Source organism: Pseudopipra pipra, chromosome 1, assembly GCF_036250125.1.
Source record: "Pseudopipra pipra isolate bDixPip1 chromosome 1, bDixPip1.hap1, whole genome shotgun sequence".
NCBI lineage: Eukaryota > Metazoa > Chordata > Aves > Passeriformes > Pipridae > Pseudopipra > Pseudopipra pipra.
The window spans coordinates 25,681,213-25,786,395 of NC_087549.1; the positions used below are offsets into that span (position 1 = coordinate 25,681,213).

At 38.0% G+C, this 105,183-nt stretch overlaps 3 protein-coding genes across 5 annotated transcripts; 2 read left to right on the top strand and 1 right to left on the bottom strand.

Moving 5' to 3' along the window:
• The first annotated feature begins 40,108 nt into the window (after window positions 1-40,108).
• CALB1 (calbindin 1) lies at window positions 40,109-57,852 on the top strand. Its single transcript, XM_064649414.1, has 11 exons — window positions 40,109-40,337; window positions 40,605-40,681; window positions 45,208-45,282; window positions 49,371-49,454; window positions 49,543-49,599; window positions 52,496-52,573; window positions 54,924-54,979; window positions 55,075-55,114; window positions 55,202-55,255; window positions 55,388-55,459; window positions 55,871-57,852. The coding sequence occupies exons 1-11, from the start codon at window positions 40,256-40,258 to the stop codon at window positions 55,982-55,984; spliced, it is 789 nt and encodes a 262-aa protein (XP_064505484.1). The 5' UTR covers window positions 40,109-40,255; the 3' UTR covers window positions 55,985-57,852.
• A 5,536-nt stretch (window positions 57,853-63,388) lies between these two features.
• Window positions 63,389-78,335, bottom strand: DECR1 (2,4-dienoyl-CoA reductase 1). Its single transcript, XM_064649398.1, has 10 exons — window positions 78,217-78,335; window positions 74,701-74,903; window positions 73,742-73,799; window positions 73,515-73,601; window positions 70,932-71,079; window positions 67,704-67,803; window positions 66,357-66,429; window positions 64,064-64,210; window positions 63,686-63,748; window positions 63,389-63,591 (listed from the first exon to the last, which is right to left on the bottom strand). Exons 1-10 carry the CDS (start codon window positions 78,286-78,288, stop codon window positions 63,532-63,534), a joined length of 1,011 nt encoding a protein of 336 aa, XP_064505468.1. The 5' UTR covers window positions 78,289-78,335; the 3' UTR covers window positions 63,389-63,531.
• A 3,241-nt stretch (window positions 78,336-81,576) lies between these two features.
• NBN (nibrin) lies at window positions 81,577-104,919 on the top strand. Of its 3 annotated transcripts, XR_010429207.1 has the most exons (17): window positions 81,577-81,712; window positions 83,256-83,389; window positions 84,884-85,029; window positions 86,362-86,521; window positions 86,943-87,046; window positions 91,520-91,637; window positions 92,029-92,219; window positions 93,331-93,434; window positions 94,993-95,128; window positions 95,565-95,828; window positions 96,094-96,568; window positions 98,396-98,467; window positions 99,883-100,038; window positions 100,597-100,710; window positions 101,484-101,533; window positions 103,212-103,311; window positions 104,721-104,919. XR_010429207.1 is itself a non-coding variant. In XM_064649278.1 (16 exons), the coding sequence occupies exons 1-16, from the start codon at window positions 81,682-81,684 to the stop codon at window positions 104,749-104,751; spliced, it is 2,286 nt and encodes a 761-aa protein (XP_064505348.1). In that variant the 5' UTR covers window positions 81,578-81,681; the 3' UTR covers window positions 104,752-104,919. The 3 variants fall into 3 exon arrangements, 2 of the variants coding, with proteins under 2 accessions (XP_064505361.1, XP_064505348.1); XM_064649278.1 differs by lacking the exon at window positions 103,212-103,311 and having other exon boundaries at window positions 81,578-81,712; XM_064649291.1 differs by lacking the exons at window positions 95,565-95,828; window positions 103,212-103,311.
• The last annotated feature ends 264 nt before the right edge of the window (window positions 104,920-105,183 follow it).

A 105,183-nucleotide genomic window follows, 5' to 3' on the forward strand; every position in this document is an offset into this window, starting at 1 on the left:
CAATGGAAAAATTATAATAGGGAAGGAGAATAAACTAAGGAGCAATATCCAGGAAGACATACATAAAAAAGCATCATACCTGTTTTTACACATATTCTTCAAGCTTTATATAACTGGGTGGTGCTGGAAACACAGCTCTGTGGGAAGTCTTTTGGTTCATTCTTTACTTTTTATATTCTTCATTGTGACAAATACCATTAGGTACTTGTGTGAATATAAGATATAACTCATCATGATTGCTTCATAAGTGCTCAGCCACCAAGGGCTCAGCTCACTTCCAGCCAGTGGTAAGAGCAACAAGTATGCACACCTCACAGGAATCACTACTTAGGCAATGTTGATAGACATATCTGAAAACCACTTATCCACTACTAAAGGCCTCTATCTACAATGTTAGCAAGTTTACCCTTCATTTGAGCAGTGTCTTGAGGTTTACATGGCTGGATAAGAATTCTAGTAGGTAGGAGGGCAATTTAGGCACTTGTTATTAGAGTCGTGAGATTTCCTAAAAAAATTGCAGGATAAGCTTATCAAAGTTACCACAGCTACCTAGTTAGCCTTTGTTATGACTTGACCCAAAAAATGCAAAAGTTCACTGATTCGTTCAAGGCCTACATATTGAATTCCTTCACCCCTAAAAAAAGCCCCAAAGAAGGTGAAATTGCATACAGGGCAGTCAGCAGGTTTGGTGTTTGTGCTGGTGCTTTTTTAATTGAAGCTAACAGCTCTGCCTGCAAGAAGTCAACTGACAGAGATCCAGTTCTGCACAATTTACAGTTTGTGGACGTACAGATTAAAGCTGACTGCAGAGTATGCACAAGCATTATTTTTTGTGAAATCATTTGCCCAACAGCTGCCTTCTTAAGAGGAAGAAGATATAAGCTCATTCCGGTTTACAATTGATGGAGGAAACAAGAAATCCTTTCTGGTGTTTGGGTGGAAGCCAGGCATGAATGAATGAAAATGTAGATCTACATTTTTCTCACACTGACAAAGGATGTATGTCTTTTTCTCTGCTTTGGTGCAGGGAACAGCCTATCGTCAGCTGTTTGAAAATCAAAACAGATTTTTGAAGGAAACTTACCATTTATTGATTCAAGAAGCATACTAAAATCCTATCAGCAGTACAAGACTTGAAGAATCTTTGCTCAAAAATCTCCTCAAGATTTAAGAAAAGAACTTGGGAAACAGAAGAACCATTTCTCTACTGAATGATTGTTCAAATTACAGTGGAATAAGAGTTAGTGAAAAAATAAATAAAGCCATTCCCACCATTTCAGAACTCCCATTTTGCTAATTATGAATGTTTCGAGTTCTGTACTAAATTTAGGAGTTCTGCATGAAATCTTGGCCCTACTGAAGTTAATGGGAGTTTCTGTCTTTTCGAGGAGATTCTAAATTTAGCTAAATGAATTTTCTGTTCAGTAGTTCAGTGCCTTCTCATGGTTTTGCAGACACTAGACAAACCTACATGCCCTTGCATTAAACAATAACAGACAGTGATTTGTTATTTCACAATAAATGCTTGTTTGACCCAATATTTAATTATTATTTCCCACAGCGTAGTTTATTTTCATACATCTGAGAGAGGCCTTTATAGTTTGACAACTCTGAGCATGTTCCTACAAAACTGGCTGAATATATTCAGTGTTGAATACATAAAAGTCTCAGTTATGAAGAAGTTCAGAGCCTCACAAAGCAGAGTGATCTGTAAATTATAAAACTGTGTAGTTTTGACTGTCCTATATTGAGATAATCTGTCTGCTGGGAGTCTGAATATTCTTTCAAAGTCTCATCATCATGGCTAGGCTTTGCAAACGCAGATTTGAGAAGGACGCTTGCTGCAAATGCGCTGGTGGCTAAAAAGGCCAATGTGAAATAGACAAGTCCAGCTGCAAAAGGCACAGTGGAAAGTCTCCTTAGGTGGTATTGGCAAGCCACTGTTCTTTCTGCGTTGTCTTTTCTCCTCGATAATGATTCTGGACATGTTCTCAAAAGAAGCAGCAGCGTTATGAATAGTGTATCTCCATGTCTCCCGATTGGAGGCCAGAGTAGACCAATGATGATGATCAATATGGCCAAAGCTGAGATGTTGTTTCAGGGAGTCCTTGTATCTCCTCTTCGGGACTCCTCTCTTGCGGTAGCCAGTGGCACGTTCGCCATAGAGTACTTAGGGAGGCGATGGTCCTTCATCCTTGAGACGTGCCCTGCCCAGGGCAGCTGCGTTCTCAGCAACATGGCCTCGATACTCGTAACCGCTGCCTGTTCAAGAACAGACACATTAGTCACGTAATCAGTCCAGTGGATGTTTAGGATTGTATGGAAGCAGTGTTGATGGAAGCGTTCTAAAAGTTGCAAATGGTGGCAGTAAATGACCCATGATTCAGACCCATATAAAAGAGTAGACAGCACAATGGCTCTGTAAACACTAATCTTTGTACTTTTCTTCAGGTATTTGTTACACTAAACTCTTTTATGAAGTTTTCTGAAAGCTCTATATGCATTTGCTAACCTGTTGTCTATCTCTCCGTCAATCTTACCATCCGAGGAGATGATGCTTCCCAGATAATTAAACTACTGGACTGACTTGAGCTCTGATTCACCAATGGTGACATGGGGATGATGGAAAACTTCCTGAGGTGCAGGTTGGTAGAAAACTTCTGTCTTCTTCAAACAGACTTCCAGCCCAAAAAGCTCAGCAGTGTCTGCAAAGCAGGATGTCAAATGCTGCAGAGCTGCTTCTGTGTGGGCAACAAGGGTGGCATCATAAGCAAAGAGCAGCTCACGGACAAGATGATTTAAAGTCCTAGTATGGGCCTTCAGTCGCCTTAGGTTGAAGGCTTCCATCAGTATGATATCGAATGTAGATACCGTTTTCTTCATCAAGGTCTGCTGTGGCCCTTTGGAGCATCATGATGAAGAAGATTGTGAATAAGGTTGGTGCAAGAACACAGCCTTGTTTCACACCACTGGTTATTAGAAAGGGCTCAGAAAGTGCATTGCCACATCTGACTTTTCCTCACTGATCCTCGTGGAGTGAGATGATCATTTTAAGGAACTTGAGGGGACAACCTAAGCGTTCCAAAATCTGCCATAGACCTTTTCTGCTGCTGGTATCAAAAGCTTTGGTGAAATCAAAAGTTACATAGAGTCCTTTGTTTTGTTCCCTACACTTCTCTTGCAGTTGTCTGAGAACAAATACCACGTCTGCAGTGCTCCTGTTTCCTCTGAAACCACATTGGCTTTCAGGTAGAAGTTCTTCTGCAATAGCGGGCATTAATCTGTTTGAAAGTATTCTTGCAAGGATTTTACCAGCAATGGAGAGCAGAGTAATATCTCAGTAATTTGAACAGTCTGATTTATCTCCTTTCTTCTTATACAGGGTGATGATGACTGCGTCAGGAAGGTCTGATGGTAGTTTGCCTAGTTCCCGACAGCGCACCACAAACTCGTGAAATTTAGCATGGAGTGCAAGGCCCCCATGTTTCCAGACTTCAGGTAGAATTCCATCAACCCCAGCTGCCTTGACAGTTTTCACCTGCTATATGGCCTTAAGAGTTTCTCCCACAGTAGGGGCAATATCCAATTCATTTTTCACCAGTTGTTGTGTAATGTACTGAATTGCTGAGTCTTAAACTACACGGGTGGTACAGAAAAGAGTCTGAAAGTGTTCAGACCATCGATTCAGAATGGAGATTTTATCTGTGAGAAGCATCTGACCATCTGCACTGAGTAAAGGGCTTTGAACCCGGTGTGTAGGTCTGTAGACTACTTTCAAAGCTTCATAGAATCCTCTGTAATCACCCGAATCTGCACATAATTGAATCTTTTCTGCTAGATTGATCCACCACTTGTTCTAGATGTCTCAAAGTTTCTGTTGGAGCTTGCTGCATGCAAGACGAAAGGCTGCTTTTCTTACATGACAAGATAGCTGAGCAAGGTGTGCTTGGTGAGCAGTTCTCTTCTTCCTCAACAATTCCTGGATTTCTTGATTGTTTTCATCAAACCAGTCCTTGTTCTTCTTGAAGGAGAACCCTAAGAATTCTTCAGAGGACTGCAGGATGCTATTTTTAATATGTTGCCAAAGCGCTTTGGGAGAGCGATCTATGGAATGATCTTCGAGTCTAGTTGGAAGATTTACCTGGAAGTTATCTCTCACTGTAGCTGTTTGAAGATTGTTAACTTGGAGTCTCCTCCTTGGAATACTGTCCCTTTTAGGTTTGAACTTAAAATGGAATTTAAGTTTACAACGCTCAAGGCGATGGTCTGTTTGACATTCTGCACTAGGCATCACTTGGGTATGACGAGCATCAAGAACATTTCTCTGTTGCACCAAGACATAATCAATGAGGTGCCAATGCTTGGATAGAGGATGCATCCAGATTGTCTTCAAACTATCTTTCTGCTGAAAGATGGTGTTGGTAATGGTGAGATGCTGCTCCAGGCAAGTCTACTAATCTAGTTTTGTGCATGTTAGACCCCCCTCTTCTTGTGAAATGGGAGACTTTCAGAGATAGAAGAAGTTTGGTAATTTGCTTATTTTGCATTTCCTTCTGAATTAGCCTTGATGTAAATTGTAAGTTATGTCACAAGCTGCTATGTGTAAAAAAATCCTTCTCTGATCCTCAGAATTTCCACTGGTGAAGTCGGGCCTAAATCGGGTAACAGAAGGCAAAGACTTGGGGATGTCCCCAAGTAACCTGCACAAAAATAGACTAGTAAGAGACAGTGGTAATGACCAAACTGTAATATTTTATGATGCAGAGGTAAAGAACCAGAAATTGTGTGGACAGGCTCAAGCTAATTGTATTAATCTTTTATAATATATTATTTGTTAATAGGAAAAGGCAATACAAACTGTCAAGACTTAAACTCCAGGAGTGTTAGTGTTGATGAACCACATGTCCAGGCCAACTTGCGAGAAAAGGAAAATGTGACAGGAATTTCCTGGGGTTTTTTGAAAGCTGCATCTTACAAAGAATAATTGTGCAGAATATCTCAAATCAACTCTAAATGAGATAGTAAAACGGTTTGATTCCTTTAGGAGGAAAATCAATTAGGGCCACAAATGCATCTGTAATGCTGCTGGGATTCAGTCTGGTACCTTTTTAGTTTGGCTTTGGATCTGGGATTTCTATTCTGTCTTTTCTGTCACTAAAATAGTTGTGTGCCTTACCAACAGTATTCTATGCCTCCATAGCTCTGCAGGTAGAAAAGGCAAAATCAACTTATTTCCTTTGCAGAGGGTACATTTAGGATGAGGCACTTGGAAACCTAGCTTTTAGTGATATTTTTAAACCTATATGTTAATGACTGCCCCAGGAAAACATGGAAAAACAAAACTGAAATTTTGCAAATCTGTCTTCTTGTGCATCCATAACACATCAATGGACTCAAACACCCCAACAGGTCCCATATCCCCAAATATGTGCTGTGCTCTCAGGCAGGTTGTCTTCAAGGCAGCTCCATGTGCAGGTGTGTGGGAGGCACATGACTGCTCCAAGTACCATGGACATAGCCAGCCTCAGTAGGAGTTATATGAATTGTTTCTTTGGAATTAATTGCCTGTGTGAATTACCTGCAGGCTGCTCCTGATGCCTAATGAAGAGATAGATGCAGTCTACAGACTTTAGGCTCTATTTCCACACAAGATAGGCTTATGTGTAATAAAATAGGAACCCACTGGAAGTACTTAAACACCTTGGCAGGAAATACTTGAGTCTCAAATTTCAGAAAGCTGAAGAGATCTTGGAGGACATTACACATCTGTTCCTTCTGTGTACTTTTCCCAGTGATGATTATCATCAAAGAAGGATGATGGACTACACAGATCTGCAATGTGACTCAAATTTTGTTTGCAGATTTCTTGAACAAATACAAGGTGGAGGAACACAGAGTCTGATGGCAATCAGACCTGGGGCTTGGCAGCATTATCCTAGCTGGTATTTGGAAAAGAGTCTATAACAATATCATCTGTACGGTTTTTATATACAAGGCAGCAAAGGTGCGGGTGGTACTTAAAGCAGTTGTATATGAGACGTTTGGTAAATACACAATACAGAGGTGGAATTAAGGAATTAAAATTAATCTATGAATAGTGTTTAGTGATTCAATCTCCGTGCTGTCCAGGGCTGTCGTCCCTGAACCTCCTGCACCTTCCACGAAGAGATCCAGTAGTCACAACACACTGTTCTAACCTGAGTGTCCCACCTTCCTCTCTTGAAAGACTTCATAAGAGTCAGAGTCTGTCACCTTGGAGAGTGAAAATACTTGTTCATCATTCTCTTTAACTTGGATCTTTCTTAAATGAGTAAGCTGAATAAAGTCCTGTCAGTTTTCTGACAGCAATTTTACCCAAAAATATTTTATCTATCTTGGTAGTCAAATTTCATCCTTCTCCTTCTCTACTCACTCATCATACAAGCAAATCTTGAGATCCTACTTCATCTTAAATATTTTTAACCTATATGTATCTTATCAGAGAAAATTTAAGGGCAATAGCAAAGGCTAAAGGCATTTAAAACTAAGAGTCTGTTGCCAAGAGAAGCTGTTAAGAACCCAAGGAGGCATTGATCTTTTTACACATTGAGTCTCGAAAATTCAGTTTATTGACTTATCAACTGATGTAGTATGCAATAGGGATGTTCTTGCTACAAGTTTTATTTAGAACTGACAGAACCCAGCAAAGCCAGTTTTGGCTTAATTCTGTTCATACTGATGTAACACTGAAAATCTGTTGAGACGCTCACTTGAACTTCCTGTTCAGTAATAGCTTCGTTTCACAGTGGAGTTTGATGGTGGTAACACGAAACCTCATCCAGGTAAGAACCTTAAAAGATATGAGGTGTAGGTTTGCATTCAAACCTTAGGGCTTGGTCTATCACTCATTAAAAGATACTGGTTATGATTCAAAAAGTCACTGTGGTGAATGTGTTGGACCAGCGAATATAGAGGTGAACAATTTATACACTCAAAAATACAGGTCTTTTTGGTTTAAACTCTTAAAGAATTTAAAAACAAACATTCAGCTATACAAAAAAACCTAAATTTAAAAAGGGCATTTAAAGTCTGTTTGTTAATGAACCCTCCCAATACATAGACTCAGTATATCATTCTGAAGCCAACTTAGAGTTCAACAAACTCAAAATTAATGAATTTTTAACTTTATTTCTACATGTCACAAAATATAAAACAGACACCAAATATCCCATTTAAGTTATTCTACTGTTTTGTCATGGAAACAAAATGGGGTTTTGCGTGTCATTGATGAAATTTTATTTTTTGTTGTAAACTGAAATATTTCATCTGAAATTATTGTTGTTTATAAAGTTGAAATCAACTTTCTAAGTATGGTGTAGGAAAGCTATAAAAACTCCTGGTGGGAACACCGGAGCAGATATTATCTTAGTTGCTGGAGTATGCTGTTAAATGCCTAGGTCTTAACTCCCCATAAATCTGAAAAGAGACTTTTAAACTCTGCTCTTCCTTGTATTTGGCCTTTCCACTGTTTGTTTTATCCTGTTATGGACTTAGGCAGAGGCCACTGTGAGCATCATTCAAAAGACTGAGCAGTAAGAGCCAAGAAAATGTGCCAAGAAATATTTATAATCTTGCAAGGCTGGGATGTAACCAGACTCACGCTTTTTCTTACTGAAGCTTTAACTACACCTGGAAAACCAGATTTTACCACGATACTGAGGTGTGGTTGTTTATAGCATGTCTGTGATAAACACAGAATCCAAAACCAAAATTACTGCATGAAGAGAAGTGTCCATGACATCACGCACAGTTATTAAAGACTCATCTCAAGTGGGGAGTAAAAAGCTTCAGCTGAGGTTTGGAGCTTATGCAAAGAAAAGAGATTTTCTGCACAGTTTCTTGAAGGTCTTTAACAGGATTGAAGCTGAAGACACACTGAATTTCCATAAATCACACAATTTCGGTAAGTGTTATGAATGCTCAATATACTCCTTGATCAGTCCCAAGCTGTGCAGGTTGAAATAAAGCAAAGAACCGAGGGCAAAAACACAGAACAGAAAAATCACATTGCTACTGTGCCTGTTTATTGTTTGGAGCAAGAATTTGTGTATGGAATGAAAGAGAAGGACTCTAGGATGCTTTAGGGGAAATGTTTTCATTCCTGACTTCTACTAATGTCACTTATATTGAGATTGCAAAGACAAAGGAACAGACTTGGACATGAGATTAACAGTGAATTGGATTAATAACTTCCTAGGAAAAGTGACTCTTTTCTCTATGCAATTTATGGTTGCCTGATATTCAGTGTTATATCACTTAGATGTAGTTTCCTGGCCTGGCAAGCTCATTATATATTTGACATACTTTGGAGATGTCCAAACGGCTGAAGCTGTTAACTTGTCTTAAGTTTACACTGAAGGACAAGGTGACCTTCAGTAAACACTCTCTTCATCAAGTTGGATGAAGGGCACTAGTTTATCCTCTGGCAAGAGGCCCCTGAAGCCAGTGGGCAGCAGCAAGGACCTGAATCAGAGTGTCTCAATTGCTGACAGGAGGCAGACTCCATTTCAGGGTGATGTAAACTATGTGACATCCATCTTGGCAACAGTCTGGATTGCCAGAAACAATGCAGTTTCTTTATTTTGACCTTCCTGAACACTGTCTGTCATTACTGCCTAGGGAGCCCCATGACTGCATAGGGAGCCTCTCTGTTTCATGGCCATTGTAAGCTCTCCAGTTTATACTAAACACTTATATTACATAGTTGCAGAGGGCAGCCTGAATCCAGCTCCCATTTCTCTTCATTGCATAAAGAAACCAGGTCTGGCAGTGTTGACTGTCAGGTGCCCTTGAATACAAGATAGGTGTCCACATGAAATCTTCAGTATATCTGAGCAAAGACCCTAATTTACTGCTTCCAGAGAGCCTTAGGCTAACTATGGATCCAACAGATAAGTGTATCACTGCTGTTAAGATAGTCTGGTCTCTAATTCTTTTTGGTTTGGGTCTTTATATTGAAACTGTCAACAAAAGAACTAATTATAATGTCAGACATTTCTCTCCATCAGGAAGGAAACAAGGAGCATTTAACACTGCTTTCCACTTCTAGAAGACAGAAATGTGTGGTTGTAGCCCATCTGGATCAGATTTGACTTACTCTAATTCAAAGTCCAAATTACAAGACTCAGACTGCATGAAAACGAGGTCCATTTTACACGAGCAGGATTGTTTAGAGCCTTGCAGAAGTGCAAAGAAGGGAGAAAGGTTTGAAGATCAAGGTAAAAACAGAGATCACACATGCAAATGAAATACAAGGACATAGGGTAAAATAAGTAAAATTAAAGAAAATTTAAAAAAAATCCAAACGAACCTGGATTCTCTTTACATTTTCATATTTTCGATAACTTATTTATTCATTAAAACTGAAAGGACATAGAAGGAAAGCTGAAAGAAAGGAAAGGACTATTCTTCCTAAATAAAGAATCCTGATTATCACCTCTTCTCTTACCTTCCAGGAAAATATTGCATTTACAATAATGTATATATCTGTTTTTGTTTATAAGAGAAGTTTCATGCTGTGCATATCAACATAATATCAGGGTCAGCAAGGCCACGAGCTAATTTGATTTGCAAACTGTACTCCCGCTAGGCTAGGACTTAAAGCAAGTGGGCTTTGTCCTCCAGGTCCAAGAGCACAATCCTTATCTTCTATAAGCTTCAGCTTCCCTTAAATCTTATCAGTTCAGCTGTGCAGCAGTTTTGTGAGACACAAAATCTTCCCATACAGACCTAGAAAACTATACATGTAATCTCAGCATTTCAGGCTCTAAGACTTGAAGCAACCCGAACTTGAAAGATGGAGAAAATACTTTGCTTTAGCCCTCACCCAAAAGTATCCACCGTACTCTAGGCAAATTACTTCATTTTAGGCAAGTAAGCAGGTTAGAAAGTAAGACCCACAGATTTAATATCTGAAAAGCTCCTTGAAGAAGTTGTATTATGTCAGTAAATAACAGGAGCTCAAGATAATTACCTCCTTCGCATTCCTGCTTTGGGGAAAAAAATATTAAAAATTACACATAGCACTTGGAGACCAGAATCAAAGATTTTCATGATTAAAAAAAAAAAAAAAAAAAAAAAAAAAAGAAGAACTGGACTAATTTTACTAGGAAGAGAAATGATATAGCTTTAGCCACTGGCCAAAATTCCTTCTTCTGTTGCACAATCTTGCATATGTAATTCCTCTGTCCTACTCTTTTTACGTCCCATGACTCTGGTGATGGTGCTAACTTAAACTTTGGATATTGCACTATGCCTGCAGTGCCTGTAACTGTTCTGTTCATACTGCAGCTGTTTTTTCCCCCCTGAAAAGAGACATCAGGGCGGGGAGACAAAACGCAAACACATCAGTTTCCTGTACATAAACCTTGAAAACTTTTTTAGCAGTGCATCATGAAACTTTGTGTTAGAAGGTGAGATGGAAATCAGTCTTAGCTGTGAAGATTAAAAGCAATCAGGGAGTTATCTCTTCCAACAGCTGTTGGACTCCCAAAATCTTACATCAAGAAGGGGCATAAATAACTTGGTACTCAGCTTCCCTATCTCATTGTGCTGATTTACTTTCAGGATGTAACAATTATTCTATGCTGGGTGAATGTGTGCAGATTGTGGAAGTATTTCATTCACAAATCCCTTACGAAGACATTGCATTCCCCAGCGTATTGCCTCACCCTGCATCCCATTCTGAAAGCACATGCTTCAGCTTGAGAACAAATCTGGAGGCAAAAAAGGGAGTTTAAGCTTGTATTTTTCCCATTGATACTGCATCTAAACCAGTCATCCCTTTTAGTGTGAAATTCCTACTGAAAAGAGACTGATGGGTGGGTAAGGAATAGAGATCTAGGTATGCTGGCTGGATGCATAAATTCATGTTCTCTTCTTCCAGGAACATTTCATTTGTTGATTCAGTTCTTATTCTATTAGTCCAAAGTGATCTCAACCACCTTATGATTTATTTCTTAATAAGAATTTAGGAAATCATGTATCATTTGCACTCTGTGATTGTACATAAGATTCTAAACATAACTCCCAGTGCATGTGTATTTTCCAGTCAACTCCAACCCATCCCTTTTTCATGCCTATGCTAAACCTTGTTTTAGCTATGTCAGTGTCTGTATTCTGAACATTTGGGAGGAGGACCCTTTTGCAATATGTCAACTTTCTAAGCCTTCAGAAAGAACTTCAGTACTCAGCAAACTCCAGTTCAAGAAGCTTAGATGAGATGTCACTGAATTTCTATAAACATATATTATGATATAATAGCTTTATGAAGCCTCATCTGGGCAATGCTCCCAGTCAGTCCTGAAGTTTGCATCACACTGAAACTGATGTTCATCCCTTTTCTGGAAGAGTTTCATGCTACAGAGATTTCATGTCTGTCTAGCTCCACTATACCATACCCCTCTTGTGGGAAATGCATGGCTCCTTCTTTAGTAAATTTTGTTGAGTTAATGAACACAGGGAAGTGGTCCTCCCATGAGAGGAGAATAGGGGTCAAAGCAAGGGTTCAGCTGTGTTCCTTAATGCCTTGCAAGTGGTGCGCTGCCCAAGATCAGGGTCTACCTATGCTACCAACAGTGTGGAAAACTCCTGAAGAGTATGGTATCCTCCCATGCTCTTCTCAGTCCCTGTGAGTCGTGCAAGTGACACAACAGATGAGCTACTCAGGCAGATTCAGTGGAAAATGAGGTAACGGAAAACAAACAGGTCATGGTGTGCTTGCTGCTTTGGCAGATGTCCCTGCAGCTTCAACTCCTCTTTTGGCCTCCTACTCACCCTCTCTGGTATCAGCCTTTGTCTTTTTCCTGAAGGAATTCTTCCACCTTTCTCTTACATTTAGAGCACAGTCCCCATTTCTCATCTTCATGTACCCTCTGGACAGTTGAGTTTAACACCCATAAAGTGCTCCACAAAACTGTTCCTAGCAACAAACTCAGCAGTTCAACCACTCTTCCCAAAACCAAACCACTATTTCTACAGAAACAGGAACATAATTTATTACACCGGGAGCAGAGCGCACGTTATTTAAAGCTTTACCACCCATCTTCTAACAGACTGAGGGTTGCATTGCTCTCCAGCCAGCTAGGTTTACACTAGAGTTATACAATTTCTCCATCACCAAACAGCCTGTGGCCGTGATGTTAAACTTCCTTAAGCTCCAAGACAAATTATGTATGGGCAATAGTCCCTAGTTTGAATTAACCCTCAGATTTCTTGGAAATTGTATGGAAGAGTGATAGCTAGGCTGGGCTGCACTAGGGACAGCTTAAGAGTCTAGTATAGTATATACCAAAATCCTACTCTGCAGTGACATTTCCTGACAGTTTGACAGCGCAGACACTCCAGTGAGCTCTGTTAGCTGCTGACCAATGGAAGAACGATTCTTTAGAGGTCCATGGGGAGGATGTGTGGCTGCAGTGTGTCTCTTTTCCAGCTCTAAAACTGGGAATTCTTCCTTTTTTCCTATCTCTGTCCTCCAGGAGACTGTTTGTGTGGAGAGACAATCTGTCCATCAGAACAGGAGGAATAATTGTCTTCTCCATTCACCCCTGATGCTGAGGAATCCACCTCCATGGTGTCATGAGGTGTTCATGAATGTATGAATGAAGAAAGAAAGATGACGCTTGCAAGGAAGCCAGCTGCACATTTACCCAGTGAAGATGTGTGTTTCCCTGCTAATGTTCCCATAGAAATGGGCTGTGTCAGATTTACACAATGAATATGAAAAGGTATGTATTTAAGATCATGAGCTCACTGCCTTGACAGAAGTTTGATAAAACCCCATGAGCCGCTCCCTCCCATCACACACTTGGGGGGAGTCTCATACCTATAAGAGTCTGTTTCTATTAACCTGTCATATGACAGTTCATCACACCATCCCACAGCCTGGCAGCAGAAAATTCTGCAGAGCTGAAGATGCAAGACACTTGATCCTCCAAGACACTGTTCATAATTCCAAGTGAATTTAACAATCATAAGTAAATGGTGGAAACAACCTTCATCTTGCACCTATGCTCTGAGAATTCACATCAGGGTCAGCACCCTGTGTAGGCAGATCTACCAGTTCTCATCAGCCCTGATGCAGGAAGAGCCACCTCTGAGCTAAGAGATTGGTTACAACTCTGGGCTCCAGCTGTCAGATTTGGGGCCAGCTATGGCCATGGAGTTTGTAATATCAGTCTCCATCCACATGGAAAGGAACACTCACAGAAGTTAAAATCCAAGCATCATCTTGTGTCAGTTTTAAGTATTTCTAGAAAGAACTGGGTGTGAACCAGTTATTAAGGAACAAAGTTTGTTATATACACACATATGTGTTGAAACGGCAAGAAACACATAGGTTAATTCTGCTTATCTGATCTCCACCTGTCTCCCTTGAATTTTTCACATGGTGGTGTTGAAGCAGATATTTGCTGTCAGTCCTCATTAGGGGGCTGCACCAGCTAGTACATGGCAGCCATATAGTTGTCTGGAGAAGTACACTTGCTCCTGCTCCTTCTCTGCAACCAAATTGCTAATGAACTCACTCCTTATCCAGTTACAGAGCTCCACACAGAAAGCTGGGAGGTGTCTATGGCTCCAAAGGCTTATAAACGAGAATGGTAAAATTATTCCTGCTGACTGTGCAGCAGGGAACTGAGGATATGACTAGCTCTAATACTACTGTCCAGACACCTCATGCTTCCAAGTTAAAGAGCAAACTGTGTAATTGCAGCAATACACATGGCCAAGATAAAGCATAATATCCCTTAAAAGGATTTTCCAGTACCTTGTGTACTCAGCAAGAAGCAATTTACATGCACTCATAATTTTACTGTATTGCTTTTATTTTTTAAGAAGATTGCTGCTGTTTCAACAGCTTTTGTTCTGCTTGAAGGTGTCATCTTTACTGTCTCAATTCTCCTTTTTGGGAGGGATGTGTGGAGATCTTTCGCTTTTTAACTTTCTAACTTTTCTGAAATGGGATGCACAATAAATCAAGCTTGAGACATGAATTTCTGAATGCCACTTCTCAGACTGAGGGTTTTGCAGATCCACAGGGATAACTATAGCTTTACTTTAAAATTCAGGGGCCCAGTTCTCATATTGAGCACTGTTTCTGACTTAGACTGTCTATGATTTCTTAAAGGAAGACAAATACAATAGTAGAGCACAAATGAAAACCACTCCCATTGTACATTTGTAGAGACTGGACACCATTAATTAAAAATCATGCAGAACTGATTAACGTTTCACACCAGTGCAGCTGCTGCAATTTGAAAAAAAATTACCATATTTTTCAAACCTTTCTGGAGCTAAACAACATCAATTACATCATGAAACAGCAAAATGTATTTTAAGCTCTGAAGTGCCTTAAACTTATTTGTAACACCTCAAGGCTGGCACTAAACAGAGCAAACCAGGATTAAGTTGGTTGCCCAGAAGTCTTTGAATCATAGAATCATTCATAGAATACTTTGGGTATGACAGGGCTGACCAACTTGGTCTTGAATGATTCCAGTGACTGGGCATCTACCACCTGTTTGGGCAACTTCTTTCAGTGGTTCACCATCCTCATCATAAATAATTTCTTCTTTATCCAGCCTAAATATACCCCATTTTAGTTTAAAACCATTACCTCTCATCCTATATCAACAGACCCTACTAAAATTTGTCCCCATCTTTCTTATAGGCCCCCTTTTAAGTACTTAAAGGCCACAATAAAGTTTCCCCAGCGCCTACCCTTCTCCAGGCTGAACAGGCTGAACTCTCAGCTCTTCCTTACAGGAAAGGTGCTCCATCCTTCTGATCACCTTATGATAACCAGATATCCTCTGGTCCCACTCCATCAGGTTTAAGTCTTTCCTGTGCTGAGGACCCCAGAGCTGGACACAGTAACCTAGGTGGGCACAAGGGCAGAGTAAACAGGCAGTATCATCTCCCTCGACCTGCCGCCCACATTTTTTTTGATGTAGCCCAGAACATGGTTGGCTTTCTGGGCTGTGAGTGCACTTTGCTGGCTTGTGTCCAGCTTTTAATCCACCAGTATCCCCCAGTCCTCCACAGGTCTGCTTGCAGTCCCTTCATCCCCTAGCTGATATTATACCAAGAGTTACCCTGACCCAGATGCAGGACCCGGAACCTGAGTTTCCCATGGATCCACTTCTTGAGCTTATCCAGGTCTCTATGGATGGCATCCCTTCCCTCAGGTGTGTCAACTGCACCACTCAGCTTGGTGTCATCTGCAAACTTGCTAAAGGTGTGTGTGACCTCACTATGTCATTGTTAAAGATAATAAACAGTATTGGTCCCAATACGGACCCCTAAGGGATGCCACTTGTCACCAGCATCCATCTGGACATTGAGCCGTTGACCACTACCCTCTGGTGACCATCTAACCAGTTCCTAATCCACCAAACAGTCCACCTATCAAATCTATATGTCTTCAATTTAGAGAAAAGATTGTTATGGGAACCATGTCAAAGGCCTTACAGAAGTCCAGATGATATCTGTAGTTCTTCCCTTGTCCACTGATATAATCACTCACAATGTAAAACAATTGAAGGCCTCAGTGAAGTCATGCTTTGACTAGCATTTTGTTCATAATCAGTTCTTTGTAATTAAGAAGACATCCTATTGCTATGAAGAAGGAAAAAAAAATTGTTCTGTCCATCTGTTAGTTGTCTTCAAACTTTAGTCCTTTAAACTGTTTCTCATGGAAGAGAAACACCATTTTCCCTTCTTTAGTCTGCTAATAAACCAGATGGCTGCTAGAAGCATAGAGTACATCTGCTGGGGAGGGAGTGAACAGAGCTGCTTATCATGTTCATTAAATCCTTTATATCTATCTATCTATCTATCTATCTATCTATCTATCTATCTATCTATCTATCTATCTATCTATCTATCTATCTATCTATCTATCCCCATATATATACCTCCATATATTTATCTCCATATATATATATCCAGTAATTTTGCAGTCCACACTGAGGTCTTCCACTTTGATGTTGCATTAATGTTGACAAGGTCATACTGACACTGAGTTTAGTGGCTGCAGAGGATATATATTTGCATGACTACTTCCATTGAAGGAAACTGTTTGCAGTGTGACTAATAAACTGTAATGTATTGCACATGTATGCATTGTATAGGGTATTGTAGATGTCCCATCTTTGGAAGTATTCAAGGCTAGGTTGGATAAGGCTTTGAGCAGCCTGATCTAGTGAGTGGCATCCTTGTCCATGATGGGGAGATTGGAACTAGATGATCTTTGAAGTCCCTTCCAACCAAGCCTTTCTATGATTCTATATATATATATATATAATAATTTTAAAAGTCACTTCTGCTGTATGTGGAATAGAGCTCAGGGTCTTCATATTCAAAACTCAGCTGGCTGAAGCAATATGTCTTCATCCAGAATAAGGAAGTTACATACATGAAACCTCCCGAAAAGATACATTTACACAGCGTTAGCAATCAAATGAGGAAATTTGAATAAAGGACTTAGAGTCTCTTTAAGAGCGTTAGAAATTCTGGGTTCAGTTTCCCCAAATAACTTGGACAAAACCTCCAAATCTGACATTCCAATTCATACCACAGCATCTCAAGGACTTCCCTCATTGTGTTTTTTTCTTGTATCAAAGTGTCCCATTCTTCGGGAATATGCTTCAAAGTTATTGCTTTAGGACATGTATTTTAATGACTTCAGGATGTGTAAAAGATTTGGGTTTTTCTCACATCACAGAAGGATGTTTTAATATGGTAAATTAACTTCTGTCTCTAGTCCTCTGTTGATGCACACTGATGGTGCTTGACTGTTGTCACTGATCATTCAATTCTTTTCCTTCTTCACTTCCAGTTACTCGTAAAGGATGAACCAAACCCAGCTGTTACTGAACTACTTGCAATTATAATAAAATATTCTGAGAGAAAGACTGACATAATAGCTGACATACAGGTTGTGATATGTCCTGAAACCTTCTTACCTGTCATTTGTCTGTCATCCTCTGAGATGATCCTCCAAATCTAGCAAAGAATAAGGTAAAAATAACAGGACTGGAAAAGATCTCCTGGCCACTGAGTCCTTCCCTTTTCCATTTAAGGCACAGTGCCACATGAACTCTTTACTGCCCTACTGAGACCTGCACCTGCTCTGTTGCACCACGGTTAGACATCAGGCACTGTCTCACAGAGCCACCATCTCTCCCTTGCAATAAGTAAATGCCAAGTTTAAAGTTCATAGGGACAGAAAGATAATTTCCCAGCAGACTAAGAAATTACAAAGGCATCATGTTGCTTTTGCTACTCAAAAGCCAGAATTTGTCAGGCTAATAAAGAAACCTAGTGCATTTATTTCTCCTCAAAATAAAAGTATCAAATACTAGGTCATACTGCAGGAAGAAATAAGTATATTAATGAGGCCAGCAATAGCTTGATACTCAGAGTAGGAAAAATCCAAGGGAGGCAGCAGTACTGTGGAAGAGGAAATTACATTTCCTCATCTGAATAAGATGGTGAATTCAGTGGGTGTCTGCTTGTTGAAGAACTGCACAGGACCTCTGTGCTGGACCTGCTGCAACCTGGGATAGCCTTGGGCAGTGAGGACCTAACAGAGCTCTCCCATCTGACTTCTGCCAAATGTCCCACACCAGGAGTGCAATCAAAACACATGGGTTCCAACCACCGCAGGTAGATGATGAAAAATTACTATCCATTCAGATTTGTTTGCAGATCCGCTCAACCAGATGTGCTAAAAGTCTTCTGAGGTTTCTGATAATTAATATTATGCACTGAAAAGTATATGGAAAAATTTGCAGACACACAGTCAAACTGGGGTCTTTCAAACAGCTTCCAGCAGGCCAGGGTCTGCTCAGGGCTGGAGGATTTGGGAGCTCCCCACAGTGGTGGCAGAATAGGGCCAGGCAGCCCGCACTCACCCCAGTGCCCTATCAGGGAGCAGGGCATCTGGGGCAGCCCCAGATCCAGGCATCAGGCACCTGTCTGGCAATGGGCATAGGCTGACATGTCCTCCAGCGACATTTGGAAAGTTATCATAAGAACAAAGAGGTTTGTGGACTCCATCTTCACCTTCCTCTATCCCTCATTCCTTTCTAAATGGCCAGGCCAAGACCTGACTGCTCCTCCCCAGGATGGGGAATGCTGTGTGTTAGGAAACTGCAGGAAATGCTTCAGATGAGAGAAGGTGGGATGGAAAGCATCACTCAGTGGACTCTACTATCAAGTCCTGCTTTCTCAGCCTCTTCATGCAGCTGAATCACTAAAGGATCAGCAACTCACAGCTGGATTGAAAAAGCTTCCTGAGGACCCAAGACAGGCAAAGAGACCTTCATAGAGCTGCTCTTTACCGAGCTAAGCTGAGGAGAGGGTGGGGTGGATGTCTAAAGTGGAATGATAAGAGATACTCTGGTGAAGAGGAAGGATGCTAAATGGCTTATTTACAACATCATTTCCTCTTGATTTGCAGATGCTATCAATATTTGTGCATGTGTGATATGCTTCTCTATTTCCCTCAAATTATGTCCATTTTCTGTGCCTTAATAAACAGATTTCCTACAATTAGAGAGAGCAGGGGAACGATCTCCTTGCACAGGGCATTGCTCTGTGATTTGGGGCCGAACCTTGCTCAGTCACGTGTGAAAAGCAGTCCTAGATACACTGACACTGGCCCTTTTTGCTGCTTTTAATTACCTGGCAGAGAGTTTATAATTGTCCTGGTAGGTTTGCTCTGATGAAGTTTGATTCTGGACATGCCTATGAACTCTGGTAACTGAGTATTCAAAAGAGCATCAAGGACAATAACTGATTCTGCTGTGGATCTGCCCCAATGTTTTTCTCTGCTCTTAGACCAGCAGTAGTAAAACTAAGATTTCTTACAGATATCATAGGAATTTTAGCAGGCAATCTTACTGAATCCTTTAAGGAAAGACAAAGTGGCAGAACACGATTGAATGGCCCAATTAACCTCAGCATAATATCATCAAATGACAATGTAAAAAGCAAATGCTAGAAGTTCCTCATCTAAGATCATTCAATTCTCTGCCATGAATACTCACACTTTAGAGAAGACCTGAGCTGTGATGTAGATGCCTCTTTTACCATCCCTGCAGTTTAGAAATTAGTTCATTGAGCTTTTTTTCTAACAAAATAACAGTGGCAAAAATAATGCAACTTGAAACTAGCCCTTGGTCTAGGAGAAATTCAACTTTTGGATATAAATAGCAGCAACACCTGCCTAACCTAAATGCTCATTTTACTTTAAACTAGTTTAATTTAAGCAATAGAAGTTACACTTACTTTTAATGGGCAGCAGCTGTTCATTAAATTTATAATGACATTTGGGTACCCTGGTGATAGACATTCAGAAATATCATATACATGGAGACAGAAATTCATTAATATCACTACCAAGATGACTACTTGAAATGAAATTAACTTGAAAAGAGACACTTGTTTCTCCATCTGCGGTTTTAAAACCTAGACTGTTTTCTAAGGCATGTAAGTACATCTGAGAATGGTATTAGCCCAGCCCATAGAAAGTTTGAAGAATTTTCCTTGTGAAGACATGCACACGTTTAGGATTTTTCTAATAAATTATCATGGTACTACTACCATGGAAATCTAGATTGGCTTTGCTTTCAATGATATACAGAGACGTAAATCTAGTAAGGAGATGCACATTATTTCCACCAAGGAAGTGGTAAGTGCAGTAGAGTTTATGCACATTAGAGAATATGCCTGTCAGGGAAGTGCTTATTCCTAATGAGCCCCTGCTCTGTCCTTCTGATGCCAGGTGAAATATTTTTAACAACTTCAGCACACAAAAGGTTTGACTCACACATTATGGACTAACATAGAAAATAATTACTGAACTCTAGTAAACAAATAGTTTTAGTCTTTTATCATTATGAATGCAGTCTCATTACACATTAAAAACCATCTCCAGCTTCTTATCTTCTGCGTGTCAACTCCATTTCTACTCTCTAAAAGTAGTATTGCCAGGATCCACCTGTACCATGTTACCCATACAAATAAGGTACATGCTTTACAGTCTGGAGAACTCTGAAGGAGATCAGGACTAAAAATGTTATTCCTACTTGCATGTCATCAGCATTAATAAGGTAACCAAGGTCAAATAAGGTTGCATGTAAGGACCCCATGGCATTTCAAGTAGTCTGCAGTGGCAGTGACACTTTTGCAACCTTTTTACTTCAGAGGGATTACCAAATGTTATCCTTTGTATTTCATTAAGCAAATCTGTTGATTAAACATAGGAATGGACTAGAACATGACTGGATTAGAAGAAAACATGAAGTGGCACACAAAACTAAACAGCACCTTTGCTAGCTTGGTTCAGCAAGGATGGAAGCAACACATTGTCACCCCCTTCTGTAGATATAGCCCTGATGATACAGCTTACATCTCTATTATCTAATTGTGTGGATCAGTAGGAGCAGATTTATAAAGGGAAAGAGTTTAAGAACCCAACGTCCACACAGAACCTGACACAGGGTTTTGTTTTGCCTTTTTCTTCAGAGCAGCTCTAGTCCAATCCCACAGACTAAAGACCTGTTTGTAGCTTCAATGCATTAGCTACACTACTAGAGAGCATTTTCCCCTCTGGTTTCATGCAAAAATAATCCTGTTCATGTCTTCAAAAACTGTTCCACGATAGGAACCAAAGCATGGTAATTGTGAGCAGAGACATTTGTTTAAAAACACACTTCTGAACAAAAATAGTGCATTAAAGTAAATGAAAAACATATAAAGCAGACTTTTTTTGTATAGAAGAGACAGCTCACACCAGAGGTGCTCTGAGAAGGACTGCATTTGAACAGCTCTGGTGAATTAGAAGCATTAAACCCTCATAACAGTTCTCTCTGTGCATTTCTCATTTTTCCTGTTGAATAAGTCCTAGTGTGGCAGGAAACTCATTAGCAAATTCTTTGCTGAAAGTAATGCTTATGTAAGTAGAAGACAAGCACATTAACAGAAGAATGCTTTGATTAATTTGCTGTTCATTAATGGTACACCTCTGTGATTGTATAGTAAGTTCTCTTTTGAAGATAACTACAAAAATTATATACAGCTGCATTTTTTGAGAATCTAGAGAACATTTAATCACCTCAAACAAACGTGTGGTATTGTTTACATCAGGTCCCCATTTAAACTCTGTAGCATACACTTGCAGGAGGACTGGCAATCTGAGGTCCCAGAGGGTTTCTTCCAAGAAAGCTATAATTGCAGAGCCATAAAAAGTCTTCCTGGTGTTAAAAGGTGACCAGGTTTGTATGTCCTGTCACCCATGAATCAGAGGTAGAGAACATATATCAGCTTTTCCACAGAAAACTTACAGGAATGAATTTTTCCAGCAGGTCAACTGGGACACTTACTGTGATGAACCTTAATCTGGATCATGCTTCCTTAGCATTCAATGTCATTGCAAATCCAAAACTTTGACTCTATTTCCTTTAATAATATGCATCTTTTGATGACCTTTGTCAGAATACCTAGCTAGAGTGACTGCTGAAATGGCGACATCTTTCTTCCTACCAGAATAACAGATGGGGTTTATTGTAAGGAAAAAAAAACACAATTGAGTAGCTTTGCATTTTTTTTTCCAAGGAAAGAAAGAGTTTAAATGAGGGATTTATTTCTGTACTGCATCTGTGCACTTCTCCATTTTAAGGGGTATCGTGGTGATGAAGACATCATCAGTGTTTTGACAACATATACTATCTACAGGTGCTATATCACTCTCAGTGAAAACAGCTGCACTAGTAATAACATTGTGCCAAGCTGGTACTAGGTAGTTATATGTGGCCAACATATTCTGCTACTATATGAGGTATTCTTCACTGCAGTGCTACCATGTGCTGTAATAAAAAGGCCTCTTTCATTCACTTATTGTTTCTGGGGGTAAAATAAAAGAGTCCCCATGCACTGCATGCATTTCTAGGTTTCTAAAGAGCTTTATGATACTTAGGACAAGAGTATTTCTATAAATATAAGTAAGTATATTCTCATTTTCTCCACAGTTTGTCATCTGCTTATTTTTTTCAGTAGATTTGCTCAGAATATGATTTTCCTTTCACTTGGTTTTGGCTAAGCCTGATCTGCTCAAAAAACTGCTCCAAAGTTTCACTCAACTACTGAGCGAAGATTGGCTGGAGTAACTTACCAGTTAATAATTGATTAAAAGAAAATGGCTCTTCCTCCCAGACATCCTCTCACTTTGCCCGTCTCTAACACCAGCTAAGTGGGAGTTGCAGTGGTCTTCTGTCACTGCTTCTATTCCTGCTTGTGCTGGAACAAAGGGGGCAGAGAGTACTGACCAGCAAAAAGACACCAGAAACACAGCATGGTATTAACAGTTCTTGCTTATTAAGGAGAACAAAGAGCCATATTTCAGTGTAACAGCAAATCTGCCAAAAATCTGCACAGCACAGTTACAAACACAAATGGGTACTTTGTGATCACACTCAAGTAATGGCAAACTTCAACCAAACAACTTGAGTGAGTAGGTAGTTTTCCAAACACCTTCCTGGTTTTCATCCCAAGGCATAATGATATGCACAAATCAAGCAGCTCAATAGCATTACCCTACAGAATGTGTCCCCAGAGTCCAATGTTCTCTCTTCCTTCTCTAGTACCCCCAAAATTACTCCTGTTAAAACCACAACTTGTTACAGAGATAAAAACAGCTTGAGGAGTTTTGTCCTTAAATTTTCACCAAAAAAAGAGGGAAGAAATTTAAAGGTGTGGCACATGGAGAAAGTTAATAGGAACATCATGGAGCTCTGTGAAACATTCCTTCCTGCCCTGCTGATAAATTAAATTAAGTATTTGTTTCATTTCTTTCTCAATAGACAGAAAAATCTGGATGCCTTCAGGTTTCAACTATTGGTAAAACTAACAGAAGGTTAAATACAGAGGGGATCTTAGACTGCTGCCCTCCAGGCCTCTGATCTGGGGAGGAAGACTGGGGAGGCTTACACAGGTTGGAAATAGTGCAGCATTTCTAAAGAGATAGGTGAAAACCAGTAATCCAGAGGAAAGGCATCTAAGGCAGCAAAGCAGAAAAACCCAAAAAAAGTGTCTTAAAATCCTCTCTATTTGAAACTTTTAGCTCAAAATCTTTCCCCGTACAGGTAAGCACCAGCATAGGGAAATGGAGGTGGCCTTTCAGGCATCAGTGTTGTAGCAGGCAATTTTCTTCTGATGTAGGTGTTACACTGGGTGTCATTAATGATGAGCTGGTGCCACAGTACTCCTGAATCTTGCTCTGAGATCACTTCTTTTCTGAACTGATCATGACACAGCCCTTTCATTCAAAGTTTTGATGGGGATCTGCTTCCTCTGTTGGTGTCAGCAGATACCTGAGATGCAGAGATCCACATTTAGCTTCCTCTTTTGTCCTAAGGGGGTTGAACTCTGATCATGAGAGGGCCCTGTCTGTGCATCCTTTGTGGGCTGCAAAAAAGTCATCTCCTCTCTGCTGTAAAAGCTATTCATTTCTGCATGGAAGATGGGAACAAACATTTTCTCTATTGTGGTTGAGGATGCTTGTAAGAGAGACAAGACACCTGATTGCTACTATGGGGTTTATATCAAGTAATTTTCAATAAAAGATTACCACAGATAACCTGAGGATATCATTTTTATAACTGTTCAGGAACTAAAACAGGTTGCAGAAAGGGTTTCACATTTAGTAGTTACTGCAAATGAAACCATTTTGTCTCAATGGGGCTATGGCAGTGGAGCACTACACCCTGGCTTCTGTAGCTTACCCATCTTTTTTAATCCTAGCTGGAGTCACAGAAACAGTTCAGGTTTCTCTGTATAGCATTGGACTGTACAGCACTAACGTGTCCATGGCTTCTGCATAAAGGGGACTTGCTCAGAAGAGTTTTGTTTCCCACCTGAGCCATCTCACTGACACTAATAAAGTCCTGCCAGCTGACATCCCATGCCTTTGCAATGAAAAACAGGTATGCTTCAGCAGGAGTGGGACCTAAAGTCAGGGTATTTTTCCTCTGAGCAAATGTTACAGGAATATTCATGAGTCTTTTGACTCTGCAGCCTGCAGTCAGACAAGTTCATTACCTTAAAAACATGTAATAATTTCCAGAAGAATACAGGGCAATTTTCTAGAGGTCTCAAGAATTATTAGGAACTGCACAGTTCTGAAATCAGACTGTGCTTTCAAATAAGTTTTCTTGTAGCCTTCCATATTACAGACTGACCTAGCTTAGCATGTCATGGAAAAACAAGGTGGACTTTAACAAAAAAAAGCCTTGTCAGCCCTTCCAGTTTTCCCACTACATTTCTTTATTCTATTTGAAAGAGACTGACCTTTTTTCTTTTGTATTGGTCTTTTATTCTTACCATATTGCACAACTGAAAGATCTGACATCCTTAGGTTCTCAGGTATTCATTTTCACCAAACTGCTCTAAGAAAGAAAATTCATGAATGGGAAACTGAAGCACCAGAGATCCAAAGAGCTCCCAGAGACATTCAGGGAGTCAGTTCAGGGAGCACTGAGCCCAGATCTCCTCAATCTAACAGCAGGACCTCAGCTATTCAATCACCCTTCCTTTCAATAGCACCATTTACCTGCATGGAGATCACTTTCACATGATAAATCTTTTTAATTTAAAAAATACTTATATTTTCAGTGTGTGTTAATTCATAACAAGAAAAACAGAATATTTTTACTGAATTATTTTCATTCTCTATCAGTTATTTATGAATACCAGAGCTGTCACTTCTTATTTAATAAAACAGGTATGTATTAATTTGAATTAATGCAAATAAGGACCATTGATTCCTCTGACCCCTTTAATTCATTAACCAGGCTGATTAGTTTTTTAGATAAAGTTGAAGAGAAAAAATATACCCAAGGTGAATTTTGAAACAACTGTGTCAAACTGAAACTGATCCTGGAGTGATCCTTATCAGCAAACTACAGGATATTTGTTCCATTGAACGTCAGAAGGATAAAATCAGTCTAAAGTCTCATGTTAGCCATGGACAGCCACTTAAGAGCACTGCACTTGAGAACAGGCTTTACTTTATTGACCATAAAAGTAAACAATGTGTCTTATCATGTTCCTACTTAGGCAGCAAAATACTTTGAGGTGGTAATTTTCTAAGTTTTCCACACTGTAAGTATACATTTCTTAATGGGCCAGTACTTTACTGAAAAAGAGTCCTCAGCATAGACCTTGTAAAATCCAGCCATTGCATCAGTAAATATTCTGGCCATGTATTCTGATCTTTGCATCCAGAATTGGAAGATGGACAAAGGAAAGAACATGAGACTCTTACAACCCAAGTGGAAATTTTCAAGGTGCTCAGTCTGGTTGTGACCACTCTGACCCCAAGGGCTTTACTCACAGTCCCCAGATACTGACTGTATTATATGATGATGGGGCACTTTAAAACATTTCTCCTCAGAATATATATGTCTCCTCTTACAATATAAAGAACACAAGGCAGTCACAGAATTGAGTTTTTCAAATAAGCTCAAAAAGTTTGTCGAGGATTGTGGTAACACAAGGCAAGCCAGGTACATGATTTGAGAAAAAAAGGAAACTTCCACACCCTGATCTTGACCTATCAAGCCTGTGCAAAGTGTTCACTGAGTCTGGGAGCTGGGATTACACCCTCCTGCTCTGCCCACAAGGACTCGAAACCATGGTGCCTGACACTCTTCAGGGGAGGAAAGCTATCTCTTTTAGGTTACCACAGGTTGCTGGGAGTGAGGGAGGAAGAAATCCCATTTTTCCTGTTGGAGCTGCTCATTTTATATAGGATGATTAAATATTAATTGGTCAGAAGATAAGCATCACTCTCCAGACGCTCCTTTAGGCAAGGGGACAACTGTGTTTCTATCCTGCCTCCTGTTAATGCCTGCACAGGGACAGGAATGCAGATGTCTCTTCTGTTCTCTCCTCTAGCTCAGGAGAGTGCCCAGTGGCTGGGACAATAGTCTTTCCCTTCAGCCAAAGGAACATGCAGCTACACAATGCAGTGCCAAACAGCTGCAAGAGGAGGATGGGAGAGTCCCAGCCTGAGGTACCTCACAGCCTGCTGCTAGGGCACTCACCCCTTCAACTGAGCACACAGGCAGAAGGAAGAGTGCAAACCTGCTCTTCTTACTTTTGGAGATCCAGAGAACCTGTGTGCCCCAGCTTGATAGTTGCCTTTTGGTCCACTCCATACATCAATAAAAGCATTGCTTTTTGTCCTTGGTTATTTAGCTCTGAGTCACTCATGAAAAAGGGAAAATATTCCTTGAAAAATTTGCCTATGTTCTTTATAATCTTATTTTCAAATGTGAGTCATAGGCCACAGTGCCTTCTAGATTCTTAGGTAATGTGAAAGAAATGAAAGATGAGACATTCCTGTGGATAAAGAGAATTTGTCACATCTATACCATACTTGGCTGTCACCCTGCAAATCCTGGTAACAGGGTTATGAGCAGGCAGAACCAGCATGGCAAGAGGTCTATGTCCTTCCTCAGATGCAGATCACCAGCAAGAACTTCACTTATACAATAAGAATTTAATTCAACCCTGTATGAAGCAAATCTATTGGAACTATTTATATCTACCATGTAAATAATGAACTTTATGTCATGTATCATAGAAGACTGATTAATCCTTTCTTGCATTTCATATTACCCAAATGTACTAGGTATGAAATAGTGTCTTAGATGGTTTTAAGACCTTTGGAAATGCTGGGACAAATCTGCACACCACTTTTCTTCATACAAATGCATTTCAGGCTTTATTCAAAACCGTCTGGAGGAAACAGTGTTCTTTCCTTCCAGGTCAGACTCTTGCTCTGCAGCCAACATTTGTGCTGACACACTAAAACAAAGTATTTCTAAGCTTTGCCTAGATACAAATGAGGAAACATGGGGTTTGTGGGAAACAGGGTACACACATCAATTTTGGAGACATGTTTACCACAGGTGCCAAAATCTTGTATACTGGCCCGACAGGTCTTGAGTCTGTAAATGCCAACAAACTGTAAATAATAGCAACTAACATAAAAGTGATCCCCACTTATCTCTATTTCTGAATTCCCTTCCTTTAGTAGACTATTATCTCTATTCTGCAGGAATAGTTTTCCCTCTCAGAACCAATTCTTTTTAGTACAAGTGAGAACAAGAAACTGGCCAAATCATTAACAAGCAGATTAGTCACTAATCCAACAGCAAATGTGGACTAACATGCAATAAACAAATCAGAGTTTCAACCCATTAACACAACTATATATACACAACTTATACCTAACTTATATAGATATGAGTTAGAGACTTCTGGCACTGCTCATCACTTTTTTGAGGGGGAACTTAGGTGCCTATTGTGCACTCTGGCCTGGGGATTCACCCTTTTCCTAGCCTCCCCTGCAGCTCTTAGCCTGGTCATAAGAGCTGCTGAAGGATTTCTCTAATTACTCACAGTTCTTTGCTCACCTACTCCAGCCACCTTGGTCCATAGAGGTGCCATGGCAGTTGTCAAAATGATTTTTCCCAGTACCATGGATCTCCCCAAGCTGGGGATCATCTGGATGCCATTTAAGTGGCATTAGGGCTGCTTTGTGTGGATAATGCAGAACCAAGCTGCAGGAGTGTTAGGGCAACAGTATTTGGGACTCCTTCCAGTGGTGTGAGATTTCCTGGGCATGGTGACCTGGTACTGGAAATGAGGTGCCTTACTGAGCCAAGGCTGCAGGACCTGATAAAACAAGGGTATTTCCTGCTAAAAGCTTAAAGGACCTCTCTCCTTACCTCCTCCTAATTAAAGCCCTGAGAAGGAAAGAAAAAAAAAAAAAGGAGTAATTAATTTTCATGTTTTCCAATGCTACAGAAACTGACGCATCTTAAGGGTTTTGTGGGTTTTGTTGGCTTTTTTTCACAAACTAATAAATAAAATAAAATAAAATAGAGGACTCCAGAATATTCTGAATTATACACCAATGCACAAATGTTTGTTTAGAAAAGGACCCAGGTCCAAAGGGAGATGTAAACAAACAAACAAACAAAAAACCCAGAAAAGCTGATAATCAAGATTGAAGCCAATGTACATCTCCCAGACAGCTGCCTGACAGCTAACAGTATTTGCATGAGCAGTGATTTAACTCATATTTTTATGCCTCATGCTTAAAGGCCTTAGAAAGACTTCAGCATCATCAAGGAGAGCTACTAAAACAGTTGCATCGAATTCTTTTTGATGGCTCCAAATACTTTAATTTGCCCGTGTAAAATACTTACAAATGACCACTCTATAACTGCTTTGCCTCTACTTTAAAGCAACTGACTGTATAAAAAGCATATATGTTACCAAGAGAAGCAATGAGAAATTTTACCTAGAAAGGATATTTTCTAACAAAAATAGAAACCTATATTTAGGTTCTGTTACTTCATGTCTGGTTCATCCAGAGAGCATGTCCGGGAGAGCAACTGGTGTTAACCAGTCTGACAGTGTGATGCCCACAGCAATATGAACTTGTTAATCTTAAGTTTAAAATAGATCTTCACAAGCAATTCAAGTTAACTATATCTGACCTGACTAGTTTTATCTTAGACTATTCACTTCCATTTCATCTCCTCTCTTTTGGTGCTGGGAAAATTTGATCTCAATTTGATATAATGTCATGATCATTATGTAGCCTGCATTGAATTGTAGAGACAGGAAATTTGTAAACTTTCCAAACTAATAGCTTGAGCTCAGTGGAGTTAAATGAAACAGACACTTAGATATGAAGACTATTCAGGCACAGTTATGCATGTTTCAGTGGCCCTTGCAGCTGAAATCATAAATTAGCTATGGTCCCAATCAAAAAAAAAATATTTTATTCCACTTTGGAGGTTTAGGAAGAAGTTCACCTTCTTCCAGTTTGAGCTACAACAGTACACCCCACAAAAGGTCCTGAAACTGATGAGGATGACAATCTTTTCTGCCTGCAGGAAAAACCTTCATGAAGTGATGGTGAATATCTGCAGCTTCCACTGCTTTGATAGGGTTTTTGTGCATTTGAGTTTTGGAAAGTCATACAGTGTGTCCACAGGTGCCTAGATATAGACTTTGGAGTCAGATATAAAGCTCTAAACTGTTTTGCCTCTATCAGGCAATCTGACTAAACAATACGTATTATTCTTTTGCCAGCCTTTCTTCTCTTAGGAGAAAGAAAGATCCATTTGAAAAACTGAGCTGCAAAGTGTTACATTTTTACTTGTTTTCTAGCATTTGTTAACAACTTTGATTCAAAGAACAGAAAATCACATTGGGCGTTTATTTAGATTACATTATTAATAAATTTATCCAGCCTCAAGAGATCTTCAAATACTTCTGTATCACAACATCAGGACTCAGAAGCCCAGAACTTTTCCTCCCTAAGAAGTTTCAAACACTGAAGAAATGAGGTTTTTAGTTTGCTGCAATTCAGGTAGAAAATGTTGTTCATCTAGAAGCAATCTTAAGACATTTTTTTATTGACTAAAAAAAACTTGTCTCCCTTCTTCTTTTAATAAACTTTTAAAAATTAAGCTTCACACTCTAGTTTTTCTCATGATATCAGATATGCTCTCAGCAGCAACCTTCCCCACTGGGATGGGAGGAAGTGAACATTACTTGGTCCTTTCAGTCCCTGCTACCAGTGGCCCAGTCAGCTCCTCTCCCAGCACAGGACACAAATATGTATAGATTCCTGCATACACCAGTGCTATGGGCTGATTGTGCATAAAACCAGAAAGCAGACCAGTTTGAACCAATAAATCCATCATTCTTCCTCCCAAAAGCATGTTTGTATTTTTTCAAATACGTATTTTCTGATCATTGTGACAGGGGAATAATAAAGCCCCAGGAGCTATAGGTCTGGGTATATTATAACTATACTAGTTAATGAAAAAGACCTTTTCTCAAGGCTTAAAGACTTCCTTTTGACGTTCAAGACTGTCTTCAGACCCCTTCCAGATTGAAGTAGTGCTTTCCTATGGTCTTCACTGAGGATAAGTGCAAAAATCCTGCTTGAACTCAGGCTGCTTTGTGTGGGTCACCTCTGGTGGGAGTTCCTGGACCGTGTCTTCCACATGCAAGTTCCAGATACTTTCTGGTTTTCATCATTTTTAGGAGTACACTGTTGCTGTTTGCTTGTGCCTTACTGTCTTTTGATTATGTGGAGAGGAGATCATGAATCACAGTTACCGGTGATCTCCACATGAAGAAGTCACCACGAAGAAAGCTTCCGCCAACTTTATTGCCTAAAGAATCCAGACTGCCCACTATGCCATCCTGTGAAATTAAAGCCTCCTCCCACTTTCTTGAATTGTATCTGCTTTGTTTGTTACATTAGTTTTAGGAACAGATGACCTTGAAGATTTATGTGTAGCAAAAGGGAACAACATGAGTCCTGTGTAAGAAACAGGAGAAGTACTACGGCTTTTATATCAACGTGCAAAGCATCAAGAAGCCAGACATACACATGTTCATTGTGGCTGTGAGTTAAAAAAAGTCCCACCCCGGCATCCAGAGAAGACATGTGGTTTGCAATATTTAATAATACATCTTCAGGTTACTTGAAACATTAATTATAAAAATTAAAGATTAATCTCACTCTATGAACTTGGCTTGTCAATGGAAAGTGTATGATGAAAAAGATTGTTCTAAGTCTCTAGAAATGGTGTTGAAAAGGCTCACCGAAGTTAGCAAACTTTCCTCAAAGACAAAGGCTCTAAGTGTACCAGAAAGTGAAGAGCAGCCATGCAAAACAGTCCTTATTCTTCCACTTATCTGTACCCTAGATAATATCAGAGAAGAGAAGTATCCGCCCAAAAGCCATGTAGGATATTCATGAAATAAAGAGAACAATGCAAATTTGAATGGAAAAACAGAATGAGCCTGCTGTAAAGTATATGAGCTACCCACAGTGCAAGCTTTTGGTCAGTGAAGCATAAGCTCCATAGGGTAAAAGCAGGACTTGAATGGAGCTCAGCACCAGCACAGATATTTACTTTCTGGTATGTCTGTCCTTTAGCATGCAGAATGACTTCAAGTTACTAGAGCTCTGTCTGCACCAGAGCAAGAATAATTTGTCTTTGTACATAGGGCTGGAGAAAATCACCCTCATATGGGTGGAGGGACAAGGATAATCCCTTACTGGGGCCTCCTTCAGGTCTAATACAGGTCTGTCAGGCTGCAGCGATGCTGGTGTTAAAGTTCACAAGTTTTACTATTTCTCAGTTGGTTTATTCAGTTCTTTGTGGCTTTTCTCTGCCCATTCTGGTCACAAATTCACATATTGTTTCAGGCTGCAGAGTATCTCATTTTGAAGGCACAGCTTTTATCTGCCAGTTTTGCCCTCCATGCTTTTCCATGGACTATTCTTCCTTACCCTCCTCCAGGCTGTGGGAAGAGCATGGATGCGATGAAAAGCAGAGGGACAGACATTTCAAAACAGTCATTTTGAAACTGAGTAACTGATACAGCCAGTGAGACATTGCTGAAAAGTTGTGGGAAATCTCTGGATATTATTTTCATTACCAGCAAGTTTGGGATATGTTCACTGCAGACAAACTGGCATCTGGGAGCCAGCCCAGGCACCTGAATATGTGGGATTCCTATGTTTCAGGTGAAGAGCCCCACTACAGCTAACAGTGGATCACAAAGAAAATCGGCGTAAAAATCTTGCTGACGGGACTGTGGAAGACAGGAGGCTTTCTGAGAGTGTTCCTATGTTTCTTTCACAAGCAGATATGGGACTAGAAACCTGGAGCTGAGGTCAGTCTTGTGTTGCAATTGGTGAGACCAAGAGAAAAACACCTGGGCAAGTAAGTTTGTGCCCTTAAAGGACAGAAGTAATTTCAAGTATTCATGAAACAATTTGCCTGTATGGTTGAGTGCAAAACCTGATCAGTTGGTATGTCCACAACATGTACTTTTTTCATGTAATTTCTTTAGTTTGGAGCCGTTTAAATATAGGGTTAACTTTTTCTAATTTACATTGCTTCCACCTGGTCAAACCAGCAGTCCTCATGACTAGTCCTCAGTTGAGAACAGAAAGCAAGCTCCTCAAAATCTTTTCATGACAGATAGTAAATACTCTCATTCACTGATGAAGAATAATGCAGCAGGTCGGTCTGCATAGCCCTTACATTCCTACTTGTTCCCACACCACCAGTATCACATGAGGCACAGCGGGAATCACCTTGCAGTCCAAGTCGACCTCAGTCAGAAGTAACAAAGAACTTTGTGAGTCTGGAAAAGGGCTGTGAGGCTAAAGTTGTAAACTGATAACAGGTTGGACACACTGCACTGTTGTGTTGTGAAAGCCTAACGTTTAGCTTCTGTTTGCTTTAACTTGCTAACATTTTCCATTCTCTGGCTGTTGTAAATGTCATTTCTTTCCATGATCATAAAGCGAGGCCCTGATCTTTGCTCAGAAAAGGGTCCAGCTTTTATATCAAACCTTCTAATCATAATTTTACTGTAAACCTTGGACAATTTTGATAAGTGGTTATGTTATGAATTGTTAGAAGAAAAGCTTCTAATCTTGAACTTGAGTGCAGGCAGGTAGAATGGATCAAGTTTTGCAATAAAACAAAATTAATGCTTTTTAATGTATCATTCACAAGCTTACAAGAAACCACTGTGCTTATCAGGTGCTGTAATCATTTCCAGGAGTTACTTAGAAGTAGCTGTCAATCCTCTTCAGAAGTTATATGCCTCAGAGAATTAATAAAGAGATTCCTTACCAAATTTCTCTTTTCTGATCTTGAACTCATCTACAAAGTAAATTATTTAAATTTCTAAAGAACATTAAACTTTTCTTTTAAATAGATCAGAGGGATGGAAAACACTGTTAGCAAGTCTGCTTTCCCAATGTAACATTCTATATTCTTGATAAAATCACACATATATTTTAATCTGTGGATAAGAAAGGAGATAAGATGGTGGAAATATTAAAAGTAAAAAGAAAAAATATAAATTAATAAAAGAATACATAAGTCTATGCAAAAAGAGTTCATATAATTTGGGAGATAAATAGTATATAGCAGACTTATTATCCCTTTTATATGCAAGATTACCAGCCACAGATCTTCAATGAGAGCCATGCATAAGAATGGACCTTACAGCTGAACTACAGTTATGGTAATTGCATGAAAAAAGTAAACAGAGTTACACGCCTGCCTCAATAGACTTCCAATTGCAGTAATCATTGATCACACAGATTTCTGTCCATACCAAGAACCCACATTGCTGTGCAGCAGCATGCAGCGACCGAGATTTTTATTACAACGGCACTTACGTCATTTTTGCTGAGCTAGTTTTGAGTTCAGCACAGTTAGAAGATGAACCTGTTCACCTTATAATATTGTTTGCTTTATTTATTGTTTTTTCCATATTACCCTTTGAGACTCTCACCATGTAATTTTACGGCTTTGAAGTTGTGCGGGTTGACCTATAACTGTAATAAAAGAATTTGGAATGAGATAACACAAGTTTTTCCATTACTTACAAAAGGTTGAGGCTACTTATTAAACACCTTCATATTCTGTAACTTTGTTAAAATGAGTACTTTTTCAAGCTACTATTATGTTGTGGTAGACCCTTGCAGCACACGGATTGGATAGGATAGGTCTGTGCTGTGAACTCAAACAAGAAAAAAACTGCAGTTTAAGTTTTTAATTCAACCTTTATGAAGAACACTGCATTTCCTAGTTACAAATTAACAGTAAGTGATCATCCCGCACAGCTACTCTGGGACACAGGTTGTGTTTCTCATGGTTCATGGTCTTCTTAAAGATCATTGAGTTCAGTTAAGAACATGTACAGAGAGCAGAGAGGACGATATTTCTCCCATTCTGTCCACATTAAAATGACCCATAAAACCATTTAATATGGACCCCATCACATCTAATGTACTCCTAAACTGCACCGCCAAGTTTCAATCACACGATCAGCTTCTCCTCCAAGTACAATAACGCCTCATGGATGTGCCTGGACTGCAGAGCAGGTGTGCCTCAGGGTGCACCCCCATAGCCCTGGTCCCTCCCTCACCAGGACTGCAGAACCTGTGGGTGTACTATTTTTCCTTTCAGCTGTCAGCTCAAGTTTCTCTGAAAAAAAAAAAAGTCACATCTCAGGAAGTGAAGACTCTGGGAACAGGGACCACTGACACACATCCAGCTCTCCTCCCATTGTGGAGCTAATGCTTAGCCAAAGCATGCATAGTAAACCAGACACAGTCTGAGTTCTCCAGGATGTAAAGTGAAAGTGTCCTAAATACTAAAAAAAGGCACTCTAAAACCCTCCAAAGAGACAAGCAAACCTCCTAAATTAGGATCCTAAATTTCCAGCTGTCTCTCAGTAAGATGTCTCACAAGGTGGGTCTCTGAAATCTTCAGTAACTGTCACATCTATTAGCACCACTAACATCCCAGATAATAACTTGCTGGACAACTAAACTGTGCTGAATCCACTTGCAATTATATGCAAATATACATGATCCAAATAGTGGAACAGAAAGAAAATCTAATAAAAAATAAAACAAAAATGTGGTCTGTCATACAGCAACATAAGCTGCTAAAATTCCCATGGCAACTCATTGAAAATCAAGGATGAACACTGATTTTAACAAACACTGGGTCAGCTCACACATAGCACTGGGTCCAGTGACCTGCAGCCCATCCCCAGTCAGTCTGTGCCATGCAGAGGCAACAGCTGAAGGTCTCCTCGTGCCAGGTGTATCTTTGGCTGTAGCAGTAACTTCACAGCACCTCACATGCCACCAGTGTAAAGGTATTGTGTTATTGTGGCAGGTAAGCAAGAGGAGCTGCTTTTTCTGGCATGAGTTAGGTCATTCCCAAGCTGCTTTCTACTGGTATCAGTTAAGTCATCCCTGAGACTCTTCTATATCTCATAGTAAGGGAGCCATTTACCAGCAAAATACAAGAAAATACAGTTGGCATTATCTTGGAAAAGGTGGAGCCAAGTACAAGAATGCTGCATGGTTTCACTTGTTTTCTTCTTGGCTTCCCAGTTGGTCTGTAGTAATGTACATCATCAAACAGATCCCACCCACCTCAGGTGCTTTTCCTGGTGGCACTGATGCATTGATAACCCAGTACAGCCCTTCATGCATATCTAGCATGAACATGGTAGTGTATTCCTTCAAGATAAATGCTGTTTCCCCATTCCTGTAGCCACGGGTTGTCATGCTCCCAGCCCTTGGGAATGGCTGGGCTAGAGAAAATTGCCAGGCCAGTGCCACCCATGAGGGCTGTGCTGGGCATCCATGTAGTTCTTGAAGGAAGGGAGCTGCAATGTAAAGAATGAAATATTCTGATGGCTCTGAAGATCTTACGGGGTGGAAAGACTTGGCAAAACATGGTGACATGGACTTTGGACGTTCCTAATGTTAAGAAAACTGTTGTTGAGCATTGCCTTGTCATTATGCTGCTCCTTGTAAAGCTACAGATGAGACTGTAAGGGTATAAAGTAGTTTAAAAAGGGATGAATTAGGCCCTAGTTTCACCTGTCAAGGCCACAGCTGGAATTCACAAGTGACTCACCAATTTGCGGTTTCTATTAAAATACATTTCAAGTCCTCAAAATTATTTTTGACAATTCTGTCTTATGCATGAAAAATATATTTGTATATAATGCTGTCTGTGAAAAACAGTGAAGGCTTGTGTACATCACTATTTCCATAATATATTTCCTGTACCAATAGTGGTTTACCGTAAGGACTGTATAAGCCAATGGCAGCATAAAGCAGAGTGTGAATTTCAATGCTGTATTTTCCTTTTCATTTTTAAAGAATAAAAATAGTAATTAAAATATAGATAAAGAAAAAGTAAGCAATAAATTGTTCTGTAGTATTAGCCAAATATTCTGAAAAGACACATACTTGCCATACTTGATGGCAGTTGCACATATCTTCTAGGGCACAACACTACTACTGCAAGTCCTACCACAGCCCAAAACAGGTACCAATACTGTTACAGATTCTCTGCCTTGGTTTATGTGTCAGGAGTAAGTTTGGGGATCTTATTTGAGTACCTGGATCAAAGATATACCCAGAAAAAAAAGTCTTCTGCAGGTTTTGGGTTCCTAGGATCACTTTATAAAACACCAGCCCATACCTATCATCTGGTCTGTGCACTAGAATTTGCAATAGCAGAATGTACTGTACTACACTCTGTACAGGTACAGGTGTTTGCCCTTGTTCAGAATTAACATAATCTACACACTTTTTTTTTCTTATGGAAGACTTCCAGTTATGATGTTTTTCAGATACATATTTTTATGTAGGAGCATAGAAGAGTAAGAGAGACCCTCTCTGTATCTGACAATCATGAAAAGGTTATAGTTACAATCTAGGAATTCAATTGCTTCAAAATGCTTCTTACTCCTATGGTTCTCTATAGAAAGGCAGAACTGTAGTGAGTAACTACAGCCAAGGACCAGAATTTCCTTCCACATCTTTCAAGACTGACTGTGGTGCTAATAGCCACTAAGCATCAAGTGGGAAACAAGATATTGATTAGGTAAATCCAGCCACAACTCAGGATCACACAAGAATTTGGCTTTTCAGAGGAGAGGTGACACAATGGTCTCTGACATATCTTCTGATGGTGGACTGAGAATAGCTGAATAAACAACTTCTGTGGAGCTTTTGTGTCCTCTATGTAGGATGTGTTCATTTGAAAGTTCTTGCATTTGGGTCTCTTTTGATTTCTGTTCCACAAAATCAAGTTTGTGATGCTTGACATGATGCTGAAATGTTGGTGTTTTCTGACTGAAAATTACTTGCCCTCTTATTTCTTGTTTTTATTTGGGGGATATTTTAGGTTGCACTGCTATTATAATTGGCATATTTGATTTCCACATGCCTTGAGAAACCCTTGGGGTCTTACTAGGCACTGCAAGGTGCCTTTCTGAGAGTGAAGACAGAAGACAGAAGTCTGGTAGTCAGATTGAAGTCATCTCAGAAAAGCCACACATAAAAAAGAGAAATATTAATGAAAAGCCTTTGAAGAACAGCTGTGAACAACAAATGTTTTCAAAGATAGTAATTTTCACTTCAATTCTGGGTCAAATTCCTACCTGGCTTCAGTGTAGCATTTCTGATTTCTGCCAGATATGGATCTGGCTCATGTAGCTTTATCTAAAATGAATGGCAAGGCTTAGGCTTCTGTATATATGCTTATCACAATACACATAATTTCTGAAAATATGAAGAATTTTGTCCTTGCATAAAGCCCTCTAGAATCACTGGAAAAATTTACATGGACTTCATTGGGTTATGGATCACATCCTGTATATATCTACATTTTTAAATCTTTTCCAGTGCTTCCTCTTTCAATGGAAATTAATAGCCTCTTGGAATTGAAATGACCAGTTTCTGATTAGTTTTGCATAAGAAGCAGAGTCCAGTGGGATTAAATATGAATGCTGGCTTGGTAATTTATTAATCATGAAAATATGGTGTGCAGTTAGTTATATAAGTGATTATTTTTGCATGGAAATGTCTGCTACTTTTATGCCTGTGCAGAGGGATCATGTCAAGTGCAGCAAGGAGAACTTATGAACACATTCACCTTGATATAATGTTTCATAAAGAACACAAAAAATATATATAAATGCTCTGTAAGCAATACTGATTTTGTAGATGTTAGCGTAATGAGAGGTCAACATGTCCAAGCACCTGCACTCAGTTATACAATTATGGAGAGAAGCACCATATTTGCAAAGTTCTGGTGAGACTTCTTTCAAATCCTCCTGGCCACATATGACCTATGTAAAATATTTTATTCTGAGAACTTCTGAAAATGTAAACATTGCAGCTCCTGTTTATTTAAAAGTCTGAACAGTCAGATGAACAAGGCTGAGCTGGCCCCAAACAATGTTAGATTTTTTGCCCCCATTCAGCTACAGTCTTCTGGGTCAGAGAAAAGGAACGAGCACAAGATTTGATGCGCCATTGGAAAATGGTATGCAGCAAGAAGCAAATCAACATAAGATGCAAGTCAGAGGTCTGTTGAAACAGGTTCAGTACTCGGTTTCCTTTCCTGCAGGCTTGCTGGAAGCTGAAATTCTGCACTGGATGGGGTAATTCAATATGTTTGGCATATAAGAAGTTGCCTCATTGGCACAGACCTCTTCTATCTAAAAATGATGGAAATGCTAGTTCTACCTTTGTCTCCTTCCAGTGTCCTTGCGTCACGGGCACCCCATTGTCTTTTCCAAGCACAATGGATAATGCCAAGCTCAATTCACTATGCTTACAATTCTCAAGGCCAGATCTGTACCTGTAAAAAAAAGCCTCATGAATTCTCTCTTTTCTGATCATCATTGCTACTTTATGGAAATGTGTTAGTTTCAGACTTTTATTTTCAAGGCAAGATGTAGGCAGATTACAGAAGTTTCAGGGTGGGGCTACCACTGAAGTCTGCTTCTCTGAGAAAGCCATGCCTGAAAAACGGTTCCTAGATGGGAAACTGGACCGGTCATGATTTTTTATTTCTTTTTTTTTTTCTACATGGTGAAACAGAGCAGGATTGTAAGGAAATATTTAAAATGTCTTCATTCCTTTTGCAAGTATAATGGTATTTGTGACTGCAAAACTAATCTGAACACTTTTCACTAATACAAATATTTTGAACTGAAGAGATTAGTGCTCATATTCTTGTATCTTTCCTCTTAGCTGCTGCTTTGTTCATCAGCTAACAAAACACAGGCCAACCCAGTGTATCTCTTGAAGAACTCACAGCCAAACAGCAGCAACAGAAGGAGAGAAAGCTGCACATAACAGGTGGAGAAATAGGAGAATGGAAAGATGGAGGGAATCAAGTATAAGGTCTCATGATTACTTAATCGCTATGCCCACATCTTGTTCCATAATGCATACAAGATTTCAGCCACCCAATCTACTGAAATCCCTCTCAGGACATGTCAGCCTTTACTAAGCATCCACTTCTCATACCGCTGGGTTATCCACCCCCACTGGCATTTTGCTGTCTTCTGCATTATCCTATTTATGTTTATGTTCACCTTGTACATGAGTCTTAACATACTGTTATCCTACTGTTGCTCATGTTGCTCTCTTAACACATGGAGATTCCTGGTTTTCCCAGCTGTTCTCATCCCTCATCCTTACTATACTGTCTACTGTATTTGGCAGTGTCCTGTAAGTTTTGGTCATTTTGACCATCACACATTGTAACTCAATGTAGCATCTGAGAAATAGTGCTGGAAGGAGAAAGTCAGGTTCAGTGCTTCAGAGCACCCAATGGCTAAAATGAGTCATCCCAAAAGGGACTTAATCATCATTACTAGAACAGCAACAGGTTACCCCATTGCAGAAGGAAGACTTTTGTGAGCTGCACTGTTCCTTCCCACCAACCCACTCCTATAGAAGGACAAGTCTGCAAAGCTGATCTAACAAAAAAAAGCCCTTACCCACTCAGAGTAGACTGGTAGTGTCCCTCACACCTATGCACTGTACGTATATTGTCTCAATATGGATATCTCAATGCCCCATTATATCTCAGAGGGAGTATCAGGTTTCAGCTCTTCAAAGATCAAGTCTATGCAAAGCTGTCTGCAGGTCTGGGTTGGGGATGGAGCAGTGAAAATCAGGCTCCTTGAACCCTACATGATGTCCCAAGTGGCTTTTTCTTTGTACTGTGACGTCCTGAGGTGCTACCAGCCACATTCTGACATTCAAGGACCCTCTTCCAGCTGGAAACCTCGTGGCTAATCTGGGAGGTTGTCCTCACGTCTCATGGTCACACTTTCTACAGCAAGGGATCCTCAGCAACTCCCTCTGCCCGGGGCTCCCCGCTCGGCACACGCACACCCTTCCTTGCCTCCCTCCCTCCCTGCCAAGTCGAGGGTGTCGCTTCCCGAGGGCTCAGCTCCGGGCCGGCCCCAGCCGCGGTGCCGCCGTCGGGAGACCCGGGCCCCCCCGCGCAGGGCGGGGAGGGCGCGCCGGGGCTCCGGAGAGGAAGGGAGGGCAGCGCCGGGGGGAGTGGCCCGGCCGGGGCGGCCTCATAAATAGCCCTCGGCGGGGCGGCGGCGGGAGGAGCCGTCGGATCTGTCGGAGCCGTCGGAGCCGCCGCCGCGCCGGCCGCGGTCACAGTCGAGTCAGGACCGCGGACAGCGCCCCCCCCCCCCGCGCCGCCGCCCCGCGCCCACCATGACGGCGGAGACCCACCTGCAGGGCGTGGAGATCTCGGCCGCCCAGTTCTTCGAGATCTGGCACCACTACGACTCCGACGGTGACTCCTTTCCCCCCGGGGCGGCGGGGGAGCGGGGGGCGAGGGGGGCAGGCCCGCGGGAGGCTGGGGGGACCCCTCCGCTCCCCGCCTGGCGGCCGCCGCCGCAGCCTCGGGGCGCAGCCCCGCAGCCGTGAAGGGTCCGGGCGAGGGGCGCGGGCGCCGCTCCGCCGGGAGCGAGAGACGGGTCGGAGACGTCCCTGTGCCGGCGCTGGAGAGCGGAGAGTTTGGAGGGAGCGGTGACGGCAACCGTAACTCTTTGTGTTGTAGGCAATGGGTTCATGGATGGGAAGGAGCTACAAAACTTCATCCAGGAGCTGCAGCAGGCACGGAAGAAGGCAGGCTTGGTAGGTTAATGTTTCGCCCCACTTTTCCATCTTCTCGGGAAAGAAGAGTTTTCTTGAGCAAACTCCAGCGCCCCAGTTCCTTTTTTTCTCTCTTGCCATGACACGGGTCATGCACCCGCCTCACCAGGCAAAGGGAAGTAGCTCGGTTAGAAATGAGCAGGTTGCAAATGAAATAAATCGTCTACTTTGGAAAGGTGAGACCAGGGTCCACCCCCGTGGAGAGCGGGTCCCGCTCATGCCTTGCCAGGCTACAAGCTGATACTTCTGACAGTGCTAAAAAAGAAAAGTCAAGAAATACATGGATGTTGTCTTTTTGTCTTGGATGGGACCTTATCCCATTGCAATTAATCTTATCTGATCTAGATATGTACTCTTACTAAAATGGGAAAGAAAAAATAAAAAGGAAAGATAAAGGGGGTGGGGGAAGAAAAAAGAAAAAGAAAAAAAACACTTCAAGGTAGTTGGACTCTTTTATTTTCATACCTAACGGGCAGTACGGGCTGAAATGCATTCCTGCCCCTTGGTGGTCACTAAATAGATCTGCAGATGACTCCTAATCACTTCTTGTTCTTCACCAGGAGTATGAGTATGAGTACCAAATCCTGGCTGTTTAAACTGTTCAGAGAGACAACGAAGCTTTTGACAGTGTTGTCAAAACTCTTCTGTGTATGAGTTATCGAAACATTAATTATTCATTTCCTCCAAACTATACCCATATGAGAAAAACAACAATAAAAAAAGAGACAAAGAAAGAAATTAAAGATTCCATGTAAAGATTTGAATTAAAAGAGAAGGGAACATTTTTAACAAATAAATTGCGCTTAAAATAATCAGTTTCTAAATCAGGCCACTTTTAGCACCAAAGTCCAATATATAACCTAAGGGAATTGGTTTAAATTAATCTGTGCTGGAAGACTTCTGAAAAAACAGAAAATAAAATTATAATTTAACTGGATGACATGTATGCATGGATGAAATAGATTAATACTTCATAATAAGAATGCCTCCAAATCGAGCAATAGCATTTCAATAATTAACTTTGCTTTGAAAGTTGCTGTATATTTTAGCAGTAAATGCAAAAAGAAAAAAATAATCTTCATTGATTTTGTGGAAAATTGTATCTTCTTATTAATTGTATTAGTGTAAACTTTACATATATGAAAATCTGTCTCCCAGCAGAGCCTCTAATGTTACTGCAGTTTAGGTACTAGTTAATTCTTCTTCGAGCTATTGGTGTAGGCTCTCGTTTTTGTGAATGCAAGTAAGTTTAAACTAAAATTAAAAATAAAATAAAACAAATATAAAGTAAACAAACAAACAAACAAAACAAAACAGCTAATTGGGAGAGGAATGTGGTTTTTTTTAGAGGGAAGAAGTATTTTTTTTCACAGAAAAGATTAAACTCAACTTCAATACATTTTAAGTATCGCAACAGAACAAATCTGTCTTCTATACTAAAGTGCAGGAAACTTAAGTATACTCGGTAGAAAGAAGATATTAAAGCCTCTGTATATTTAGTATGAATGGCATTGTTACTAGAAATGCTAATATATTATTCAGTAGTTAAAAAATAATTAGAAGCTCAAGGACAAAAGTATTTATCATTTAAAAATCAGATTAATTTCTCTCGCAAATTAAGCATGCATACCTTAAAAACAGATCCTATTCAAAGCAACACAGAAAGCTTCATAGGATTATTCTTATCTGCTACAAATGTTATAATTTATGTGGGTTTTTTAAAATAACCCCTGCCTGTATCTCACGCTATATTTTAAAAATTCTCAGGTGTCTAAGTTTTCCTTTCCCATTTCTCTGATTCAAACCTAACTTTGGAGTGTTCTGCTAAGAGCAATCTACAGTAGCAACATCAAATTCAGCACTTGGTCTGTGGGCTCTGAAGTACAGCTATATGTCATCTATGTTTCAGATCTAATCTGATTCTTGGATTTGAAGGCTCATTTGCCAAACAAGCATCTCATTAGTTCATTTTTTGTCTCATGGGACACTAATTCAGTAGCGTTGAATTTCTATTTTTTTGCCAGAAGGGACACATTGAAAAACTAGTGTAGGTTATATGTAATTTCCTTGTCTGTCCTTCTTTTAACACCCCAAAGCTTCTTTGTCATCATTAACTTCTGCATTTCAGGTCATTCTCCTTCTCACTATTTTTGAAATATTCAATTATGCATTCTTCATAGCTGGATTTTGCATCAGTCATGCCATATGCTTTAAAGAATCACATTGATTCTGTCATCAAATAGGATGGTTTAATATTTCCCAATATTCTTCCCAACCACGGAACTATTCTAATTATGTTCTAATGCTAATCCCTGTATTAATCCACTCAGTAAGCCTGTACTTTCACAGCTGTTTTTTCTCAGATAGAGCATGCAGCTTGATTCAGGCTAGTCCCAATGGGGGGAATGTGTACTCACAAGTTTTAGGGCTTGGGCTTTGGTAACATTAGGCATTATGGTAGACAGTGATTTGATCTGATATAATTTCAATCATGTTAAAAGAACTGCCTCTTTTTTAAAGATAAAAGCTATATAAGTATATAAGCTTCCATTTATTGTGCTCCACATTTATGCAATACATTCCCTATTTGCCAAAAGAAACTTTGAGATATAAGTGATTAATACAGAAGCTGATAAAGTGTCAATAGGTGGATGTTGGCTGAACTATTCCACATTCATTTCTCACTTTCCCTGCATATATAGATAGTGACAATATTTCTCCACAGAAATACGATTTATGAATACAGTCATGTAAGTGTTTCTATAGTGCCATCTATCCTTACATTTTCAAATTATATAAAAAAACCCTATTTTTTTTCTACAGTTCCACTTGTTGGACAAATTTCTCTTCTGAGGTGTCTGACTGAGGTGTGAAGGGTTAGTTTCTTAATTTCAAAAATTGAATACTGCATCTGTATCAAGTTTAGAAGTAGACTTGGTTAAATTTAGGCAAGTTTTTTTGACCAAAAATATTTATTGGAATAATATAACTCAAAAAACTCATCAAACAGCTGAAGAGAGGGTGAAGCGAACACAAAAAAACCCACAATCATTTCTGAATAATGAACTAGAGGACATTTTTGTTTTGTTTAACCTGTAATTTACTCTGCCTCCTTCCATGGCTGGACACTGTCTGGCACTGCAGAGCTGCTATTAGAAAGATTAGTAAAATGTTTAACCAAGACTAATTAAAATCCAAGTGCCTAAATTCTCCATTCTACGTGCTAAGCAAACTTGTCCCCACTTTGGGATCATTAGATGAAAGGTGACTTTGAAGTGCATTGTATTAATAACCACATCTCTAATTAAAGCCACGGCAAATTACTAACCTGCCATGGATGACTTTGACCGAAATAGGATACTAGGCCGTGACTGTATCAGCTACAAGGAACTGACATTTTAGTTAGTTTTGGTAGTGAAATTTGGGACAAACTACAATGGACTTTGTACAGCTGAGATTCCCCATGTCTCCAGTGAGAGAATCACTTAGATCCTATATAATCAGATTTATTATAGCAACTAAACCTTTAATTTTCAAAGTTTGCTGTATCTTCATCTATAACCATAGAACTGTCCATTGTATTATTATAACTTTAACCCTGATTCATGCTGCATGGTTTCAATAGCCCACACCTATAAGAAATACAATGAAAATTAAAAGTTTGATCAGTATTGAAGGTTGATGGCAGCTCATATCAAAGCAAGACAAGTCAATTGAAGTGTGAAATCAAATATTTAGATATTCATCCCAAGGCTGGCATCTTTTTCACAGCCTAGAATGAGGATAGCCTTAAGAGAGCAGATGTATAGCAGGGACCATAATTTACATGAAGAACAATGATGGCTTTATTCTGTCAGATTTAAGATTTTGCTCGAAGTTTTCTTCCCCCTAAATCTGCCTCTCTACAGTTCAGCAGTGACATTTTGACTCTGTTTCCATGATAACCAAATACTAAACAGTGAAAAATATGATACTGTGATGAGTTCTTTTAGGACTAAAATAGCATCCATTGTTCAGGAAAAATCCACTCAAAGATGTGGAAAGGATATTTCGGTGTTCAGATGTCTTAAACTGAATTTTTTCTTATTTTGAAAGATTTCATACTGCCTTTAAGTTACTAATTTAAGAATGAAAACTGAGGAAATGGACTAATAATTGCCTATGAACTACACTGTCATGCTCTTAAACAAAGGAGCTGTTATACGCATCTTCCAACACACTTGTCTTTATAATTTTTTCATTCTGTAAACTAAAATAGAGTTCTAACTATTTAAATGCCAATCATTCACACTGACTATAATATAATTCCTTAGGAAGTAAAATTTATCACAATGACATTATTCATGATTAAAAAATACTAATTTTCATTTAAACTTGAGGAGTCTAGCCGTGATGAGTGTATTTCATTAAATGTAGCATATTATTTTGCAACTAATAGAATATTCAAGTAAGTTTACATATGTTTCTCTGTATCTTGAAGTAATGATTCTATCATTGTAACTTTGTAGGATTTGACACCTGAAATGAAAGCTTTTGTGGACCAATATGGGAAGACTACTGATGGAAAAATAGGAATAGTCGAGGTAAGACTGTTACTTTGTAACAAAAGACTGACATGTTTACTTGAAGAAAATACATTTAGCACATGAACATAACATGAGATAACCAATCTCTTTTCCTTGTGTAGCTGCTCAACAATTGTATCATTTAGGCAACTTGCTAGGAAAGGGTTTTCTTTCACTTTCACTCTTCAGTGCTGCAAGACAAAAAGGAGAATTCGTGGGGTTACAGTTTAAGAAGTCACTTTTTTGAGCTTAAATTGACAACTCGTTTATGTCGCTCTGAGTGCAATGAGACTGCAGTTTTATTATTAAATGATATTATATTTTTTCCCGATAATAAGAAATCTGACCTAGAGAGCTAATTAGGGAACAGCTGGAAACAAGCCAGGCCTGAAAAATTCTACAGTGACCAACTTTGGGTCAGCAGCTAATTTTAAAATAGAGGACTGAATAGAATCTGTAAAAGTCAATAGGAAGTATCACTGCTGATATAATAGATAATGTAAATATATCTTTTCTGTCATATGTCTCAATTTCATAAACTTGTTTAAATGCATATGTAATTATGACTAAACTACCATAGAAATATGATCAGTTTGTTTCACTTGCAGCTGTAATTGATTTTTAAAAATGCATCTTTTGACGATACTTAGTATTGATCAAATAGCTCTGCATCTAGAAAGAACTACTGTTTATTTGGTCTAACAAAATGTTTGGGTTTGGACTAACAAACACATATTTATTTGGTATCGAGAAATCCTATTTAAATAGTCTTTTTGCATATGTGTAATGTCAAGCATTGGACGCAAGAAGAATTTTTGAACAGTGCCTGAAAAAGACTATGCTTCTTCACTTAGGAAAGATAACTGGAACATTTACCTTTCAAATTATTTTTCTGATTCTGATATTGACTTAATGGGTAAAGATGAGCAAATCCAGTAGGGTCTGATATGGCTCACCACCCCCAGTGAAGCACCAAGCATGCTCAGCATCCACAGAAGCCACTGAATAGTGACAGTATTGAGTCCCGTGACTGAAGGGACTTTCTCCCTTAATATAGCAGTTTCCAAACCCAATAGCTATATTTTATTTCACTTACATCAGCATGAAGCTTGATTTGGAAAGCGCTGATGGAACTCATGAAAAATCTTGTACATGCAGAGCAGTATGAAATTGAAGTTGGAATTTGGACTTGATTCTTCTTCCTTACAAAAAAAAAAAAAAAGTCCAGTTATTCCAGACTGCTCCCATTTACATAGTATATCAAATAGTTTTTCTACAAAACGTGTATGAATGCTGTTTAAAAAAAAATGATGTAAAGCATTCAGACTCCCAACCATCATAATGAATATCCCAGTATGTGACAAAAAATGTGCGAGCAAATAATGAGTTTTCAGGAAAGGTCTGTTGACTGAGATAAAGAGGAGGCCTGGGTGGCTTCACAAAGGAAGGAGTGGATTTTCAGATCAGATTAAGCGTCAATTCTGTCTTTGCAAGCACAATGCAGTTAGTTCACTGGCTTTAATCCAGTGCTCTCCAGTTAAAGGCAAAGTCTGACCTGTTCACTTTCTTGTCATTGTGTAAGAGACCTTTAATTCACCTTTTGTACTCATTCAGACCAATGCTTTCACTAAAATGTGCTTGTGAAACCCAAGGTTTCAAAACTCGGAACTGCGGCAATTCTACATTCAAATTATTTGAAGATTACTGCTGCCATAAAAATAACTACTCGTTAGCCTAAAATATTCTTTGCCCTCCCATGTTCTATTATAGGATTTTAAAAAAGAAAATTCACTGTATTAGGTGAAAGTAATTTTAAATAGCATTAAATATAATGGAATTTACTTAGAGAACGATTTCTAGAAAAGAGTTATGATTTAGGCAATGAGAGTATTTTTTCTGCTAGGCAATTTATAAAGACACATCTCAGCCTGCAGCTGAGCAGAGAGGAGTCAAACCAGTGTCAGGCTTTGTGGTTGTCCTCTATTATTTGTGATACAGAAATAACCAATGCTCTCCATAAAAGCAGCAAAGTTCACTAAACTACTATTGCTGCCATACACGGACTCGCAGTGGTCTGCACTCTTACTCACACATTCTCATGAAGTCCCCCTCTGCTTATCCTCACAAAGAAGTAATGACTTGAAATAGGTTTCCATCTTTCTTCTCAGTAGTGGTATAAAACTGGGAAGTTGAGCCTGTTTCCACATGACCTCTTCATCCCTTAATACTGCAAAGTTTTCCACAAAAAACAATTTAATGCTTTCCCCTGAGACACAGAAAGAGTGAGAGGTATAGCTTAAAATAAGGTCATATATTCTGTACCTCAAATACAGTTTGGTACTGCTAATAAGCTGTTAATGATTCTTTGGACAGTTACTATTTTACATTCACCATTGCACCTTGTACTATTTTACAGTGTCCTTGCAAAACTCACAGGAGTTACCTATGTCACTGAACGACATCTTATTTATAATTTCCACACATGCAAACCCTTTCCCACTGTCATAATCGGTCCCTTCCCCCAAACTCTGCTTTTTGTTCTAAGCAGTTCTTCCATTCCATTTGCTATTAAATAGGAATGTACTCTAAAAATCAAGCTTGTCTGTCATAGGAGAAATAAAAACATTTTTCCATAAATCAAGACACATTTAGCTACTGCGTCTGTATGAATATGTACTTACCCACATGTGTATATGCTATTTATAATGGAGTAGATTTTGAAAGCTGCTGACAAAAATGCATTGTTCAAGTTGCTTTTGGTTTGGTGTTCAGTCATTTAGCAAAAGTACTCAGAAGGCTCTGATGGGTCTGACAGCCTGTCATCAGCTGCGCCATTTCTGTAAGGAGAGTGCTCTGATGTGTCTTTTCAGTTGTACCAACCATCAAAGAATATAACTGATTCCTTGCATAGATAATTGTAGAGAAACAAGAGATATGTCTCCATAGCCTCCTTGTGCCTGTGGGGTGAGAGCTGAACTCACTTATGGCTCTGCTGGATCCCAATAAAAAAGCCTCAGCAATTAGGCAATAGCACTGAAATAGGCAGAACAAGGGATTTGAGGATGTGAAAGGAAGGCAGAAAAACAAAAATTTGATTAGAAATTTTAAGATGAGACTCCAGGAATTCTGCAGATGTCATTTTTCATTAAAGAATTCAGCTAAGAAATCTGTCTTTCTCCATTTTCTCTTCCTAGTAAGCACAGCTGGTCTATTCTTCAAGTAAAAAGTTTTCTTTAATCAAAACACATTTCATACATTTTGAGGACAGAAAAAAAATATTGGGCTTTTGTTAAAAACAAATCATGATTTTACATTAAATTATACAGCAATGCTTTCCATCTTGTACATTTGTCACTTGCCAAAATTGAGTTATAGTAAATGAACATTTGCAATAATCAGTACAATAATGTGTCTGATTTTAAAAAAGCCTTTTGTAGAGGAGAGGCATTGGAAGAACCACCCCTGGTTTTGCAGGGCTAAAAACCCTTTTGATTTCTTTCTGGTATTTATAGCTCTTCTTGAACACATCTCCAAGTCCGACAACTGAGCACTGGTTGCCAACCCTTACCCTCCCTGTTTTCTTTTTTTTCTCCTGGTTTTTCCTTATATTTAACCATTTGCCTTACACATGTGTTCTTCATGTCAGCGTTCATCTCTGTTCTTGCTATTCCTTGCCATTGTGAGTAGTCTGTTTTCCTCACTTTCTTCATTCATATTCCTTCACACCTATCATCGACGCATTCTCTCATTATGCTTTCCCTTCATGCCGATTCAACAGTTTTCAGTACAGATCCTAGCTCTACATGGGTGAATTCATTTTTTTCCCCTTTCCCCAGCTACCCTTTTCGTAAAGTGCTGCCTCACTCCCTCCTCTCAGACCTCAGTTAAGTTTGACCTTGATGAATATGGCAAAGCTGCAAGCCAGAAGCCTTTCAGAGCCTTCTTCCAAACATTTCAGCGAGCAGGATGAAGCTTCCTATGGGGCCACTATAGGGCAGCATGAGCACAAAGAATTTCATATGCTTTTAAAAAGCTTCATGCTGTATTACAGGCTCAGCTGGCCTAGTGAAGAATCAAAATTTAATCTTGCATAAATTGTGTTACAGCTTGCTCAGGTATTGCCAACGGAAGAGAATTTCCTGTTGTTCTTCAGATGCCAGCAGCTAAAGTCAAGCGAAGACTTCATGCAGGTACAGTATGAAAAGTTGCCTGTTGTAAAAGCATCCAACACTTGCTTGCCATAAATATATCATTAAAGCATTCATATTCTGATTGCAGACATGGAGGAAATATGACAGCGACCACAGTGGCTTCATTGATTCTGAGGAACTTAAGGTAAATCAATATCTCTGAGTATGCATGACATGAGAACAGGTGTTGGATTACAGCCCTGCTGCTATCTCTTTCTTCAGATGCATGTTTTTGCATTTCAAACACAACAAAAAAGGAATATAATTAGCTGATGTTTTTATCACCAGTAAATTATTTAAAGTGAAACCCTAATCTTATCAATGTGGTTTAAAACATGTTTTAATTCAGATCAAGTTTGTCTCAAGTGACTCAGGGCAGCAGGTAGCTTAGAAGTAAGAAAGATTAAGAAAGTAAGATGGGTCTCTGGAAGCTATGTTGGTTATTTTTTTGGGTATATTAGGGAGGAGGTCTCTTTTGTTGGGTTTTTCCTAAGGGCATTTCTACCATTAATCACTATGCTGCTGGACAGATTATGCTCTCTCAAGTACCATGTAACCCTACAGTTTCCTCTGTCATGCTGTTAGACTAATACAAATGGAATTGGACTGCCCTTGCTTGGTTAGCCTAGTAGGATTTTGGTATCAGCTTTAATATGCACAAATGAGAGCAGAATCGAGATTATTCCATTGGTCATCTCAGACTTGCAGAAGCATTAAAACTAGAGTGATTTTACTGCTCTAGTCATACAACCAACAGCAATTTGTAGATGCTGTGATTCTCTGTCACAGAATCACAGAGTGGTTGTTAGGGACCTCTGGATGTCACCTGGTCCAACCCCCCTATCAAGCAGAGCCACTTAAACCCAGTTGCTCAGTCACCCTCATAGTGAAAACATGTTTCCTGATGTTCCTCTTGTGTTTCACTTTGTGACCATTGCCTCTGGTCCTGTCACTAGCTTGGCTCCATACTCTTTTTACCCTCCCTTGAAGTATTTATATACTTTCACGATGTCACCCTGAAACTCCTCCAGGCTGAAGATCCCAATTCTCTCAGCCTTTCCTCATAGGACAGATGGTCATATTCAATAGCACCTGAGTAGAAAGGTGCCATTTTCCACAGTAAATTGCACTTGATTCATTACTGTAGCTTTACATTCAAAGGAATCAAAGCAATTCATAGCAAGAGAAAGGCCTAGCAGTGCTTATCCATCTAATTTGGACTATTCTCCCTATATGTCATATAAAGAAGAGTTATGTAAATTTTATTAACTAAAGCACCAGGAGATCAAACTGTCCAAAATCATTACAGATCTTCTGTTCAGAAAAGGAATCCACATCAGAAAATTCACATCTTTTTTCATTTTCCCTTCCTCTTTTGAGTTTGGTATCTGTGTGATATTTGCTGAGGATTTAACCTTAAGGTAACCCTCAGGCAGATGAGCCCATTCTCCTGATGACTGGTTGCAGGAGGTTGGTATGTCTGAAGTTGGTAGGATCAGGAGGAGGTAGCCCTTGAGAACTCTCCAGCTGTTAGATAATGCCTTAAGGACTGCTGCTGACTGCCATAATTTAAAATAGACTTAAAAAGGCAGGGCTGATTGAGGACCGGCTGAAGAATGAAAACATTTTAACTGAATCCCTAATGGTCCTATCTCTCTTGTGTTGTGAGACTTTGTCTGCCTCAGACAAACAGGTCATTTTAACATGTTGAAAATGAGACATAAATACACAGTTTTATTTTTAGATCAGCATTTCTTGACAAGCACAAGCATTTTAAGTATTTGCTATGTGAGGAGTACACCCACGGACAACTTTGTAAGTGAAATTCAAGCTGGAAATCAGGAAAACTTTCTAACAATAGTAATGGCAGTAGAATATGTTGTCTAAGATGGAGGCAAACTCATCATCACTGTGTTTTGGAAAGGTCTGGCAATAGCTCAGATCAGACAGTAATTTAGGAAGTTTAGATAAATAGAATCCTTTCTTGAGACATGGAGATGGACTAGATAGCCTTTCAGTGTCCTTTCCAGTTCTATTTTCCATCAAAGGACACAAGATTAAACGTGTCTCCACAACATCCATTTACTGCATTTCAGTCATGTTCTTCCTATACAAACTACCAGGAAGGGCCTCCAGCATGGAGGGGACCAAACTCAAACAACTACAGTGGGTATAAATTGTATGACTATCGACATGGTTGCATTCCAGTTGAGGACAACAAGTATGTTTTCTTATATGCTTCAAGTATGTTTTCTTATATGCTTTCCCATTTTCTATCTTGAAATGTGGCCCAAAATTCCACAAAGATAATGACACTCCAATTGACGACAGGAATTAGGTGCTTCATTGAGCATTGACAGGCATACAGACATAACAGGTCTTGTAATGCCCTTGCTAAACAATTCGGTATCTTTCTTTTTTTTAATGTCACAGATCTAGTGCAGAAATTTAAAACACTGAATAGGTGAAAAGCATCTTATTTTGTAAAGTAAAAATGGTTGGTGTTTCAAGTAATGTGACATCAAATTCTCATTCTAAAATGCAATGAAATTGGCTGCACACATTTAAAGTACAAGGTAGGAAGGAGCAATGTTCATATCTAGCAATGGGTACTGCCATAGGCAAGGACAAAACTTGATTAATCATTGATCCTTTCTGTAAAATTGTTCCTATGTTGCAAGAAGTGAATAGGCATCCAAGTTTAAAAGGAGACCCAAGGTTAATTAGCTTAGTTTACTGATAGAGCTGATTAGGAAGCAGTATTCTTGAAAGCCAAACTTTTTTCCAAATTCACAATGGCATACAATGCAGAAAGTTTTAGGAGTCACTTTTTCCAATTAAAATGCAGTGTACCTGAACTTATCAAAAGAAACTTATATATTCTTAGCTGTAACTATTTTTTTTCATACTTATTTGGAACTTCAACAGTAAATACTAAAGTGGAAGTAAAATAGTATTTTCCATTACTTTAATCCAAAGTTAGCAAGTCAAATATTTTATACTGTAGATAAAAATTCACCTATTATTCTTCTATTTAACAGAGCTTCTTGAAAGATTTATTACAGAAAGCAAATAAGCAGATTGAAGACTCAAAGCTAACGGAATACACAGAAATAATGGTAAGATTATTCAAAGAAATAATGGGTTAATCTGAACTCCGTTTAGCCACTAGAAGGCTCCAAACGACTTGGAGACCAACTAAGTCCCAGTCAGGCTAGCTATGTCATTGCAACAGAGAGACAACTGTGGCACTGCGAGTACTTCTGCAGCTATGGAGTTTCGATGGGCAGTTTTCAGTGCTGCTTAAAAAAACAAAAGCCCAGGAATTTCTAAGCTTCTTGGTATATATATCTGGCACATCATGCTATTTTCCTGTTTTGTTTCCTTGTGCCATTAGTTGTAAAACTGAAATCTTCGCAGTTAGGAGAAAAACTGTTGCTACTGTCATAATTATATTATTATGTTTAGATCAAATTAATTTGCAGTTCTTGTCTATAGTTTGCCTTCTTACAGTGCTGTGATGTCTGTCTCTTGTCTTAGAAGCCATTACTGCATGGTGGTTTCTTACCAGACTTACAAACATCTCATACTTTCCTTCTCCGCCTGCTTCAAGAAGGAGAAATTGATGTTTTAGATAGACACTATAACAAAACTGTTGCTTCCCTGACCTTAAATCAGCCCATCCTTGGAACACTCCTTCCATCCCACTGCTATGGTACTCCACAGTGAGGACTAGTACTGGCTTCTGTGGGGGGTTTTTAAGAAGAAAAAAAAAAGACAGAATTCTGGTCTTCAGGAAATGTATATCACTACATTTATTGTTTTATCAGCTTGTTTTCATCCTAAAATATTTTTAGCAATTTAAAACATGCTAGGTAAACACTCTAACCCTCACACTGGCTTAAGAATGGATGAACAAAACTTGTGTTTCTCCTGGAAGAAGTCTGCTGATTCGTTGTACCAGTATGAACCATTTATTTAGAATTGTCACTGTTTATTTGCTGTTGGAGATAAAATGTATCCTGTTCATTCAGGGAGCTTTTTAACCATCATCATAAAGTGTTTTATAAGTTCTGGCCTCTGTGGAGATACACAATCACAAAGAATTTTGTTATAAGAAAAAAAAATATAAGCCCAGCTCTCCCATAATCTCCTCAGAAAACAAAAGACTAATAGAAAATGTACAGTCCTGAGCAGCTGCTGGCAGGTACAGTCAGCCACTAATAACCCATCAAAATACAAAATATGTTGACTTCACAGCTGCCACTGCTTACCTTGCCCAAATGCAAATCTGCTTTCATGGGAAACACATGCAAGGCAGATGCTTTTATACAAAAGGAAGAAAGTATTAAAAGGAACCAGGGCGTTACGTAGAAATAAATGTTTGTAGAATTGGTAACTTTTTCTGGTATATTTTGCCATTTATTGTCTAAAGTGAAATTAGGTCTTTTTCCGTTGCATTGCATTAATTTTCTCTTTAAAAGGATATACACTTAGGTAGATATGTCAGTACAGAATGTTGCTTCTCCTCTTATGTATAAATTACATCTAAAATTACTGCGATTGCAAGTGATGGGATGGAGTGTTGGTGGAGGTGCTTGCAGCGTTTTGTTGTCTACTGCTTTTGTGACTCTTTTATACAGCAAATGCAATATAGTGTTTGAAAGTAGAAAAATGGAACCATACAGACATAAATACTGGGAGAGGAAGTCCCACGCAGGAGCAATATCTCCATCTAGTTCTAATAGCTAATATAAGCTGCTAGTGCCTCTCAAGCAGCAGGAGATCATACTTTCAAGGCCTCAAAGTAAAATACTTTAATACAAGAGAGTTATTAAAAATTATTATTCACTTATTTGGTCAAATTACATTAATATATTTATTCCTGTAATTTAATTATGTATAGTTGGAGAAATTTATTTTCCCATTTTAATACCATCAACAAAATCTCATCATCTGCAGGATCACCCTTTTTTTTTTTTTAATATATCACAGTAACAGAACATTATCGTTACTTAAATATTTAGACCTAGCAGTCAATTAGATGAAATGTCTATTATTTTCTGTCTAAGTAGAGCTGAATGCCTGGGATTCTATTGAACTTTATCTGATTTTTTTTCATCTTTATGAATAGAGAATAATAATTCTATTATCAAATCATGACATGAAGTCAAAAGTAAAGTGTTATCACATCAACACTCCCCTCATTTATAAACAATTACATGTGCGTTTCTCATACAGGACATTCATCACTGTCTTAAGACTTACCTTACAGTAGGTTAATCAGAATTACTATAAATTACTTAGTCAGTACTTAAAATAAATGTATTACACAGCAAATGTGACAGATTAAAACCCAGGGCCATCATTTCAGGATAAAGATAATTGATTTTAAGTTTTCTAAGTAAGAGTTTTCTTCATTATGTTGATTAATTTTCATTAGCAATGTAAAATTATATATTTTTTCAGCTCAGGATGTTTGATGCAAACAATGATGGAAAGTTGGAGCTTACTGAACTGGCCAGGTATGTCTTCTGTTTCTTTTCATAACAAATACCATGTACCAAATGCTGTAATGGAAACAATTAAATATTTTGGCCTTTGTTTTTTCTCTCCAAAGACTACTCCCTGTACAGGAAAATTTTCTTATTAAATTTCAGGTATGAATATTCACATTCTTCAGTTAACTTGTCACCATCACACATAACTGGTGTCATTAATGGATTTGTTTTCCTTTCGGCATTTAGGGTGTCAAAATGTGTGCAAAAGAATTCAACAAAGCCTTTGAGATGTATGATCAAGTAAGTCTTCAAAACACCTTTTTAATAATAGTGTAGTTTAATGGCACTTATTTTCTGAATCTGTGGAAAACTAGCCATAACCTCAGAAATGAAAAATAAATTTTTAAAATTATCTTTAATGGTATTTTTCAGGATGGCAATGGCTATATAGATGAAAATGAACTTGATGCCCTACTGAAGGATCTCTGTGAAAAGAACAAAAAGGTAATCCTAGAGGACTTTTTCCCCTTAGAGATTAGATTTAATTTGGATTTTAAGGACACTTTAATCCATCCTAATAAGTTAAATATAGAGCTTCTAAGTCATAATTCCTGAAGTCAAAGTACAACTAAAAATTGTGGTGGAAATAATAGCAGTGTAAATCCTGAACTAGGGAAGTTGTGATTACACAATGACACTGTCAAAATCTTGCTTGCTTCCGAGACACCAGCTATCAGCAAGCTAACATATGGCAGTAACACGGATAACATACAAATAAATAACATTTACAACGTGTTACGTTTGGACAGGCTGAGAATACTCTTTTTTTTTCTTCTCATTTCCTGCCATTGGAAGTAAACTTGTTCATGCTGATAACTAAACAGGATTATAAAGTATTATCTGTTCTTTAAATAGGAATTAGACATTACCAACCTTGCAACATACAAGAAAAGCATCATGGCCTTGTCGGATGGAGGAAAGCTTTACCGAGCAGAATTGGCTCTTATTCTTTGTGCTGAGGAAAACTAGAGCTCTTCTATCATGTCCACTTAACTAGTGATGTACTCTACACAATAACTGTGCACTGTAAGGGAGTAGGCTGTATTTTTAAACTGCATATAGAAAATTAGCCAGGATGTGTGGCACATTCCTTTCAGTTTGTTTCTATACTGTTTGTAATGTACAGTTTTTGTAACAATAAGACTGACAAAGAGAATGTCTATGTTTGGGCCAGTCTGTATATTCAAAAAGAAACTAAAATATGCCAGGGTTGGTTTTGGTTGGGTTTTTTGCTTTCATAAACATGGCTGGATAAAAATTAAACCTGCTGACATTGCTGTGGTCATCATATCCTTTGACACTTGCAACATTTCTTGTTGAACTACATAACAAAAAGATCTACAGGCATCTTTCCCATTTCAACTAAAGGTGAGGTTTTTAAACATAACACGAATTCAGATTAAACATGATCTAGGTTTGAAAGAGGAAAAAGACATTGACATGTCTGATTTCCAAAACTTAATAAGGCACTAAGAAATATTTTCAGTTGTCAAGCAGCCCACTTTCAGGTCTGTGCTCTCTGCAGTTTTACAATTACTCTTCTCATTATGAATTCATAGCATATAGACAAAGCATTTATCTGGAATAGATTTCCATGCAGTAGTTGATAAAAATATAGTGTTTCCAATCTAGTTGTTTTACTGAATTTAAACATAGGCACTTCATAAATAAATGCCTTTAATCCATCTTGGAATCCTGGCTAAATGACAGGTAGTATAGTTAATACACAGATTAACATATGATATTATAAGTGTACCTTTCATGACTATTGCTGTGTCAGAGAATATGACAATCCATTTTCTAAACTATTTTCACATTTTGCAGGTTATAATTATTCTAGTCAATTGCTGTTTTTACGTCATATTCTGTGTAACCTATAATTAAATTTAATATCCTAAGATTGTTGGTGTCTAGTTTGTGTATCTCCTGAATTCTTACTTCTGTACCAAGTAAAGGACAAATTGACTATTCTAAAAAAATGTGCCTCCTTGGATCTTACACTGAATCAGTAGTCTACAATAGTAGTATTAAAATTTGACACTAAATGAAAAAAATAGTAAAGATTTTGTAACAATATGGTAATTTAGTTTACATGGTGGGCTCTGCTTTTTATTATGTTAGAAATGTATTTTCTAATGGGAACTATACTACAAAGCATCCCTCTCTTCTTGCATCTTTTTTTTTTGGCCTGGCTCCCTTTTTACTTCACACCAATTTTATGCCAGACAACTTCATGAAAGTCCAGGCCATTGCTCTCAGTAAGTACTGGAGAAGGAAGGAAATTGGGTTGTCTTAAAGCCAAGAAACCTGTGCTGCCTCCACGTACAACTGTTTTGGAAGCAATTCCAGGTTAGCAGATTAGCTATGTGCAACTTCTCAGATGCATCTCTGCATCTTACTTAACAAATGGAAGCAAATGCATTTTATTTGAAATGTGTCTCAAACAATGAGACTCAGATCCTTTGGTATTACAGTCAATGAACTCCCACTGAAATGAATCCTTGAATTCCTTAGGTGAACTCAGGCAACTAAATACCATTTCAGGAAAGGCTTAATAGCCTTGGGCTCTCTCCAGGCTGAGCTTTGGAAAGTTAAGGAGTAGGTGGTGCTGGATGGGGTCTTGCTGGCAAAAAAACACACAAAACATTAAAATAAGGTTAAGCTAGCTCATACTCACTGCTTTACTCCCACTCCACGCACAGTGATTTAACTTCTCATCTGCTTGTCTCTTTTCTCTATGCAATGTGAAATACAACTGTGTACGTTAAGTGAAGGAACAGTGAATTTGCCTATCAGTACAATAAATGATTGATCTTGTTCATATTGTGCACTTGAAACCCTGGATTTTGCTTTATTTTAAGAGCGTAAAGAAAAAACCCTAAACCTTGTGTGTCAAAATATGATGTTTGCTAAGTGGAAGATAAAACATTTAAAGTGTTTTGACAAAGAGTTACCACAGAAACTGAAATCTGTCTTCCTGAACATGAGTAAAGTTAAGTGTCACATATCTGTTCTGAAGACACCCTTCTGCTACTGCTGCTGCCCACGAGCTGGTTCTGCTGTGGAGCACAGCACCAAAACCAGGTCTCAGTCACCCACAGACACTGTTTCCTGCAGTTATTTCTCATAAATAAAACTTGGACTAGAAGGTAGTAATTAAAAACCCCAAAGTAGCAAAGGTGCCTACTATGTCAGTGCAAAGTAAAGCCTGACAAGTATGGCTAAGTCAAAACTGATGTAAAAGCTTCAGGTTTTAAATTCTCTAAATCACTCCTGGGCAGAGCTTTTAAAAATGTCATGGCTGGGGCAGAATGAGGCTTAGAATAAAAAGAAAGGTGGTGAAAGGGAAGACTGCAAGCTTTTTTCTTCTGGTAGATATCTGGTGACCAAAGAAAAGTAAAATTGTAGCATGCAAAAAGATGTGGTGCAAATATTCCATATTCCAGCTAAACAGAGAAACTGACTAACACAAAGCTACCTGGGTTCCACTTTATTGAAGCTATTAACCATTTCTGCTGTCTGAAAATACGTATTTTATTAAAATAAACATTCAAGCTAACAAATGCTCAAACTGTCCTACTAATTACACATATGCTGTAAAAAATTTTAGCCCATTCTAGTTTAAATGTGTACAGATTAAAATTTAACACAGTGCTAGGTATTCAAATCAAAGAAGGTGATTTTCAAATAATTTTAAAGTACAAGCCCGCAAATTTTCAGTAATACTGAAAGAAAAAAACAAGAACAGTAACTATTAGGCTCTTCATAAACCTTTGGCATTATAAATGCAGTGTTTGCTGACAGAAGTAAACCTTAACAGTACCAGGTCAGGCAAAGTGAGTGCCTGCTTCTAGCTGTGCCCACACCACTGTCCATCAGCCCACCTCAGGGGTCACTAACACTGCCCAGCTGACCATTACGGAGAATATCATGTGAATTTTCACCGATGACATAACTGGGATTGAACGTAGACCTCGAAGTAATTTGGTTTTTGTTCGTTCACTGCTGCACTGTTCTATCCTCAACAGTTCATGTACAGTACACAGCACTGATCTAATCCTCCCTGTTTACAATTTAGTTATGCATCTTTAAAAAGATTACCCACACAAGCTTACAAAATTTGGGAACAGCACATTCCATGGTAAAATGTCAAATACAGATCAGGCTACTGACAGTCAGCAGCGCTTTTACGCAAAATGAACCTCGCCAATGAAGAAGATACATACATGCTGCTGCTGAACTCCACTTAAACTTGGATTAAGTCTTTGTTTCGTTACACAAGGTTTGCTTTTTCTGATTTATACTAAGCCCTCATCGTAATCATGGTTATAATCCCTGGTTATGGAGGCAAACTGAAATCCACATCGACTTGCAGTGTCTATGAGGAAGCACAGAATCCCTATTCAGGCACCCAAATATACCTGGCCCGAATTTCTGAAATGTCGAGCGCATCCAAATCCCTCTGAAATCAACTGAAGTTGTTCTGCACCGTGTGCACACCGGTGTACTGAAATCCCAAAGACTATTTTACTGCATATTAAACAATCACATAAAGGACTGTGGGGTTACCCTGGTTGAAGTGGGATTACACGCTTAGCAGTTACAACACAAGATGCTCTATGGAGTCAGATAAAGGCACAAACTTCCTTACAATTCAGTGTCTTTACTTACATGTTATCAATATGTGAAAAAAAGTAAATATAAATGAGCAGTTCATGTGACAATGAACATGGAAGCCAGTATGGACAGGTAGGAACACCACTCAAATAGAGTCATCTTCTGCTTATAAAGCAAATTCTTGAATTAAAAAACATTAGCAATATTCTCAACAGTAACTGAAATATTTAAGAGGAGGGAATTGCCAGAAACAGGAGAACCAAAGACTGATGGCAGTTCTAGTATCACAGTGAAGAGGTAATACAACTGGTCTCTTTCATTTGCAATCTTAAATGATTTTTATAACCTGTTTATAAGCCTCTACTGCCCTTACAGCATTGAATTAATCTAAGAAATTGTAACAGACAGGTTCAAAGACAGTAAATCATCAGCAGAAATAAAAAGGGTAATTTCAGGATTTAATCAAGCAGACAAGATGTACTTTTCAGTTGAAAACAGACAATGAATCTCCTTTGTGGGCATCTCCAAGTTTAATTCATGGAAGTGATAACACCTTTGACTGATGGGTTATGCAAAAATCATTTTTAAAAAAGGTATTTGGAATCCAGGAAAGTTTTCCTTAAGATTCATGAAAATTAAACTGCTTCTGCAACCCTACTGACCCCTGTTGCAATCTCCAATGTATACCATCACCTTTTCTGACTCATTCCTCCACCTTCCTGTCCCTCCAACCTCATCTCCACAGAACGATTATGCCACAAATAAATACTTTTTTTCACACTTCCCTTTACATTGTAGCTCACTGGCAATCTCAGATAGGATGAGGACTGCAACAATCTCAGGCAAATATGCCAGTCTGACAGCATGTTTAATGTGGACACTATCTCCTGCCAGCTTTGCTACCTTTGGAATAAAGCAGCTGTGATGACTGTGAGTTATGTCAGTCACTGTGCAATACCCAGCTGTGGAGCATGCTTATGGATTGGGCACCTCTTGGGTTTTTGGGATATTTTATGCCTTTTCAGGACAGTCTAATTCTCATTAGCATTAGGAACAGATTCTTATGGAATTTTCAAGCCAAACCAGTTGCTGTAAAGGCACTTGCTTTTGTTCTTTTCCTGAGCTCGGATGTCATGTTGCTCCTTTACTTATACATTTAATTGTATTTAGGCAAAACAAAAACTTGAGATGTTTAAGAGATGTTTAAGATTCATGTCATCATTGTAATGTTCCTTTCCTGTCCCTACCAAGTCTTAATGAAAGAAATGCATCCCAGTCAGACTATTCCATTGTCCTGCAAACGTGGATGACAAGACCAGAGTTAAGTCTTTTCACTTAACCAGGTCTATGTATTAGGCAATATTTTGTAAACTATCCAGTAACATATAACTCTTAAAACATTATATGCCAATTCTAAAATCAGCATCAACACATTGTATATATCTTGATAGAATGTTCAGAAACTAAAAGCAACTAACTTGTGCAGTTTGAAATGGATGTCACTGGTACAGGCAAGATAAAGTCTATTCTTATTACAGATGCTCATTAAAATTTAAAATGTGCTTTCTGGTTCCATCACTGAATAACACATGCTTTAAAAATGTTTTGTTGTCACATTACAATTAATAATTCATTTAGCTATGAACAGTAAACAGGTAGAAGATGATACTTCAGAAGAAATACCCATTTCTGCAAATGACAAATGTCCTGTTATTGAATAAATCTCCAGTATCTATTTACAAGACAAGCTTTAAGAGGCCTCCTTCAATATTTTGACCTTATCAGATAAAGCAACTGCTGCCATCCTTTAAGGATATGTTGCAGTAACTCTGATGGTTTGCTGAGGAGCTTCACTCCCTTAAAGGTTCACTATAAATTGAGTTTCTTCCAGATGCAAAGCTGGCCTTAATCTCTCGGATAAGTGAAAAATGAAAGAAAAGATGTTTTCATTTTTTTAATTTTTAGATCAAAAAGCAGTCTTCATTTTAAACTGCAAAAGCCCTTGACATTCTTTAAGTACTTTTGCATAGGAACCCACTGCTTTTGCTGCGGAAGAGAAACATTTCCAAAATGAGCTCTGCCAAGTTTGCTTTCTAAACAAAGGACAGACCGTGCACAGCCCAACTCCATAGGATAACCTACTAAATACTGCAGAGAAATACTTGATGTTACCACAGCTCACAAACATATATTTGAATTTTTTTTTTCTGAAACACTTGTTTTTCAAGTGTCAAAGTCTTACCATGCAACTGTGCCATACAAAGAGAAAATATAAGTATATGCAAAGCATGATGAGCAAAAAACAGTATATATGGGCCTAACTTCTGAATTAAATCACTTTTCTGGGGAAAAGACATGGATATCATGTCAGAACTCAATCTTGACAGTAGGCCTAACAAACCCAAGATACTACAAAAAAGCTTTGCATTATGCTCAACAGACACCTTGAAGACTACTATGATAAACATGCTTGCTTGTTTTTATTATCAGTGCCAGAGACGCAATTCAATCCCCCACAGGACCATCACTCGTGGGAGAAAGCTGGCACATGGAAGCCTGCACTAGTGTAGCCAACACTTTAGGCAGAACACATACTACCTTGCTTCAGATTTGTAATAAGGCAATCAAGTGACTTCAAAGTCAGATGTTGGTATACGTAAGTATGTCCTGAATTGTGAGGAAAAATACATGACCACTGCCAGCACCTGGAGGAAGACATCCTTGAATTGCTTCTGTGGTCTGGACTCTTAAATCACTGTGTCAGACTCAAAGCACACAAAGCTAAGTTCACACCTGTGTGTGTAGACAGGCTGGAGCTCTGGTTAAACACAAAAAAAGAAAAAAGGCATTGATTTCAGGCTGTACAGGCCAGAGCCTGACAATTTCTTTGAAGAATTCCAACCACTGTCTGAAGCAGGAGGGAAAACAACTGGCAACTCTCTAATCTGGAAAACGTAATACTAAAAGAGGAACAGCAACTTTTTTATCACCTGCTTATTTGGGACGGACAAACTGACTAGATTCAGAGGTAATGTCATCTTAAAATTTCTTTAGTACCAGCCTGTGAATGCAAATGAAACCTAGGGATTTTTTCTAAATCTCAACAAACGAGTAGCAACACTTTCAGTCCCAATTTACCAGTGTCCATTACTAGTCTTATACAAACCACTTTTTATGGAGAGACTCCCCTAGTCACACATATGTTAATAGCAAATGATTTTTAGTTTCTCATTTTCAAGAACACTGTTAATCATGACAAAGAATGAGCTCCTCAGAAAGGCATTTCAGGTCCTTAAATGCCATTTTTAAAGTTCAGCATAAGCTAATTAACAGACTGAAAATGTCACAAAAGATGAGACCAAGACAGTTAGACATTTCAAGATTTTGTAAGGAACCACAGGAGTTACATCCTGTCTCAGTGTATTTAGTCCCGCTAATAACTTGAAACTTTACTTGTAAGTTTATGACTTTTTATTGAAGTGTGAAGATTAAGACTTAATTCTGGTTTTTTTTTTTTCTTCAGATTAATAATCGCATTCTGTTATGACAGTGCTGAAACACTATTAAAATTACAATATTAAGAGACACTTGCATATATCTGAGGAAAAAATCCTCTGAAAGATAAAAAAAAAAAAAGCTAACTGTAGACCAAGGTTGTGTAAGACATTCTAAAGAACAGTAAAATTTCAGGTACCAACTATTGTTCACTATTGGCAACAGATTAGATTTTGGATGGGGAAAAACACATAAGCTATATTCAAAATACAACCATTTCAAAAAATTTTATTAAAATTAGCATACAAAAGATTTTGAAGGCTATTTCTCAAATGGTTATTTATAAATATTAATGAAAAAGCAGTGGTTCGTTTCCAAGAATCTCCACCATACAGTTACGTACTTTAAGAGCCTTTTGTTTTTCTAATCATTGCTTCCATCATATCCCACTGCTCTTTGGTAACCTAATAAAAGAAAAAGAGCATTTTATTGGAATTCCATATAATAATTACACATTCGAGTGTTTGAATGTAAAATAGCAAGAAAGGAAATGAATACCCTTTTCAAATCATTGAATTCTCCTGCCATAGAAACATATTCTCCACCATCCATCCTAATAACCTAGAAAAAACATAAACAGTGTGTTTAGTAATAGTGGGTTTTCTGTAGTCTTCCCCTGTTATGAACTGTGAAAGTAATTTTTCTTGATTTGGGTGAGAAAACCCCATGCTGAAAATAATGCAATTCAATCACTTTTAAAAATTCTTTTAAAAAGTACTAACTACCATGCACTACAATCAAAAGGTGAATAATACTTGTAAAGGATTTCAAAGTAAGATGTTTTGCTTCATTTTTGAAACCAGTGCTTTAAAAAATATCAGCAAAACTCACACCATCATGGGATTAATTGTATAAACTAGATCAACCAAAACTCACTGCTCCATTAACCCAGCTTGCATAGTCGCTGCAGAAATAGGCAGCAAGATTTGCAATTTCTTCTACAGTTCCCAGACGACCACAGGGAATCCTCTCAATCATCTTCTTCTCAAATGTGCCTGTTGGGTCAAGGCGGCTAAAAGCACCCTGAGAATTAAGAGAAACATTAAAGTTATAACTACATCAGAAAATAAAATCCAACGGAGATTTGACTCTGCAGACACAACATGGAAGATAACATTTGTGAGTAAGCTGTCTACACCCTCTTTGTCAGTTGCATGAATAAGTAGGGAGTAGGAAAGAGGAAACAATTTATCCTTGTTGCAACAATTTATCCCTGTTGCAACTACTGAGGATGATAAGCTGGAATTTGACACTTTTGGGATACTCACCCATGATCTATCTGTGAAACACATATGGGATTAATGATCCTTATTTCTCAAACACCCTTGGTAAACATTTGAAGAAATAAGCAAGACTCAAAATTGCTGCAGGGACAGGGGAGAGGAATCAGGGGAGAAGAGAGCAGGAAAGTGGCCAGAAATAAATTATATATGACAGAGTAAATAAAATGGAAAAGAAAAAAAAAAGATAAAGTTCAGTTAAATTGCAGCAATTTGTAGAACTAAAGTAAGCCACTGGAAGTTTTAGTATTTGAATAGCTTAAAATGGCATGCAAAATAGAAAGGTTTTTTTGTTCTTCCTGGCTCCTCCACAAGGAAAAACCTCCTAATGTGAAAAATGTAAGAGTAATATTTACGTTGTTACTGAAGTTATGAGTTAAAGCACACTGTAATTTATGTAAATATGGCTATAGTCATGCCATTTAAGCCGTCTGTTGCCATGTTTTTAAAAGCCAGTTTATAATCTTAATGCTATTGAGCTTGTATGCCTTTTTCTTTTCCCATCATGACTTACAACAGTATTTTTTAAATAAATGGATACAGCCCCTAAGGCAGAAAACCTTGATTTTGCAATATGCTGTCTTAAGTAAAGCCTTTTTATGTTTTGAGGGAAATTTGAACTTGGAACCAGTACAACAAATATAGCACTTTATTAAGAACACACAGTATTTCAAGTGTGTTTTACACTATTCATTTAAATAAGAAACATTAACAGGAGGTAGTAATATTGACATTTAAAGCACTTAACTTGCCAAAAATTACGAGAATTTATAAATCGAAAAGATCTCATGATGTGATATAGTGGATGCCAAACATTTATATGGATTCAAAAAGGATCAGGACAAGTAATGGAAGAATAAAATCTACGAAGATAACTGCAATATGAAAAGACACCAACTGTATCAAAATCCCCAGAATGCTAGAGGCTGATGACACAAAGAAATGTTATTAAATGTTTTTCTTCTACTCTTGTCTAAAAATCCACAAGATACAAGGCCTGGTGGACTTTTGGTCTGATCTTATAATGCTATTTCAACATTCTTATAACCCCGCTGATTCTGCCATTTGCTTTTCTTTACAGTCAAATGAGTTTTAACTAAGTTGTACAGTGGATCTAAAACTGACAAGAGGAGAAAAGGGAAAAAAAAAAAGAAAAAAAAAGAAAAAGTAAAAAGAAAAGCAACTCTGCACCCCTTCCCCCAAAACAACAGTAAAACCAACTGTGAAACATTTTACAGGTAATAGCAATACCATTATTAGCTGTTACTGCTCATAATTGTAATAATTTGATTCAATGGGAAACGGATCCTCCTCTCTCCTCCTGCAGGACTGCTCTCTTTATTCTTCCTGTTCCAGCTGGTCTGGATTACTTCCTTCAAACCCTCCAGTCCTCCTTTTCACTCACATCAAAGGTTCTCGTTTCCTTGCCAACTTAAGTTTTTCTAGTTCTGAGCTTTTCAAGAAAACTAGTGAGATTCTGTTCTCATATACCTAAAAGAGATTCTGAGATTTTGGAATTAATATTTTGTCTAATAATTAGGAGTTCAAGCAGAAGCAGGCACTTTACTCCACCAACTGTCCAAATTCACTTTACTTGACAAACCAGGTACAAACAGTTGATAAGAATCAACATTAAGTATTTTGATATACAAATTCTCCGAAACACTAAAAAGGGTTCAGTTTATATCAGCTGTAGTAGAAAGGGCAGTGGCACATTTCTGAAGTTCAAAAACATCTGAGTGAGAAGCGTGTTCAATATTCCAGCAGAGTCTTGACTACCAAGGAAATCATACTTGAATTTAACAGCTATAGAAAAGGTTAGACTATGTTAAAGTTAAGTCTGTACTACAAAGCATATTCAAGGTTGTGTTTTACTTCATGCTATGTACCTTTGTTTTTATTGGACCTGGTTGAATCACATTGAATCTCATGCCATATTTACCCCATTCAGCCGCAAGAGACCTAAAAATTCATTAACAGAACGCATCAATATTTTAAACACAATATTTTAATAATTCTATTCAGAAAAAAAACATTAGAACTTTCCTGAAACAAGCATTTCTATTAAGGTTTTATTCTTGTTCTTAACAAAAACATTTCAGAGAAGAAAGAAAAACCAAAACAAAAACGCATTCACAAATAGGAATATTGATTTAATAGATGCATCATAGATAAAGCAGCATTAAGGAGCAAGTCTTACTCCACTGAAAATCACAGATGATTTCAGCACCTAAATTCCTTGACAAACAACTGTTAGGTCACCATCTTTCTCTGGCTACTTGGACTATCCCACAAGTATACTTTTCTAACATTTTCAACATAGCTCTCACATTGAGTGTTTTGAAATAACACAAAACAGAGGACACATTCTAATATGGGACCACTAAAATAATTTTGCTTTATGACATTTTGTCTGCATAACAAGTATTTTGGATAGATGATTTACTATGGTGAATTAATTAGCTGAGTCATAAAGTCTCTGAAAAGTACACATTTCAGTTACAGCTCTACAGAACAGAAATCAAAATCATTATTCAGTCCTTCATTTTTTTCTGGATAAAGATTTCTAGCAGTAACTTTTCTAGCAGAAAGCTGCCAAACTATTCAATTCCTTCTGCTGAAGTGCAGAGGAAGGTCTATGTGCTATGGAGTAGCATGAAGTTAATAATGAGAGAAATCCTTTTGTTTGCCGAGTAACATGAATACCTTACACAATACTGTTCTGAATTAAGTATAACTGCAGACCTTAATTTAAAATAGTGACAGGAAACAAATTTCTTGATGAAACTAAACAGAGGTAAACCACTGTACAGTGTACCCAAATGCAAGCACATCTTTTCCTAAGACAAAAGAACATGCAAGGTACTATAGACCTTGAACAGTTCCCTTAATAACTGTCTTAAAGTGCTGGTTCACCTATGAGAACGCAAGAGAATCTGAATATCAAAACTCTTTAAAACTGAAACTTTGGAACTTGCTATTGCCAAAAGTAGCATTCCTACTTGTCTGTATCTTTGCCTTGTGATAGAAACTATCACAACAATAACAGTTAATACTTTTTTCTGTAAGAAGCTGTCAGTATACTAAGATATTGCTAAGACAAGACTGGAGCCTGAAAGGATCTTTTATGGTACAATGGAATAGGAGGATTACACCAACTAGCTCCACTTTTACACACCAATTACTCTACCTAAAGGATGTGAAAACCAGAGCACACATTTTGCTATATTACTTACTTGCTCATTGCTTCTACGCCAGCTTTGGCAGAGGCACTTGGCAACACAAATCCTGAACCACTCTCTGCATAAATTGTTGTAATAGCCAAGAATGCTGCTCCTAGAAGTTGCAAACACATTTAAAAAAAATCCCACACTAAACAAACAAAAATACATGAAGATCAAACTCTGAACTTAAGGTAAAAGTAATATCAGTGGTATAGAAGTTCAAGTTCAGTTCAAGTGTTAGGGATGCCAATTCACTCTGGGTTGTGAAAAGGCATTTTAGAAATATAGTCTTGGAAACTTTATTTTCAAGCCTTTTTATTTCAGTTCCCTCTTTTGCAAGACTTTTAAGAGTTGTTTCAGGTAAGTGTAAGTAGCTATTAATAAGGTTCCAAAGGTCTAAAGCCTCACACTTCTACTGATTAATGAATTTAATGCACAAATCAGTCTAACTGGAGTGAAGGCCTAAGATCTTACATTGTTTTTTTCAGAAGCTGCACTAGTCTAGTTATCAGTAATCAGGTATTTTGCCCTAATTTCATCAATTCCTGAGGGGGGGGGAAATCAGCATTTATGATTAGGTTTGGCATAATCTTAAAATGACACAGTTGAGGCCTTGAGTAAAAGTTTATGCAGAAAAAAAGTAATTCTTTAAAGACATTTTCAAAAGCTTTTTCTGCAGTAGAGCCTCTTACGAAGTTAACCTGCATAACTTTCTCCATTATTATCACAACAAACTCTGTTATAAAAAGACTACTTTCTTTTATATGCTGTATTTTGTAACAGGTTTAGCAAAAAACATTCTGGAAAATAATGGAAACTGCAACTGTTTATTTAATCTTTCTTTTATAGAATCCTGCAAATTCCAACTGTCTGGTCAATGACTAGTATGAGCTTACTGTAACCGGGAAATGGAGGACAAGGGATGACAGTTCACTACTTATGCCACAGTAACTAAAATAACTGTTCTACTTTCTATATTTTAAAAATAATTTAATTAGAAAAGCTACCCAGGGGATATTTCTAAAACAATATACATCACTGATAGACTGTATGTGAAGTAGAAACTCAGGTAAAAAATTACAGTGTTACACAAAAGAAACTAAAAAGAACCATAAGCAAGCATGATTGAAATGCCAGCAGATATCCAGAAATCATGGATCCTGCTAATAAAAATGTAATCTACATTGAGAGACTCTGAAAAGAAAAATCAACACAAGGAAAAAAAAACCACAGAACAACTCTGAAGCTATCTAGAGATGATTGCTAATTATACATTTCACAGAATTAAACCACAGATTTTTTTTAAATACAAGTTAAGTAGAGGTGAGTTAGGTGAATCTAATACAGAAGCAAGAATAACTGATAAATTTACAGCTCTGAAGTTTAAAGTACACTTCAGTTCATACACAACTTTTATTTGTAAAGCCTATATTCATAAAATGGACAACAACTCAGCAATTAACTTCTCCCTTGTTGTAAAAATACGTATCACACTAGCAGAATAAAAATTCCTTTTAAATACCAGCAAAAACTTGGGAGTCTAAAAGCAGAAAAGTTTTATTATTTACATTAGATTTAATGTAGGTCATTCTGCAGACCTAAAGGATGTGCCAATGTTTTAGAAACTGTCAGATTCATAGTATCCTCACAGACTGCTCTAAAATATCTGCATTAGTTAGCATCACCATCACATCAGAAACTAAGGTAGCTGCTCAAAATTAAAAAAGCATGCAAGTAAGAAGAACACAAAGGTGGAGAATGAGGGGACAAAGAGGTACAATTGATTTACTTGCAAAAATATGTCTTAAAGAAAGCCTTAAATAAAAAGTCTTACTTACAGATGGAATCCCCTAGAAAGAAGGCATGCGAGTAATAGCAAAAGAAATTCACATGTTTTATAAGCTTAGAAGCGAAAGCAAGAGAGACAACATGAAGGTGAATAACTTCTGAATTTTACCAAATCTGAGGATGGAAGAAAGGAAAGTAGTTTTTCATTCCACAACAGCAAAGCCAAAAGCACGTTTGAAGCCATATTTCACATTACTATACAGAGACACTGCATGAACCTGGAAGGCCATAAGGCAAACTATTAATATGGTCTGCTATAATTATATAGTAAGTCAGAACTGGGGATGGGTTTCTAATGTGGGAATATAAACATTTTTTAGAATGGTGGAATGATTTTTTCATGTGCTGCTAAAATATAGGAGGGACATACCTATATACTAACAAAAACTGTTACAGACCTACCAAAATAACATTAACTTTATATTGTTATAATTAAATAGTATAAACTCAATGAGTACTTTTCGGAGAGAAGTTTTGAAGAAATTCAACTAATTCAGAAGTTAGAGAAATACAGTGCAAATACCAAAGTAGTACTGCAACACAGTGACTGTACCTAGAAAACAAGATTCAGAAGCGAGGGCACATGGAAAACCATAATACAGATACTGCTTTTAAATGAATTTGAGATTATATAATTCTGATCAAAAAAACCCCACCCTCATTGTTTTTCAATTTGTAACTGGAAGATAATATAAAATGAAAGCAGTTCTTTGTATATAATCTATGAAATAACATAGAAGGGCATACATTATCTTTCCCTTAAAGACAATAATCTTAAGCAAATCTTTGGCTAAATAGTATAAGAAAGAACTGTCATATTTTTAAGGTAAAGCTATGATATTGGATTAAACTCCTAGGTAGTCTAGAACTAGGGTTCTGGGAAAATAAACTCTAACACTGATTTCAATTTTGAAATTATCTTTCAAGTTATCTCAAAGGTAATATTCTCTACTACTATTAGTCAAATAGCACAGCTGTAAGTTTTACTTATTTAAGTGTAGGAGGAAATTTCAAGGGGATATCCTGACTTGCTGTTCATGTAAATAAATATCTCATGTTCAGTTGCTCAATGAAACCAACATAGACTTAAAAGAAATAACAGCACTTGTTTTACACAAAGCCTTATTTTTTTAGTTTTTAAAAACGTTTTACAACTAGAACTCCCATTTTTATATTCAACCTCATGACCTCTGGATCCAATTGTAAGGCCTGATGCTACAATGAAATAATTGTTAGCCAGATCTACTGTGTGATACCTACGTACAGCTTTCACTGACAGTGAAGTTCCTTTCTAGAAGAATGTTAAAAATTGTATTTCTTTTCCAACTACTATAATAATAGCAAGGCAAGGAAAGCAAGTAATAACATGCCACAATGCTTATCTTAAGATACCTTTTTGGGCTTTAATGAGCTCCTTTCCGATTTCCAGGGTTACAAAAGCAGTACCATTAAGCACAATATCTGTTATTGTTCTCCATGCATTAGCAGAAAGTCGTTCAGAAGGGGAAATAAAGTTTCCAGCTGCATTGTTTATCACAACCTGAAAAAAGGAAAAGCTGAGAGTTAACTAAAAAGAACTATTCCCGAGACAAAACCAAAGAACTTACAAGGAACTTCCTAGTGTTTCCAGGTACAAAAGCAAAAATATCCTCATCAAATGAGGCACAGGGGGTGGGGAGAGAGAGAAAATAATCCATCAGAATTTTAACATCTGCAGCACAGACATGTGTCAGTAACAGAAAATGAGTCATATTTCCAAATTACTGTAATTACTAGTCTAGTACTGAGGAACCATAAATGTAGAGGGTGACTTAAGTCACTGTTTTCCACAGTATCTCAAGTGCATCCTAACAGAAAAGTTTGTCCCCACCAAGTTCCAAAATCCCATATATTTAATATAATGGATGCATGGGAATAAAAGCAAAAGAAGTTCAGGCAACCTGGTAACTAAAGTCTGGACTGGCTGACTGCTGCATAACAGGAAGTCAAATCAGTCATGACGAGGAGATTCTGATACAGTGTGCCACAAGCAACTGCTATGAAACTTTCACTGAACAGATGTACATCCCTCACTTGCTGCTTTTCTATAAACAATAATTAGGCAGAGAATACTTTCACTTTATCATTTGCTTAGCCCTTCAAGCCAGTAGAGTAGATAACGTTTTAAGCATCACATAAGTAGTTTTTAAACCAAAACCTATGTGGCCGGATCCTGTATATTTAGTCATATAATGTGCTGAAGCAATAAAATGGTGTATTAGTTAAAGAATGGCACCTCGATTCATGAAGGTTTGCATGTAAAACAAAGTCATGAAGAACTTCCAGGCTAAATGAAGACATTAGAATTTTCAATAACAAAGCAGAGCACAGCACATATAACATGAATATAAGACTAGTAATATACAGCAGTCATAAATTATACATATGGATAGCAAATATAATTTAAAGGCCTCCCTGGAGTTATGAAGAAAAAAAAAATCCAAACACCTCAAGATACTGAGGTGGTTACTTGAATCACTGAATAAATACAGCAAAGACATAATAATAAAACTAGTGAACTAAGGACTGCACAATACAATCTTTGAGATATACAGGACTGAAAAATAATCCATGACAAAAAAATTATTGCTTTCTAATTGGGAGTAATGGTCTTAGGGACAGAATGAATAAAGCAAAGCTAGAAGGACTATCATACTGCCATTAACTTCTATTTTTGAGATCTCACCTCACATGCACAGTGGCAGGGAGTGATACCCAGGTTTGCAGTATTCATAAATTTACATCTCTTGTCTGTCACTAAAAGAAAAACTGGACAAGAAGAACTGAATATTCAATTTACTCTGCAGTCTACCTTAAATACACAGAATATGGGAAATTAAAGAGAAAGTAAATGCTAGTAAAGAACAAGTCATCGGAAGTACTTATTCAGAGAACTACTTGTGTACTAAAAACATAAAATACAGGAAAAAGTCTCCTCTCTCTCTGCACACACTTAAAATCTGGAGATCATAAAGTGTTTTGGCTAAAAATGGCATTTAGCAGTAGTCAAAAAAATCCCAGAGTATCTTGTCTACACATCAGGACAGTGAGCTGCCTTATTTCTAGCACTGTTATAGCAAACAGCTGCAAGAAACAGTTTCTCCACTTCTTAATATATTTAAAATTCAGTAGTTTCTCTACCACATCTATAGGAAGCTCCTGGTGAGTGCAAATTGTCTACAATACACATACAACAATTCTAAATCTACAGTAAACAGTTTTAAATCTGACTATCCTTTACAACAATGTTAACAGCCTCATCATACTTTCTATCAACTAGTAGGATCAAAGTTGTTATCTCACAATCAAATCAAAATTTGGTGCCTATCATGCTTTGGACTCCACCAGACCACCCTTCTCAGAGTCTGATGTAAAGAGCCCTGTGTTTTGTGCCAAACTATTAAAGAACAGATGCTTAGCTTGGCTGAATACTTTTTTCTTGATTTTATGAGAAATTAGTCTTCAAGTTTGAACTTTCTTTGTGTATATTAAAAAGTCTAAGCAAGGATCAAAGAAGATGTTTATGATAACTTCCATTTCTAATTTGAGAGACATTCTGTTAATAAGCAACAGCTGCAATTCAGTAAACACAGGTAAGTCACCTTTTCAGGAGGATTTAAGGGCAATATTCTATTCACTTAATTAATTCAAAGAATCCCATCAGAATTGTCCTACTGTTTAAAAGAAAATGTTAATCCTCAGAGTAAAGATAAGGATGTTTTGTCTACCTGGTCTCTAAGTATTTTAAGAACCACAGGAATAGAGTAACCAGTCTAACTATTAATGTTTGCTTTACCTTGAAGTACTGCCACTGTTCAGTCTAGTGTCTCTTTAGATTCCACTAACTTTCTAGCATAGTAGGCTTCTTCATACCTACTATGTAAAGTATTTTCAGTAATGAAAAATGACGTTCTTTCCTTTCTGTAAAACACTTACATCAGGATGTCCTGCCAGTTGGATTGTTTCAGCAACAGCATTCTTAACTGAAACTGGATCTCTCACATCACACTGGATGGCATGAACCTGCATAATAATCGAAAGGCAGTTGTTAGACTAGAAAACTATGTCACTCATAGGCTAAACAAGTCCACAGAAGCACATCAATGCAAAAAAATTCTAAAAAGTACAATAAGTAACATATTCACAATTCCTTAAAAATGTACCTTATTCCCTGTTTTAGAAGAAATTTCTTCTGCTGTTCCTTTCAAAACATCAAGCTTCCTAGAAATAAGTAGACAACATCCCTTATTTCAGCTAAATGCAATTACCATTCAGATTAATAAACTCATGATTTGCTGAGCAGGGATGAGTTACTACTTAAAAAAGGTGTTTGTGCACATGCATGTTGCTGATTTTCACAAAAACTGAGCTTTAAGATTAAGACTATGTTTAGACACTAATTTGCTGAATGAAAACTTCAAAGCTAAGTAATTTCTGGTTAGTGCTACTTCAAAGCAACTCAGAAGTGACTACAGTAAGAGACTATCTAAAGCTAATCGCATGTCACAAGCTAGAAAAAGTATTTTCTTTCAGAATACACAATCATCACACGTAGTTTAGCTACTACTCTACTAGCACTAATTAAGAGATGCATAATGAGATTTAAAACTAACTAAACCACTGTTTGGATGAATGTCACAATGCTTCTGTTTAATTTGATTAAAAATTAGATTGTTTTTCTAGACTTTACTGCAGTGCTACTTAAAAGAGCTGCAGAAAGATCATCTTCATCAAGGGAAAACCAGGACTCTTGTTAAAGTCAGAAGAGGAATGGCTTTAATTCTTTATTGCGATTCAAATCTGTATCAAGAACGCCTGTAATAATATATTATTTTTTGTTCTCCTTAAGGCTTTAGTTGAATTTATGTTTAATATTCAGGGTTGTTTGCTGCCACATTTCACAGAAAAGCATTTGGTTTATTTCTTCCTATTGTTTTTTACCCAATTAGACATCTGTAGATGGATCTGCAAGTTTATAGAATCCAGAACATGACATTATAATTTGAAAGTGCACTGAAGTAGAATAAATAGAATAATTTTTTCCAGTTTATGAAGAAGAAAACAGATCTATTCAGTATTTGGTACTAAATGACAGCTCTAAAACATCTTCATTAATATTTACCGGCTTGCTATAACACACTTGGCACCTAAACTGGACAAAGCTGTTGTCATCCCTTTGCCAAGCCCAGTACCTCCACCAGTTATAAAGGCCACTTTCCCTTGGAAGGTATTTGGTGGCAACATCACTTTTTGAAGAGGTGAAAAGAATGAAGCTTGTGGTGCACTGCTGTCTTGATGCAGCACATTTGGCCCACGGCTGAAAAACTGAAAGAAATTAAGAGAAAAGTTAGTTTTTTTCTCCTTTCTGTATACAGGACTGTTATACAAGATCAGATTTTCTTATGCCAGTGGAAGTAACAACCATAACTGCCTTAATTATAAACTGAATGTAAGAATGACCAGATTCTATTATAGCAACACACACGGACCTTCACTTTGACGCTAACGCTAGACTAGGAAAGCACTTGAGCTATTTTTAGATATTCCATTGCAACTAGAGAACTACTGAAAAAATATTTTAACCATGATTCTTGCTATTTTGTGCATTTTTGTGTCTATAGCTTTTACTAAAGAATGTGGAAAACCATTACCAACTAATTATTGACTCCCAGTAGGATTTGGGCTTCAGATTCATATCTGCACTGAACTTTATGCATAAACAAATCCATGTGATTTGGAGGCTACATCTCTACATATTTACAAATTGAAAACCTTTTGATCCTTTACTACTGCAAAAGATTTTGATCCTCTACTACTGCAGGCAACAAAACCACCTTCTTTACTGGAGAATGGGACAGAATCAAACTCCACAAGAGCTATCCCAATTGGTACTTGTGCTGCTTAGGAAACCAATGTCATCTCCCAGACAAAACTGAGTGAGGTTAGGTTACCAGTATCACACTCTGTCCCCACAGAAATACCATTTACAGTAAATTAGCCTCTCAAGAATTGGTCCCTGCAAAAAGACATATTTGGAATGTGTTTAAAAACACACATGAAAAGAGAAGAAAATTCAATATTACATCTAGCAAACTATACCAGTAAGAAAACATCCCACTAATGCAATGAGCCATTTTGATGTCACCAAGAAAGTCACAACAAAAACAGCTAAGAGGATATTTCTAGCATCCCAATACATTAAACTAACTCAAGCCCTAATCTAATGAGTGAATTAAATGCAGCATTACAGTAACAATTCAGAAATTCCCTTATTATTTAGAATACAAAAATTACCTTAGCCTGAAGCTGCAAACACTTTCAAGTACGACAAAACTAGACTTGATTTGCAAAAAATTAGAAGACTGTAAATTATATTTATTTTCTCCAATAATAATCCATACTAACATTTTCAGCACTAAAATTGAAAACTAACACTTTTAGTGGTAGACGATTAATCTGTACATGCCAAAGCTACAATGCACTGGGGGTTTCACGGGGTTTAAATCTGGTCTGAGAAAGTGTGCATGTGAATCTTTCTGTGTGGTAATACATCTGCATAAGTAATACAAGGGAAAACAGAGAGAACAATCATGGAATTACAGTGACAATTTAACGGAGCCTAAAGCACGATGCTAATAGCACCAAGGCTGCAGGTTCAATCCCTGTACAGGCCATTCGTTTAAGAGTAGGACTCGATGATCCACGTAGCTCCCTCCCAACTCAGAATATTCTGTGAAAAACTAAGAGTGAAGAAGAGCTGTGGGTAACAAAATTCAGAAAGTAGAGCTTGAACTAAAGCTAGAATTATCACAAAAGTAAAGCAGTGCAGTAAGCCCTACAGCATTTGTATCAAGTGTGTACTTTAGGGATTCTTTCTGGAACTTGGACTCTTCAGCTTTGTGCAATAGGTTTGTCACAAAAAACTAAAAAAAGAAAAAAAAAAAAGAAACAAAAGGTAGTTCTAAGGAACACAAGTAGACCAAAAGGAAATTCTGAAGAATATCACATTTTTCTGAAATAATACAATTCTTCAGATCCACTACTAAAAAATTGTAAAGTTTGTAAAATAAAATTTGCATACTTTGACAGAGTACCACAATATTACTAAGCCTCCAGAAAAGGGAAGTATGAAGGTTCTCTCTTGGGACTTTCTTAGTTTCCTACTCATCCCTCTTCAGGAGAAAAGCTCCCACTGGAGAACTTCAGCTGAAGGCAGAGACTGCAAATCAAGACAGCACTTGGACTCTCTCTTCCTTCAGGATATGGACATAACCTAGGCAGTACTGAGGATCCCTGATTAGGCACTCTGTTAAATGACAGACACAGCCCACTGGTCTTGCTCACCACTACAAAACCAGGCAAGCAGCTTTCCTTCTGCTCCAGGGAGGAAGATTAGGAAACAGGCCATAGCAGGGGCTGGCAGAAGACTGCACCAAGACTAATAAAGTACTGTAATGATACCCAGCAGCCAGTGAAGTGAAGTTGGTATAATTCAGCAATCTTTTCATTAGACAGCTATCGTCTCATTACTAACTTGCACAAGGGGCTTCTATGACAGGATCCACTCAATTTAATCATTCTACTATTTAAGGTCAAGGTTTTAAATTATGCCTCAGGTGTAAACAGAGATATATAGAAGCCAGGAAACTGTTTCAACAAAACCAGAACAAAAAAACCAAAACACCCAACTAACATCCAAATCACAGACAAGCCAAAAACCAACCCTCACTCAGGAGGTAGAAGTGACTTGTGAAATTACTGCAGAAAGTCATCTCAGAAAGACATAAGCAGTCACTGGTAAGAAGCACTGTGCCCTGGGAGAACTCACTAGGAACAGCCTCCAGCAACCCCCAATCACAGAATGGTTTGGATTGGAAAGGACCTTAAAGATCATCTAGTTCCAAAACTCCTGCCATGGGCGGGGACACCTTCAACTAGACCAGGCTGCTCAAATCTCATCCAACCTGGCCTTGAACACTTCCCAAGATGGGGCATCCTCAACTTCCCTGGGCAACCTGTTCATATCCAATACAAACCTACTCTCTTTCAGTTTGAATACATTCCCTCTTGTCCTGTCACTATATGCCATTTTAAAAAGCCCTTCTCCAGATTTTTTGTAGGCTCCCCTGAGGTACTGGAATGCTGCAATAAGATCACCACGGTCACAAGTCAGCCACGCCACAGTTTGGACAGCAACATTCAAACCACGTTACCCAAATAGCTTTGGTATTGGGGGCAAAGGGCGACGCCAATGCCCCCACAGCCCGCACTGAAACGGGAGACACGGGAACTGCCCGGCCGTGGGCAGGGGCCGCGTCCTCGGCGGGGGCTCCGAGACAGAGCCGGGAGCTGAGGAGAACCGAGGGGTGTCCCCACTCTCGGGGGGGTTCCTGGCTGTTTCCCCAAGACCAGCGGCCGGAGACCTCCTCCGGCCTCGACACAGCTCCGACGACAGCAAGAGCGCTTTCTCCGCGGCTGCGGGCGGAGCCCGGCGGGCAGCACCGTCCGCAGGGTCCCGCCGTGCTTGAGAGGGGACAAGGGCGCCCCGGCAAACCGGGGCAGGGGGGCAGGAGGTGGCGAAGCACCCCCGAGGCGCCGCCGTCCCCGCTGAACCCCAGCAGCGCAGGGACCGCCTTACCCTCCCGGTGCCACAGAAGCAGGAGCCGCGCACCGCGCGCCGCCACAGCCCCGCCGCCGCCACGGCCGCCATCTTGCCTCGCGGGGGCGGCGCTGCGGGCGGCACCGGGCGGGCACCGCGGCCACGCCCGTCAGAGCCGCTGAGGGCACGGAGCCGGCGGGGCCGCCAACACCTCAGGTGTTGCGAAATGTGGAATGTGTAAACATTTTCTTAAAAAAGGATGTCCTTTGGTGTTTGATCTTTGTACACTTTCAAGCGTAATCCACAAGAAAGGAGATTTAGTCCGTGAAACAGCAGCTAATAAGCAAGCTGTAAGCGACGTCCAGGTGTTAGAATGGCAAATTACTTGTCGGTAGAATTGCCTTGCTAAGGGTTTAAGGCTATCTATGTTTCAGCTATCTCAGATGGGAGGTTAACAAAACTCGGGAAAAAGGATGTACCCGACTGATACCTACCCATTTGCACAGCCTGGGTAATAAGGCAGAGAAACCTGCAGAGTCATATCTGCCCATAAGGAATGAGAGGGTAAGTAAGGGTGTGGGGAAGATGAATGGTACCTGTAAGAACATAGAGATTTAATAAAGCTGCTGGTTTTGAGGGGAAGAGACAACACTTGATGAATCTGTGCAGTTACAAAACTTGCCATGAAAGACAAAACAACTATCACTAGGTCTATGCTATCAATTTTTGAATTCAGGGCAAACTGAACACACGCTGCTATGGGAGTTCAGAGGCACCAGACTTCAAATCTTACAGCTTAGTCATCATTGCCAAATGGCCAAACAGCTATTTTTCTAAATGTTCAACATTTAGAAAAAACAAAAAAAATAATGTTGATGCTCTGTTGGTGCAGTAAGTTCTAGAGTACCTAATATCTAGGTGCTGCACACCATCTGGCAGCCACTGAAGCAATAGTGCCACGCTGCTAGGCAGTAGTTTCCACAGTACCATTAAAACTGCATATCTGATAGGTGTCAGAGACTCTGACATTCTAAGATTTACATGGTAACATTTGATTAAAATTAATTAATTCAAAACATACTGAGTCTCAAGAGATATGTAATCACTGAACTAAAAATAAAAAAAAAAAATCACCGAACCAACCAAAAAATCTAAAAATATAATTGAAGGAAGAACTACCAGCATTTTACAAGGAAAATAAATTGGCTTAATAGGCTACTAACCCACTTTCTAAAATTCTACTTCATTTTGGGTGATTTACAAGTTTAGAAAGAGTTTAAGAACAGCTTAACTGAAATACTGAAGCATCCAATCTCTGTTTTAAAGCATGCCAGGAGGTTTAAAGCAGAAAGTATCTGTTAGGATTTTTGGTGGGGTTTTTTTTTGCGTTTTCTAATCTTCCAGGGTAACATGAGAAATTATAAGACTAAATCTAACATCATCAAAAAATGTAATACCCAGAAAAGCATGATCTGAAAGTGTCTGTCTGTCACTAGACTTCTGCAAAGGTAATGATGTCTTAATCACCTCTTACAGAAATACCTAAGAGGTGATGAATATGCAAGAGCTGGCAGGCATAATTTAGACTTTCACGGATTAAGCCAAGTGGCATAACAGAGTTCAGCAGAAACCTCAGTCACCATTGTAAACTTGCATGCCAGTGCAGTTTCTGCCACTCAAACTACCTTGTTGAAAGAAATGCATAGCACCTGATTATAAGGTTTAAAAATAAAAAAGAGACTTTTGACACAAAAGACTACTAAGGAAAAAAAAAATCCTAGGTCAGGAATAAAATGTGGACATAATGCTGACCTAAATTTCTGTTAAGAGCAAATGTTTAATGAAAGATTGCCTTGATATTCTGTTTAGATACGGTTTCACAGGCGTCAGGTGTGGTACTATTTCAAAAGTTAGATGCAAGTTAAGCCTGTGGTCCATATGAGTATCTGAAACGCCCCTTCTGCTCTGATAGTCTCTAACTTTTGAACTCTGCTGAATCATTTATCTGTGAATTGAAAAAAGGAACAAATAGAAAACCAACAAATATTAGAGGACAGACAGCTAGGTCAGTCAGACTGCAAGAACTCACAAAGTCTAGAAGGTAAATGAATGGGAAACCATGATACCAGAAAAATAAAATAAAATAAAATTGGATAAATGCAGGAAAATTTAAAGGGGTTTATATGATTCATACAGTTTCTTATGATTAGGATTTGTCATATGAGTTGGTCACAGAAGTCAAGCCAAAACGTTAAATAAGACATAAAATAATGACAACGATACAGAAAATACTTAAGTACAGTTATATAAAGCTGAGAAATAGTCTCATTCAGGTTATATTGTATATTTCTGGTCACCTTAGCTCAAAACCGAAATGGCAAAATTATGAGAGACTAAAAAGAACAAGCAAATAAGATGGAGAAAACTCAGAAGGAAAGAGATTAAGGAGATTGATCATTTATCTTAGAAGTGTAGGAAAATATAAAAGGCTATCTAAATGAACATATAAGAACCAAGGATACTTAAAGTCACATGGAGATTAAAGAGATTATGATACTACAGAAACATTTCTGGCAGCTCACATTAACATTTCTGTATGTTTTAGATTAATATTTTCTATTAGAAAAATGTTATCCTGAGTTTCCCCTCCCCATTTCAACTCCACGGTGGGTTTTTTTTATACTAAAACTTCTTAACTGTGGTTGTAACTTCAAAAGATTTCACTATTTTGCAAAGTTAAGGGGCAAACAATTACCATTATTCATTATTTGAGAAGTAAGCCGACTGCCCCGTAGGAAGGAATTTGCTCTCCAACTGCGGCTGATGTGAAGGTGGACATGAGGAGTTTGATCCCCTTCTCCCTGTGAGCTGCCTGGCACAAGGAGAAATTGGTATTTTGAGCCATTCCTCAAAAGTGTGTGACTGCGGTCACGCACGTGTGGCTTCCTCTGCTGTTTCCAGAACAGTCAGTGTAAGTCAAGTCTTTGGTAATCTGCCGAATGGCCTTCAAGCTCCCAGGTGTTTTTTATTTAAAATTGTATTTTTTTTTTCCAAAATTTTCTTTCAGTTAAGAGATGTCTAGAACGTTTCCTGTTCCGCATGCAATGCATTTTATTAGGGATATTATTTATTAGCGCACTGAGAAGGGCAGGACAGAGGGACACAACCCACCCGCGGGGCCTCGGCTGAAGATGTCAGTCCCGGCCCACGCTGACACGGAGCAGAAGGGACCGGGGGTGCCGGGGGGTGCCGGGGGTGGTGCCGGGGGGTGCCGGGGGTGTCGCCGTGACGGGGACACGGCCCTGACGGGGCCGCGCTGGGACGCGCCGGACCCACGTCCGCGCACGCGCGCGGGACGGTGGCTGCAGCAGCTCCACGGCCCCGGTAGGCGGCGCCCTCCCCCCCGCCCCGCCCTCGGCCCGGCCCCGCGCGCGGGGTCGCGGCGGCGCGTGGGGCTCTCCTTCCCCGGCCCGGCCTCGTCCCGGCTCGCCGGAGAGCTCCAGGATGTGGAAGCTGGTGCCCGCCTCAGGAAAAGGTGAGGGAGCACCAGGCGCCGCCGCCGCTCCGGCGGGCTGGGCCCGAGCACGGCGGGCCCCCTCCCCGCCTGGCCCCCTCCCCGCCTGGCCGGCGCCTGCGCGGGTCCCCGGGCGGCGTGAGGCCGGACCGCGGGCCCGGGCGCTGCCCTCGGGTGCCGGGAGTGCCGCTGTCTCGGCTGCCGCCGGGGCTGGCTCCGGCCGGGCTCGCGTGTCCCTGCTCCTCGGGCAGGGCCGCCTGGGGCCGCTGGTGTCCAAGTCCTCGTTGCCCTGGGCGCTCGTTCACGGCTCAGCCTCCGCTTTTCCCTGGAGCACTGCAGACCACAGCTCCTGTTAAATCTAATAGGGCTTCTTTTCGAACCCGTATGGGGTGTCTTCAGGTGCTGCTTTGAAATACCTGAAGAGTTGAGCTTTGAGGCAGCCACCTCAGGTGTCTTTCAGAAGCGATGTTTAACTATTGTATTGATGTTTCAAGGACCAAGTGTTGAACTTCAGGGAGTTTCTTGGATGCAGAGTTTTGAAACTAAATTGCCCCTGTACTGTTCCTGGTCCATAAGAGCTTTAATAGTATGTATCATATAATATATACTTTTCTTCTTAAGTGTTTGCTGTATAAGGAACAGTTCTATCACAACTGGATCTGCTTTCTATTTCCTAGTTCACTGGGACTGAATTTGGGATGTTTGATGTATCTCCTAGTGGCCACACTACCTAATTCTATTGAAATGAACTGAGTTATCTCTTACTGCCTGGAAAATCTCTGCCACCTCTTAATGAGGTGGCAAAACACTACTATTTTCGTTGTATTCAGGATGATTATTTCTGCACAGTTCATATTTGCAAAGTTATTTGCCCAGGGTTGAAAACTAGAATTTAATCTGTAGTTACTCATTTCCATCAAGAAGCATTTCTGGCTCTGTTTACCAGTAGTAGCACATGTTTGGGATGGAGTCAGTCCATTCACTGGGAAGCCACTATGCAGTCCAGGTGACAGGTACCAAAGATATGCTAAAACATTGGTCAGAGGCTGAACTTACTAAGGATCAGTTTGATTTACACTGCAGATATTCTTAGATTAATTAGGAGGACATTTTTCTCTGAATCTCTTAATCAGTCATGTAAATAAATTATATACCCTCAAAAAATTATATACTCTTAAAAAGGTGTTCTTTGGAAAAGGTATCTTACATTGTAATCTTTTTTTCTTCCATATGCAGCACTTAATCTTCAAAAAGTAATACTAGAGAAAAGTTAAAAGGCAGAGTATTAGTAAAAATATATTGTTCTTGAAAAAAATGTGTTGTCCCTTCTGTAACTGCTTTCTTTATCATAAAATGTGTCCTTTTACGATGAACAAATCAAGGGAGAGAGGAAGAAAGATGTTTCATCTATAAACTAAATGTATAATTCTAATCAGCCTAATAAATGATTAGTTACAGAGTTGAGTCTCAAATATACTACAAACTTCTGAATGTCTCCTATGTGCTTTGTGTATTTTAGCATTTTTTGTAAACTGATGTTTTTCTGTTTCTTGTTTACTTCCAGGAGAGCCATATCGGCTTTTAAGTGGTACAGAATATGTTGTTGGACGGAAAAACTGTGCAATTTTAATTCAGGATGATCAGTCCATCAGTCGAAGTCATGCAGTTCTGACAGTAAGTCGTCCTGAAACAAGCCCTGTAAGTAGCCAGCATTTTACTGCATTATCAGTGGCCTGTGTGACAATTCAGTCTGCCATGACCGTGCATACTCTCATTTTCCTCTTGCCAGCATTTTATGCTCTGAGTAGAACTGTTGATCACCTGCCTTTTTTTAATCTTGAAATTTATCGTTGTTTCCTTAGGTTTGCTTGCCTTTGTCGAGAAACATAGTGGCATAATTCTGGTGGTCCCAGCTCCCTTTTATCCCAGAGTGAAGATGTACTAGCAATTTTTATTAAAATAATCATAGCAGGATATTTATACAATTAAATTTCATTATATGGACAAGTTTCAAGTCTTGGTTCTGGAAAGTGCTTCAGTTGTCTTACTGCAGGCTTAGTTTCTGTTTCATTTCACATCATTAATTCTGTATTTGCCTAGGGCGTGGAAAATAAAAATGTACTGAGGAGAATTAGCAAACAGCAATTTACTGTTACTTAGGTGTTGCAGCATTTGTGGATGTTTTGAAGCCAGTCAGTAGGAATTTAATTTATTAACCTTATATTGAGTTTAAAATAAAATACATAACATGAATTTGTCCTTTTAATACTGCACATACTAGATGAATCCAGCGGAGGGCTACAGAGATGATGAGCGGACTGGAGCACCTCACTTATGAGGAAAGGCTGAGTGATCTGGGCCTGTTTATTTTGGAGAAGAGAAGGCTGAAAGGGGGTCTACATGTATGTAGAAGAGAGGGTGTCTAGAGGATGGAGCCAGGTTCTTCCCAGTGGTGCCAAGCAATAGGACAAGAGGCAATGACAGAAACTGGAACACAGGAAGTTCTACCTGAACAAGAGGAAAGAATTTTTTTACTGTGTGGGTGACTGAGCACTGGAACAGGTTGCCCAGAGAGGTTGTAGAGTCACCATCTCCTGAGATACTACAACACTGCCTGGGGATAACCCTCAGTGACATCCTTAACCTTATCCGTTCTGTGATTCTGTGAAACAGCATATAACTGTGTGGCGGAATGTCATAAAACCAAGCTAACAATGTTCTCATTGGCTTGTGAACCATTCTGGAAATCTGGCAGTGTCTGATGTCTTCTCAAAAGAAGCTGATGTCTCTATGCCCTGCAGCTTGGGGAAGACTAGCAGTCCTTGTGGAAGGAAGTGAGGGAAAGGGCTGAAATATAGAGAAAAATGTCGATAATAAATCTGGGAGCCTTGCTAAATTGCGCTATCAGATGCTTTGGGCCAGTGAATGATTGCCTTGCACAGTCTCCAGAAAGACTGAATGTAAGAAGCACAGACAGTCTGAAGCTAAACACATGTGTGTTTTCTCTCATTCTTCCACAGTGAAAACCAGAAGATGAATAATTTAGTCAGCCTCGTTGTCCAAAGTCTTTATTTAAGATGGTATTTTGTAGGCTGTTTATCCACTGCTTTGATCCATAATAATAGCAACCTCTTTCTGACAAAACTATTGCATTCTGATAAACTATAATGATTTGTTTATGTTTATTTTCAGAGTCAATCTCTCTCAGTTCCTATATTAACAGTAAAAGATACATCTAAGTATGGTACCTTTGTTAATGGATCAAAACTCAATGGCACTTCAGTGTCTTTGCAATCTGGTGACAGAATCAACTTTGGAGTATTTGAGAGCAAGTTTAGGTAAGTGCTTTGATTATAAAATATCAAGTAAAAAAAGTTCAGTTTTTGAAAAGAGTATTTTAGCACATCATATGACTTAGCAAGCAATACAGCAGTGATGAATTTTTAGAAAACGAAGGAGACAAGTAGTATTCTGCCTGTGTTGCACACCTGTTTCTGAAATAGTCTTCCATTATATTTTTATAGTATAATTTATTTTGACATTAAGAGATTTAAATTGTTCATAGTAAAGCATTGGCATTTTAGAAGGTGTGTCATGTACAGTGACTGTTTTCAGACTATTGTAGGCAAAGAAAAACATCCTAAAACATTCTAAGGAAGGTTTAGGGAATGGAGGGAGCTTGTCTGAGCCCTTTTTAGCTGCTGATAATGTAATGAGGAAAGAACAAAGCTGGAGGATGCTTTGTGCAGTGCTAGGCGTTGAATGCTTGTTCCTGTGACGTATGCCTGCTCTCTTCAGCAAACCCAGCTTGTTATTGTTTTCAAATTTACATGGTAGCCAGTGCTATCTGTTTATATATAGGAAGCGTTCCTTGAAGTGAAGTGGCAGGTAAACAGAAAAGGTCTAATGACCATCAAAGTCAATGTTAAAGCAATGAGTAGGTGGCTTTGTGCCTTAAAATTTGATTCAGTTTTATCACTGCTGCTGGTATTATTTGTTAGAAAAAAACCCAGCATTCTCCTCAAATTACTATAATAAATTATTGTTTGTATTTTAGAGAAACATACCTGAAATGTGGTACAGGATTCATGCCATGAGACCAGATACACTGTGGCTGTTGTACTACATTTCTTTCTACTTTGTAGACTAAAGCAAATCAAATAATGGAATTTGATATGCTGAGTTCCATATGGGAGATCTACAAATATAAATAACCTTATGGTCAAGGGTAATGACAGTATTAGGAAAAAATTACTTGAACTCGCATTCTATGACACTTGTATTTTTTAAGTACTAATCTGTTGATGAACTGTTGTGTTGAGCATGCTTTTGCTTTTGGAAGCACACACTCAAATTTCTTTTGATATTCCCAGACTTTGCACTATTCTTGATGCACTAATTCTGCATGATGTCTGTGAAAGATCCAAAAGTCTGTAGAAATATTTGAGACATCAGGTCAAAATGTCATCAATTTTTCCGAATAAAAATTGGTATTTAATTTCTCTTCAGGAAATTTTATAGCAGAGTCTTTTATCTAGGTAAGAGTATGGGTCTTTTTATTTTTAATTCAGGTTTCCCTGAGACACAAGCATGACAGTTAAGTCAGCTCTGTCCATCGTAATGATTGGCTGGAATAACTAATTCAGTTCACTTTTACTTGTTCTTTGCAGAGTGGAGTATGAACCTTTGGTTGTCTGCTCCTCATGTTTAGATGTAGCTCAGAAAACTGCTTTAAATCAAGCCATTCAGCAGCTTGGAGGCCTTGTAGTGAATGAATGGACAAAAGAGTGTACCCACCTTGTCATGGTATCAGTAAAAGTTACTGTTAAGGTATGTTGAACTTTTGCATATCGATAGTGTTGCTTTGCAGTTTTCCCACAAATGAGATTTAAATTTTAGGTCTGCTCAAGGTTTTTCTCTGCAAAACTATGCACTCAGCTCTTCCAAGTTTAGAAGAGGTATATGTCGATGGGAGATTGGAGGGGAAGAAAACGAAACAAGCCAAATTTGAAGAGTTACTGATTTTCATCAGTTGCCTCCTACATTTTCATAATTTTTGTCAAAGCACCAGTTAAAAGAGCTAGGCTGTTAGAAGCAAAACTATCCTGTTTTTCGATAGCAAAAATCAGTATTGTTTTATTTGTTTGTGTGACATTTTCCACATCTAAGATCTCAGAAAGCTAATGTCAGTTGAACCATATTCTATGTGAATTTTTTCCATGCAGTAAATATATATTTTCTTGCCTTTCAGACTATATGTGCTTTGATTTGTGCTCGACCAATTATAAAACCAGAGTTTTTTGTTGAATCAATCAGAGCTATTCAGTCCAGGCAACAGTTGCCAAATCATGAAAGGTAAGTTGCCAAATCATCATTTTTACTATGTCACAGAATTAAATTCATGGGAGTTAGGTTATCAAACAGCTACAGTTTATCTGATAATTTTTGACAGAATATGTGATTCACAGTAACTTTATTTGTGGAAGAATGCTTAACATGACACACATTTTAATAGTCAGGCCATTTTCTTGATCTTGAGCCTAGATTTATAAAATGAGCTCTTGGAATTGACTATACACTTAGAGGTGTTACCGTCTCTAAGAACTTGTTTTGTTAGTGAATTTAAATATTGATTCAAACACTTTTGGGAGTTGATACATAAAAATAAATTACATTTTTATAAAAGAAATTGTGTCAAGCTTATTTCATTATGTAAACATATTTTCCCAGTGTGTCATTAGTTACTGAGTTTATGGTAAACTTTGGTCAAAACAGAGTTAGCCTGACCCTTGAATTCCCTGAAACATCAGAGGTTTTTAATTATCTGTTATGAAATGAAGTGATACTAATGTGCATTGGTCTTCACTAGATGCGAATAAAATACTCATTGTTTTCATGGTTAAATTAATTTGAAAAGGGAATTGTTACTTTGGAATAAGTAAATACCATGGAATATGATGAAATAACTCTCTGGTTATTTTCTCTGTGTAGGAAAGTGTAAAATAGTCCCATTATTGTATTTGACAATTTTATCTGAGTCTGTGTTGCTACTATTTTTACCTTGAAAAGGGTTGTGTTTTGTTTGGGGCTTGTGTTGGTTGTTTTTTTTTTTTGTAGGAACACATGATTTATACAGGTGAGAAATTTTCATTATGTATTTTTAAAAGGTAAACTGCATGGGTACATTTTTTTGTTGCTTCTGTTCTTCATGTTCTTCATGCTTTGGGCAATCTGTGAAATTAAATAGGTAATGAATGGAAATAGTAAGGTACTTGGCATTTGAAAAATAACGCTGAACTTTTCTTCCTGTTAAGTGACGTTAAAAACTTGTAAAATTGCTGTAAATGACATCATGATTTTTCTGCATGTGTTGTTACACCCAGGTGAATGCTGGACACTACTCGTTCAAGTTGGGGGAAATAAGTGGTGAAGAATAATGGGAGTCAATTGGTTTTATAGCTCTATGGATATACATTGATATGTGAATCCATAGGCATATGTGTTTGGACACAGCAATTTAAAATATTTTCTTTAGTGGGTCTGCTGGTAGAATAGTTGAAGAATAGTTTGAAGAAGGAGGCTTGGGGGGAAGGGCAGCTGAAAAAACCTGGTGCACATGTGGTAATAGACACGAAGCTGCAGAGGTTTCCCAATAAGCTGTGCTTGGTGTATGGTAAAGTATATGTCACAGAACGTGACAGGACCTGGTTAGAACAATATAGGTGCCAATCTGGAGCAATTGGTAGGAAGTACTCTTTAGTTTCTAGGTGCTGCTTTACATTTGCAGGGGTTTATGTAGTTTGTCAAATCAGTCATCTGTGAGTGGTTTAAAGCTCATTTGCTCTTCAGTTTCAGAAGAAAGGCAGAATCTTAATGAATTATAACTTTCCCTTCTACTTAAAAGTCTGCATTGTTTTATAAGAATGTGAGAAAACTAAACAAACTATTTAGTCCTCTCTGAAATACTTTTTCTGGCAGATCTTTTGTGGGGTTTTGGGTTTTTTTTTTAGTACAGGTTATGCAAGCCATCAAAAGTTATTAATTGGTTGTGCAATCTGAAACTTACTCGGTCTAATGTTCCCTGACTGTAAAACTGCTGTTCCTGTCTGTTACAGTAACAAGCAAACAGGTTCTTGAAACTGGGAAATGTGTTGTCCATTCCTTTAATACAGAAGTGACAGTATAATTGAGCTGTTAAGTGCTGCTAAAATAGAAGCAGATGGATATGTTTCACTTTTTTAAATATTTCTGCTAACTCTTAAGACCCTGAGAGGAACTGAGTGACACTAGCAGTATATCCATCGTGTAGCTTTCAAAGAGAGCTCTGCATCAAGCTAAATGAGACAGCTGGTGTCATACACAGATCTTTGTTTAAAATAATTGCTGTGTTTTAAATGGCTAGTATTTTTGAGATGTAGTTTGTGGGAAGATACCGAAAATTTATGTAGCAGCTATTTTAATTCAATTTCCAAAAATACTTCCAGCTTTGACGGGGAATCTCTACATTGTGCATTGTAGCTAGAGCTGACCTGAGCTGGTACATCTGCAGGACACTAAACCACTTGGGGCAATGCTAGTTTGGGTATGAAATAAGAAAGGTATATTGACGTGGTAATACAGGGTGACACTGTTAACTAAATCTTTACTATTACTGGAGATCTGGTCCCCTCAAAAAATCGAGGGAAATATTATGCTAAAGTTCAGAAACAAAACAAAACCAAAACCAAAAAGAGCTGCTTTTTTGTTTGTACTAAGACTTCACGGAATTGCAAACCTACAGTTCCTGTATGAATGTGAGACTTCTTACTTCAGGTTTTTTTATGGTGAAGTGCATTGCCCCAGTCCTCTGGTACTCTCTGACAACCTGTGCAGGGTAGAACAATGACTGAAAATTTCACTAATGGCTGCATAAGTGCAGCCTTGTATAAAATATTTTATTCCTGCAGTCCAGCGTTAATAGTGCAGGGCTTTGGAAACGTAGGAAAGTAACTGAATCTTTAACAGAAACTCACCAAGAATCAAAATCTGTTTATTCAGAGATTCAAGATTGTAATGGGTCTTTTCTGGATACTGGTATTAGTATTAAAAGCCTATGGGGCCTGAGTACAAGGAGCACTTTGGAATCCTAAGATGGTAAAAGACTGTTGTCTTTTGAACATAGATCAGCTTTGGATAGGAGTTTCTATGGAAAATCAAAGGTTTTTTTGAGGAGGAGATGATCAGTTGAAGTTGGCTGCTGAAATTAAAAAAACATAGATTTGAAATGTATTTATAGAGAAACTACAGTCTGGTTTCAATGTCATGGAAACTGCTGTTTCTCCTTTTGTATTCATCCTTTTGTCTTTAAAGATGACTTTGTTCCCTGTATTTATCTTAGTAACTGTCTTCTATGGGACTCAGTGTCAGAAGTCTTCTGGCCTTATAACTAAAGTCTGAGTTGCCCTATTTCTTTCCTTAAATTAGTAGGCTTTTTCATATCTATTTCAATTTCAGTGGAACAGTATTTTTGTAAACCTTGAACAGGCTGCTGAAACTTATCAAATACTCTTGTTTTGAAACCCGCTGGATTCAGGCTGATTAATTTTCATTGAGTATATAAAGCTTGAAGAATTGATTGTGAAGAACACAAAAGAAGAGATTATTTAAAAGGAACTGTAATTAAATAGTACGATCTAGCCTATGATAATTGAATTATGTATTTGGATGCAGTAGAAAATTTACATGCGTGTTCCTCAGATAAAAGTATATGAATATTCAGTGTCTGAGGAATGGTTTTATGTTTACAGGTGCTCCATTTTTTCCAAGAACTTCAATATTTCAGCATTTCATGGAATGCATTTCTTGCTTAGAATCTGCTAATCTTTGCTGTTAAAGCAGATTTTGTTAGTGTGTTTCAGCATCTTTTTTTTTTCCTGTGTAATAGTGTGAGAAGAATGTGTAATCAGTAGTCAGAATAAAGATAAGTAGTTCTGTCATCAGCCAGACAATGTACATAAACTGCTGTTCAGGTACAGATGTAGTATAATATGGTTATAATTGACCTATAGTTTCCCTTCTTTCTAGCATGTGCCTTCACCTTGCTCTGTCAGGACTGCTGGAATAGTGAGTGTGTGGCTCAAAGATCCCATAAATACTATCCTGAAATTATGAGTTAGAGACTTGTCTTAGATGTGGGCATGCCATCATTACCTGGAGCTGAGATCACAGGCTGTGACAAAAATGAGAGCTTCAGGGTAAAATTTTACTTTTGCCTAATCTGTTCCCCAGCTGAACTCCTACTGACTTTGCTTGTATTGGACAAAACAGTTGAGAATTTGCAGGGAAATTCTCTATCCCACTAGCAAGAAAAGTGTACTTGCCTTCTGTCACATAAGTAGGCTGTTATCCAGTGTAGTGGTACAGGATTTCTTGACACAGCAAAAGAGAATGAGGGGTGGCTGTCCCCAGCTGAAGGTTAGAGAAAGCCAGATGACTAATTTTGTGTGGAGTTTTATTATTTCGAGTAGGTTCGGGATGAGGTTGCAGTCTCATTTGTCAGTATTGTTAGTGAGAATGTGAATATGTATGCAGCAGATTGATTGAATACATCTCTAAAAGTGTTGTTGTCTTAGTTACTGAAGTAGAAAGTCTTGGTCTAATCTTAGATGTTGAGAAATTAGGAGCTCTGTTTCTTCCTAACAATCATCTTGAAAAAATATTTATCTCAATAGTTTTAACAGCGCAATGCAGTATTTTAGTTTCAGAGCTTTACTCTAAAACAGAAAGGACTGTGAGTCAGTACTGATAAGCAGATCTGAATTTTGTAACTTTAATTTTCTGTTCTTGCAGCTTTTATCCTCCAGTTGATGAGCCTTCCATTGGCACTGAAAAACTGGATTTATCTGAGCATCATGAAAGGAAAACAATATTCAGTGGAAAAACTTTTGTATTTCTATCTGCTAAGCAGGTAATCAGGCTTTACATTGCAAAAATATTGCAGGGGTGGCTAAGCACGGATTTGTTCTCTCTGAATTATACACTCTCAGGCACATGATGTGACTCTTGGGGATGGTCCTGTGCAGGGATAAGAATTGGACTCAATGATCCTTGTGGTTTCGTTCCAACTCAGCATATTCTGAATTCACACTCATTCTGGGTTTGTTGGGAAAGAAGGATTTCTGTGTATTTATCCTACAGTACAGTGGCCTAAGTAAAATGAAATGTAGGGGAGAAACAGAACACACTACATCTGCAGTAGTGTATCAGTGAGAAGCACTAGGATCACAGTTCAGTATTCTGATGCTTCTAAGCTGACTGTATTTTAAGATTTTTTTTTTTAATTTGCATTCTCTTTTTAGCACAAGAAACTGGGTCCAGCAATTATTCTTGGAGGAGGAGAAATAAAGTTGATGACAGAAGGAAGAAAAGAAACGCCTTTACTGATTTCTCCTGAAGTTTGTGTTGTTGATGTGGGCTTGACAAACTCTCAGATTGCAGGATCTGACTCTATGAGAAACTGGACTGATTCCATTCTGACTGTCTTGCAAAGGTGCAGCATTGTTTTCTTGTACAGCAGAAGGGTAATTCCAGAATTTCTGCAGAGACTTAGTCATGGTGTTCACATACATATTTGAGCAGGAGGCTGCTTATAAAGGGGGCATTTTTTCATTCCTTTCAGTACTTAGCATAACTAAAATTTCTTGAAGCAGGAAAAGAGACTTGGCAGTTCTGTGAGGATTTGATGGGGTTCTTGTTTCTTTTTCTTTTTTGGAGGGTCCAGTTCTACAAAAATTCATTGTCTTGAAGTTTCTTTGAAATTACAGACAGCAAATAGTTTTTCTTCTACTATTTAAAAGAAGTTAAAATCAATATATTCTAAGAACGGAAAACAGATAATTATGATATTTCAATAAGTGTATGTACTTCATCAAAAAGAAATGAGATGGCACCTTGAGGTCATGTGGCTCATCGTTGTGTAATTATTTACATACAGTTTTTCTGAAGAGCAGCTGCTGTTTCATGAAAATAAGTGGTTTTTTTGGTGGTAGGTTTTCTTTGAGAGGGCAGACTGCATATTTTATATATGTTAGGATTTTCACTATGCCATTTTATTAAAACAATGAAAGAAAACAAAATCTCAATCCTTTATACATAAACAATGAAAGAAAACAAAATCTCAATCCTTTATACATAAACCTAGTTTCCCTAAATTGTCCTGGTAGATAGAGAAGACTACTCAAACTCTTCTTATGACTGTAGTACAGAAGAAGGAGGGGATATGGGGGGTGTGGACCTGACTTGTAAGAAGTGCTTAGATCTTTCAATTCACTTTTTCCATTCACACATTTTTGAATCAGAGGGAAAGCACAGTTAGTTAAATGCCCAAAAATCTGGAAGGGAGAGGTGTATTGACCAGATTACTGGGACTAGACAGTGGCTAAAGGAGCAGGAAACATGGGAGTTCGTACATGTAGGACATGGCTCTAATAAAGGATAATTATGCTGATATACTGTATTGTGAAAAATTGTAGTGTAGACTGAAAGGAGGAATGGAACATTTCGTACTTTGCCATACCTGTGCCCATTTGCCTATTCCTCTTTGAATATGTACTGAGAAACTTTTTTTTTGTCTTTTTTTTTTATTATTTGTATATTAACAGCAAGAATCTCAGGGCTATTCCAGAGGCAGAAATTGGATTGGCAGTTATCTTCATGTCTACAGAAAAATACTGCAACCCTCAAAAGCAGGCTGGTACCAACAAAGGTAATTGGAAGAAGGGTAGTAATAAGTTAACAGCCTTAAAGAGGCAGAATTTCTTTTTCTATAGGGGTGTCATGTTCGAGTTCTTTTGTTTTGCAAGACCACTAAAATGAAAAAAGTATGCAATGCTGAAGAGGTAATTGTTTTTTAGAGGTCTTACAATAAATTACAATGAAAATTATATGGCTTAGATGTAAATAAAAAGTAGATGTAAAATAGCGTAAAAAGCAGATACATTGATCTTGAAAAGAAAGGTACTTCAAAAAAATCTTCTGAAGTCCATATTTGTAGTGGCCATTGAATTCATATGTATGTGGTAGTTTGAATTCCATACTGTTCTATCTTTTCATACAAGACTGGGGTAATAGAGGGGGTAAAAGATCAATGTTAGAAGAGAATAAGAATGGAATTAATTTGTCAAGGTTTGCTTTTTTTTTGTCTTTGCACATAAAGGAATTGGCTTTAGGAAAATTCAAGCACCTCCCACCCAATTCAAATTTAAAAATAATCTTGTCATAAGGAGTAAAAACAATGAGACATGATTGTCATATTTGCTAAAGTAATAGTTTGGGGGTAGGCATTCCAAATTGTGACTTGAGGCTTGTATTTGCTAATGTGGTAGTAATAAAAGTCTGAGGGACAGAAAAGAGGTTTTGTTTGTCTAAGTCTCTTTTCATGTTACTCTGTATTTTGTTTCTGTAAAATTTTCACAGTTATGTTTTACAGGTTCTCTTTTGTTCTATGAAGTGTTGTATCAGGTAGCAAATCCTACAATTATTTTTTAAAAAATCAAAAAACCCATAAATTTGTCTTTACATGTGGGAACATTACTTACTCAAAAATGTGTTTTGAAGAGAGAAAGACATACATGCAGTACCTTGCAGAGCCATGAAAAATATTTTGGTCAAATGATATTCTTGTATGAATAACTTGTAAATAATGTATTTTCTGAACAGTTAGTTTAGAAAATAATACACAATTAATTCTCAGATTAAATTTCTAAAACTCTTACCCTGCAAACACTGAATGAATCAGAAATACTGACTTATTTCCAGTCTGAATGATTCAGTTGGATAAAAGTTGTCATCTGATTAAATTGTGTAAGTGGACTGTATATCAGGCTTTTAAAGGGAGCTATGTTTACAATTGAAAAAATTGTATCCCACATACAATAATCATGTTAGGGAACACCATAAAGGAGTAAATGTAAAGAATTTTGTGCTTTGACAGTTTTGCATAAAATATATATCACATGATTTATTATGTATATCTGTGTTAATGTATGATTTCTCATTATGCTTAATTTTTATTTAAGCAAAATTCCATTACTTAATTTAGTGGAATATTTGACTAAGGCTGAATCCAAGAACACGGTCCTTTGGAACTGGGTTTTTTTTCATGTTTTTTAAATTAATAAATCTACTTAATTTTTACATTAAAATTGCTCTAAGATAATTTTACAAAAATCTCACCTGATCAGTTACTAAGGTGCGATAACAGGTGCGAAGAAACACAGATTTGATATTAACCTTCTAATTCTTCTCGTGTGCTGATCTTGCAGCTGTAACTGAAAGTACTCCTGCATCAGCTGTTGTGGGCCGAACCATTTCTCAGAGTTTGGCTGTGGATGAAACCATAATGCCAGCTGCTGCAGATAGCAGCACATTGTACATAGCTGATACAGAAGAGCAGACATGGTAAAGTATTCATGGAAATAGTTTCTGATATTTGCAAATAAAGCAGTCTTTTGTGGCAGAGGAACTGTATCATTGGCAAGGGCAAAGATACACAGTGTTAGAAATGGCATTTACTAAATTGCTGTCACTTGTCTGCAGTGAGATAATTTCTGCTTTTGAGTGCTAGATAACAAAATTCATCCCGTAGGACTTGTGTCACTTTTGCAGATGCAAATATAGATACTGTGTATCTGATTTGACTGTCTTAACTATTACAAATTTTCAAGCTATTTCACAATTATAAAAATATATTGATCATAGCAGATTTTACAGTTTGTTTTTAGCACATTGTTTGTGAGTATAAAGTACAGGTACAACTTTTATAAAAAGTGGTTTTCTCAGTGTGTCTCTGGTAACTTCCTGTGTGTCATTTAGTATTTTTTTCTCTCTAATCTAGTATGGAGGTAGAGAATACTCCCCAGATGGATAAACAACGGAAAATGGCTTTCCAGGATACAACCACCGTAAAGAAAAACACTAGGACAAGTGGCAGTGTAAATGCAGGAACAGCCCCATTTAGAGGGAACAGAACATCTGGGTTGAGTCAAAAAAGTCAGCCTGTCTCACCATCTAAAATTTCAGAAGCTGGTAAACCCAGCGAGTGTGCTTCACGTCACCAGTCCAACTCAATTACAAATTACTTCCAGGTAGCTAGAAAGAGGTACGTTGTAATGTTCTTGACATTGCTTCCCTTATTGTTATGTTGGTGCTGTTTCTGGAAAATAATTTTACTTCAATCAGTGTGCTTTCAGGTTGAAACATACTTAAAAAAGGTAATCTTTTAGATCAGATTCCTAGAATGGCAAGCTTTTCCTTAAGAGTACTTTAAATTTCACAATGCAGTCCCTAAAAGCTGAGGAAGTTGTTATGTTGCGGATACAGCTGGTCATACTCAAAAATGCTTTTGTACTTTCTTTCTGGCTAAGGGAAAGAGCTGAAGAAGAAGAGGAAACACCTGTACCCAAACTAGCAAAACTGGAGGAAAGGTCATCGCCTCTTTCCAAGTGCACTGAACCCACAACTTCATCGATCTGGAACAGTGAAGCAAAACAGCATCAGAAGAAAAATAGCATCCTGGACCCAAACCCAAATTTTGCATTAGAAGACATGGGTATAAAGCTTATGAGGGAAAGTGTCAAAGTAACAAGTGATAAAACAGACACTAAAACCACTTCGAGTGAAAGTCATGCACCACAGAAGAGAAAAGAGTTAGATGATTTATCTGAAGATACAGAAGCGCTGGAAATTGTGTTTGGAAGTGGAGACCTAGACTGGGAAGATCAAGTGGCAGATCATGACCAGGAAGCTCAAGGAAATACACGAAAAAAAAGATGTTTGGAAGCCAAAGGAAACAGGATTCAAGAAGTAAATGTAAATCAGAGACAGGAGAATAAAATATTGGTAAGTTTTATATTCTTCTCGTGTGCCTAATCTTGAAGTTTGCAACTCTGTTAGAAGGATGCAGTTAGCTCCTTTAAGGATGAGGCTGCCTGCATACAGAAAGTGGCTTTGTAAAGTTTGCTTAAATTTTATACATCAATTTTTAGTTCAGAGTGATTAATCTATTACATGTGAACATTGCAGTTTTCCACCTACCTAAATGTTTTTTCATCTTCAGGGCATTTTTTCTTTGTGAATTGAAAGCTGCTTGTATTCTGAAATCTTTCCTCTCTTTTTACCAGAAATACTGTAGGTAGGACAGCAGAATATATCCCTGGTCCAAGAAAAACTTCTCATATTCTTTGTTATTGTGTTAATCATAATGTTGACATTTATACTAAAATAGTACTCAATTACCTTTATGTAATTAATTTTCTGAAGAAACTTTCAGTTGACCTCTTCTGTTGAATACCACAGTAATGTTCAGCAGAACAAGCCAGAATCTTTAGACATCATGTGAAAGATTATTAAAGTTCCTGTATGAGAAATTTTAGAACAAAAACCAAACCCAACAAAAACAACAGCAAAACCAAAACACAGCTTGTGTTTTCTTGAATATTGCTCTGGTTTTCTTTTTGAGACTAAGGGTATTTTCTAAGAGATATGAAGAAGACAGTAGATTTTGAGTAAACAGTGGTCACTTCATTAAAAAAAAAAAGGCAGATTTGTAGAGGAAAACAGTGTTGAGAGCGCTAGACTATTAATGATGAGGAAGGGAATAAGAGAAAGAACAGAACAAGTTTAATTTTTGTTTATTTAAAATGTATATCCTGAACTGTCCAGTTCTTATATGGTGTAGGCAGTGTTTAAGTGTTTAAAAGTTTGAATATATGATTGAGTAACTGGAATTTGCAAGATACTTTGGATCATGTGAGAATTAGTAATTATCTGAGCATCCTTAGCTCAGACCAGCTTAACACTCTGTTGATACTTAATTGGAGCTTGCTTCTGGCGAAGTGTGAATTTTGAACTTCATTATAATGCTGATTTTTGTGTGTGTTACTAACAGGCAAATTTTAAGAGAGACAAATCATATAATTTTAGAGAATTTTGCTTCTTGCTTTTTATACTATCAAATAGTAGGTGCTTTTTATTGGCCCAGACCATACTGAGAGACTAAAATTGCTGCTTGCAATAGTCTATTGAATTTTGTTGTGGCCTGGAAAGATTTTTTTGTCCAACTTCTTGTCAGGATCGTGAAGGAAAAAAAATCCTTATGTCCAACTAAACTGTTACTTTACCTGATGTGTACTTAATGACTTTTGCTGGCAAGAAGTCTTCTAATAGTTTAATTAATAATGACCTATTTTATGCATGTAAAATATAATTTATGTGAGGCAAATCTGGTTTCAAGCTACAGGAGGTAATCAACCTGCAGAATACTTTGTTATCCTAGTAATAAAATATCCTTTCTGCACACATGTACATTTAAAATATCAAATTGAAAATGCTACTTTTTATAGTCAAAAGCCTTTGCAGTTTTCAGAAACTGTCAGGATTTTGAAGATTATACAGATGGACAAAAATTGCTACTGGTATAAGAAAGAAAAAAAAAGTGAGAAAATACTAGTGAGTTTTTAATAGAGAAAAAGGCTAATGATTGTTAAATGTACATAAAATCATAAAAATTTTAAAGTGCAAGGCAGTTTCTCTTCTGTCTAAACATTTACATTTTTTGAAAATGCTTATTGCACTGTAAAGAGCAGAAAACTATTTTTTAACTATTTATTGTAATTAAATTTTCATTTAATTTGAGTGTTTTATTTAAGATAATTTTTAATCAAATAGAAAGAAGAGGAACTTGGAGCAGTTGTAACTTCAGAAATGAAATGTAAGATCAAGCAAGAGTCACCAGTCTTGGTAAGAAACCAGTTAATTTTAAGTTTGAACAGTGAACTTTAAGAAGCATTACAAAAACATATCAAAATTTTGCTTTTAAGAACATAATATTTGTGGATCCTATTTCAGAATAAAGGAGGTTCAGAAGACAGTACTCCTTAACATAATCATACACAAATTTGAATAGTACAGTCCAACTTATTGACTGTGAAAAACAGAGCACCTGTAGTTCATCTGTGTGCTTCTGTAATGGCATTTGGATGGTGCTTAAAGTGACTGAAACTGCAGACATAATGTAATTGTATTAACCCTTCAGTGCTGTTAATGCTTGTACTGATGTTTTTGTTAGGTTGCTGCTTAAAGATCAGACAAGGACATAATCTCCTTGTCTGCTCTAAGGAGATCACAACTAGAATGGAAGAGATGGACCATTGAGAAAATAGATGTAATATTGACTGATTAACAGTAGATAGCGTGCTAACTTGTTATAGGGGAGGTGAAGGAAGAAAGGAGAGGAGAATTTCTTGGAATGGCAGTGAGGCAGAGGAAAAGGAGATGAGGCTAAATGAAACTGGAATTGAAAAATTCTGAAGAGAAAAAGCAGAGTGCAGCCAGTCAACAAGGGGCAGAATGATACCTTTTTTTTGCATACATACAGAGAACAGTCCAAGAAGAAGGAAAGCTGTGCAGGGTCAGCTCAGATTAAAGGACTTCTATTTTATACTTTGCTGTAGAAGAGCTATACTGCATCTGGGCTGGAACTGTCCATAAAGATAGTTTGTTACTTGTGAACTTGTCCTGCACCCACACATCCTTTTTAATCCACAGAAATGTAGCCGCAGGCAGCAAAGCGTGCATGCAAACTTGCTGGCATAGGAACATTCTCATGTACGAGAAGAAATTGCTTCATTGATCAGATTCAGCTTACAGTGCTAGAGTTGGCCAAAAATCTGTAGGCTAGAATTGAGCTGAAGATGTTTAACTTTGTCTTCCATGGAGTTAGCTGGAGTTGCCACTGGAGTAAACATGGTTGATTGAATTAGTCTGGGTAAGAGACAAGGTGGAGAGGAGGAGAAAAGGAACTCTTAGATATAAGCTAAAGTGAGGGGAAAAAAGTCTAAGTTTTATTCTGAAGTAAAATCCTAGTGAAATGGAAGTACACTGACTTCAGCATTGTTACTGATCCTGTCTTTTCAATGTATTTAAATATGAGAGAAAATGTACTGAGCTCACAGCTCTATCCATAGTATATAAGGATCTGAGAAGTTCATACATGTTCTTAGCTTCTAGCACTGCTGCTGCTTCCCCTCACCCTTTTGTAATCATAACTTTTGTTAAACTCTGCTCCTGATAATTTCCCTAAAGTTTATACTCTTAGGTATGCTGTACGTCTGTTCATACACTTGAATGCTTCTTCCTTTTTCTTCCCCCATAAGAACTGCAGCAAACTGCAAGATGACTCCAGCAGTCTTCCTAGCAGGCTTCTGTTGACTGAGTTCAGATCACTGATTGTCAGCCGTCCAAGACAGAACAGTTGCCTTACTGGAAATACCAGCTATGGGGGGAAGAAAAATTTCAAAACGTTCAAAAAGGTTAGTGCGTATTTGAAATGGTCACAAGATGGCACTATTTAAAAATACTAAAAAGTGTTGCCTTGAGATTGTAGAAATATGTTAAAGATTTTTATTTTTTATCTTATTTTTTATAAATTGCTAGCTACAGAAAGAAACAATTTAAATACCATATTATACTGTTAACTTTCAGGGAGCAAGGTTTCATTTTTAGAAAATATTTTAAATTTCTGATAGTATTTTCTGCTGTTTTGTAATAGATGCCTATGCAGTCTGACAATAAAATATAAAGTGATTTTTACCAATATTTCAAACTTCATTTGATGTACTATCAGATTTATTTTGTATATTTAACTTCTCAGATTTTTGTTGTTTGTTTCTTCTGGTAAAAAGAAGGAGTTACAGCTTTCTGTAAATGCTTTTTTAACTTCAGTTGCTTTAAAATATGACCTCTGAATGTTATTGAAGAAAAGACTGGCTGACTTTCTTCTGTGATATCTGAATAGACTTTCTGAATTTCTCAGATCTTTTGCTTGTACTTTGCTTGACTTGTAGTTGTAATAATTTATTGTCCAACAGGTAGCTTATCCAGGGGCAGGACAACTTCCATACATTATTGGAGGATCAGATTTGATTGCTCACCATGCTAAAAGGAATTCAGAGCTAGAAGAGTGGTTAAGGCAAGAAATGGAGGTAAGGAATTACTTCTTAAAGATGATCAAATAAAACCTTGACTTATGTAAGTGGTCATACCACCCTGTGGTTGTTACTGAAGTACTTCAGGATTTTATTTTTTAAGTAAAACCTCAGCCAGTAAACTGTCCACACATGCTCATAGGAACATGTACTTTAGGAAAGTTACTGAAAGTCAGAGGTCAGTGGTAAGGCTCATCTTTTTGCTGATTATTTGAATTGATTTTACGTGTAACATTCATATAATCAGAAATACTGATGTAAAGAAAATTCAATAACCTAAAAGAGAATGCCCTTTTTTTTTTAATGACCTGTTTTTGGTGAGCAAAATAAGCATTGTGGAAACTTGTGACTTGTAAAACATGACAGGGAGATAGAAGGAGCTTCTGTATGGTCAGCTGTGTTCAAATAGTTCTGCAGTACAATTGATACTCTACTCTTGAACAGAACAGAAAATACCTGAGTAAAATTCTGTTCTAAAAATATTCACCTTTACATGTAAAAGTTCTAAAAAAATATTATTTTATCATAGCAGTTCTATAGCACTGTTTCCCAGTAGTTTCCTTCAAAATACTTGCTGATGAGTCATATACTGTTTTCACAGTCTGATTGGTATCCAGTTACAGCAACACTTCTTGATTATCTCACCCTAGGTATAAATAATTCTAATTAACTTAGAGGAAAAACTGTTAGTGCAAGAATATATTGTGTTGCTATATGGTTCATTAGCTTCATCCTTAACAATCAAATATTGAATAAACTTACTTTCTCAGGAACAGAACCGACAGGCAAGAGAAGAATCACTTGCTGATGATCTCTTTAGGTAAGAATTTTATGTTTGTACTTAAAGAAAGTGTATTTTTTGCAGCACATCTTTTTTTTTTATTGGACAAATTTTGATTTTGTAAGAGACTATTTTGACTATTCTTTTCAAAATTCCATGTATTCCCATGTAGGGAATATAATCAAAGTGATTCAACAACTTAGCTTACATTTTCTTATGTCCTAAACTTTCAATTTCATTCAGACTTGCTTCAATTTTTTAATAAGAGTATTCTCAAACAGAAATGTTGCTATTTCCTGGCTGATATGCACAAGCTTGATTGTTCACAAAGGCCAGAAGATGTTCCAGGGTGGTTTTAGAGCCTAATGAAGCATTTTGATCTTACCATTGTCAGTCATCTGAATTGTGGAAAACAAAACGATGGGTTCTGCCACTGTTTCATTCTGGCCATGGCACTTGTCTGTCCCTGTGCTGAGTCACTTGAGGGAGCTAAAGCAACAGAGTTCTATTTCTGTGAAAAGCAACTGCTTTTTCCTTTTTGGCTCTTTGAAGTAATGACTCCCAGAATTTAAAGTAAAAACCAAACAAAACCCAAAAAGCTAAGTAAATCCTTCAGTATGATTCACACCCCCTCTGTGTCCCTTATCTTCGAGACTTCAAGCTGCTTTCAAACCCGTTCACAATGAAAGAGCTCTTACCTTTTTGTAACAGTTAGAAACTCCCTCAACATTTTACCATCTTTCCAGTGTACAGACAGAGGTGGCATTTTGAAACCGATCATGCTGTGCTTTTGACAGTGTAGAAGAGTTATTGATTTTGCTTTAATCAGTTCTTATGTCACAGGAGCTTAGAGATTTCTTTGATAGGCCCAGGTTCTCCTTGGCTGTTTGCCCTTGCTTTTTGCCATTACACATTACATTTGCCTCTAAAATTCAGTCTGTTTCAGCAGTTTTCTTTCAATAGCCCTCACTTCAGTTGTCTACCACTTTCCCTAATGTCTCTTTTGAAGGAGAGAATTGTCCTGCTCAGTTAATTTCCTATCCAATTTACTTTCAATTGCAATCCTAATTTAATGATTTTTAACCCCTTTCTAATTAGAAAAAGTTTTAAGCCAAGTTTACCACTTTATCCAGTTTTTACATCTGCAATGCAGCCTTTATATATATATATATATATATGTCAGTTATCATTTATAAAAACGTGATGCAGCTAGATTGCTGTGCTGGAATATTAACTGGCTTAAAATATCTGGGTTCATTTTTGCCTTTCAAAACGCAGCAGTGAAAACTTAGATAATTTGCATGCATGAAAGTTAATTCTAAGCATGAAGTTTCTACAGTCAAAAATATTAAAACACACAATTTAACATTCAGCAGTTTGTAACCTTCTAATTTTGACCTTAATCTCGAATAAAACTACTTGGCATAATGTTAACAGCTGCAATTTCCCATGAAAACTGCATTTGAAGATGCCATTAGAAAGAGTCATGAAGTACTCCAGTGAGAAGATGAGCTAGAAAGGAAAGCTGTGCTGGGTACATACTGAGACACAGGAGGAAGGGAAAGTATATTATACTATCTACTAACAGTACAGTTAAATGGATTATATTCAGTAACAGCCTTTTGTGTCCTCCACTCCCTGTTCCTAACAAGGTCTTATGTTTCTTTGTGCATTCACTCTCAGTAGTGGATTCTCTGTAGTCCTTTTTCCTTTTCAGGCCATAGGCACTGTACAATTTCAGATAATGTTGTTTGATGTCTTTCCCTCCGGAAAACAAATACCATCCAGGCTTCATTTAACATGGAAAATGGCTGGAGGTGAGGTGGAGGATATAACATGGAAAGACTGTTCATGACTGTCTGTGTCAGCATCTCTTTAGATGGTCACAGACAGGGTTGAAGCTGCTGTTATTCTGATGAGGGGTTTCCATCATATATCCTCCCCTTTTCCTATGTGCTTATCTTCCTGTCCCTCCCCCCTCTCCCCTTCCATAGAATTTGGTGCCCAGGACACATTTAGTTAGAACTAATGTTACAGTGCTATAGAAATAAAATCAAATAAATGGTTTGAGATTTAATATAAGGATCTCATTTAGTTTAGCAAAGATTTCGTTACTTTCTGTGTTTTTTATGTGAAGAAACAAGGGACCACTGTTTGACTTCTCACCTGCCATGCATTTGACTGACACAAAAAATAGTGCATTTAGGTAGAAAAAATGTATATGGAGAAGAAGGATGTTTTTTCCAAATCACTATCAAAGAAACATGATACTACATATGAACACATTCAGAAAATCTTAACATTAACAATTTGCTCTGTTAATTAACAGTTAATGTAGAGCATTTCTTTCAAAGGGTATCCATTTTATTTTTGTCAGAAGTCTGAATTGTACAGGAACAACAGTGACTTCTAATAACCTTCCAGCTATGTGGTGATGTAATTTGGCTCACAAGTTGTCGCATTTTCCTGCCTAAGCAAAAAGTCTTGATGAATGAGAGCAGAACTAGTGGAAGTAAAACTGCCTGATCATTCAGTTGTGTCCATAAGTTATTCATGCATGAGTACAAAACACATCAGAATTTCAAAGAGGCGACATAGGATTTTGAGTGATGAAGCACAAATGAAGAGAAAGGAAAGGCCAAGGGATAGCAGTGTCAAGCAGAGGCAAACTCTAAGCAAATTACAGTAAATCAGGTAACTATTTAGTATATCCAGAAAGTAGCTCTAAATTTCTAACAATCAATCTGAAGCTGCATAAAGGGGAAGGTAAGGCAAGGAAATGTTTTATGTAGGAGTAGGAAGCAGCAGAAAAGTTTTGTCTGAATGAGTTGTGGCCAAATGCTGTATATTGGTGTGAATATACAGTAGCGCTTTCTCCTCCTCCTCTTTTGGTTTTTGGTGAGGTTTTTTTAGTAAGGAACTTAATGTTGGGTCATTAAAACTTGGAGAAACTTGTTCGTGCATCAGATTTAAAGATTATAGGTAGCTGGGAAGTCAGTGAAAATTTTATTAAAGGTTATCTCTAGTTTATGCACAGGTTCTACCTTACACATCCTTCAGTCAAATAGTAGCAACCGTAGCTAATTATAGGAGTGTAGTCAGGGAAAGGATTGAACACTGGACGTTCCCTTGTTGTAAATACATAACAAAGCTATTTACATCATGTTGTTAACTTTTTGAATATCATTAACTTATTTGGACAAATTTTCTTTTTTTTTAATTGCAGATATGATCCTAATGTGAAAAGGAGAAGATAAATTGTGACCTGGATTTACAGTGTTTCTCTAGCAAAACCTGCTTTTCTGTTCCTTATGTTTCTTGTGTTACAGTGTGTATGATGTTCCTACATATGACCATTTGAACTATCTATTATTGTAAGACTTGTTTTTTAAGTCTTGCTTTTATTAAAGAAAAAGAAAAATTTCTTTCACTGCTTAATACTTATGGATTGCACATTTTCAAGACTTTAACACTACTTACTTCAGAGTAATGCTCAGTAAAATACTGTAGATACTTAGGATTTCATTTTAGGCTATTTCTAATGTTTGCTAATCAGTACTGTTTTGGGGAAAAAAGGAAGTTACCATCAGGCTGTGTTTTATTTGTTGGTTTGGTTTTTTTTAGAAAGGCTTTGTTAATTAGGTATTTTCACGGGTATTGTCTTAAGAATTGAAAGTCTGTTGAGAAAG

Coding starts and splice junctions, on each gene's coding strand:
- NBN (XM_064649278.1), top strand. CDS start 81,682: ATGTGGAAGCTGGTGCCCGCCTCAGGAAAAG. Junction 86,522..86,942: donor CAGTAAAAGTTACTGTTAAG/GTATGTTGAACT, acceptor CTTGCCTTTCAG/ACTATATGTGCTTTGATTTG. Junction 96,569..98,395: donor GACAGGAGAATAAAATATTG/GTAAGTTTTATA, acceptor TTAATCAAATAG/AAAGAAGAGGAACTTGGAGC.
- DECR1 (XM_064649398.1), bottom strand. CDS start 78,288: ATGGCGGCCGTGGCGGCGGCGGGGCTGTGGCGGCGCGCGGTGCGCGGC. Junction 74,904..78,216: donor GCTTCTGTGGCACCGGGAGG/GTAAGGCGGTCC, acceptor AATTTCTTTCAG/TTTTTCAGCCGTGGGCCAAA. Junction 73,800..74,700: donor AAGTGTGTTATAGCAAGCCG/GTAAATATTAAT, acceptor ACTTATTTCTAG/GAAGCTTGATGTTTTGAAAG.
- CALB1 (XM_064649414.1), top strand. CDS start 40,256: ATGACGGCGGAGACCCACCTGCAGGGCGTGGAGATCTCGGCCGCCCAG. Junction 49,455..49,542: donor CAAGCGAAGACTTCATGCAG/GTACAGTATGAA, acceptor TTCTGATTGCAG/ACATGGAGGAAATATGACAG. Junction 55,256..55,387: donor CCTTTGAGATGTATGATCAA/GTAAGTCTTCAA, acceptor GGTATTTTTCAG/GATGGCAATGGCTATATAGA.